This window comes from Amphiura filiformis, chromosome 2, assembly GCF_039555335.1.
Source record: "Amphiura filiformis chromosome 2, Afil_fr2py, whole genome shotgun sequence".
Classification (NCBI taxonomy): domain Eukaryota; kingdom Metazoa; phylum Echinodermata; class Ophiuroidea; order Amphilepidida; family Amphiuridae; genus Amphiura; species Amphiura filiformis.
Window position 1 is genome coordinate 37,399,435 of NC_092629.1, and position 144,179 is coordinate 37,543,613.

The 144,179-nt window shown below is 37.2% G+C and overlaps 4 protein-coding genes and 2 long non-coding RNA genes across 10 annotated transcripts in view; 4 read left to right on the forward strand and 2 right to left on the reverse strand.

The window, feature by feature from the left end:
* Positions 1–13,991: 13,991 nt before the first annotated feature.
* On the forward strand, positions 13,992–17,506 carry LOC140146180 (uncharacterized). Its single transcript, XR_011858199.1, has 4 exons — positions 13,992–14,010; positions 14,658–14,780; positions 15,587–15,714; positions 16,787–17,506. It is a non-coding gene; the product is annotated as an uncharacterized lncRNA (long non-coding RNA).
* Positions 17,507–38,369: 20,863 nt separating this feature from the next.
* LOC140146179 (spermatogenesis-defective protein 39 homolog) lies at positions 38,370–65,525 on the forward strand. The gene is made up of 16 exons (XM_072167955.1): positions 38,370–38,417; positions 41,745–41,825; positions 44,991–45,132; positions 46,131–46,358; positions 47,287–47,364; positions 49,724–49,809; positions 51,482–51,643; positions 53,349–53,488; positions 55,087–55,114; positions 56,228–56,301; positions 56,529–56,619; positions 58,460–58,605; positions 59,863–59,980; positions 61,939–62,025; positions 62,786–62,980; positions 64,210–65,525. The coding sequence occupies exons 1-16, from the start codon at positions 38,409–38,411 to the stop codon at positions 64,228–64,230; spliced, it is 1,686 nt and encodes a 561-aa protein (XP_072024056.1). The 5' UTR covers positions 38,370–38,408; the 3' UTR covers positions 64,231–65,525.
* An 11,627-nt stretch (positions 65,526–77,152) lies between these two features.
* Positions 77,153–78,547, forward strand: LOC140140484 (uncharacterized). The gene has a single exon (XM_072162245.1). The coding sequence runs from the start codon at positions 77,153–77,155 to the stop codon at positions 78,545–78,547; it is 1,395 nt and encodes a 464-aa protein (XP_072018346.1).
* A 2,638-nt stretch (positions 78,548–81,185) lies between these two features.
* Positions 81,186–118,592, reverse strand: LOC140146171 (uncharacterized). Of its 2 annotated transcripts, none has more exons than XM_072167936.1 (10): positions 118,460–118,592; positions 100,403–100,486; positions 99,836–99,980; positions 93,707–93,820; positions 92,817–93,048; positions 90,019–91,893; positions 88,596–88,680; positions 88,133–88,181; positions 86,141–86,241; positions 81,186–81,897 (listed from the first exon to the last, which is right to left on the reverse strand). In XM_072167936.1, exons 1-10 carry the CDS (start codon positions 118,496–118,498, stop codon positions 81,766–81,768), a joined length of 2,856 nt encoding a protein of 951 aa, XP_072024037.1. In that variant the 5' UTR covers positions 118,499–118,592; the 3' UTR covers positions 81,186–81,765. The 2 variants fall into 2 exon arrangements, with proteins under 2 accessions (XP_072024037.1, XP_072024038.1); XM_072167937.1 differs by lacking the exon at positions 118,460–118,592 and adding an exon at positions 107,959–108,884.
* A 16,803-nt stretch (positions 118,593–135,395) lies between these two features.
* LOC140146178 (plasminogen-like) lies at positions 135,396–141,155 on the reverse strand. Of its 3 annotated transcripts, none has more exons than XM_072167953.1 (5): positions 140,969–141,155; positions 139,166–139,302; positions 137,696–137,947; positions 136,581–136,648; positions 135,396–135,812 (listed from the first exon to the last, which is right to left on the reverse strand). In XM_072167953.1, the coding sequence occupies exons 2-4, from the start codon at positions 139,257–139,259 to the stop codon at positions 136,629–136,631; spliced, it is 366 nt and encodes a 121-aa protein (XP_072024054.1). In that variant the 5' UTR covers positions 139,260–139,302; positions 140,969–141,155; the 3' UTR covers positions 135,396–135,812; positions 136,581–136,628. The 3 variants fall into 3 exon arrangements, with proteins under 3 accessions (XP_072024054.1, XP_072024053.1, XP_072024055.1); XM_072167952.1 differs by having other exon boundaries at positions 135,399–135,812; positions 139,166–139,346; XM_072167954.1 differs by lacking the exon at positions 140,969–141,155 and having other exon boundaries at positions 135,463–135,812; positions 136,581–136,653; positions 139,166–139,403.
* A 2,709-nt stretch (positions 141,156–143,864) lies between these two features.
* Positions 143,865–144,179, forward strand: part of LOC140146182 (uncharacterized) — a 2,883-nt gene continuing 2,568 nt past the window's right edge. For both annotated transcript variants that reach the window (XR_011858202.1, XR_011858201.1), the window contains exon 1: positions 143,865–144,098. This is a non-coding gene — a long non-coding RNA (uncharacterized lncRNA). The remainder of the gene's footprint in view (positions 144,099–144,179) is intronic.

The following is a 144,179-nucleotide window of genomic DNA, read 5'->3' on the forward strand; positions in this document are numbered from 1 at the left end:
GATAGCGGAAAAAACAAACAAGCAAACAAACAAAACACATCAAAAACGAACTTTCCTAACAGATGTGTTTTAAATTTGTGAAATATTTTCTGGTGTTTTATTAGGCCCGCAATGCTATCTTCAGAAGATAGCCGTTTGCGGGCGCGGCGAGTTCCGAGAAAATGATGCAGATCGTAAATGATGCATGCCGTAAGTAGGCTCGCGCGTATTCACAGAAGATGATGCATGTCGCAACGGGTGATTTGCAAATCGCATCGTAAATGGTATCTTGGGTAGATAAAATACAAACAAACAAACAAACAACCAGACAGACAGACAGACAAACAAACATGAAATATAAAAAAATATACCAAATGATCTTTCTGACTCGTCTCATGCTAAATCTTACGATTTCCTTCTTTTTGTATTATTTCATTAGGTTTAAAAATGCTATCATCAGTAGATAGGCCTAGCAAAATATATTCAACCTTTCTCAATTTCTAAAATGACAATACTGAAAACTTTTATTCACAATCCTAAGTCAGAATATTATTAAATTATAAATTGTGCACGACAGCATTTCGTTTATTTCAAACAATATTTTGCTCTTTTGCTATCTACTAAAGATAGCTCAAATTTAATGCATTTTGTTATTTCCTATAACGAAATTAATCGATGTTTTTGCTGTTGTAATAGCGGTGCTATCTGCTAAAGATCGAATTAAAATTTCTTTAGCGTTATGATATTTTCTCTCGATAGGCTTATAATTTTGTTACATCCACGTGTTTTTGCTATCTATTGAAGTGATGCCTAATTCAGATTAAATGGATGTTGTCATTTTGTCTTTTCAACGAGGTATCTTATTATTTTAAAGCCGTGTTAGTGGTGAAGACAAAGAAATTTCCAATAATTATGACGGTCAAAAATAAACGGGATTTTTTAAGCAAGCTGGAAATAAACAGGTTTAAAAGAAATCTTCACTGCTTGAAATTTCAGTTTGAACTTCAGTAGATATAGCACCGGTAGGCCTAATTATATTGTATAATATCAATATATCTCGATCAGGAGCACACAGTTCTATGGAATTCATTTTATTTGATGCAATCTTCAATTTGACATTTTTACCGCATCCCGTGATTTCTAAGCTGTTGAAAACTTAATTGGAGATTTTACATCGATACATGATTTGCGCGATTAGTCCGCCAGAACAGCCTGGATTTTTTTCTTCACATAATTTCATAAAAACCATCTCAGGTTTAATATAGCATCAAGAAACGTATCTCAGACACACATTGACTGAAAAAATTAAACAAATAAGCTCAATTTCGACGTATTACGGGGACTATTTTACGGGTTGCACTTTTTGATTGAGAAATCTTTTAACGTCAGTGGTGTGCCTCCTTATCTCGTTCAGCAGATAAAGACGACAGCCAACTACGCATTTAAATGTGAGCTATCGGCAGTTGATAGCAAAAACACACGAATTCAACATACGCAAAATTAAAAACAACAGATAGAGAAATCTAATAGCTTTGTTTCAGCGTCATACGATATTCCGTTCTTGAGATATTTCAATTTTAACATTCACCGTGCAAGTCAATGCATGAGCTTAATAGACACGGGGTACCAAAATCGAGCAAATTACGGCACTGTCTTGCGACATTTTCTTTCTTTAAAAATCACGGTTAAATTCGTGCTTTTACTATCTTCTGTATAGCTTAAATTAAATTGATATGGTGTAATTTTTGTCTCCGATTGTGCTATCTGCTGGAGATCAAGTAAACATTCAAGCAGTTAGGTTTGCAGAGTGTTTTGACATTATTTTGAAAATGATGTAGGCCTAGTCCGTACGTCATACAAAGCGTAAAACGGATGCGCGAATAACGCGTGGCACCAAAGTCGCGCGTTTTTTTCTATGCAATCGCTCGCGCCATTCGATCAATCTGCAGTAAATAGCAAGTCCAGCATGCGAAACAAAATAGCAGCATTGACTAAATAAAATGACAATACTGAAAACTTTTGTTCACAATCCTAAGTCAGAATATTATTAAATTAAAAAGTGTATACGACATCATTTTGTTTATTTCAATCAATATATTTCTGCTTCATGCGCTAAAGATAGCTCAAATTTAATGCATTTTGTTATTTCATGTAGGCCTAACGAAATAAATTGATGTTTTTACTGATGTAATAGTGGTGCTATCCACTAAATATAGAGAAACAGGCAGATGCGAATTTAAAAAAATCGGCATTCGGCCTATATGCCAAGCTATAAGAAAAAAATTGGGAAAAAGAGGTTAAAATAGAGAAACAGTCAGATGCGGAAAGTGATGAGTCTGTAATATCGCTTTAAACTTTCAGATCGGAACTAATGTAGGGTAGGTGCAGGTAATATGGGACCATTAAGGACGTTTAGCTTATTTGCATAAAAACTAAAGAAGATATGCCCACAAGAGAGTGTTATGATGAACAACCTGTCCTTTAAGATTAATAAAACAGGCAATGTTACCTTGTTTTTATGTTTGTTTGGACGCTATGACGTCAAAATGACGTCATCGTCAAGTGTCCCATATTACCTGCATGTGCAGGTAATATGGGACACTGTGTTATCTCTATGGTGAAAATCAAAAAGTTCAGAAAATCACTCTTTTGTTCTAAAAACATTTTTGTTACATGATTTTGAATGTTAAATGCAAATTTCTACAAGAAAATTCAATTTTCTAAATAGTTTTGCTTTTCGCATTGACAATGCACACAATTTCCTATCTGTCCCATATTACCTGCACCCATTCAGTTGAAAATCAGAGAAAATAATCATTTATAAAAGGAAAGTGCCACTTGTCAGTGGAATTTTACCTGCTGATAAGCTTAACCCATCACCTAAAGATCATAAAAATGACAAATGCCCCCTCAGTACCAGAGTTTTTGGATACACAATCATAAAATGTGACGTCATTGATTTTATATCAGGCCAAAAAAACGACATAATTTTTGGGCAATTTCACTCTTTTGGCATTGATTTCCAAGAGTTTGATACACAGACTCCAAAACTGCATTTCTAGAAGCACAATTGATGTCTCTAAACACTTAACAAATCAACTTAAAGTGTTTACCTTCTCTAAGCTACTTTTTGTTTAAAATGAAAACAGGTGTCCCATATTACCTGCTGTCCCATATTACCTGCACCTACCCTATTAGAAAGAAAAAATTTCGCCGCTACATGATGAAGTAAAATTTAGAGAAAATAATGTAAAACATTACTTCTAGAGTAGAAAGATGCAATGAATCGGGATGAGATTCTAAACATGTAAATACTATCTTCAGTATATATAAAAAAAAAAAATCCTAAAACGCGCACGGTTACTCTGCGCAAATTAAATCATTATTTTTATGTTATTTGCTTGCTATCTTCTGAAGATAGCAATTTTTATCAGCTTCGTCATTTTAGCATTTCTTTATAGCTTTGCATTCGGCCTAATGCCGATTTTTCTCTAAGCGCGGAGCCCCGGTCAATGCAGTTTTGCCATTTCGTGGCGTACTGAATCATCATCTACAACGCGTGTTATAGACAATGTTTTTCTTTTTTTTCTTTTTTGAATATTATTATTTTTATGTTTTTTGCTTGCTATCTTCTGAAGATAGCAATTTTGGTCAGCTTCGTCATTTTAACATTTCTTTATAGCTTTGCATGCGTCCTAATGCCGATTTTTCTCTAAACTAGCAGCCCCAGTCAATGCAGTTTTGCCATTTCGTGCCGTACTGAATCATCATAGCGCAGCCCCGGTCAATTAGAGAATAAACGATAGGAATTTTTTGTTTTACTTTCCTTTATTGTCAAACTTTCTTACCGTTTTGTATTTTATAAAAAAAAAACTTGAGTAGATAGCGGAAAAAACAAACAAGCAAACAAACAAAACACATCAAAAACGAACTTTCCTAACAGATGTGTTCTAAATTTGTGAAATATTTTCTGGTGTTTTATTAGGCCCGCAATGCTATCTTCAGAAGATAGCCGTTTGCGGGCGCGGCGCGTTCCGAGAAAATGATGCAGATCGTAAATGATGCATGCCGTAAGTAGGCTCGCGCGTATTCACAGAAGATGATGCATGTCGCAACGGGTGATTTGCAAATCGCATCGTAAATGGTATCTTGGGTAGATAAAATACAAACAAACAAACAAACAACCAGACAGACAGACAGACAGACACAGACAAACATGAAATATAAAAAAATATACCAAATGATCTTTCTGACTCGTCTCATGCTAAATCTTACGATTTCCTTCTTTTTGTATTATTTCATTAGGTTTAAAAATGCTATCATCAGTAGATAGGCCTAGCAAAATATATTCAACCTTTCTCAATTTCTAAAATGACAATACTGAAAAACTTTTATTCACCATCCTAAGTCAGAATATTATTAAATTATAAATTGTGCACGACAGCATTTCGTTTATTTCAAACAATATTTTGCTCTTTTGCTATCTACTAAAGATAGCTCAAATTTAATGCATTTTGTTATTTCCTATAACGAAATTAATCGATGTTTTACTGTTGTAATAGCGGTGCTATCTGCTAAAGATCGAATTAAAATTTCTTTAGCGTTATGATATTTTCTCTCGATAGGCTTATAATTTTGTTACATCCACGTGTTTTTGCTATCTATTGAAGTGATGCCTAATTCAGATTAAATGGATGTTGTCATTTTGTCTTTTCAACGAGGTATCTTATTATTTTAAAGCCGTGTTAGTGGTGAAGACAAAGAAATTTCCAATAATTATGACGGTCAAAAATAAACGGGATTTTTTAAGCAAGCTGGAAATAAACAGGTTTAAAAGAAATCTTCACTGCTTGAAATTTCAGTTTGAACTTCAGTAGATATAGCACCGGTAGGCCTAATTATATTGTATAATATCAATATATCTCGATCAGGAGCACACAGTTCTATGGAATTCATTTTATTTGATGCAATCTTCAATTTGACATTTTTACCGCATCCCGTGATTTCTAAGCTGTTGAAAACTTAATTGGAGATTTTACATCGATACATGATTTGCGCGATTAGTCCGCCAGAACAGCCTGGATTTTTTTCTTCACATAATTTCATAAAAACCATCTCAGGTTTAATATAGCATCAAGAAACGTATCTCAGACACACATTGACTGAAAAATTAAACAAATAAGCTCAATTTCGACGTATTACGGGGACTATTTTACGGGTTGCACTTTTTGATTGAGAAATCTTTTAACGTCAGTGGTGTGCCTCCTTATCTCGTTCAGCAGATAAAGACGACAGCCAACTACGCATTTAAATGTGAGCTATCGGCAGTTGATAGCAAAAACACACGAATTCAACATACGCAAAATTAAAAACAACAGATAGAGAAATCTAATAGCTTTGTTTCAGCGTCATACGATATTCCGTTCTTGAGATATTTCAATTTTAACATTCACCGTGCAAGTCAATGCATGAGCTTAATAGACACGGGGTACCAAATTCGAGCAAATTACGGCACTGTCTTGCGACATTTTCTTTCTTTAAAAATCACGGTTAAATTCGTGCTTTTACTATCTTCTGTATAGCTTAAATTAAATTGATATGGTGTAATTTTTGTCTCCGATTGTGCTATCTGCTGGAGATCAAGTAAACATTCAAGCAGTTAGGTTTGCAGAGTGTTTTGACATTATTTTGAAAATGATGTAGGCCTAGTCCGTACGTCATACAAAGCGTAAAACGGATGCGCGAATAACGCGTGGCACCAAAGTCGCGCGTTTTTTTCTATGCAATCGCTCGCGCCATTCGATCAATCTGCAGTAAATAGCAAGTCCAGCATGCGAAACAAAATAGCAGCATTGACTAAATAAAATGACAATACTGAAAAACTTTTGTTCACAATCCTAAGTCAGAATATTATTAAATTAAAAAGTGTATACGACATCATTTTGTTTATTTCAATCAATATATTTCTGCTTCATGCGCTAAAGATAGCTCAAATTTAATGCATTTTGTTATTTCATGTAGGCCTAACGAAATAAATTGATGTTTTTACTGATGTAATAGTGGTGCTATCCACTAAATATAGAGAAACAGGCAGATGCGAATTAAAAAAAAATCGGCATTCGGCCTATATGCCAAGCTATAAGAAAAAAAGGGTGGGAAAAAGAGGTTAAAATAGAGAAACAGTCAGATGCGGAAAGTGATGAGTCTGTAATATCGCTTTAAACTTTCAGATCGGAACTAATGTATTAGAAAGAAAAATTTCGCCGCTACATGATGAAATAAAAATTTAGAGAAAATAATGTAAAACATTACTTCTAGAGTAGAAAGATGCAATGAATCGGGATGAGATTCTAAACATGTAAATACTATCTTCAGTAGATATAGCGAAAAAAAATCCTAAAACGCGCACGGTTACTCTGCGCAAATTAAATCATTATTTTTTTTATGTTATTTGCTTGCTATCTTCTGAAGATAGCAATTTTGGTCAGCTTCGTCATTTTAGCATTTCTTTATAGCTTTGCATTCGGCCTAATGCCGATTTTTCTCTAAGCGCGCAGCCCCGGTCAATGCAGTTTTGCCATTTCGTGGCGTACTGAATCATCATCTACAACGCGTGTTATAGGCAATGTTTTTTTTTTTTTCTTTTTGAATATTATTATTTTTGATGTTTTTTGCTTGCTATCTTCTGAAGATAGCAATTTTGGTCAGCTTCGTCATTTTAACATTTCTTTATAGCTTTGCATTCGGCCTAATGCCGATTTTTCTCTAAACTAGCAGCCCCAGTCAATGCAGTTTTGCCATTTCGTGCCGTACTGAATCATCATAGCGCAGCCCCGGTCAATTAGAGAATAAACGATAGGAATTTTTGTTTTTACTTTCCTTTATTGTCAAACTTTCTTACCGTTTTGTAAAAAAAAAAAAAAAACTTGAGTAGATAGCGGAAAAAACAAACAAGCAAATAAACAAAACACATCAAAAACGAACTTTCCTAACAGATGTGTTCTAAATTTGTGAAATATTTTCTGGTGTTTTATTAGGCCCGCAATGCTATCTTCAGAAGATAGCCGTTTGCGGGCGCGGCGCGTTCCGAGAAAATGATGCAGATCGTAAATGATGCATGCCGTATATGGCAAGCCAAGGGGGCCAAAAGCGTGGAACAGCTACGCGTAGCTTCTTTCTCGTTACGAGCAGCTGTTTGACCAATCAAAATAGTCAAATTTAATCACGTGGTTGGGTCGTTAGCTGCGCGTAGTATAGTTATAGGTATCCTCTTTCACAATTATTATCTTGTAATTAATTTACGGAATTATCATAGATAACGAACGGGTAAAGGAGGCCAAATCACAGCACGTGTCAAGAGAACATGTTGCTAACATGCCTGGCTAAAATGACACAAAGCATATTTATTTAGTGTTTCCAAGTTCACACCGTGTTTAATAGCAAGTAACTTTATACTCGGGCTGTATTAGCGGTGCAGGGGATATGAAGGTCAAACAACAACAACTACTGATGTAAAGCGCTGTGTAAAGATATTGCAGGAAAGCGATATCACATGCCACTGTGTAAATATGGAGAGAGTAAAATGGGTCATCAATTTTTTCGGAAGGGGGGCTAAAATTGTATTGAAATCGGTCTTTTTGAATACAATAAACACACTATCTGTAGTCATCTTGTGACTCCCTACATTTTGTCATTATCAATTTATGACCCCCCTCCCCTTATGTTTCTTTCCAAAAAGTATGACCCCCTATATTTGGGATCCCCTTCCGAAGAAAATGATAGCCCCTAAATATAGAACAATCATCATTCTGTTCAGATATTACTTTAATAGCACCTATACCATTTTTTGCTGATATACTACAGATATTTTCATTTACAAAAATTAACAACGTAATATTTGTGAGAGAGGATGTTTACATCAGCTCCACGTGTTTAAAACCGCGAATCTGATTGGTTAATAAGCTGCACGTAACGGGAAAGAAGCTGCGCGTAGCTAGTCCCACGTTCTGAGCCGCTTAGCTTGCCATAGCCGTAAGTCGGCTCGCGCGTATTCACAGAAGATGATGCATGTCGCAACGGGTGATTTGCAAATCGCACCGTAAATGGTATCTTGGGTAGATAAAATACAAACAAACAAACAAACAACCAGACAGACAGACAGACAAACAAACATGAAATATAAACAAATATACCAAATGATCTTTCTGACTCGTCTCATGCTAAATCTTACGATTTCCTTCTTTTTTGTATTATTTCATTAGGTTTAAAAATGCTATCATCAGTAGATAGGCCTAGCAAAATATATTCAACCTTTCTCAATTTCTAAAATGACAATACTGAAAAACTTTTATTCACAATCCTAAGTCAGAATATTATTAAATTATAAATTGTGCACGACAGCATTTCGTTTATTTCAAACAATATTTTGCTCTTTTGCTATCTACTAAAGATAGCTCAAATTTAATGCATTTTGTTATTTCCTATAACGAAATTAATCGATGTTTTTACTGTTGTAATAGCGGTGCTATCTGCTAAAGATCGAATTAAAATTTCTTTAGCGTTATGATATTTTCTCTCGATAGGCTTATAATTTTGTTACATCCACGTGTTTTTGCTATCTATTGAAGTGATGCCTAATTCAGATTAAATGGATGTTGTCATTTTGTCTTTTCAACGAGGTATCTTATTATTTTAAAGCCGTGTTAGTGGTGAAGACAAAGAAATTTCCAATAATTATGACGGGTCAGAAATAAACAGGTTTAAAAGAAATCTTCACTGCTTGAAATTTCAGTTTGAACTTCAGTAGATATAGCACCGGTAGGCCTAATTATATTGTATAATATCAATATATCTCGATCAGGAGCACACAGTTCTATGGAATTCATTTTATTTGATGCAATCTTCAATTTGACATTTTTACCGCATCCCGTGATTTCTAAGCTGTTGAAAACTTAATTGGAGATTTTACATCGATACATGATTTGCGCGATTAGTCCGCCAGAACAGCCTGGATTTTTTTTCTGCACATAATTTCATAAAAACCATCTCAGGTTTAATATAGCATCAAGAAACGTATCTCAGACACACATTGACTGAAAAAATTAAACAAATAAGCTCAATTTCGACGTATTACGGGGACTATTTTACGGGTTGCACTTTTTGATTGAGAAATCTTTTAACGTCAGTGGTGTGCCTCCTTATCTCGTTCAGCAGATAAAGACGACAGCCAACTACGCATTTAAATGTGAGCTATCGGCAGTTGATAGCAAAAACACACGAATTCAACATACGCAAAATTAAAAACAACAGATAGAGAAATCTAATAGCTTTGTTTCAGCGTCATACGATATTCCGTTCTTGAGATATTTCAATTTTAACATTCACCGTGCAAGTCAATGCATGAGCTTAATAGACACGGGGTACCAAAATCGAGCAAATTACGGCACTGTCTTAGACTGAATCCTCCAGTCCTATCAACATCTACGCACGGTCATCGGGTTGTGCTGATGGTGAGGACTGAATCGTTCAGCAATCCAATATTGGTGCAGTGAAAAATGCTAAAATATGAATATTTAGTAGATTTTGATTACGTCATTGCTTTCAGCTACTATTGTGCCCCATTCTTCGTTCATGATGCTACCATGGGAATATAAAGACAAACGGAGCCCTGATTAAAGCCCGACATTTGGCTGATTTGGGTAGCTTTTGTTCGCTACACATAAAGCGAGCTTGAAAACAAACAGCTGAGTACCGATGCAGGGAATAAACCTCTTTGCCAGCAAATTTGGTAGCTGATGTTTAAAAAAATTTCTGTTGCGTCCGCCATTAGTAGTTTTTACAATTTTCCCATTTTTAAACCAAAATAATCAACTTTGCACGATTTTTAGTCATCATGGTGAAACTTATGTGGTTTTGTAACATATTGAGTCCATTGCACACCGTCAGATCGCAATATTTAACTTGATTTTGAGAAGGAAAGTTCGTCGCCACGGCCCCGCTCAGACCACAGTGACATGGATGCACTGACTATGCACAGCCTCGGCGTTCACGGTGCGGTGCAGTGGCACTGGTGGTAAACAATAGCTAACAATGTAAGTATAAAAGCTGAAGTTATTTCAATTATTTTCACGTGTAGTGTGCATGGTTTATAAGGCCATCTTTTACACCGTAAACAAGAGCAGTGTCGTGACTCATGACTGATTCACTCTTATATTGTAGTCTAGGCCAGGTCCTGGATCAGGCCACGAAAAAACATCAGTCATAAACAACCTGTATCAATGACAATTGATTTGATATGGCATGCACGCAGTTGAGCGCCAGGCATTGCTGTCTAGATTTTAAAGCCGAGTGGTTGATGGTACGCGAATGATGGTACGCGAATGGTTGAATTTTCGGATTTCTTTTAGAATACCCTACCACTGTAGATTTTCAATGGGGTCTTTTATGACGACCCATACACATACACTGTGAATGTAAAAATGGTAGGGTATTCTAAAAGATAGCCGAATTTTCACAATACACTTATTGGGGTATATTCAAATAAGAGTTTCGGTTTTAAAATTCACGTTCAAATGCACTTGAAAGGCACTAATATTTGTACCTTTCTAAATCGTTTTAACACTTAATTCGCTGGCTGATTTTGTGAGATTCGCAGCGAGTGATATTTAGTGTCCATGGCGAGTGGAAAATCGCTCACTAGAAATTTTTTTGGGCTGGCGAGCGGTGGCGAACGATCGCACACCAAAAAAAGTCAAACTGCAAGGCCTGGGGTTCAATAATTATAGGTAATTATGAATGCGTATTACTTACTGCTCGAAAAATAATGCATATGCGCTGATGCTGGTGCGTCTAATGCATGAGCCCCAAAGGGGGAAGACAAAATTAGACGAATCGACATCAGCGCAAGTGCATTATTTTGCCTAATTTCTCGAGCAATAGGGCCTAAGTAATATGTGTTTATTGGGCTATTTCATTATAAATGACAACATTGAGTCCCAAAAGGGGTCAAAATTCAAACTCATTTATTTCATGCAAATTCATTATCATTTCAAATTTCAGATGGTGTGTCAATAATTCTCAAAATATTAGAGCGTCAAACCCTCAGGAACCATTAAAAAATTAAATTTAATTTTTGCTGTGTAAAACATAGCTGCCGTCTGGAGGGACATTTTTTAAACAATTTAATACACAACTTTGAAAGAGTATATGTAACCAACATTGGGTTCATACTTATTCATATTTAGTCTGTAATAATTGTTGTATGTTCCTTTACACTTCAGTGTCTTAAATATGCCAGTTTCAATATAAAACAATTAGTAAATTGATACTAATCCAGATAAATGGTGCAAAATTACTACATATTTTTAAGGATAAACTTTATCTTCACATGAAAAATTCATGAAATAGTCATTTTGTCCTGCCCAATAGCTACACTGATGCATAAGTTAGTATTCTGCGTCAATCTGTTGTACTAGTCATGGAAAACCTAAAATAAAAGACCCTCCTGTGTCATTTGTTCTGGATAGGACACATTTTTAACACATAATAAAGCATACTTTAACTTTAGAAATAGCTGCATTAACAAGAAACTATCAATATTATTGCATAAAAGATCCCCAGCATTTAAAATCCACTACAAACAGGGTTAATATTCTGGTTAAATCTATATAAATAAAAGGAAGGTTGCCCATCTTGTGCGCGAGTGTTCTCCGAATTGCCTAGACTTTCGGCTTTGATTTAGTGATGTATTGATCGGGTACATGTTGCCATTTTTCCATCGGACATTCGTTTTTGCAAAAATTGGTGGTAACTAAGAGAATAACATAAAAAACTGTCGTGTTGCTATGCAAAATCGATCGCAGTGGCATTGTGGGTAATAAGGACAGTGTGAACCGCGTAATAATATTTCCATTAAAAAACCATACGCAGAGCAACATTGCCCCGTTTTGTTTTCTGCCAACTGCGAGGTAGCCAAGAAATGATTCAGGCTAGATGCACAACAGCGCATAATTTAATAATGACCTTACAAGCTTTTCGTCCCTACGCAGAGCTATGCGCCCCATTTTCCGCCACTGCATCAAGGTTGGCAGCCAAGAAATTAAGGCTACGACGCGTGAATCAGGATAAAATAATGAGAACAGAATTAAATACAAACGGGAAATCACAAGCTCTAACTTAATAAGCAGGAAATATGAAAATGGGAACAAAATTATAGAAAAAAAAAAAACCTAAAGCTAAAAGGACAAATGTAAGTAAGGGTTATAAAATAATGCATGGGAACGGGGTTCAATAAATAAATAAATAACATGGAAACGGAAAATCACAAGCTAAGCAGCATATATCTATTGGAACAAAATAGATTTATGTAGAAGAAACTGAAAAGAAAGAAAGAATAAAATGAATAAAAAAAGAAAAGAAAGGGAAGACAAAACTGAAGATACGGGTATTATACGGGTTACTAAATGAAACGGGAGCAAAATAAAGAAGGAAAGAAAGAAACTAATAAGGAAACGTAAGAAAAAAAGCTAAAATTAAAAACTAATCAGGAAATATAAGAAAAATGAAGCCAAAATAATGAAAACAGAATTAAATAAATAAAATGGAAACGGAAATCACAAGCTAAGCAGCATAAAAAAGAAGCGAAAAGGGAAACGTAAGAGAGGACAGATTTAGAAAATAATGGTAATGCGGTTAGGCCTAAAATAAATAAATAACATGGAAGCGGAAAATCCCAAGCTAAATAGCAATTTTTTAATGGGAACAAACTAGACCCATGTAGAAGAAACTGAAAAGAAAGAAAGAAAGAAGCTAAATGGAAATGCAAGAAGGAACAGGTTTAGAAAAATAAAATTTACCTTTTCAATGATTCTACCTTTTCAATAATTCCTCCTGTTTTAGTGATCGCTCCCATTTACTCATCTAGCGGGGACCCGCGCGAAGCGCGGGTATCCCGCTAGTTAGGAATATTGCAATTTTTAGCTAACCGAAGTTCAATGCAGAATAATATCATATGTGTTCTCAACAACTGGACAATAATTTGAACACTAAAGTGGTTTGTAAGCATAATTTGCAATAAAATGCAAAAATTTCCTGTAGGTTTGGCTCTTTGAAATTTTTTTATTTTTAGTTTGTTTACCAATTCATGGAAATGACATAATTGTGCTGGAGAGGACATTTGTTAAATTGCAAACAGAATCGTGGATACAGGCTTGCAAAAATGCAACAAATACCAAATCATGTGCCACCTTGGTAGAAGGAAGACCACTCTTCCTCTACAAATTTCACATTCTATGATATAACCCTTCTTATTTCAACAATTAGTAATTAACTTCAGTTCTGGAGAGGACAAATTTTAACGCTGGAACTGTGGTATCAAGAACAAGTGGTCTACTGTATGTAAAATAAATGAATTCCTCAATCAGTGCCCTGTCCCATCAATTGGTAATATAACACAGATTATACAGGTAGGGTAAGGGTTTATATTTCCTCTTTAATGTTAACAAAAATGGAGGCATGAATTGGAGAGGACACTCATTTTTTATTTAACATAAAATGCCAATTTTGCAAGAATCTCTGAATTTTAACATTTTTGCACCAATTTTCACCATTCAACTTGCATGATGTTCCACACATATCATATTTTCATTGCAACAAGCACATTGCCATAGAATGTACCTAATTTTTCAAAGAATTAATTCAGAATACATGGGCAAAATGAAATGGGACTCCAAAATTGGGTTAAAATGTACCTTTTGGCAATTTTTTATACAAAAAATAGACAGAATTCTGTAAAAATGCTCATGTAGCTTGTAGTTTGTGGCATACTTAGAATTAAGTTAATAACACTGCATTATCACCCTAATTATATCAACCAGATATGATAAAAGCCATTTTTGTGAACGTGTCATTTATAATGAAATAGCCCTATTAATCTATTTCATACAGTGGCGTAGGGCCTACCATGGCCGCCCCAACCCCGGGGGGGCTGAAGAAAATTAAATTTTGCTGCCCCTTCCTCAACAGCCCGAAAAGGTTGACCCATTTTATTCGATTGTTTGAAAAAGTGAAGAGCAAAAAAAAAAAAAAAAAAAGATTTCAGGTGCTAGCACCCTAAAAGCAACACATTTTGATGTATAGCAACATTTTTTCAAAAATTTGTATGCTTTATCAAATTTTTCTGCCTTTTTATTTATTAATTCTTTTTGCCACCCCTTTGTTTTTTTTTTTGCCCCCTGTTTTTGCAGCCCTTCAATTTCGCTGCCCCTGATTTTACCCTGGGGGCTGGTGCCCCAAAGCCCCCCAAAATAAGCGCATGTCATACACGACAAGAAAAAAACACATAATTTTAACTTTTTTTATGTAACAAATTATCACTCAAAATGTTGGAAATTAGAACCAAATATAAACCCGCCCGAAAAATGAATCAATCCTATGTGACACTTAACACGCATGAAACACTGCCGTAGACTACGAGAATGCACAATATACACAATCAATGCATGTTTCATACTTTTCTGATTGGCTGCTTTGATAGGAGTGTATGAATGCTTTACGCTAGTTGTGCGTTGTGTAATGCAGGACTGGCGATGATTATGTGAATTTACGCGAGAAGTCTAGAGGCCCTCTTGTAAAACTTTTTCTCCATTTTAAGATATTATTTCTTTAATTTCCCCAACTAGGTGATACTGATGTCAACTTGATGTGAACTGTACAGTTGCAGCAACTGCTTTCAGGAGATGGTGGCTTTTAATGAGAATGTATAGTGATGAACTCAACAGTACTACTGGTGCAACAAAAAGCTGGTATGTACAATGAGTAACCAGGGACTGCCTTTTGAGGAGAGTGACATTCATGCATTTAAATTGGGATGCAGACAACCCCAGGCGGACAACATGATCTTTGAGGGCACCTTAAGTTTGTTCGGTTTTTATAAGGTGGAACAAATAAGACTTGTAACAAGAAACAACATGGTATTGATATATGTGTATGTAGAATGGCATGCACGCACTGCCATGCAGGTGGTCGCAAGCAATGCTTAAATCAAATGCTATTTGTGCGAAATTGACAATCTCCAATGTTAAGGCGTAAGGCTTTTTTTGTGAAAATTTTTTATCATAAAATTTACAAAGGCGGAAAAAAAGCGAATTTGACATTTGTAAAGCGGAAAATTTTGGGCTTTTTTTTATAGTTAGTCCTGACTCCCATCTCACACATGATGATGAGCTGATCATAGTTTAGCCTTTAGGCATGAATGGGCAAAATGCCAAATTGCAATACGTGTGCTACGTACACTACAGATGCACCACCATTGATCTCCAACACAACTCGCATGCCATACAAGTCACACACAGATGCAATGATCAAATTTTTATCTAAAAGGTGCGCAGTAAATCCGCAGTTTACTTTTGTGTGCAAATAAATGGTAAAACAATTTCCATAAATATATTTTGAATTGGTACCGCATTTAGGCCTCCCATATATGTAACTCTGGGTCTTTCAGCATGGAGCAGCCCAATTTCAGAAACCTGGAGGCACAGTGAAACATGCTTGTTCTTGTAAAACGCGTTTCTCCATTTTAATATTTTGTTTCTTGAATTTTCCCAACTAGGTGATACCAGTGATGTCAACTTGATGTGAACTGTACAGTTACGTTGCAGCAACTGTTTTCAGGAGGTGGTGGCTTTTAATCAGAATGTATAGTGATGAACTCAACAGTACTGGTACAACAAAAAGCTGGTATGTACATGTACTATGATTAACCAGGGACTGCCTTTTGAGGAGAGTGAGAGCATTGCTCTCTACTGCTCTCCTTGTAGTACTACACCCTGCCCAATTCTGTGCATATTTTTGCATTTTTCTCAAAAATTATAGTGCATTTGTGACAAGTAAGATATGTATATTATAGGGGCAAGGACTACAACTACTGCACTGGAAATTTTATTTCAGCACAAACAACAGTTGTGGAGTTACAGTCAAAAATGAGGAAAACCAGTATTTGATCAATAAATCAATAACTACTTGCCTTGAGTTGCTGAATTTTCAGTGCAGTACCGTAGTTGTACTCCTTGCCCGTATAATATACATATCTTACTTGTATCAAATGTGCTATAATTTTTGAGAAAAATGCAAAATTAGGCACCAAATTGGCCAGGGGTGTAACCCCTTAAATCTGATATAGGAGAGTGATGTTTGACATGTGAAACGGCTCTCCTTGAAGGCTCATGAAGAGCTATTTATTGCTCTCCTTCAAGTTCCAAAAGACAGTCCATGAGTAACTGCTATATTGGTTGATGAAAGGATTAGGCCATAAGGCCTGGCTTAGTAACTCAGGCCCCAAGATAGTAACTTCAAGCCCCAAGATAGTATCTGACTTAGTAGCATGGGCCCCTTATTAATAGTCAGGCCCAGGGTTGTCACCACGCTGGACTGGGCCGTCTGGCACTCACTAACTTGGGGTGTTTTTTTTAAGTTTTTTTTTTTCAATTTTTTTTTTTTTTATATTTCCGGAAGTGGATGATGATATTTCATCATAAAAAGAGGAAGAAATTTTTTTTTAGGGGGGTGGTACCCTCAAAGCCTATTCCCCGATCCCTAGCGTTCAACTAAAAAGATAGTGCGAGGCGCTAGAGCTTCGCTCGCTATGCTAACCAGTACTATTTGGGTCCTGGTGACAACCCTGGTCAGGCCCGTGCTACTAATTCAGGCCCAAAGATATTTTTTCTTTCTATGTCACTTTTGGGGATCTGTAGGTTGTTCAATATTAAAATCTAAATATTTTAATTGATATTTTGGTTATTTTTCTTTACAGATGAAATATGAACTTATTGGAAGGAACCACCTGCAGCAACAAGCTTAAGCAAGAGACAGGTAAATGCTCCATAGCTTCAACGGCACTTCAACTAAAAATCAAGCGAATTTAACTTCGAGGGGAAAACTATCGACAGAAAAAAGACATTGTCAACATATGGCTGTTACGGCCACGCCTACCTATCAATTAGGTTTAGTGGACTAGCTGGCTGGTAGCCACTAGCCATCACAGTTAATTTGGAACATGTTTTACCACACAGTGGAACTCATAATATATAATTATGATAATGTGGACTACAATTAAGTCAACAAATACTGGACACAGTGGTAACTAGGCGAGTTAAAAAAAGGCGAGTTAAAAAAAAGGCGAGTTAAAGAAAAGGCAAGTTACCCCCCCCCGAGATTAGGGTGTGGTTTTTTTCAATTACCCCCACAAAGTAAGCTAAAGATGAGTTACGACAAAGCCATCAAAGTCCCACCAGCGAGTTACGGCAAAGCCATCAAGTCCAAATGGCGATTTATGACAACACGATCAAATCGGCGAGCTACAGCAACGCTATCAAGTCCTGTAAGAGAGTTACAGGAATGCCGTAATGATGAATGGAAAATGGCTTTCACTATAGAAAAATTATCAAATTTGTGTACATCGTGGAACATACTCTTTGCGTGGCTGTGCGTAGTAAGCAGTTGTACGCAGATAGCCTCGCTAATATGGACGCGTGAGAGTAGCATTGTATGCGGCGTGTAGTTAGCATGATTAGTTGCGGAGTAACAAGCGTAGTTGAATGTTCCACAATGTACACAAATTTAATATTTTTCTATAGTTGAGGTTCATGATGATGAGAAAAAATCCATTTTACCCTAAATCAAATTGTAATCTTAACTTGCTGATAAGACTTGCCATAACTTGCTGATGGGACTTGCCGTGAATTTTAACTCATCGATGGGACTTGTCGTAACTCGTCTGCCAAAAATCTTAACTCAATGGCGAGACTTCCCGTATTCTCAGCAGGGATCAATCTTTAACCTCTGCAGGGACCAGGGGATATTAAACTTATCTGACTTGCCATTTTCTCTCGCTCTTACTCGCCCATTTTTAACTTGCCAATAACTGTCCCCTTAATTTACCCTGTTAAGCTACGTATGACTTTTGTACATGTATGTACCCATTTTACAGACTATGAATTATAGTAATAAATAAATAATAAATAACCTAGAAGAGAGGGATGTGGTGTAGGTTATACATGTACCTGTATGTATTAAACAGTGGACAATAATTAGATAATGTTAATTTTCAATTTTAGTGATCCTAGCATCCTCTTTTTATATCATTTTAGGTAGATATCCCCCAAAAAAGGTTATTCCCAAAATTGCAGTTGATTCCAATTTTGCGTTTGAGCCTGCGTGATTGTATGTATTACACTGCTCCATAGACAATGTGTTGTAATTTTGTTCTGGTGTACCAGAACATAATTCAAATTTCATGATATTTCTGCTGAACAAATTAATCTGCAAGAAATTCTTTGTACATAAACATGATGTTGCCAGAGGTTTCCAGTGGTATAAAAATCTTTTTTGAGAAAAGTGGGGGGGGTATGATGCTGTGGATCACAATCACAAAATGCCTTACTTCCAAAAGCAGCAATTTCAACTGCACTGACTACGGAGCCCCAGTGACATGGAAGAAAAAATCGAGGTCCGGCTTAGTAACTTGGGTCCAAGATAGTAACTCGGGTCCAAGAGTAACTTCGGGTCCGAGATAGTAAATTGGGGCCCTGACTAGTAGTTTTGGGGACCCGAGTTACTATTTCGGAGCACGAGTTACTATCTTGGCACGAAGTTACTAAGTTGGGCCCCAAGTTACTATCTTAGACCCCGAGTTACTAAGTCGGGCCTCGAATTACTATCTTGGACCCCGAAAGTTACTATCTCAAGGCTATCTCAGACCCGTTTTTTTTCTTCCATGTCACTTGAGGGCTCTGTATAAATCAGCACAGTCGAAACCTAGATTTCGCCTTGGTTTGCAAGGATCAAAATCCATCCTAGTCACTGCACTTACTGTATGATACAAAGAGAGATTTTGATTCTCGCTTTTGAATCTTACAAGAATCATTACGAGAATCGATTCTGTGATGCTCGTTGAAATCTAGGCCCTGACAGTGATGAGTGATGTACAATTTCATGAAAAGGTGTTCAGAATTGGCTAGGCCTCTTTGGTCATAGTTTATTAGGGTTGCAGATTGGACAAAAGTTGGGGACGTGGCAACTTTCAAAAATAAGTAAACTGAGTAATCTGGATATCAGGTACTTCATGTTAAAAGCAGTTTTATTTCCTCCAATTTTTTTATTGATTTTTTATTAATGCAACTTTTCTTAGTGTATTTTTCAATTAAAATAAATTGATGTTTGTTTAAACATTATTGACCATATCAAGTTGTTATCCTTTTTTTTTCAGTCATGTGTTAGAAAAATAAAATGAAAAGAAATATAACATGTGCCGGTATCTGTGTGTTTTCAGAACTAATCAATATTTGATGTATTCGGTGATACGTTTTCCAGTAAAAAAACACAAACTTGTAAATGTTAGAATTTATAAAATGAAACACAATTTTTCATTAAAAGAATTAAAATGTGCATGCCTTCTGGTACGTCTTACCCCGGACTTTTACCCTCAATTTTGTTACCCGCCTCCGCTATTAAGGACTGGTTTTATTCCCCTTTTAGAACCCAATATTTTTGATCCCCACATTTTACACCCCACCAAAGAAGTCATGAACACTCCCTAAGAACATAAGGTCATGAAGACGTGTTTACATGAAAAACTCTGCCAAAAAGAAAAACATTTTAAATGTCAAAATATTTTTTTTTTTTTTTAAAGTTCAAAGTTGAATTTATTTATTAAAACGTTGAATGCCCTTTATATAAACCCGATTTTTTTGCGGTTGCTTTTGAGAAATCTTAATGAAGGCATAGGGCAAAATTCTGCAATCAGTTTTGTTGAAATATTTAGAGACTGATATGAAACAACATCCCTGGACCCTGGTTGAAAGTAGTAGGACTACAGCGTGATTTTTTTTCTGGGTTTTGGGGGAATCAGTTAAAGTGAAAGTCGAGAGAACGGCATTTTGTGATTGGTTTTCTTTTAAACCAAAAAGTAAAAAATTTATTTTGCAAAAGTATAAAAAGAAAGTCCCCAAATATCACAATTTGTGAGCGTAACAAGCCAAAATTCAAGTTTTTAACTTTTGGTCTAAATAAGAAGGTCCAAATCTGGGGTCCAAATTTTAGGAAGAAAGTCCACTACTAATAATGGTAATAAGAAGAATATTAAAGAATAAGAATGATAATGATTTGCGGCAATGAAAGTAAATTGAAAACAAAAATATTAAACTTAAAAACTTAAACTGTTGCTTTTCCAAAAATCCCCGCAAAAATCAATTAATGCTGTCTATACACCGCTGGCTGCAGTTATGATTGTCCAGATTTCGACAATATGCAAGCTATGACGCAAACTCATTACTTATTCATGACATAGTCTCCTCAACCCGGGCCTCAGCTGCAATGGTTTGAGCGGAACAAAACTGGCGGTGTTGGAGACTATGAGAAAAAGTTTCCTACTGCGCATGCTCATGGAGCCAGAATTCTGGCTCCAGACGAAAAAAGTGCACCAAAATTTTTCATGTTACGAATTCAGGCCCTGAATAAGGCAACGTGAAGGATTGTGGGTAATATAAAGACGCCGCAATTCTGGGCCTGGAAGGATTCAGGCTAGCACTGTCTTGCGACATTTTCTTTCTTTAAAAATCACGGTTAAATTCGTGCTTTTACTATCTTCTGTATAGCTTAAATTAAATTGATATGGTGTAATTTTTGTCTCCGATTGTGCTATCTGCTGGAGATCAAGTAAACATTCAAGCAGTTAGGTTTGCAGAGTGTTTTGACATTATTTTGAAAATGATGTAGGCCTAGTCCGTACGTCATACAAAGCGTAAAACGGATGCGCGAATAACGCGTGGCACCAAAGTCGCGCGTTTTTTTCTATGCAATCGCTCGCGCCATTCGATCAATCTGCAGTAAATAGCAAGTCCAGCATGCGAAACAAAATAGCAGCATTGACTAAATAAAATGACAATACTGAAAAACTTTTGTTCACAATCCTAGTCAGAATATTATTAAATTAAAAAGTGTATACGACATCATTTTGTTTATTTCAATCAATATATTTCTGCTTCATGCGCTAAAGATAGCTCAAATTTAATGCATTTTGTTATTTCATGTAGGCCTAACGAAATAAATTGATGTTTTTACTGATGTAATAGTGGTGCTATCCACTAAATATAGAGAAACAGGCAGATGCGAATTAAAAAAAATCGGCATTCGGCCTATATGCCAAGATATAAAAAAAAAATTGGGAAAAAGAGGTTAAAATAGAGAAACAGTCAGATGCGGAAAGTGATGAGTCTGTAATATCGCTTTAAACTTTCAGATCGGAACTAATGTATTAGAAAGAAAAATTTCGCCGCTACATGATGAAGTAAAATTTAGAGAAAATAATGTAAAACATTACTTCTAGAGTAGAAAGATGCAATGAATCGGGATGAGATTCTAAACATGTAAATACTATCTTCAGTAGATATAGCGAAAAAAATCCTAAAACGCGCACGGTTACTCTGCGCAAATTAAATCATTATTTTTATGTTATTTGCTTGCTATCTTCTGAAGATAGCAATTTTGTCAGCTTCGTCATTTTAGCATTTCTTTATAGCTTTGCATTCGGCCTAATGCCGATTTTTCTCTAAGCGCGGAGCCCCGGTCAATGCAGTTTTGCCTTTTCGTTCCTTACTGAATCATCATCTACAACGCGTGTTATAGGCAATGTTTTCTTTTTTTTTCTTTTTGAATATTATTATTTTTGATGTTTTTGCTTGCTATCTTCTGAAGATAGCAATTTTGGTCAGCTTCGTCATTTTAACATTTCTTTATAGCTTTGCATTCGGCCTAATGCCGATTTTTCTCTAAACTAGCAGCCCCAGTCAATGCAGTTTTGCCATTTCGTGCCGTACTGAATCATCATAGCGCAGCCCCGGTCAATTAGAGAATAAACGATAGGAATTTTTGTTTTTACTTTCCTTTATTGTCAAACTTTCTTACCGTTTTGTATTTTATAAAAAAAAAAAACTTGAGTAGATAGCGGAAAAACAAACAAGCAAACAAACAAAACACATAAAAAACGAACTTTCCTAACAGATGTGTTCTAATTTTTGTGAAATATTTTCTGGTGTTTTATTAGGCCCGCAATGCTATCTTCAGAAGATAGCCGTTTGCGGGCGCGGCGCGTTCCGAGAAAATGATGCAGATCGTAAATGATGCATGCCGTAAGTAGGCTCGCGCGTATTCACAGAAGATGATGCATGTCGCAACGGGTGATTTGCAAATCGCACCGTAAATGGTATCTTGGGTAGATAAAATACAAACAAACAAACAAACAACCAGACAGACAGACAGACAAACAAACATGAAATATAAAAAAATATACCAAATGATCTTTCTGACTCGTCTCATGCTAAATCTTACGATTTCCTTCTTTTTTGTATTATTTCATTAGGTTTAAAAATGCTATCATCAGTAGATAGGCCTAGCAAAATATATTCAACCTTTCTCAATTTCTAAAATGACAATACTGAAAAACTTTTATTCACAATCCTAAGTGCACGACAGCATTTCGTTTATTTCAAACAATATTTTGCTCTTTTGCTATCTACTAAAGATAGCTCAAATTTAATGCATTTTGTTATTTCCTATAACGAAATTAATCGATGTTTTTACTGTTGTAATAGCGGTGCTATCTGCTAAAGATCGAATTAAAATTTCTTTAGCGTTATGATATTTTCTCTCGATAGGCTTATAATTTTGTTACATCCACGTGTTTTTGCTATCTATTGAAGTGATGCCTAATTCAGATTAAATGGATGTTGTCATTTTGTCTTTTCAACGAGGTATCTTATTATTTTAAAGCCGTGTTAGTGGTGAAGACAAAGAAATTTCCAATAATTATGACGGTCAAAATAAACGGGATTTTTAAGCAAGCTGGAAATAAACAGGTTTAAAAGAAATCTTCACTGCTTGAAATTTCAATTTGTACTTCAGTAGATATAGCACCGGTAGGCCTAATTATATTGTATAATATCAATATATCTCGATCAGGAGCACACAGTTCTATGAAATTCATTTTATTTGATGCAATCTTCAATTTGACATTTTTACCGCATCCCGTGATTTCTAAGCTGTTGAAAACTTAATTTGAGATTTTACATCGATACATGATTTGCGCGATTAGTCCGCCAGAACAGCCTGGATTTTTTTTTCTTCACATAATTTCATAAAAACCATCTCAGGTTTAATATAGCATCAAGAAACGTATCTCAGACACACATTGACTGAAAAAATTAAACAAATAAGCTCAATTTCGACGTATTACGGGGCCTATTTTACGGGTTGCACTTTTTGATTGAGAAATCTTTTAACGTCAGTGGTGTGCCTCCTTATCTCGTTCAGCAGATAAAGACGACAGCCAACTACGCATTTAAATGTGAGCTATCGGCAGTTGATAGCAAAAACACACGAATTCAACATACGCAAAATTAAAAACAACAGATAGAGAAATCTAATAGCTTTGTTTCAGCGTCATACGATATTCCGTTCTTGAGATATTTCAATTTTAACATTCACCGTGCAAGTCAATGCATGAGCTTAATAGACACGGGGTACCAAAATCGAGCAAATTACGGCACTGTCTTGCGACATTTTCTTTCTTTAAAAATCACGGTTAAATTCGTGCTTTTACTATCTTCTGTATAGCTTAAATTAAATTGATATGGTGTAATTTTTGTCTCCGATTGTGCTATCTGCTGGAGATCAAGTAAACATTCAAGCAGTTAGGTTTGCAGAGTGTTTTGACATTATTTTGAAAATGATGTAGGCCTAGTCCGTACGTCACAAAGCGTAAAACGGATGCGCGAATAACGCGTGGCACCAAAGTCGCGCGTTTTTTTCTATGCAATCGCTCGCGCCATTCGATCAATCTGCAGTAAATAGCAAGTCCAGCATGCGAAACAAAATAGCAGCATTGACTAAATAAAATGACAATACTGAAAAACTTTTGTTCACAATCCTAAGTCAGAATATTATTAAATTAAAAAGTGTATACGACATCATTTTGTTTATTTCAATCAATATATTTCTGCTTCATGCGCTAAAGATAGCTCAAATTTAATGCATTTTGTTATTTCATGTAGGCCTAACGAAATAAATTGATGTTTTTACTGATGTAATAGTGGTGCTATCCACTAAATATAGAGAAACAGGCAGATGCGAATTAAAAAAAAATCGGCATTCGGCCTATATGCCAAGCTATAAGAAAAAAATTGGGAAAAAGAGGTTAAAATAGAGAAACAGTCAGATGCGGAAAGTGATGAGTCTGTAATATCGCTTTAAACTTTCAGATCGGAACTAATGTATTAGAAAGAAAAAATTTCGCCGCTACACGATGAAGTAAAAATTTAGAGAAAATAATGTAAAACATTACTTCTAGAGTAGAAAGATGCAATGAATCGGGATGAGATTCTAAACATGTAAATACTATCTTCAGTAGATATAGCGAAAAAAAAATCCTAAAACGCGCACGGTTACTCTGCGCAAATTAAATCATTATTTTTTATGTTATTTGCTTGCTATCTTCTGAAGATAGCAATTTTGTCAGCTTCGTCATTTTAGCATTTCTTTATAGCTTTGCATTCGGCCTAATGCCGATTTTTCTCTAAGCGCGGAGCCCCGGTCAATGCAGTTTTGCCATTTCGTGGCGTACTGAATCATCATCTACAACGCGTGTTATACACAGCCGTTTTCGCCAAACGTTTGTCAAACAATTGTCGAGCACAAACGTTTGTCAAACATTTTCGTAAACGCCCACAAACGTTTGGCAAACGTTTTGATCGCTAAATGTTTGTCAAACGTTTGGCGAAAGCGGCTATGTAGGCAATGTTTTTCTTTTTTTTCTTTTTTGAATATTATTATTTTTGATGTTTTTTGCTTGCTATCTTCTGAAGATAGCAATTTTGGTCAGCTTCGTCATTTTAACATTTCTTTATAGCTTTGCATTCGGCCTAATGCCGATTTTTCTCTAAACTAGCAGCCCCAGTCAATGCAGTTTTGCCATTTCGTGCCGTACTGAATCATCATAGCGCAGCCCCGGTCAATTAGAGAATAAACGATAGGAATTTTTGTTTTTACTTTCCTTTATTGTCAAATTTTCTTACCGTTTTGTATTTTATTAAAAAAACCTTGAGTAGATAGCGGAAAAAACAAACAAGCAAACAAACAAAACACATCAAAAACGAACTTTCCTAACAGATGTGTTCTAAATTTGTGAAATATTTTCTGGTGTTTTATTAGGCCCGCAATGCTATCTTCAGAAGATAGTCGTTTGCGGGCGCGGCGCGTTCCGAGAAAATGATGCAGATCGTAAATGATGCATGTCGTAAGTGGGCTCGCGCGTATTCACAGAAGATGATGCATGTCGCAACGGGTGATTTGCAAATCGCACCGTAAATGGTATCTTGGGTAGATAAAATACAAACAAACAAACAACCAACCAGACAGACAGACAGACAAACAAACATGAAATATAAAAAAATATACCAAATGATCTTTCTGACTCGTCTCATGCTAAGTCTTACGATTTCCTTTTTTTGTATTATTTCATTAGGTTTAAAAATGCTATCATCAGTAGATAGGCCTAGCAAAATATATTCAACCTTTCTCAATTTCTAAAATGACAATACTGAAAAACTTTTATTCACAATCCTAAGTCAGAATATTATTAAATTATAAATTGTGCACGACAGCATTTCGTTTATTTCAAACAATATTTTGCTCTTTTGCTATCTACTAAAGATAGCTCAAATTTAATGCATTTTGTTATTTCCTATAACGAAATTAATCGATGTTTTACTGTTGTAATAGCGGTGCTATCTGCTAAAGATAGAATTAAAATTTCTTTAGCGTTATGATATTTTCTCTCGATAGGCCTATAATTTTGTTACATCCACGTGTTTTTGCTATCTATTGAAGTGATGCCTAATTCAGATTAAATGGATGTTGTCATTTTGTCTTTTCAACGAGGTATCTTATTATTTTAAAGCCGTGTTAGTGGTGAAGACAAAGAAATTTCCAATAATTATGACGGTCAAAATAAACGGGATTTTTAAGCAAGCTGGAAATAAACAGATTTAAAAGAAATCTTCACTGCTTGAAATTTCAGTTTGAACTTCAGTAGATATAGCACCGGTAGGCCTAATTATATTGTATAATATCAATATATCTCGATCAGGAGCACACAGTTCTATGGAATTCATTTTATTTGATGCAATCTTCAATTTGACATTTTTACCGCATCCCGTGATTTCTAAGCTGTTGAAAACTTAATTTGAGATTTTACATCGATACATGATTTGCGCGATTAGTCCGTCCGCCAGAACAGCCTGGATTTTTTTCTTCACATAATTTCATAAAAACCATCTCAGGTTTAATATAGCATCAAGAAACGTATCTCAGACACACATTGACTGAAAAAATTAAACAAATAAGCTCAATTTCGACGTATTACGGGGACTATTTTACGGGTTGCACTTTTGATTGCAAAACCTTATAACGTCAGTGGTGTGCCTCCTTATCTCGTTCAGCAGATAAAGACGACAGCCAACTACGCATTTAAATGTGAGCTATCGGCAGTTGATAGCAAAAACACACGAATTCAACATACGCAAAATTAAAAACAACAGATAGAGAAATCTAATAGCTTTGTTTCAGCGTCATACGATATTCCGTTCTTGAGATATTTCAATTTTAACATTCACCGTGCAAGTCAATGCATGAGCTTAAGGTGGCTGTGTACTCTCAGACATGCATGTAGTAAAAGTGCAATAACTTTGTAATTATTCGCGCAAAACATATAAAAGTATACATTTTATGAAGGCAAGACATCAATAAATCTTAATATAAATACAGATTTGGGGTAAAACAACAATTTTGAAGAAAATCACAAAAAGTGAGTTTTTGGCAATATTTGTTAGGTACATCATAACAAAAAAACACTCTTTCCAAAATATTTTATTTTGTTTTTAGCTCAATCTTGAGGCTCCATTCCAAAACGGTTTTTTATTTTTTTGATATTGGCCTTATTTTTTGAGATATTGACCATATAAGGCATCAAAATGAACTTTTAAAATTCAAAAACGCCTATTTGCACAAAATGATGCCCAAAATCGGAAATAGACCAAAATATAAAAAATGAGAAAACCGTTTCTTGAGTCGATCATGCTTTTTACGATGATCATATTTGCTTACCTATAGATGCTGTATTTATTGAGTTATCGTGTACCTAAATCGTCATTTTACCGAGAAAATGAACATTGAAATAATGGCCGTTGAAGTTTAAAGTGGTCACATTTTGCACTTTCATCGAATCTCACAGGAGAATGCGACAGTTTTCGTTTTGTAACTTATATTACGTGAACATCGGGTAAATCCACAGCCCCTTGAGAAGTTTGAGCGAAATCCATTCATAACTTGATATTTAAATCGGGGAAAGAACTTGAAAAACCCACATTTTATCAGCTAAAACGGAGCCATTTGACCACTAGGTTTTTGTGAAATCAGTGCTTCCGTGGTGTTTCCATAAGATGCGCCGCGCATTCAGATAAGCGTCGCGTATGCGTCGCGTATTTGTGCGTTAACAAATTGCGCGATACGCAACGCGATGAGTTGTTGCGCGCGTGTACCTTGCTGGTACAACAAAGATTTTCTTTCCTTTTCAATTTCAAACACGAGTGGAATAGTGAAATAAAATCCTTAAAATATTGCAGTTGGAGTTTACAAATCTTGATTTTCATTCCTTGTATTTATAAAAAACATAATAAGGTACAAACATATCATAAAAACTCAATTTTGAGAAAGAAACAATGGCTAGAGTACACAGCCGCGTTAATAGACACGGGGTACCAAAATCGAGCAAATTACGGCATGTCTTGCGACATAAAAATCACGGTTAAATTCGTGCTTTTACTATCTTCTGTATAGCTTAAATTAAATTGATATGGTGTAATTTTTGTCTCCGATTGTGCTATCTGCTGGAGATCAAGTAAACATTCAAGCAGTTAGGTTTGCAGAGTGTTTTGACCATGGTTTTGACATTATTTTGAAAATGGTGTAGGCCTAGTCCGTACGTCATACAAAGCGTAAAACGGATGCGCGAATAACGCGTGGCACCAAAGTCGCGCGTTTTTTTCTCTACGCAATCGCTCGCGCCATTCGATCAATCTGCAGTAAATAGCAAATCCAGTATGCGAAACAAAATAGCAGCATTGACTAAATAAAATGACAATACTGAAAAACTTTTGTTCACAATCCTAAGTCAGAATATTATTAAATTAAAAAGTGTGTACGACATCATTTTGTATATTTCAATCAATATATTTCTGCTTCATGCGCTAAAGATAGCTCAAATTTAATGCATTTTGATATTTCATGTAGGCCTAACGAAATAAATTGATGTTTTTACTGATGTAATAGTGGTGCTATCCACTAAATATAGAGAAACAGGCAGATGCGAAATTAAAAAAATCGGTATTCGGCCTATATGCCAAGCTATAAGAAAAAAATTGGGAAAAAGAGGTAAAAATAGAGAAACAGATGCGGAAAGTGATGAGTCTGTAATATCGCTTTAAACTTTCAGATCGGAACTAATGTATTAGAAAGAAAAAAATTCGCCGCTACATGATGAAGTAAAAATTTAGAGAAAATAATGTAAAACATTACTTCTAGAGTAGAAAGATGCAATGAATCGGGATGAGATTCTAAACATGTAAATACTATCTTCAGTAGATATAGCGAAAAAAATATCCTAAAACGCGCACGGTTACTCTGCGCGAATTAAATCATTATTTTTTATGTTATTTGCTTGCTATCTTCTGAAGATAGCAATTTTTTTCAGCTTCGTCATTTTAGCATTTCTTTATAGCTTTGCATTCGGCCTAATGCCGATTTTTCTCTAAGCGAGCAGCCCCGGTCAATGCAGTTTTGCCGTTTCGCGCCGTACTGAATCATCATAGCGCAGCTCCGGTCAATTAGAGAATAAACGATAGGAATTTTTGTTTTTACTTTCCTTTATTGTCAAACTTTCTTACCGTTTTGTATTTTATTAAAAAAACCTTGAGTAGATAGCGGAAAAAACAAACAAGCAAACAAACAAAACACATCAAAAACGAACTTTCCTAACAGATGTGTTCTAAATTTGTGAAATATTTTCTGGTGTTTTATTAAGCCCGCAATGCTATCTTCAGAAGATAGCCGTTTGCGGGCGCGGCGCAATCCGAGAAAATGATGCAGATCGTAAATGATGCATGCCGTAAGTAGGCTCGCGCGTATTTACAGAAGATGATGCATGTCGCAACGGGTGATTTGCAAATCGCACCGTAAATGGTATCTTGGGTAGATAAAATACAAACAAACAAACAAAGAACCAGACAGACAGACAGACAGACAAACAAACATGAAATAAAAAAAAATATACCAAATGATCTTTCTGACTCGTCTCATGCTAAGTCTTACGATTTCCTTCTTTTTTGTATTATTTCATTAGGTTTAAAAATGCTATCATCAGTAGATAGGCCTAGCAAAATATATTCAACCTTTCTCAATTTCTAAAATGACAATACTGAAAAACTTTTATTCACAATCCTAAGTCAGAATATTATTAAATTATAAATTGTGTACGACAGCATTTCGTTTATTTCAAACAATATTTTGCTCTTTTCCCAGCAAACACAAAACGTTTTCGACATCATTCGCAAAAGGTTATAAAAGGTTGTCAGAAAACGTTTAAATGTCGGGTTATATAAAGGGTACATTAATGGTATAAAACGTTTTCATAACATTAAATAACATTTGTTGGTATTGACTGCACAGCAAACACAAATGTTTTGCAGAAAACATTTAAATGTCGGGTTATATAAAGGGTATAAAAACGTTTCAATAACATTCCCAAAACATTTTTGAAAACTTGGTACAAATCATTCTAAACAGAATGTTCTTTTGGGGTTGAAAAAATATTTTGCAAAAAATGTTTGCCCAAAATATTTACAATAACGTTTTTGAAATGTTTTCAAGACCTTTATATAACCCGACATTTAAATGTTATTAAAACGTTTTGTAAAAAAACATTTTAAGAACATTTCTGTGTTTGCTGGGTGTAAATATTTTAACATAATGTTATTTAAGTGTTGACAAAATATTTGGCCAAAAATGTTTGCAAAAATAGTTTACAATGACATTTCGAAAACATTTTAAAAATATTGTTGTAGTGTGTTTTCATACATAACGTTTTAAAACGATTTCATGACCTTCATATAACCCGACATTTTAATGTTATTAAAACGTTTTTACCTAAACCCAAACCCAAAATATAACTTATTTAAAACGTTTTAAAAACGTTTTTGTGTTTGCTGGGTTGCTATCTACTAAAGATAGCTCAAATTTAATGCATTTTGTTATTTCCTATAACGAAATAAATCAATGTTTTTACTGCTGTAATAGTGGTGTTATCTGCTAAAGATCGAATTCAAATTTCTTTAGCGTTATGATATTTTCTCTCGATAGGCCTATAATTTTGTTACATCCACGTGTTTTTGCTATCTTTTGAAGTGATGCCTAATTCAGATTAAATGGATGTTATCATTTTGTCTCTTCAATTAGTGGTGCTCTACTGAAGACAAAGAAATTTCCAATTTTTATGACGGTCAAAAATAAACGTTTTTTTAAGCAAGCAGGAAATAAACAGGTTTAAAAGAAATCTTCACTGCTTGAAATTTCAATTTGAACTTCAGTAGATATAGCACCGGTAGGCCTCATTCTATTGTATAATATCAATATATCTCGATCAGGAGCACACAGTTCTATGGAATTCTGTGCTCAGCAGACAAAAATGAAAACATCATTTTATCGCATCCCGTGATTTCTAAGCTGTTGAAAACTTAATTTGAGATTTTACATCGATACATGATTTGCGCGATTAGTCCGCCAGAACAGCCTGGATTTTTTGTTCTGCACATAATTTCATAAAAACCATATCAAGGTTTAATATAGCATCAAAGAACCGTATCTCAGACACACATTGGCTGAAAAAATGAAACAAATAAGCTCAATTTCGACGTATTACGGGGACTATTTTACAGGTTGCACTTTTTGATTGCGAAATCTTTTAACGTCAGTGGTGTGCCTCCTTATCTCGTTCAGCAGATAAAGACGACAGCCAACTACGCATTTAAATTTGAGCTATCGGCAGTTGATAGCAAAAACACTTGGCACGAATTCAAGGGTACATGCCACCAAATAGCTTTGCATAGACTTTACGTGCAAAACAGGGGTCACGTTTTAGGCTATAAGTCGAGTTACGTCTTACTTTGAAATATATATTTGATATCATTTTAATCAGAACAAAATTCTGCATAACATATCTGAAAATGACACCATATTTTAGGTCTACTTTTTGAGAAAAATAGCGTTATATAAAAAGACCCGATTTTCCCGTGTTTACGTCTGACTGCTAACCGCGTTTTGACCTCGTGTGTTCATGCGCTCATCATCGTAAACATCACTCAAATTTTCGCGTTTTCTGTTCAAATTAGTAGAGATCACATTCACAAGTTCTAGCAAAACACGATTTGCAACACTAAAATTGTTAATATTGTACCGATTTTGCACATTTTTTATGCAAAGTTGGGACTATAGTCGTGATAAACTTTTACCGGAAACCGCTTCACACGCGGATTTAGTGGTATGAACCCTTGAAGAGGCTAAAACATCGTTTTTAGGCCTTGAAAATGATTTTGTTATCTTTTTCACTACATTTTGAATTAATTGTAAGAAATTTTGGGTTATTTTCTTTCATACTTTAGACAGGATGCCGATTTCAAGCACAAGCATGATAGCCGACAATTGCCATTTTTCGTCATTTTGATGCACATGAATGCACAATGGTTGCTGATTTGCTATTTTCATGAAGATATTAATTGATGTTAATAGTAAATGTTCTTTGAACATCTTTTGCAAGTGCATAACTTCAAAGTTAAAACATTCTCAGTACCTGCAGAATATTTTAAAAGACAAGAAATGTCAATCAAGTAGGCCTACCCCCCCCCCCCCCTCCATCGTCACTTTTAATCCGTTTTGTCCAAAAAGCAAATGTAATGAATGGCTATTTGAAATTAAATATTAATATAAATTAAACTTTGAATGTTATAACAATTTAAAATACTGGACAGTGGTATAAATAAAGCAAACTAGAAACTTAAATATCTTAAATCTAATTTTTTATGTAATTTTATTAAAATTGAAGGCCAAAATTTGAGTTTAAATGACAAAAAAAATTGGTTAAAAAATAACAATGAAATTGACAAACTTCTTTGTAATTTAAACACCAATAAACAATGTTTTCAATATTTTGAAACTCTTCTTTATTCATATCAAAAGGTTTCAAACTTCTACCAAAATCGGAACTTTTATTAAATTGGAAGCAGGCCTATTCGCGGCAAACGCACATACAGCGAAAAACCTGGTGGCGTCCATGAACGCACTTGTTGATGTCCCTCCTCTTTTCTTCGCGTGCATTTTAAATAGATAAAGACGCGCGGAAAACGCATGGAATTGCTCCTTAAAGGGTACATGCCACCAAATAGCTTTGCATAGACTTTACGTGCAAAACAGGGGTCACGTTTTTAGGCTATAAGTCGAGTTACGTCTTACTTTGAAATATATATTTGATATCATTTTAATCAGAACAAAATTCTGCATAACATATCTGAAAATGACACCATATTTTAGGTCTACTTTTTGAGAAAAATAGCGCTATATAAAAAGACCCGATTTTCCCGTGTTTACGTCTGACTGCTAACCGCGTTTTGACCTCGTGTGTTCATGCGCTCATCATCGTAAACATCACTCAAATTTTCGCGTTTTCTGTTCAAATTAGTAGAGATCACATTCACAAGTTCTAGCAAAACACGATTTGCAACACTAAAATTGTTAATATTGTACCGATTTTGCACATTTTGTATGCAAAGTTGGGACTATAGTCGTGATAAACTTTTACCGGAAACCGCTTCACACGCGGATTTAGTGGTATGAACCCTCAACATACGCAAAATTAAAAGCAACAGTGAAATCAAAAAGGCCTATTTTTAAAAGGAAAGAAAAAAAATAGAAAGAATATTGCTATTTTCAGTATAGGCCTAGAAGCTCCTAGATAGCAACACTGAAAAAGAAATAAACATATAGGCCTAAGACTCCCCAAACGTCACAATTGTGTAGCATGTGGGGGAACTTAGGCCTATCTTCTTTTTGGACATAAATTTGTACTTGTGAAAGTTATAAATCTCCCAGTCTGCAGAGTCATACAGTCCAATAGAAGCTAACTTAATCTGAGTTAGACGACTGGTTTGAAAATCAAATAATAAATTTGGACTTAGGCCTATAATACCCAAATTAAAATAACAAAATTCGATCAAGTGGGTTTGAATCTAAAAGGATAATTTTATTTATTACTTAGGAGAGTAGACCTATTTTATGATCCTAGCATCATCTTTTTTTTTTAATGTCGGCCTAATGCCGCGCTATTTTTAAACAAACAGGAAAAAAGAGGCAAAAATAGAGAAACAGGCACATGCGGAAAGTGATGAGTCTGTAATCGCTTTAAACTTTCTGATAGGGACTAATGTATTAGAAAGAAAAAATTCGACGCTACATGATGAAGTAAAAATTTAGAGAAAATAATGTAAAACATTACTTCTAGAGTAGAAAGATGCAATGAATCGGGATGAGATTCAAAATGCTATCTTCAGTAGATAGAGCGAAAAAAATCCAAAACACGCACGGGTGCTCTCCACGAATTGAAAAATTGGCATTCGGCCTAAGTACCGCGCTATTTAAAGTCATAGGCCTAATGTACGATCTTATAATATGAATTTGGTTAATTTTTTTCAAACCTGATTTTTTTGCATATTTGTAATGTTTACACATGTCACAACTTGCATCTAAATGGAATCAGCCAAATTTGTTGTGTTTGTAGGTAAACAGAGCAAAGTTCGACATAAAGTCATAATTCAAGAAATTATGACTTTATGTCCGCCCATAGAACTGCGTGTGAAACGGCCAAAATAACAAGCAGTGTTTCTTTCACGTTACCTCGATATTTCAGCTCAAAATGGACAGAAACCATTCCCGATCATTATTACTAGTATTATTTCAGTATTTTGAGTACATAATGACAAATTTAAAATTTGAAGGAAATCGTACATTAAGCCTTTAAAATTAAAAAAAAAAAAAAAAAGGGGGGGTGGGACAGAGGTAAAAATACAGAAACAGGCACATGCGGAAAGTGATGAGTCTGTAATAAACTAAACTTTCTGATCGGGACTAGCTGGGACTAATGTAGGGTACCTGCAGGTAATATGGGACCATTAAGGACGTTTAGCTTATGTGCATAAAAACTATAGAAGATATGCCCAAAAGAGATTGTTATGATGAACAACCTGTCCTTTAAGATTAATAAAACAGGCAATGTTATCTTGTTTTTATGTTTGTTTGGACGCTATGACGTCAAAATGACGTCATCGTCCAAGTGTCCCATATTACCTGCATGTGCAGGTAATATGGGACACTGTGTTATCTCTATGGTGAAAATCAAAATGTTCAGAAAATCACTCTTTTGTTCTAAAAACATTTTTGTTACATGATTTTGAATGTTAAATGCAAATTTCAACAAGAAAATTCAATTTTCTAAATAGTTTTGCTTTTCGCATTGACAATGCACACAATTTCCTATGTGTCCCATATTACCTGCACTCATTCAGTTGAAAATCAGAGAAAGTAATCATTTATAAAAGGAAAGTGCCACTTTTCAGTGGAATTTTACCTGCTGATAAGCTTAACCCATCACCTAAAGATCATAAAAAGTGACAAATGCACCTCAGTACCAGAGTATTTGGATACACAATCATAAAATGTGGCGTCATTGATTTTATATCAGGCCAAAAAAACGACGTAAATTTTTGGGCAATTTCACGCTTTTTGGCATTGATTTCCAAGAGTTTGATACACAGACTCCAAAACTGCATTTCTAGAAGCACAACTGATGTCTCTAAACACTTAACAAATCAACTTAAAGTGTGTACCTTCTCTAAGCTACTTTTTGTTAAAATGAAAACAGGTGTCCCATATTACCTGCTGTCCCATATTACCTGCACCTACCCTATTAGAAAGAAAAAATTCGCCGCTACATGATGAAGTAAAAATTTAGAGAAAATAATGTAAAACATTACTTTTAGAGTAGAAATATGCAATGAATCGGATTCAAAATGCTATCTTCAGTAGATAGAGCGAAAAAATCCTAAAACGCGCACGGAAACTTTCTGATAGGGACTAATGTATTAGAAAGAAAAAAATCGCCGCTATCGATATGATGAAGTAAAAATGTAGAGAAATAATGTAAAACATTACTTTCAGAGTAGAAATATGCAATGAATCGGGATGAGATTCAAAATGCTACCTTCATGCTTGCTTTAAAAACGTTTATTTTTGACCGTCATAAAAATTGGAAATTTCTTTGTCTTCAGTAGAGCACCACTCGTTGAAGAGACAAAATGACAACATTCATTTAATCTGAATTAGGCATCACTTCAGTAGATAGCAAAAACACGTGGATGTAACAAAATTATAGGCCTATCGAGAGAAAATATCATAACGCTAAAGAAATTTGAATTCGATCTTTAGCAGATAACACCGCTATTACAGCAGTAAAAATGTTGATTTATTTCGTTATAATACAAAAAAGAAGGAAATCGTAAGACTTAGCATGAGACGAGTCAGAAAGATCATTTGGTATATTTTTTTTATATTTCATGTTTGTTTGTCTGTTTGTTTGTTTGTTTGTTTTTTTGTTTTTTATCTACCCAAGATACCATTTACGGTGCGATTTGCAAATCACCCGTTGCGACATGCATCATCTTCTGTGAACACGCGCGAACCCACTTACGGCATGCATCATTTACGATCTGCATCATTTTCTCGGAACGCGCCCGCAAACAGCTATCTTCTGAAGATAGCATTGCGGGCCTAATAAAACATCAGAAAATATTTCACAAATTTAGAAAACATATGTTAGGAAGTTCGTTTTTAATGTGTTTTGTTTGTTTGGGGTTTTTTTCCGCTATCTACTCAAGATTTTTTTTTTTTTTTAATAAAATACAAAACGGTAAGAAAGTTTGACAATAGAGGAAAGTAAAAACAAAAATTCCTATCGTTTATTCTCTAATTGACCGGAGCTGCGCTATGATGATTCAGTACGGCGCGAAACGGCAAAACTGCATTGACCGGGGCTGCTCGCTTAGAGAAAAATCGGCATTAGGCCGAATGCAAAGCTATAAAGAAATGTTAAAATGACGAAGCTGACCAAAATTGCTATCTTCAGAAGATAGCAAGCAAAAAACATGAAAAATAATAATATTCAAAAAAGAAAAAAAACAAGAAAAACATTGCCTAACACGCGTTGTAGATGATGATTCAGTACGCCACGAAATGGCAAAACTGCATTGACCGGGGCTCCGCGCTTAGAGAAAAATCGGCATTGGGCGGAATGCAAAGCTATAAAGAAATGCTAAAATGACGAAGCTGACAAAAATTGCTATCTTCAGAAGATAGCAAGCAAATAACATAAAAAATAATAATTTAATTGGCGCAGAGTAACCGTGCGCGTTTTAGGATCTTTTTTTCGTTATATCTACTGAAGATAGTATTTAGAATCTCATTATTTTCTCTAAATTTTTACTTCATCATGTAGCGGCGAATTGTTTCTTTCTAATAGGCCTACAGTAGTTCCGATCTGAAAGTTAAAGCGATATTACAGACTCATCACTTTTCGCATCTGACTGTTTCTCTATTTTTACCTCTTTTTCCTCCTTTTTTTTCTTATAACTTGGCATATAGGCCGAATGCCTATTTTTTTAATTCGCATCTGCCTGTTTTTCTATATTTTGTGTATAGCACCACTATTACAACAGTAAAAACATCGATTTATTTCGTTATATGAAATAACAAAATGCATTAAATTTGAGCTATCTTTAGCGCATGAAGCAGAAATATATTGATTGAAATAAACAAAATGATGTCGTACACAATTTTTAATTTAATAATATTCTGGCTTAGGATTGTGAACAAAAGTTTTTCAGTATTGTCATTTTATTTAGTCAATGCTGCTGTTTTGTTTCTCATGCTGGTTTTGCTATTTACAGCAGATTGATCGAATGGCGCGAGCGATTGCGTAAAAAACGCGCGGCTTTGGTGCCACGCGTTATGCGCGCATCCGTTTTACGATTTGTATGACGTACGGACTAGGCCTACATCATTTTCAAAATAATGTCAAAACACTCTGCAAGCTATAACTGCTTGAATGTTTACTTGATCTCAAGCAATCGGAGACCAAATTTACAACATAATTATCAATTTAATTTAAGCTACAGAAGATAGTAAAAACACGAATTTAACCGTGATTTTTTTAAAGGAAAAAAATGTTGCAAGACATGCCGTAATTTGCTCGATTTTTGTACCCGGTGTCTATTAAGCTCATGCATTGACTTGCATGGCGAATGTTAAAATTCAAATATCTCAAGAACGGAATATCGTATGACGCTGAAACAAATTTTGAAACAAAGCTATTAGATTTCTCTATCTGTTTTCCTCTTTTTACTTTCATTCGCAAGATTTCTTTCTACATGATTCCTGACTATAAAAATTAAGAGACTTCCAGTTCCAAGCGTTTACCATTCAATTCCGATTTTAAAAAAATTATTATTTTCCTTATGGAAGTTATGGCCAGCTATAGACCTTTTTCTCAGACGTCACCAATCAATCGATATTGGGGTCCAGCATTCGAGTCATCAGCACCCAAACGCAAATACCGCGCCGGCGCGCGCGATCAACTTTGCGCCACGCTAGGCGTCCTGCGCGGAATTGCCAGCTCGCAGTACGCGTTTAGTTCGCCACGGTGTAAAAAGTAAACAAAATTGTGAAACAAAACAAAGATTGAATTTTAAATAGCATCGCGGTTTTTCCGTATCTTTTGTATTTTATGGCATCAAAACAAACTAGAACAAAGGTAACTTGTATACAGTTCCCGTTTAAACATTAATTTATGGAAGCTAAAGTGAAATATGACAAAACAGAGGAGAAAATGCGCAGTATTTGGTGTTTTTACACCGTGACATGTGAGAAACGCACGTGTTGTTTGTTTACATCTCAGACCCCAATATCGATTAGGTGACGTCATCAGAAAAAGGTCTATACTACTTGAAAACTCGACACGTCCATACGGCAGATGCTAATATTGAATATCAATTACGTGACGTAATAAAATCTACTGCCTTAGTTGCAATGGTTTTTCATGACGTATGTCTTATTGATATTCACGATTTGTTCATCACACTGGTGGATATAATACCTGCATATAAACATTCAAGATGGCTGTGGTGAGTATGATTTTTGATGTAAAGGCGTGTCTGAAAACAACCAGATCATAGTTCTGATGTATTTATGAGCATGGACGCATGTTTGAGGGGATAGGTCATGTAGAATTTTGCACGGTTAAACATTATCTGAAGAATGCACGACACCGAAGTTGAATTTTTTTAATAGTTTTTTAACTTAAGCTTACCTGTTTACCATCAACCATTCTTGATTTTTTTTTTTCTTCATGCCCATGCAATTTTCATCGCATGGTCTCTTCTTCTTCTTCTTCTTAAGTACGTCGACAGGGCGGCTTTATTTATATGCCACATTTCGTCAACTTAATGTATGGTCTCAACTTGTTAAGTCATGAAGTACAGTTACTTCAGTACATGAGTATGTACAGTTTTTTTTGAAAACTTATCGTGTAAAATGACCTAAGTTACACCTGTGTTTTTATGAAGATAAGCAGCTTGTTTCAAGTTGTTTGGGGTGCCGTTACATGGATATGATTCAGTTTGAGTTTGCCATTCTTGGAAATCCACTTCCTCGTTCCTGTGAGGCTGTGTTTATGCTGTACAAACGGAGCCAAGTCGGGCAAACTGGTGCGAAGCACAAAGGGTCTTTGTAATAATGCTGTAGGTATGCTACATGTAGGTGAATTCAAATTTGCCATTGATCAAACTGCATTATTTTATATATCAAATTAAGCCCTTGAGTAAGCAAAGCCAAAACTGAAAACCTTTTTTTCATAGCACTTTCCGTAGCAAAGTTACATCTTGTCAAGATTGACTTTCATCAAAAAGGTTCAGCTAGCAAAATTCCCCAAAACGGCATTTCGGGGGTGTTTCTAGATCTAGTCTCATTATGATAGCAGCTTTTTTTTAATGGAACTGAGGGGACTATCAAAATCCCTCTAAAATTCCATGTGCGATTGGCTTATCACCATAAAAAATCATATATTTGGGTCAAGTGAAGTATAGAAAACATATTTATGTAGGTTTCCTTCTTCGCCAGTTGTTTTAAATTTCTATGTAAATATGCATTGACATTGTCGGCGAATTTGGCTGACTAGCAAATGTGTTAAGTAAGGTTTGCCTGGCATACCTAACTGCTGTAGTCTCAATTGACAGTCAATAGCTCATGTAACACTCAAGGTTAGCAACTATCTGTTGTAATTTGGTAGTTCACAGTCAGCATCTTGTGAATGGTAGTGAGCTTTGGCAAAAATTGCATTGATCATTTCATAGCGAGTGTGTAGAAGAATTCAAATATCACAGTATTACTCGAGAACTCTAGCTTCGAATTTTCATACGATACATGTAGTTACGCATTCGATGCTAAAATGCTTTGCTATCGTTTTTCGGATGGCTCAGTTTTTTGCAACAGAGGTTATTAAATTATTCTGTTAATGTTGAAATTTGGATGAAAGTTATTTTGATGAGTCAACTGTATCTTTGAGAAAGATTTGCCTATTTTGGACAGTCTAAAATTTAGCTGAAGTGTAATTTTTAGCAACATTTTTGAAGCGCAGTATCGCCTGTTGTGATCGGCTATGTTTACTTCTGAACTTCAGCGAATCCGACTAGATTTGGAATGCAATGATCTTTAGCCTAGAATTTGAAGCTATATAGGTGAGCAAATTTTTGGCTAGACTTCTCGAGCAAATATGTTTTTGTAGGTCCTGTGGTTCTTGAGTTATGTTGTAAAGACGGCTGAAACAGCAGCACTTTTGTAAAACGTACATAACTAACAACAATAAATCAAGCAAGTTTTCTAAGTATATGATTTGTAGAATATATATTGAAAAGATATGAAAATCTATTTTTTGGATGCTTCGACTAAACAATACATCATGTACCCTTTTAAGGGGGTACTACACCCCTGGCCAATTTTGTGCCTATTTTTGCATTTTTCTCAAAAATTATAGCGCATTGGTTATAAGTAAGATAAGTATATTATAGGGGCAAGGACTACAACTACTGCACTGAAAATTTTATTTCAGCACAGACAACAGTTGTGGAGTTACAGTCAAAAATGAGGAAAACCAATATTTGATCAATAAATCAATAACTACTTGTCTTGAGTCACTGAAATTCCAGTGTAGTAACTGGATTCCTTGCCCCTATAATATTCATAATTTTTGTTACCAGTGTTTTATTAGTTTTTGAGAAAAATCCAAAAATAGCCACAAATTTATCAAGGGGTGTAGTACCACCTTAACCAGTTAACAAGGTAATTACTGGTATACATGCTGCTTCGGATTTTTTAGTCTGACCAAGAAGGACAACATTAATTTTGATTTTAAACTATTACCGGTACACAAAATCCAAGAGGGTTGAGCTGGAGCCATTGGATGATTTCACATGGAATGACCCACTTAAATTTTGGGGTGTTACTCATTGACAACCCCCCCCCCCCATTCAACACAAAAGTTGGTAGCAAGCATGTTTCTGTTATATATGTATCACGAAAAAAGGGGTCCTTATTTTGATGGGTACTTTCGGAAAATCTGGTAATATGTTGCATAAGAAATCCTGGGAAGAAATCTGATGTACATTGTATTTCAAAAAAAATTTCATCAGCTAGGAGTGGATGAAAATCATATTGAAAGATGTTAGCTTTAAGCTCAGCATGCATGCAGCGTTGACAGGTTTTTTTTGGGTTTTTTTTTGTACATCATTTTTGTAAATTTTGATTTATTCCGTTTTTCATAATTTAACACGGACTAAAGCAAAATTTATAAAAGACTTTTTGATGAAAAATCAACAGATTTTACCACATGTGTTACAAAAAAATTGTGCCCCGACATGATTCTTAAGCTGGAATCTTTCAAGGCCTTGTATTGTGGTGCCTTTTTACACACAATATTTCATGTTGCCTCCCGTGCATAATGTTGATGAGCGACTAAAGGATTGAGAGCATACTTGAGCTTTGAGTTTGAGAGTAATCAAATAGCCGATTTGACTACCTCTAATTCTATGATTGCAGCTTCCCATAAGTGTCACTGAAAAGGTGTGTTTGAAATTCTAGTCATTGAAAACCACAAAAAGGGTATTTTTTACCCAGTCCTTGATTTGCTTATTAAAGGGAGGAGGGGGGGGGTAAATTTGATGAAAATCATTGCAAAATTGAGTAAATTGCATGGTTACCCATTTTTGTGTTGAGGTGTGGGGTGGGGGGGCTCTCCTGTTGGAACAAAGTCGCAACAGCAGGACATAATCACATGCAGTAACCAAAAAATTGCCTATACTTTAGCTCTGAGACGAATATACCTATTCGTCCCAGTTTAGCTTTAGTTCAACACAAACTTTTTAACATGGCTGTACTTTTGTGTTTGATTTGTACAGAATTTTGACGAGGATGAAGATGATGAGTACTGGTCTGGGCGGAGTCGACCCAAAGCTAATCTGTTTGACGATGATGTCAAGGTAATGTTAAAATGTACACAGATGCCAGTCTTACGCAAATTTCTGGAATTCCTGAAATTGGTCATAAAAAGCACATATTCTGGAAATGTAGAAAAAAGTGTTTTTATTAGTGGGGGGTTAAAGAATGATGATGCTTCATATTTCTTACGGAACCAGCTTATTTGATGCAGTATGATCTCTTGAGCATTTTGACACCTTTTTCATCCAAATGGATAAAAAAATGAGTAGGTGCCGGCCAAAACAAGTATTTGGACAGGAGGGTCTGTTGGGGGGTCTGAAAATCAATATTTTCATCAACAATCATTATTTTATGCCTGATTCTTTTTAGTAATTGATGTCTAGATTTCCATTTTTGAAAGTTGCATAAAAATTGGAGTTGTCGTTTTCTTAAAATGGTCATTTTACGTCCAAATAAGGATGTGAGAAGGATGTATGATTATCATAGGTAGTACCTGCTCAAGAAATTTGAGCGATTTACATAGTACGGTTTGATTTTGGCAGCCATTTGAATATTTCATAGAACGCTGCCATTCAACTGTACAGGGGTCAATGCACTTTAAAATATGTATGTTACAATGGAAGGCAGAGGATGTTTAAAGACATTCCCACAACCCAATGGGGTTTCTGACCTTGTATGTCTGGCTTTTGTATACATGTGGTACAGTTGATCATGCCTTGCATTGGGATTGTGTGCAAATATCTGGTGTTTTCATCCTATTATTTAACATTCAAAACATCAAGACTTAGGAATTAAATTAATGCAGTGGGACAATATGAATGTTTCCTGTAAGAAAATCAAGTATCAGTCATAAGTCTCAACTATTAACTCGTTGGCTGCAGTTTTAAAATTACCATTTTGTGTGTATGGCAATGGGGACTTTGCCTTTAAAATTAGGTTATATTGATCAAATTTCCCAATCATAGTGCATTGTAGGAATGCCTTTTAAAGCCTCCTCTGAATGGAAGGCTTCCTGTTAATATGAAAAATGGTGCCACAGTCAAACAAAAAGAAATATAATGCCCCAATTTTTTGAGGATGTGCCACCTGTGATTATCTGTGACATCATTAAAATTTCCTGTGAAAGGAGCGTGTGCATGGTTTGTGCAAAGCGCCCTCACATCCTTTTTTGGACATAAAATGGCCATTTTAAGAAAATGACAAATCCAACTTTCAAAAATGGAACTCTAGACATCAATTACATGCAAACCAACACCAGCTTTAACAGAATCAGGCATAAAATAATGATTGTTGATGAAAATATTGATTTTCAGACCCCCAAAAGACCCCCCTGTCCAAACACTTGTTTAGGCCGGCACCTACTCATTTTTTGGCCGATTTGGATGACAAAGGTGTCAAAATGCTCAGGAGATCATACCGCATCAAATAAGCTGGTTTCCTAAGAAATTTCAAACATCACCCTAAAGGCAGTTTAACCTACCCCTATTTTTATGTGGGACTGGGAAATAAGTGAGTCCTGGTTCACCTGAATTTAGTTGTGACTGGGACTCACTTTTACAAAACAGGACTCACTTTTGTTTTAATAACATTCAGAACAAATTTAACACCAAATGGTTTAATATCCAAAGGCACAGTTCAATATTCAACAATTATGGTCAAATTCTGACCTCACATTTGCAGAGAAACCCCATTTTGGTTCCTGATGATGGGCTATGGTTCAGGACAAAAAGCCTGCATTTGTTTAAGTTCCCCTTAGGGATGTACATGTAGTAGTTTTTGAGTGCTTGGCAACATTTCCAAAAGCAAGTGTATTAAATTAGAGTTCATCGACCATTCAGTGGAGTAATTATTGATCATTTGATAATTTAGGAGTTTATTGATTTTGCTAAAAACCATTTATAACAGGTACTGTGGTTTTATCTGGGAGGTAGTTTATATATTTTAAAATGTTTTTGAATTTTCCTTTTTAGAATGTTGCTAAGATAAAATAGTATGCAAGTGCTTGCAGGGATAAAGCAGATGCCATACTACTAATTAAGGGAAAGGGGGCAGGTGTGCACACATGTTTGTAAAATCAGCCCAATTGTGTGTTTTATTAGCCATATGGTAACACTGCTCATTTGTTAGGATTCAGCCATTATAGTGCATACTGTATGGTATCCTGCCTACTAATTTTCGTTCAGGAAGACATACCATAATAGTAATTTTTTCCTTTGGCTATGTATACTTGTCCTCATGTGTGTGTTATGTGCCATTATATATGTGTTGGTCTGTTCCAGTTATAATCCACACACCCCCTGTGGAAGACATGACCTTAATCTCCAACACGGGTGGGTGAGGTCAGGTAAATTTCAAATGGATATACCCATTCAGGAAATCTCACTTTAAATTCACATTCCCTACAATGTATGTGGAAGAGTAAGGTCATATCTTCCATAGGGGTTTTATGGATTTCAACTAGAATAGCTCATTATGGCAACAATATGGTCACTTGATAGGTTTCATCAGTTGGCGAAAACAATCTCAGATCCTAAGCCATAGTTCCTAAGTAATATGCATTATTGAAATTTCAACATTGACCTCATGTGGTCGGGAATATGTTTTTAGTACCCAGCATACAAGGTCTCCTATTATAAGTGTGCATAGATTCTAAATTAAGACCTGTGTCCTCGGAGATGGTGTTGTGTCAACTCACTGTAGGGAGTCCAGACATTTTCCCCCTCCATTTGAGGGTTTCTTGAATAATTAGGTACGGTACATAATATCACACTAAAGGCATTGGCGCACATTAACAGAAAATCACTGATCACTGTGTCACAGTGGTTTGAAAACCCATGCTAATTGGGGTATTTTGTTTATTGCAGGTGAGAATATTATCTGTTTTCTTGTACTGAAGCGTACTGATAACTCGATTTCTGAAAACAATGTCTGTTATATACTCTTCTGCCATCATGGGGCAGTATGTATGACCTAAAACACCATAAAAATAAACCATTTTTCATCTAACACAAATGCAGCTGTATTATAGGTGCAATACCCTAATCAGCTTACATCGAGATTTAGCCATCGCAACCATTATCTGCTCCCTGTAGTGAAGACGGTAGGATGGTACACCTTTTGGGATGGCAAGCTATCTGGGCAGATTTTAAGGCCACTTTTTCCTGTGAGAATCCTGAAAAAATTTTGCCATTTTGTTCATTTTGTAGGTGGACTCGCGTGGTATGTTTGGGGCAATCAAGAAAGAAGCCCAGTCGTTTGATGATCATTTAACAGCTCTAGGTCTTGGACGAGAGGAAGATGAAACTGATGATACAATTACCACAGACTGGAAGGGTAATGTTGTCAATGGTAAGTGTGTACACATTGGACCCTGGGTGCATGGGGAAAAGGCACCTAGGTTTCATTATCATGTAGGTTTGATGATAGATTAACAGCTCTAGGTCTTGGGTGAGAGGAAGATGAAACTGCTGATACAATTACCACTGACTGGAAGGGTAATGTTGTCAATGGTAAGTGTGTACACATTGGACCCTGGATGCATGGGGAAAAGGCACCTAGGTTTCATTATCATGTAGGTTTGATGATAGATTAACAGCTCTAGGTCTTGGGTGAGAGGAAGATGAAACTGCTGATACAATTACCACTGACTGGAAGGGTAATGTTGTCAATGGTAAGTGTGTACACATTGGACCCTGGATGCATGGGGAAAAGGCACCTAGGTTTCATTATCATGTAGGTTTGATGATAGATTAACAGCTCTAGGTCTTGGGCGAGAGGAAGATGAAACTGATGATACAATTACCACAGACTGGAAGGGTAATGTTGTCAATGGTAAGTGTGTACACATTGGACCCTGGATGCACGGGGAAAAGGCACCTAGGTTTTATTATCATGTAGGTTTGATGATAGATTAACAGCTCTAGGTCTTGGGTGAGAGGAAGATGAAACTGCTGATACAATTACCACAGACTGGAAGTATAATGTTGTCAATGGTAAGTGTGTACACATTAGACCCTGATGAGTGCACGGGGAAAAGGCACCTAGGTTTTATTATCAGGTAGGTTTGATGATAGATTAACAGCTCTAGGTCTTGAGGAGGATGATACTGATGATAATTACCACGGACTGGAAGGGTAATGTTATCAATGGTAAGTGTGTACACATTAGTCCCTGGGTGCATGGGGAAAAGGCACCTACATAGTAGGTTTCATTATCAGGTGTGTATGGATTAGGTTAGGGCACGCTATTTGAGATGAGACACACTATAGCAGATGTAGTCCAACTGGTCTCGCCTTTTCGTGCAAGAAATAAAAGTTCATATTGATCGTTTGTTTATTGTTTCATAGAAATGTCTAGCAAAGGCTCATCCCATCCAAAGGCAGGCAGCCAATCACATCCAGCATTGATGACATCATCATCAGGCATCCAATCAGCACGAGGCACTGGGGGTAACGTGAGGATATCATCATCATCTGTAAGCTACAATAAGGATAGCAGTAGCATGTCTGGTTTCAGTGATAATTTGAGGCCTAATTTCAACACACATACAAGATCAGCCAGTTTTGGTACATTGGGTGAGTTCCAAGGTTTCTTATGATGTCCTGAAAATTGGGATTCCAGTTGAAATCCATAAACCCCCATATGGAAGACATCACCTTAATGTTCCACACAGGGAGTGTCAATTTTTAATTGGGTTACCTGAATGGATGTTAAGGTGATGTCTTCCCTGGTATGGATTTCTATCATAGGGGGTGTATGGATTTCAACTCGAATAGCCCAATAAACGTTCAGTTAGATAAGGCAAAAACAAAACATGTTACTTTGTTTCCTGTAGTAGGTCCAAAATGTCAAATGCAAAATGCAGTTTGTTTTTATTTCTTTTTTTTTTAATCCATGTCTTGAAATGGAAAAAAAATACCCTTTTCGCTGCAAATTGGAATGGGAATTTACAGTGGGTTTCTCGGACACAAAAAAATCATATTCCTTCATATTCAAGAATATTTATGACCCCCTTTCAACCTGCAGAAGTTTTTCACTCTGCTCGTTTGTTGTGAAATGTGTAAATGTTTACTCCAGTAGTGTTTTATATAATTTTTTTGTGATTTTTCCGTTTTTTTCTTCTTTTTTTTCTTTGTAAGTGAAAAAAAAATTCAAATGCGCACATTAAGCCGTCCGAAACGAAATGAGCACGCTACAGGAAACAAACTTGTTTATTTTTTTTGGCCCAATAGGAAACACTAATGAGAATGATATATATATGTGAACATGGGATTCAAGAGTGCCGAGTTTAAAATGGAGCTGCCTAATGTGTTAATTCCATTAAAATGCATACATCCTCTGTGGAAGATATTTCACAATCTTCCACAGGTGTAGTATAGATTTTTTCTTTTAGATACAACATGAGCAGACAGATTAAAAAAAATGTGTATCTTTAATAAAAAACATTACATTCTATACTATTTATTTACAAATTAATACTGTTTTTATGTACAATTCTTACAGGTGAGAAGAGGCCCACAGTGTCTAATCATTCAACACCTGTAAGCTCCAATAGTGCAAGCTCTACTTCACTAGAAGAAGGTAATTATTACCCCAGTTATTCCTGGAGGAAAAGTCACAAATCGATTGACCCATCACCGGGCCTGGAATTTCGGCCACCATAGCCCTGGTACCCATAGGCATGGCAGTGGCCTCTGTGACCTTGGGCATGGTGCATCTGAATTTCAAAACATTCTTTGGTATATTGTGGTCTTCATGTCCTAGCACCAGACCTTGAATTTGAGGCAGGCCACCAAGGCAGTGGCCTCTGTGACCTTAGACTTGGCCATGGTGCATCTGAATTTCAAAGCATTCTTTGGTATATAGTAGCCTTCATACCCTTTGCCCACTAGCATTAAAAATGAGTACCCTTGAAAAAATAATTTCGAAGCCTGCCCAGTGCTACTTGCTTCAAGGGCATTACACACACAATTAAAGTCATCTTCAGGGTAATTTGATTACAACAAACTGAAACGTAAGCTCCACAGGTTTATAGCAAAATACATTTTGGGGACATTTTAGCCACGTAGTCTCTCACCCGTCTACATGTGTATTAGTATATTCTGGAAAGTCCCCCTTCCCCCCGAGTACAGCCCTGGATGGTTTGTAGTAATCCGGCATCAGGGTTTTAGCTAGGATTTGACAAGTGCCTGTCATTTTCACCAGAAGTGCCTGTCTAAAATTTGACCCTGAAAATATAAACCTGATATCTGCCTCTTCTTCAGTCAGTTCAAATAACTATTGCTATAGCCTTGGATTTATTAGTAGGGATGACCATGAAAATTAGAAGTTTCTCCTGTATTGTAGAATCATACCTTATATTAAAGAGCTCATTAAGTGGAGCATTTCAGTCTTTAAATGACCTCAATAGGATGAATGGTTCTGAAGTTATGACCAATTTTTTTGCGTGTTTTGAATAGGCAGTTTGGACAGATTATGGACACCAAGTAAAAATGGCACAAAATTGAATAATTTCCAGTTTCAAATTCATTATTTTCAAAAAACGCCTTTTCGGTAACCCTTGAAAATGGATTACATGATTCATACAAATACTTACAAGAAGAAATCATTTATAAATACGGGTTTTCATAAATGCATTCGGAGATCTGGTCTTGTGAAATAGCCTTTTTGTTCTTTATTTCTTTGTACAAATCCAAGATGGCAGTCATGGAAGAAAAATTATGAACAAATTTGACCAAAAAATGTATCACCAAATTTTGACAACTTGTTATTTAAGTCACAAAACATGTAATAAAGTTGATTTGTAGTGACGATTTTTTGTGCGAGGTTTCAATTTTGCATCCAAGGCCCAAAAATTATCAAAGTCCAAAAAAGTGCAAAATTCGGAAACCTTGCATAAAAATTTGTCATTACAGATCAACTTAATTACATGTTTTTTTACTTAAATAACAAGTTGTCAAAATTTGGTGATACATTTTTTACACATGAGACGCATCCATGTGCTCAGTTTCCCATGGAGTGTATCTGCATTAAAATTTGATTTTACTGCAAATTTTCTCTAAATTCCAAGTTATATTGGATGAGTCAAGTTTTGTATATTATAATAACAATATTGAACCAATTTCATGTGCAATTTTAAGATATTACCATGGTCATTACAGAGTATACTGTGCATTTAGGCCACGGTACTGCATAATTCTGAATCCTAAAAGAGGGTCTAAATTTCATCATCCAAAATGCACCCTAAATAGTTGTGAAATTTTATGAAATTGCACATGGAATTAGATAAATATATATAGTATAGTATACAAAAACTTCACTCGCCTAATATATCTTGGAATTTGGAGAAAATTTACATTTAAATCACTCTTTTATACAAATAACATGGAGATTTCACTTTAGCTTGCTGTGGAGGGAAAACTATTGGTATCTTAAATCATGAAGTTGGCTACAGTAGATGGGAACTTCTTGTTAGGTGATTGCCCAAGTTATAGATTTATTGCTTGATATTTAGGGGTGCATATTTGAACTTCATCAAAACATGTTTTTGCCAAAATTACAAACAGGCTAATATGAGGTACTACTGATTCACTGTGTGTGCACTCAAGTGAAATCCATTGGTCAGTGTAGGGAGATAGTCTCTGTGTGCATAGCTCCATTTAGACTGTGTGTGTGTTCAGTCTTGCATGGTAAACATAAAAGGTGTCTAAAGGAGTGGGTTCTTGTGCTGGTCATCCCTATTATTAGTCTGATCTAATTTTGAGTTCACAGAACTTATTCAAGCATTATTTTTAGAATGTCAGCCATTCATTTTGACTGTCCCAGAAGTAAACTGTCCGGTCAAAATGACGGGTGGATGCCTGGCTAGTTAGTTAACGCCTTGTCTGGTAGTGGTCAGTACGGAAGAAATAAATGATGAGATGTTAATTTTTTTTTTCAGCTGTGAGAAGAGAAATGAAAACTCCCACCAACACAGATATGGCTAAGTTGCAGGCTGAGATTCAGTCACTCAATAGGAGACTTAAGGTATAGATCAAGGGTTTGTGACCAGAAGACCCTATATGTAATTATAGCTGCCGCGTGTCGTACATACAATATAGAATGCAGAAATTGTTAAACTGAATATAGGGCAGCTATTGCAAATAGGCACTTCTGGTCCTCAACCCATGAGATCATAAAATAATCACTTATCCAGACCTCTTTTTTAAAAGGATTTCTTTGTTATCCGGCCAAATGATCTTCGAATTAAAGGAAAATATGTTTGTAAAATTTCATGACATCATATTTTCATGCTCTGAAGCATTGGGGGTATTCCAGTTGAAATTGTACATCCTCTGGAAGACATGACTTTTCTCACACAGGGGGAGTAGGTTTCATATGGAGTCACTCTTTCAGTAACCCCATTTTGAATTAACACTCCTTGTGTAGAAGATTATGGTTGTGTCTTCAATAGGGGGTGTATGGATTTCAGCTGGAATAGCCTATGGAAAGGACATCTATCTATGTCTTAATATCTATCATCTATGTGTACAGCACACAAAGAACAAATTCTCACACTTTTGTTTTTATTCATATTGGTCTTGTAATAAAGCCCAAAAAATATTTTTAAGACTGTCTCTTGTGCATAAAAGTATAGGAAACTCGAAACTTTAAAGCATGTTTTTTGGAAGAAGGAAGAACTTTTTATTAAAAGTGTAGAACAAGCCAGGAGCTTTGAAATGTTCTTTTTACCCTCTGAAATGGCCTTTCCTGTGGTGCTAAATGTGCAAAAACCATCTGGACCCCACCGGGGACCCTTAAGCGGACCCCCCGGCCTTGCTGGGCAAGAGCTCCGCTCGCTATGCTTAGCAAGTTCATGATTTTTTTTGGTCAGCTTGTGACATCCCTGACTGTTGTATTTAGTCCGAAACTTGGTGGGTAGTCACCAATTAGAGCCAAAGCCTTATTCAGACTAACACTATTCTTGACATAGGCATATTTTGATACACTTTGATTAGTTTAGACCCATTTGGACCCTTTTCCATCCAATTCCACCTGTTTCGATCCATGTGGCTAAATAGTAATTCCCAAAATTGATTGATGTATCATTGTATGCTCTGCAAATGAGATAGCTACCAACCGACCAGATGTAGGCCTACCCATTGAATGTAATATGTCACATATATACTCAAATGATTTCACCTGTTGCACATTCGACTTTCACTGTCACCAAAAAGCACAGAGCCACAGTGCCATTGGTGCTCTTGTTTATGTCAAGCATATCTAGGCAGCAGCTGAAATCTAAGAGATAATGCTGACAAAACTTCGGCCAGGCACAAGTGACCTGGTGAAGGGGGTAACCGTAGATAGCTGGTCGGGGCATTTTTAACTCTTCTAATGCATTGATTTTTATTGGTCTTGAGACTAGTTTCTTGCAAAGTCTGCATAATTGCTTTATATGACTAGGCACTAGTTGTTGTTTTTTTACCTTTTCTTAAAAGTTGGCAAGACCTGAAAACATCACAATTGTGTGTTAATAAATTTCATTCCATTTCAATATTCCACTTTCAATGAAAATAATAGTTAAGAAAATAAAAATAATTTTCTTATCAACATCAGCATGTGTTGTGATGTAACTTTTCAGTAAACTTAAGAAACTGGAAGGGTATTGAAATAAACACATTTTGATAATTTTATTGTGCCCAATTTAACTTGTCAGAGTGCTGAGAAATCTAGATGGGCCCCTCTCTCAGTGGCCGACACAGTGACACGTATCATATTGGGTGACCGATACTCACTGGAGCCATATCGGTCATTGAAGGACAAACTTGCTTTATTGGATGCAGCAGTGGGCAATCATGATGGGAATGCGATACTTGTGGTAAGTGTATTTTATGCGGGATTATATTGTGTCATATTGGGTGGCTGATACTCCCTGGAGCCGTATCGGTCATTGAAGGATAAACTAGATTTTATTTATTGGATGCAGCAGTGGGCAATCATGTTTTGAATGCGATACTTGCGGTAAGTGTATTTTATGAGGGATTATATTTTGTCATATTGGGTGACCGATAATGGCTGGAGCCAAATTGGTCATTCAAGGACAGACTGGTGCAAGTTCATAATATGACAATTCAAACAAGTGAATACCGTATTGTTTGTAATAAACTCCCCGGAGGCGTTGCATTTTTCCAAAAGGGAGGCGTTTATTGAAGGTGAATTGTCAGTGAAAAAAACTTTAAAATCGGGTTAAATTTCCCGATGGTGCTCCTGTAGAAAAGAGGGATTTACGGCTATACTAATGGCGACGCCCATGGAAAATATCATTTTCGTGGTAAATGCATCAATATTACACCCGTAAGTACATCATCAAGCAAGAATCTATTGAAATTCTACCATAATTAGGCAATGGAATGGATGGAAGTGTGAGTCATAACAGGTTTGGTCCATGCAATTTACCGATCGTCCCTGACAAGACTGACTGACTGATGCCAGTTTTAAGCTTACTCACACGATATAGCATGGAATTTTTGTCAATTTTTCACAGAAAAATTGGAGGGGGCGTTTATTACAAACAATACGGTACTTCATGCTTGGAAGTGTAGAATGACATGCTTAGGCAAGTAGGGTCGGTATATCCAGAGGTTTTTTGAAAATTCTAAAAAAATGAATCAAAAATTACTCCCAAAATCAGCCCACTTTGGTCAAAAAAACGCAGTCCTTTATTTTTGAGGAGCGCGATCGCGCAGGCGGTCCTACCGCGCACCTCAAAGAATAGTCAGGAGCGTTAATAACAACGCTCCTTATTTGGAATTACGATCATTTCAAACAAAATGTCAAAAATAAATTGCTCCAAGAACTGTATCAAATCAATCCCCCTAAATAACGATCTGTTGAAATAACATAAGTAAAGTAAAGGCTCTGCGAACAAAATAGCGCAACATTCGACTTGAGAAACACTAACAAATCATATCGGGTCATTGGGTCATCTCATCGTTCCAAAAATTAAAGTGCAAAATTTGTTTCTCCACTAGAACAATAGGCAGTGCTTGGAGGCATGGTTCGGGGATCGCACATACAACCATTTTGTTTTCAACTTGCGTGCGTGTTTTGAAGATCGGTCGAAAAAAATAAATGGCTGGGCAGAGATGTCGCCATGGAAATTCTGAATTGCACAGTAAACATTGTTATTAAAAACAATTGCGATTTAAACTTAAAGGACAGATTATTGCCCTTTTTGTTGATAATGTCTGAAAGAGAAATTGCAAGGCATTTAGGAATATCTGAATGAGCAATATTTTCAACTTGCAGGTGTTAAAAACCACCGACATGACCGACACGGTACGTAACATTATCGCCTGTTGGATTCCAAATTGAGCTCCTCAAAAATAAAAAAAAAGGAGAGTGACTTTGAGGAGCCTCAACAAAACCAGCAGTGTGATTGATGGAGCTCCACCAAATTCTAAACGCTGATTTTTATTTCATACAGCTACAAAAAATACAAAAAATCTGAGTAGGTCGGGCACATAGAACATGCTTTTTTCCCGCAGCCTTATCATTTCATTCCTACTAATTGTTACATACAGGTTGTGTTATTTATGAGGAAAACTCTAAGTAAGACGGTATTCTATGAGCAGCTGAGTAAAAGGCCAGAAGCAGCTAATCAGTACATCGCGTACATCAAGATGCACCACGAAAAGAGAGATTCGGTGGCTACAGAAATGGGGTATGTATAGTGACAGGTTAGAGCCATATTGTAACATTTCCATAAAAAAATAGATAAGTATTTCGTTTCCATAAAAAGTTAACATTTACTCTCAGATGTGTCCCATTTAAATTTTTGGTCGACCTACTGAGGTAGAGCAAAGAAAATTTGAAATTGCTATCAGCGCTGATGTCATCACTCCGTCGGTTGTGCTATGGCAGGGCCCTTTGATGTGTGTATGACCGGTCCGCACTGTGTTATGAACATTGAGCACACGTTTGACAAATATATCCATCGTAATGATAAACCATCTTGTTCAGACAGTTTATTCAAAGTCTTGGATTTTTACAAAACTACAGCACCTAAGTCTTGATTTCTGCAGGGTATTTTAGTTCACTAAAGTACATTACAATCATGTAAAAAAGAGAATTTTGAAAAATAGTGAGGCCATCCTACTCAGCAAATGTTACAATATGGCTTTAAGTTAATGCGATTGACTTGAGTGACTATTAAATTGCGAATGAAGAGACAGAAAGTGTTGGGAATAGACATAAAAAGTAGTTTTTTAAAACTGCTCAACAAAACTCACTTTTTGAACCGAATATTTCAGAGCAACCATATTACAGCGGTGTAATGTTATTGGTAGACAGACTGATGTTTCTAGGTGATGAAATTGTCTTTTATGTCCTTTGTGATGGTGTTTCTAGTAGAGAATCATATTTTCAGGAAAGGGAAGCCATAAAAATCAAACAAGAAGAATGGGCCCTAAAAACCTTGGAATATATGTGACGTGTCATGTCAAAAGGAGACACTTTTGGGCAGGTTATCAATTTTGAAGTTTTTACATATCTTAAATATAGAGATATTTTGCTTCACAACGCCGTTTCCCCCCAATTAATCGGACATTCCTAAGCAAAGATATTGAGTTTGTAAGTTATGGTATTCTAAAATTGGAAATTGAGATATCGGCCTTTAAAAAATATTATTGACAATGTTGAGAGTAGGAATTACCTTGAAACATCTCTCAAAAAATACAAGATGCCATTTTTATTCTGGTCTGAAACTATCAGACAATATTTTTAACATAAATAACATCACAAATTCACAACAAACTCAAATTGTGAAAAAATCACCCTTGGCAGATTTTTGGCTATTTCTCCATTTACGATCCTGCCCAAATGTGTCTCCTTTTGACACGACACATCACATATGATTCTCTACCAGAAACACGTACCATCACAAAGGACAAAAAGGAAGTTTATTGTCAATATCTAGAAACACTAGGGAATCATCAATCATTCTACCAACAGCATTACACCGCTGATGATAGAGAATGGTTTCTCTAAAATATTTGGTTCAAAAAGTGAGTGTTGGCCAGATTTAAAAACTACTTGAAAATTAGATTGTCTTGAGGACCGATTCATTTATTTGACTGACTGACTGATGTACTGATACATTTAATAACAATATTAATACATGCATACATTGCATTTTGAGTCTGAACTCTCAGGAGCTGGAATAATGGTAATTTCAAAGGGATTTAAACTCAAAATTCTGAGGTGATCACTTGGTTGATTCTTCTCTCTAACAGTTTTGATACACTCATTTATCATTTTCAGACATTTATGCAGATTGGAAGAAGCAGCGGTAAGCATCTTTTATATCTTAAAAAGAAAACATGCCTTAAATATTTCTCCCACTTAATACTGCATACTGGTTGGTACATGTGCACACCTCCACTCACAATGCATTCCTTGAATAGGATGTATATCACAGCCAATCATACATAGTAATGTGTCAGTTAATGGACATAAGTCTTTGTGCTGCTGAACCAACAACAGGGCTCGAATTTCAGCGAGGCCACCAATGCCATTGCTGCCCTTCTTCAGTTTTGGCCTTGGTGCCCCAGATCTTTGTCAACTTCAAGGCATTCTTCATCACTTGTTGGCCTTGGTGCCCTTCTTTGTCTTTGCCCGGTGGCCTTGAAAATGGGTGCCCCAAAATATTCAAATTTTAGGTCTTGCTAACAACATAGCATTCAGCATGGCTAGTATTTTGGAATCTATAACATGTAAATGTTTAGGATTGTTCAATTCAATTTCAATTCAGTTCAATTTTCTTAAAAATAACATTGTGGTCCAGAGGCCACTTTTGCACTATAGATCTGCTGTGTACTTCTTAATACATTCATCTTATAGGAGACTAGTCATGGAAGCCAATAATTATGTTTATATTTCCTTAGGTCTTGCGGTTCTTGATTTAAGGCCAATAATATATCAAAACAAAAGTTTTTGCCATTTTCTCTTTCTTAGAAAAATCATACACATGAGGAGGAATTGAAATCCCTTATATCAAGCCTTGGAATCTCCTTTATGGAATCTATCCCATTCTTCTTGTGTGTCAGCTTTATTTGTCTCAATATTTGAGTGCAAACACTGCTGGGTCATGCCCCCCTTCAACCCATTGAAAAGTACACACATGGCTGTTCTAGCACTGTTTGTATTTATAGCTATTTATGTTGCTATGGTGGAAGTCCATCATGCTATTCTAGGTAAAATCTATACACCCTCTGTGGAAGACATGATCTTAACTATCCACACAGGGAGTGTGAATTTGAAATGGACTCATCCATTCAGGTAACTCAATTTGAAATTCACACTCCCTGTGTGGAAGGTTAAGGCCTTGTCGTCCATTGGGGTGTATGGATTTCAATTGGAATTGCCCATTTTATATGTTCTAACATCCGATTCCTTATTACAGATGTGGAGGTACGGTACAGCCAACCTGAGCTCAATACCGCATGCTAGACTCAAGAATCTAATGGAATGCCACGGGTAAGTCAAAGGTCATGTAGGGGTCATTGAGAGTCATGCAGGTATTAGTTTGCAAATTTAGATGCTTTTTGACCTTTTGGAATACAAACCTTAAGAGTAATGATCCTTTGAAATAACAACAGCTTGGAACATGAATAGCTCAAAAAAAATGAAGTACATGCATGTAGTGCAAATATTACCACTTCTGCAATATTGATTATTGATATTCTGCATTGATTTTGTTACAGTATGTGGTTTGAGAGGAATCCTAATTTAACAGAAGAAGCGACCAGCATGAAAGAACAGATAGAACTACTCAATAAACAGCTACTTGTGGAGGTAAATACATGTAAGGGAATGGGGGAGGTCAAAGGTTGCACTGGTTCACCCAAGCCTGGACCTTAACTTAATACACAAAGGGAATGAGTGGGGTCAAAGGTTGCAATGGCTCACCCAGATCTTGTCTCGGTCCCAGCCGGTTTGTGTTCCTCCGTCACTAAACAAACCGTCTGGTGACAACCTGTGAAAAGATGATCGCTGATTGGTTAATGAATTTCCAAATTAAAAGATTTTCAAGTGGGTAGGGATATGGCTGATGAATTAGGACGTGACTTGTGTAGAAGTGACAGTAGACATCATATTTGAAGATTCCACAAACACAACAACTTGCGGCCACTGAGGCGGCAATCGTCTGATATCGCCTTTCATGTCAGCGACTCGCAGCGCGCGTATGCACATGCATTGTGTGGATTTATATCACCGCTTGGTTGTCCATCAGCCGCTGCATTGACAGCCAGTTTTTAACTCTTAACAATTTTTACCGCGTTAATGTTCAGCCAACCAGAAAAGACGTATTATGAAGTTGTCGTCAGACGGTTGGTTTAGTGATGAAGAAGCACAAATCAGCTGGGACCGAGACTAACCCAGGGCTGGACCTTAACTTAAGGTTATACGAGGTATTGTTGGTCGAAGCAGTCAAAAAAATTGATTTTCATTATCTGAATCAATAAATTATTGAAAAATAACACTTTGGTGTTTTGCAAATGTTCATTCTACAAATCATATACTTTGAAAACTTGCTTAATTTATTGTTGTTAATGAGTAATGTACGTTTTACAAAAGTGTTGTTGTTTCAGCCCTCTTTACAACATAACTCAAGAACCACAGGACCTACAAAAGTATATCTGTGATATTTGAATTCTTCTACACGCCGCTATGAATTGAGCAATGTAATTTTGCTAAAGCTCACTACCATTTCCAGGATGCTGTGAACTACATTTTTTTGTTGCTGCTTCGACCAACAATACCTTGTATTACCTTAATACACAAAGGTCTAATAAGTTACAAGCTATTTGTCATCAAGGCTCCCGCTAGCCTTCAAAAACTCTGCGTCCGATCGGATGCAGAACTGTATAACCTGGTCGGGAAATGTGCGTCCCGCAATTCCACAAAATTTTTGTGCGTCCATACATGTTGATGTGTTGGGCAACATGGAATACAATTTTACAAAGCCCAATTGTCGGTATTGCATTGCATTACATCACAGTTTGATGCAAATCTTTGACTATTTCCTTCCACTTTCCTAATGAGATTTTAAAGATTTATGTAAATATTATTGTCAATAACAAACTTGCTGACACTGCGATAGTTTAGAAAGTTGTATTTTTGCTCTTGTGTTTGAGTGAAAGCTTACAGTTGTCCACACGTCCCGCTGCTGTAAGAATTTTCATTGACTGGTTGACCCCGGGAGTTGTTCGCAAAGTGGGAGTGGCTAAATATGAAAGGTCAATAACTCATTTACTGATTGGTCCATTGGTCTATCATTTATGCACGATGCAGGTTTAGAAAATAATAAAAATACTTATTTTATTTCATGGAAAGTAGATTGAGTAAGCTTATACTTGATTTTGATTTGAAATTCATGTGCGTCCACTCCGACGCAAGGCATTGATGCAGCTTGTTGAACAGTGCGTCCAGCAATACAATTTTGCGTCTGGACGTAAGAATTTGCCTCCAGCGGGAGCCTTGTGTTGTGCTGTACCATTACCAGTATACTAATACCAGATTTCAAATGGAATAGCCCTTGATGAATGTGGAATGAATTATAATCAGTTGCACTTGGTATAATTTTCTTAGCAGTGAAACTGGATTTTGAATGTGATTTTTTTCCTTTTCTCAGGCCACAGATGACAAGAATGAGAGAGAAGGTCGTTCACCTTTTAAAGAGATGCCACGGAAAGCCAACCTGTACTTTCAACCTTTGACGACAACTCTGTTTTATTGTAGTAAATATCACTATGGGGAGAGTGAGGTAAGACAGGGTGTGTGTAGGTGTGGGGTGTGGGTGGGTATCTGTGGGGGTGGGGGAGATGTCAAGGAAAGCCAACCTATACTTTCAACCTTTAACAACAACTCTGTTTTATTGTAGTATATATCACTATGGGGAGAGTGAGGTAAGACAGGGTGTGTGTAGGTGTGGGGTGGGGGTGGGTATCTGAGGTGGCGGGGGAGATGTCAAGGAAAGCCAACCTGTACTTTCAACCTTTGATGACAACTCTGTTTTATTGTAGTATATATTACTATGGGGAGAGTGAGGTAAGACAGGATGTGTGTGGGGTGTGGGGGTGGGTATCTGTGGGGGTGGGGGAGATGTCAAGGAAAGCCAACCTATACTTTCAACCTTTGACGACAACTCTGTTTTATTGTAGTAAATATCACTATGGGGAGAGTGAGGTAAGATGGGTGTGTAGGTGGGGGTGGGTATCTGTGGGGGTGGGGGAGATGCCAAGGAAAGCCAACCTGTACTTTCAACCTTTGATGACAACAACGGCAACCTGCACCTCCTTTGCCTTGAGGTAAATTTCACGTATAAATAGTGTGGGAGATTAAGGTCATGGCTTCCTTAGAGGGTATATAGATTTCAACTGGAATAGCCCAATGTATAGCCCCGAGCACAAAAGCGAAAATTAAATAAGGGCCAAATTTTTATACCATTGGGCCAGATAGGCCCGGGTCCAGGGCAATTTTGGGCCCCCAAAACTGCTCTATGCAGCTTTCTTTTAACCCCAAGGGCAAAATTGTAAAATACCAATATTTATGTTGATCTGGGGTCAAAGTAGTCTGAAATTGAATTGAACAAAATATGTTAGTCCCCCTTTAGTTAAACCAAAACTTGGCCACTGACTTGAGTGCACATGCCTTCCTCGGCACGTGAGTTTGGGGCCTCCAAATTTTGGCCTGGCCCAGGGCCCATAAGGTAGGCTAAATTCCGCCCTGGTTAAAAGGGCCCGTACTGCTGCTTGTCCACGGGCCCCTGATGCTATTGCTACGTCCCTGTACCAAAGTCTGGTGCTATCAACTGAGCTGGTTGAGACACACATTTGCAGGTTTACTTGTTCGTATATAACTATGTGTATCGATGATTTGCTCGAAACCCTTTACACTTATGTGGATGGGCACTTCATGTTTGCATGTTTTAAAAACGCTCGATAGTAAGACTGTGATAATAACTGTGATAATATGGCTAACTTTGACTTTATCTTTAAATGTATTTGTACCTCTTTTCCAGGACTATCCAAGTAGTCCCCTGCATCTTAAACGAGAATTTCAGCTCAGTGAAAAGCATTATTTATTGGTTGCTTTGAGGGCAAGGTCTATGGTCAAGAAATGGGACGATTTAGAACCGCTATTAACATCAAAGGTAAGAGAATGTGACACTTATGACATGCCCAGTGTGGTCTTTGTCAAAGTCAACTTTTTACTTGGAAGTTAGGTTGAATTTCCACAGAGATGCCAGTCAGTTTCACTCAAAAAAACCTGAAAAGCGTGTGAATGCAGGCCAAGAAGCCCCCAAACAGGCTGAAAATAAATAAAAATGCGGGAATTTGAACTCGCAACAAAACCTGAATTCAGGTTAAAACCTGAAAACTGGCATCTCTGGGTTGAAATATTTATTTCCTTTCATACATGTATGTAGGATAAATCCACTTAAAATCGCAGGTATGTTTGTACATTTTTTGGCATCAATGGAGAGAGGAGACCGATAGCTATACATTATATGATGGAATATGGCTTTTAATATATAAATCAGGGAGGTTCCTTCAGGGGTACAAATTGTGATTTCTTCCTCAGGAGCAAGGTTTTTAGGCTCAAGATTTCCTCAATCGTACCATGCATAAAATAGCTTTATTCTACACTTCAAAAGATGAGAATGTTAACATATTGTGTATTTTTAGAGCGACTCAATGTTAAGTGTTCAAGCTTCCAAAAAACGACTTTATGAGGACAATGTGCGCGCGTAGCGCGCAAAAAATGGTATTTTACAATAGTTTGGGGTCAATTTTGGTGAGACAGAGGCTCCTTTCCCCTTTTATTTTCCTTTACCTTCCATTTCCTCTTTCATTTTTTGTCAGAGGGAGCACAACTTGTTCAGTGCTTTATGGTTCTTCTTTTTAAATTTCATCAATATTTTCCAGTTTGTTCTCTATTAGTATTGATACGCTGAATTCCTTCATAACTTTTGTTCCCATAAAATCCTCATTGCTGCCTCTCTATAAATTTCCTCAGATATGATTGCCGCCTCTCTGTAAGATTCCTCAGATATGTGCCCTGTTTCCACCCGCCTTCATATAACTTCTTCTTCCTGTTAAATTACATTGAATACCTCCTACGGTGATGAATTAATTGTAAATTTCCTCATGTTCTAAAACCAACGCCTTCCTCTTTTTGCTCTTATTTCTTGAACAATGTTGTGAATTCCTCCAAATTTTGCACAACCAATGTCTTTAAAGATTCTCTCCCCTCCTTTTTCCTCTCTTTCTTTTTTCTTCCCATGGCATTATTTCCTCAATTTTGACTCTCATTTCCTAGGAGCGGTGCTCCCCGATCCCGCACAATTTGCATCCCTGGGTTCCTTCAACCCTCCCTCTTCAAAGTTTGTCTTCAAAAAGTGGTTAGGGTTAAATAATAAGCTTTTCATGTTGAATGTTATTGGGTGAAATACGCCAAATCTGCATTTAAATTTACAACTCTGACCTATCTCAAAAATTGTGCATACAAAATATTGTTTAAAATGTTTTAATAGAATCTCACAAATTGGTTATTTAAAATATTTAATTATTACAATAATAAATGAATGAATAATAATATAATTAAAACAATTCTTCTTCTTCCTATATTTGTGCATACTTCAATTTGAGTATTGTCGCACAAGCTGAACGTGCACATTTTTACCTATGCACGATCCTGGAACCTAGGATTGATTGCAGATATCAGAACCGGGGATGGTCCCCCTTCTCTTTTCGATAGCTCTGACACTTAACATGCACAGGGTTTGACTCTTCCTGTACACGGCTTTATGTGACATCCGAACCACGAGACGTCGCACACATGCTACCTATATCTGCACGTGCTAATAAGCAGTGTATGGGGGTGAGAAGAAATTCTGTAAAGATAACTGAACACAATTGTAGGATTCCCAACCTTTTGGTAAAGAGAATTCTCACCTAAGGCGAGCCCAAGGATCGCCGGCAGCGCAGTGCCTTAACCCCTCGGCCATCTGGATAGGTCAGAGATAACGTGTCAATGCTTTAGGAATTTATAATGCCAATGTCGCTTATTATTGACCATTTTGTTATTTGTGTATGTGTCTTGTTTCAGAATTGGCGTGGAAAAGCTAGGATAAAATCAGTCGTCAAATTTGAGCAAGTAGTCAATATATTGGTCCAAAACAAAGCGCCACCTGGGGTAAGTCAATTACAAGGCTAAGTTTCCTGCATGCAGCGATGTACAGTGCTATAATTGTATATTCAGATGGGTTTTAATTAGAAAATAAATGAAAAGAATAGACTACAAGCAGGTCCAACATTCAGGCTACGATAGTTCTTTTTTAAAGATTAGGTCAACTTTTGCTTGCCCGATTATGCCCGCATATTTCTGAAAGAAAACCCGTCCATGCCGGGAAAAAGCAGGTAACTCGGGAACCTTCCCGGGAAATTGTAGCCACTCGCAGGAAATTGTAATTTAAAGCCAACTTTAACTTACAGCATTGATATATATAGCCCCTTACGATTGAAAACTGATAATTACCTCTGCAAATCGTGTGTGATATGTACGTACTTACATATCAAATCTTAGGGGATGGGGTGAACACTTTAATTGTGTCCCCACATGTGAAAAACATATTTTGTGTCTCCATATCTAAGTACATGGAGGGGATATGTACCCTGCTTGTGACGTCCATAGCCACACAGTTACGTGATTAAAAAATGGAGGCTACAATTACCTTAATCTATCACCAAAATCTGAAGATTTTTTGCAAACATTTTTTCTCAAAATGTTCAGTTAAAATTAATAAATTTTGGCCCTAAAATGGCAGATTTTATATGATTTTAGCAAAATTTTAAAAACAAATCTCCAAAATGCAAAATTCTGGGTCTGTCGGGTCCGTAGAATAGGTTTTTTTTCGTCCCTTACTGATATTGTTTTCTTTCACTTTTCCTTGCAGATTATAGATAAATTTTTGCGTCTTGTGGAAGACGAGGAAACAAGGATGGACATGGCAAGGAAACACAAACAACATGAAGTCATTATAGATACTCTCTTCCAAATGAAAGACAGACAGAGACTAGTGGAGTACCAAAGACACGTGCCACACAGGACGGACGCAGCTAGGCATATAGAAGATCTTTTGCGTAATTCAGTAAGTTTGTTTTTATGTATGTCTTGCGATTGAAAGATACACAGAGATTAGTGGAGTACCAAAGACATGTGCCAAACAGGACGGACGCAGCTAGGCATATAGAAGATCTATTGCGTAACTCAGTAAGTTTGTTTGTATGTATGTCTGTCTGTCTTGAAATTGAAAGATAGACGGAGATTAGTGGAGTACCAAAGACTTGTGCCAAACAGGACGGACGCAGCTAGGCATATAGAAGATCTATTGCGCAACTCAGTAAGTTTGTTTTCATGTATGTCTGTATGTCTTGCGATTGAAAGATACACAGAGATTAGAGGAGTACCAAAGACACGTGCCAAACAGGACGGACGCAGCTAGGCATATAGAAGATCTATTGCGTAATTCAGTAAGTTTGTTTTTATGTATGTCTGCAATTGAAAGTATCAAGGCCATGTACTCCACAGAATGGATGGATTCCACAAGTATAGAGAAGATCTATTGTGTGACTCGGTAAGTTGTCTGTCTGTATGTCGCCCTTCTACTAGTCTGCATATGTACGCCCTGCGGGATTAGGTTAGCACACACAATTCAAATCCAACATGGCGTTACTCTCAACCTGAGATTAGACAGACTATAGAAGATTTATAGCACAACTTGGTATTTATAAGGCAATAGATCAAATTGTAGTGACAAAGGACTCATGTTGGTTAATTGTTTCACATATTTTAAAGTCATATTGTAACATTTGCTGAGGTGTACGCCCTCAATATTTTTCAAACTTCTGTTTTTTTTCACACAATTATAATGTACGTTATTAAACTAACATACCCAGCAAAAATCAAGACTCTAGGTGCTGATATAGTTAAGTTAAAATCCGAGAATAAAATGCAGGAAATATTAGTCAAACACATAATCAAACACATAGTCAAACACATGTTCATAACACAGTATATATGAAGTGCGGGACACTCAACACACAAGATGGATTGACATGCATTGGCGCTGGTGGTAAATTCCAATTTTCTTTGCTTTACCTCAGTTGTTCAGCTCAAAATTAAAAGGGACATATCTGACAGTAAAAGCTAATATTTTATGGCTAACATTTTATTAAAAGGGGACATATCTGACAGTAAATGCTAACATTTTATGGAAAAGAAATACCAATCTATTTTTTATTTATGGAAATTACAGCATGGCTTTAAATAAATGATTATGTAAGATCTTTTTGTCTTTTCCACTTTTTCTCCATCCAGGGTATCAAATGGAAGAACTGATGCAACTGATGGCATCTTCAAAACATTCCTCATATCCACTGTGAGACAAAAACTTCAAGATATACACCCAGTTACTCCCTGTGAAGTAATCAACAGATTTGGTCACAGGCGTGCTGGACTTTAATTTGTCTATACCATCATCATTATCATTATTGGCAAGTAACTGCACAGGAAAGCACTTGGGCCAGTGATGCAAATTTGTGCAGCATTCCATCAAAGAGCCCAAATACAGGGATGTCCAACTCCGTCATTATTCAATGTGTCTGAAGTGTTCTGATTTATTCGTTAAATGTGTATGAGAATAATCAGGAATTTAGTTCATAGCAGCACTAAAGGCTATAGCAGTGAAACAAAGATCGCTTCAAAGGAAGTAGGATATCCATGTATTAGAGTCTTTGAATCGATCAACATGTCCAAATCGTACTTGCTGTAAGATCAGTGTGCCCTGTCATCCAGATTTCCTCTTTCCATTTGTAGGCACGCAAATGACCTATCGTGGAAAAAAGCATAACGTACCTAAAAATGACACATAATATAGGTCTGCTTTTTGAGCAGACCTATATTATGTGTTAGCGCCATATAAAAAAGGCCACACTTACGGTGTTTACACCCGACTGCCAACTGCATTTTGACCTTGTGTGTTCATGCACATATAATGAAGTGGAGGTCACCCCTAATGATGGTCTATAATAAACAGCCTACATGTATTATATTGTAAACACTTGTCACCTTTTCATAGCCCACTGGTGACCCCAAGATAAACATTGTTTTTAACCAGTACTATTATCCATGGCAAATCTTATAACCCCACAGTGGTTTAGCCAGGAATCTTTCAGTGAGGGTTGGCAAAGGGGTGGGGCAAGGCAACTTTTAAGGGGGTGAAAATGGTTAAAATTGGACTAAAAAGTACAAAAGGCATAAAAATCCCGATTCTCAAGGTAGCCAGCAAAAGGCAGATTTTGCAGGAAAATTGGAGATAATATATTAAAGTAGAGTTTCATCAGATCTGTGTTAAGATATCATGTCATTAACATTTTATAAGTGAAAATAGGTCATGATTTCTTGGTTTTTTTTATTTTGTTGATGCAGACGATTCCATCCATATCCTGAATTTTCAGTCAAGTTCCCAGTGCCACTTGTGTTGTGAATGGTACAAACTATAGTCCAATGTTTTTTATTCTATTACCCCACGACCCATTATTCAAAATCGCGCACTGTGATTTGTTGAAACGCGTCACGTGACAGACCATTAATTAGCGATAAAGTGTCAAGGCCAACAAACTTTATGTTCTTCTATCATCTGGCAGCAAGACAGCAGAGCGCACAAGCACACCTGCTTATGTAGGGGAGAATGGAATGTCAGGGGTGTGTTATTGCATGTGCATACCTGCTTATAGGGGAGAATGGAATGTTAGGTTGTGTTATTGGAATGTGCATACGCTTTGGCTACGTGTATGCCCTCCACCTTGAGGTAAACAACTTGAAATATTTGGGCAAAAAATTTGATATTTTCTCTTTAAATCACACTATTTTGTGGTAATAGAATAGAAAAGCAGTAAAACGTTTAAATAATGGGTTCGGCTGCGCCTCACCCATTATTTACGCTTTTACTGCCTCGGACACATTATTTTCGTGTAAAGGATCATGCATTACCCTTTATTTCTTAAGTATACGTCTTTCCATTTTGCGACAAACAATTAATTTTTTTTGTGGCAATGGGCTATTCCAGATGAGATCCATATCCCCCTATAGAACACATGACCTTCCACACTAGGGAGGTGAAGCTACCTGAAAGGGTGACTACAACTATGTCATCCATTCAGGTAACCTCATTCGAAATCCACACTCATATTAGAAGATCAAGGTCATGTCTTTGGGATGTATGGATTTCAACTGAAATAGCCCTCTGACCAATTCTAACAAATAATTACTCAGATTGTTATACCTGATAAACAAATCGTAAAGATAATAACATGCAATTATGAAATTTTATAGCTGAATTTACAACTATAGTCCAATGTTTTTGAGTATACGTCTTTCCATTTTGCGACAAACAATTCATTTTTTTGTGGCAATGGGCTATTCCAGATGAGATCCATATCCCCCTATAGAACACATGACCTTCCACACTAGGGAGGTGAAGCTACCTGAATGGGTGACTACATTTGAAATTCACCCTCCCTGTGTTGAGCACAATTTGTGGGCCAATGCCCCCAGTCCCCCCCCCCCCAAATTATGTAAATTTACACTTTTTGCGGCAATTTTGCGCAAAATTTGTTGATTTTTCCCCCTTGAAATTCACTTCCCCCTCCCCCGCTTATTTGAACTAATGCAGGTCTTCTCCAGCATGCCTCTGTTGCTCCTGTAAGACATGACCCTATAATCTCCCACATATGGGGTGTAGATTTCAAATGGAGTTAACCCAGAGGATGTTTAAAGACATTCCCATGACCCAATGGGGTTTCTGACCTTGGTATGTCTGGTTTTTGTACACATGTGGCAAGTTGACCATACTTTGCATTGGGATTGTGTGCAAATATCTGATGTTTTCATCCTATTATTTAACATTGAAAACATCGAGACTTAGGAATAAAATTAATGCAGTGGGACAATATGAATGTTTCCTGTAAGAAAATCAAATATCAGTCCTAAGTCTCAACTATTAGCTTGTTGGCTGCAGTTTTAAAATGACCATTTTTTGTGTGTGGCAATGGGGACTTTGCCTCTAAAATTAGGTTATATTGGTCAAATTTCCCAATCATAGTGCATTGTAGGAATGCCTTTAAGCCTCCTCTGGAGTTAACCCATCCAGTTGAATTCACACTCCCTGTGTGTCATATCTTCCATAGGTGTATGGAAAAAGCCCATGAATAGTTTTGTTCTATATTTTAATTGTACAATTATTATTTGAATGGGCATCAGCTTTTAATACTGTATTTACTGTACTTGATGCCCTCTCAAATTATCCATTGCAAAGGTATCCCGTCATATGATATAACACACAGAGCAGCCACTGGGTATATCAACTCTTCGACTATTGGTCTATTCCATTTAAAAATTCACACACCTGCTGCCTGCTGAAGATTTTGGTGCAATCTCAATTCCAGTTCTACCAGCTGGAAAAATTGCTAGCTTTATGCAAAATTCCAGTTGAAATATTTTTACATTGATCAAAACCAGTTTGGCCTAAAGACAATTTGACTGCTTAGTGCCAGAAGTGGGTAAGTGCAATAGCTGCCATGTGTAGATTAGTACAATATACTGTGTTTAAATTGCCAAATATATAAATATAGCTATAACTCTGACACTGAGCAATCCGATTTGTTTGAATTTCCCCAAATCTTTTGTCTTTTCCACTTTTTATGGATATAATGCTTGGATCTGGAACAATTTAAGCTTTTGAATTGGTTGGAATGCCACAATCTTCCAGTGGGGGAGTGGTTGTCAAATGGAGCAGCCCATTAAGGGCAGAGTAATGGGAGAGAACACGGAGTAAAAACAAATTTGTTAGTTTTTCATGGAGAAGAGACATGAACTTAGGGAAGGTTTTTTATTTTTTGAAATTGCCTTATTTTTTGAAATATTGCAAAAAACATGTGAAAAAAGCAATTTTGTCACTCTTATTAAGCTAAAAATTGCACATAATGGTGTATATTTTTGTTCAAAACAAAAAAAAAAAAAAAATGAGAAAACCTTCCCTAGACTTTGATGTGCTCTAACGATAGTGCAAAAGGTTTACCTTTTGCTTGCATATTTTCGAGTTATCTTGTCACAAAAATCGTACAATATTGTTAAAATGAACTCTGAGAAATCGACGTTTTAGTAAAAAATGTCAAAATTATGCACAAAACGTCCTTATATTTTAAAACGGCAAGACTTTCACGCTTGTAAAAGCTGTATCTGGTGCATGGTCTAAATATGCATCTTTTTGCACCAATGAATCTATAATGTCTGTTTTAGTGCGCCTAAATCCAAAATAATTAAAAAATCTAAGTGGCTTTTTCACTGCAAATTTTTGTTTTGTTTACATCACATTTGCTGGCGTTAACAACATACGCGAATGCGCCTTGACTGCGTTGGACATACGCGCAGAGTTGCGCCGTGTCACGCGACGCGAATCGCACGCGTAATCTCAATATTTCACATTCGCGCATTGCCGACTCATTATTTCCCGCCAATTTACTAAACTGTCTTGAGCCATGTGAGTTGAAAAGAGTGAAATAAATCAAGCAAAAATACAAGTAAATATTAGGAAGTTGTATTTTTATCAGTTTCAAGTGAAAGAATACATCTTAGTGTTCATAAATATCAAGAAATCTCAAATTCGGGTGTGGACGAATGTGCCTCCCCTTACTCTGGCCTTTAGCTATTCCATTTGAAATCCATACACCCCCTATGGAAGACATGTCCTTGATCTTCTATACACGGAGTATGAATTACATATGGGTTTAATACCACTCCATTTGAAATCTACACCCCCTGTGTAGGAGATCATGGTCATGTCTTCCATATAGTGGGTGTATGTATGTCAAGGGGAATAGCCTATTCTGTCGGTCGGACATCTGGGCTTTTGCTCCATTCACCACTCTTACTCCCCGCATCTGTTGATTTCTCTTCAGTTATCAGATCGTCAAATGAGTTTTTGTTCATTCCTTTCAGTTTGACACAATGGAATAGCATTTTCTTGACAAAATTTCAAACTTGACAATATTTTAAGTTGTAACTTTTGTCATAAAAAGATTTGGTTGCTGTTTCAAATTCTGCCTACTTTCCTATTCACCACAACAGAGGGAGGTTCAGGAATAACCACATTAAGACACTGGCCAATCACCAAATAACACTATAAACTATTGTATTAAATTTGTTTATCAGTACTTTATTGTCAACCTGAATGGAAAAATATATGCGAATGATGTAAGAAACATTTACCATTAGCCTTTTTGAGATATGCCGGACACAATAGGATGGCGCTGCACGAAGTGGGTAAAGTCTTTTGAATTTGCCAGGTGTGCAGAGGCTTGTGGCTCAACGTCTATGCGTTGTGCCTGTGAGTAGCGCACCATAAATCACTGCGCATTTTTTACCGAGATTGAAGACTGCCTTCCTTTTGTGTACGTCATACTTCAAAAAGGCTAATTACTTAGTACACTGAATGTTAGAGAAAACAAGTACAGTTAAAAAAAAGACCCTATTTGCAATAGCTGCCTTATTGATCAATTTCTAGAAGTATTGTGTATTGTACACCTCAAAGTATGACACTCGGCAGCTATTGGAGATTGGGGCTTTTTACACTATCCCCTGGCCCACACTGTACTACATGCATGCAGGGTTGAATCTAGGCCAAATTGAGTGCCGGCTACTTTTCCTATCCTAAACTTTTTCTTGGAGTACTGGCTTGGGGCACAGTCTTTTTAAAGAACATGAGGGATCAGGACAATAGGCTACAACAAATGTTTTTTTTTTTGGGTCTTTTTATGATGAAAAGGTAATTTGTTGTGCCAACCGGTGTAGCTACAACCCTGCATGCATGCTGATCAATTGATGAGTATTTGACCAATAAGGTAGCGCTCTTTTCCCAATGCAAAAAAAAGCGCTGTACCTCTTTGGCTACAAACCAATCGCTATAGACCGTATCGAATAAACTCAAGCGCAATGGTATAACAATTGAAATGGCAGCCATGTTGGTTTTAAGTGACAGAGAAACAGGTGTCTAGTTCGATTCCAAATCCATTCATACCTATCACATGTTTTATTGTATTATCGTGCGAATTGCCCTGTGGTACCTTATGGTGGACAGAATTTTATTTAAATGAGGACGAGTGACGTAGTATTCGATAGGGTCTATAGCTCAGCGACATAGTATAAATTCAGCTTAATTGTTGTGCTTATTAATCCAGAGGTACTCTTGTTTTGCCGCCCCTCGAGTGACAAACAATGTGGTGGAGTCGGGACTCCTTTTTAACAATATCTGATTTTCTCTGACAGTCCGCCTACTTTTAAGGCCACTAATATGCAAGAATCATTGACGAGTTAGTAATTAGTAACTAATGGGCTATTATGGCTGATATTCATACACCACTTAGGCTGTGATCACATACATGTAGAAGTATACGGAATGCGCTATACGATTAACGCTCATTCGATCAGACTGAGTTCACATATGAGTATACTATGTGAACTCAGCCTGATCGAATATCGTATAGCGAATACCGAATACTTCTATGTGATCGCAGCCTAATGGAAGACATGACCTTAATCTCCTACACAACTTCACTTCACAAGGGGTAGATTTCAAATGCTGTCATCCATTCAGGTAACCCCATTCGAAATCCACACTCCCTATTAGAAGAGCAAGGTCATGTCTTCGGGGGTGTATGGATTTCAACTGAAATAGCCCTCTGACCAATTCTAATAAATAATTACTCAGATTGTTATACCTGATAAACAAATCGTAAAGATGATAATAACATGCAATTATGAAATTTTATAGCTGAATTACAATACTGTGAAAACCCATTAAAATTGGGCTTCTAATTACATAATTACCTGATCAAGAAATTGTAAAGATATAACATGCAATTATGAAATTTTATAGCTGAATTACAATACCGTGAAACCCATTTATATTAGGCTTCTAATTACACAAAATCATTTTAATCATGTTACTAGAAACACCAACCATTTGTGAACATTTTGATCAGTATTACAATATTCTTTTGTGCGTTTTGTTTTGTTTTATGAATACTTTTGATTACGAGAAATAGTTATTTACTCAGATGGGCAACTTAAGGTGAGCCCTCCGCAAGCATTGCACTTGCTCAACTTAAAACTCAAAGCCTTATGATAACCTATAGTACTGGCAACGATTACAAAAACTATAGTTCAAGGACATTGACACCAAGACTTACTCCATTTTTTGCGAAAATGAGATTTTGATTAAATCAAAATGTTCAGAAACATGAGCACTTTCCAATAAACAGATAGAACTAAATCCATTGATTTAGCACCCCATTGTAATCAATGGGCAGTGAAACATAGACTTAACTACATAAGTCAATGTGGGCCATTATCTTTCAAACTCATTTTTCTCAGAATGGCCAAAATGGAGTTACGTCTTTGTGTCACTGACCCCTCGTGTTGTCTATTATTAAAAGCAATACATGTATCATTATTATGTGCTTTATTGTAACTATATAAACTGAGCTCAAAAAGAAACTTATAATTTTTTACAACTTGTGAATCACAAGGTCATCTTAAAATACCTTCAATCAAAATGAACTCAAATTACACACATGATTACTTTAATACTCTACTCAAAACACATGTCAGTAACCAAGCAGTTCTCCAACTGACACAACAGCAAAATGCACTGTTATGGGACAGCTTCCTGGACTTCCTCCACTTTCACAGCCCAACAATTGGCACCCAGCACAAAAAATCTGTGAGAATGCACACAAGATCCTTGCACAGATGATAAAACGGTGCTGCTTGCTGCTTTTCATACACTTTTTTCATGAAACAGGGCTGGGCTGTGAATGTGGTCCAGGAAGCTGTTCCATGTCAGTGCATTTTGCTGTTGTGTCAGTTGGATAACTGTTTGTTTACTGACATGTGTTAAGAGTAGAGTATTGAAGTAAACATGTGTGTAATTTTGGTAGAATTTGATAGACAGGATTTCAAGATATGACCTTGTGAAAAATTATAAGTTTCTTTTTGAGCTCAGTTTACTTTGAATCGTGAATGTTATTGTTTATTGAACATGTTTAATTGTATTAGCTTCCTCAAACATGTTGAGGATTTAGCAATGGGTTATTCCATTTGAACTCTGCAGTAACTCTGTGGAGACTACATTGTAAGAGAAGTCTTCCACAGAGGGAGTATGTTTTTCAAATGGACTTAGCTAGGGGTAATTATTTTCGAAACCCATACTGCCCCCTGTATATGGCTCTACCTATATCTTCCACAACTGAAGGAGTGTTTCAAATGAAACTTGCCTAATCTATTTAAAACCCATACTGTTGAAGACTTTAGCATAATCTTTTACAGAGGGAGTGTGGATTCCAAAGGGAATAGCCCTATTGTGAATGTCACAAGACTTACAGGATAATTTCAAATGTTTACATGATGCTAAAACTATTGTTATACCATGCTGCAGTAGCCACAAAAAAGAGGTTTCTTCTCACAAATTGATGGACATAAGTATGGGAAAGCCCTATATACTGGGCCTTTTTATAGGCTTTCTTTTTGGTTTAAAAAGACCGAGGTCGCATAGCAAAAAAACATCCGAGTAGCACGTAACTCGTTTTTTTTGCAAAATGTTTGCGAGTCAAACCCTTTCTTTGGTCTAACACAAAATATCTTTAAACAAATAAACATCCATATCAAAAGCGATGCACTTGTGTTGTTACATGTGTCTCATTTCACATAATAGCTAGTAATAAATACCAGACTCATCTCCGAAGTAGAGGTCACTTCAAATTATCCCCAAGTCACATGTTTAAGGAATGTTCTTTGTATTCCTAAACTATGTAACTTGGGACGATTTGAAGTGACCTTCACTTCGGAGATGAGTCTGATATTTATTCTTAGCTATTATGTGAAATACACATGTAGCAGCCGGCAAGTGCATCGTTTTGATATGGATGTACACATATGTGATATGATCAAGCAAAATCATTCGGAAGTCACGAAATATTGATAATGAGATATAGTCGAACAAAGGAAATAATTTCTTCTCTTTCATATTGTTTTGGAAACCTTTCAACTGCTCATATCTTTGGAACATTTTGTCCAATTTCAATGGGGTTTTATGCAAAATGTAGCTTTGCAAAAGCTTTTTATATCAAAGTAGAAAAATGAAAATTGAATATGCACAACTTCAAACTGATTTTGCTTGATCACACCACATGTGTGTAACTTTTCAAAACCTGTAAAATCACTTTTATAATAGTAATGTTGTTTTTTTTGTTACCCATTTTCTTTCCAAATTGCTTTAAATAAATGTTTTATATTTAAATAGATATACATATTGGTATACATGTGCAAAAAAAGGTGTATGTTTATGCAAATAAATAAAAACTCTATAATGGTAAATGATAATGTGCAATGTTTTTCTTTTGCTTTATTTGTCAAAGCATGAAAATACAGTGAGTTGGTTCAAAATGTTTTTGTAATAAAGTACTCATCACAACACAAAAAGAAAGTCCTCACTATTAAATGCACCAGACTTTACATACTTGTATCAATCTTTGTCAATTTAGAGCTTTTGGTAGGAAATGTGGTGTCAAATTGGAACTAACAAGATGCTGCACACGACTAGACTGTGGAACTTGGTCTTCAATGATAGTCGGTCATTTATCTATTGATCGTTATATGATGTCTATGATCATTTGAAGACTGCGTTCTTATGATACATCCTCCCAGGAGCAGTTTCAGACAAAAGCTTGGTATTATTGGGGTAGATAGGTTATCTTATGAATTCTTTCATGACCACTGAAGCATAATTATTAGTCATGTCTGTCCAGGACACTTGTGCAAATTGAATGACTATGTCACTCTCCACAAAAAAATGTCAAAGGTCATAAAACACAAATTTGCATGTCTTCCGCTCCAAAGAATATGTACCTAAGACCCTGTCAATCAAATTGTCATAACATGAGCAGGTTTAGATTTATGATGGGTTATGCAAGTGAGGAGATTCTTTTTGTGTTGTGCTTAGGTCATTTTACCTTGAGTCACTGGCACTAACTTTGTGAAGTTCAGTGTGTTCTGTGTTAGCTTAGCGTTACTTGGTGCATGTACATACTTTTACACGCGTGATGAATGTGCCGCATATGAACACGCAAGAAAGCACGATAAACCAATGCAGCACACGCTGAACTTCAAAGATGGTGCTGGTGACTCGAGGTAGATATAGAGACTATGATTGGGTTAGATTCAACATAGTGAATCTTATTTGTGAAACAGCAGTGCTGTATCCAAGCCCACAGGAATTTTAACTGAGGTGCAAGTGCAATTAAGTATTTGACTATTCCATTTGAAAACCTTATACCCCTATGGAAATAAACACCTCAAATAAAGAAAGTCCGCAGTCATGTAACCCGTCCTACACCAAAACCTGATCTTGTTATGACAATTTGATTGAAAAGGTCGTGTGCAGAATCTTATTAGCTGCAATTTGATACCAAATTTGCTACCGAAAACTCAAAAAAAAAAAAAAAAAAAAAAAAAAAAAAAAAAATTAAATTCACAGAGATTGATACCAGTATATGAAATTTGGTCCATTTTCAAATGTTGCAAGATAAAAACGGACCACGCGACCATCGTGCCCTAGTATTCATCAGTGAAGCACTGTAGCAAACCATGCGCGTTTTAAATTAACAACTGAATAAAGCGCGCACTTGGGATAGTCGACAGGGGCCATCGTGGGCAAGCAAGCTTGACCATATTGCCACGCTAAGCAATTTCGACCTGCGGCTTCGCTTTTGATTTGCAACTTTGAAAATGAACCAAATGCCATAAACTGGTATCAATCCTTGTCACCTTTTGAGTGTTTGGTATCAAATTTGGTATCAAATTGGAGCTAACAAGATTCTGCACACAACTGTATCAATCAAATTGTCATAACAAGATCAGATTTTGGTGTAGGACGGGTTACATGACTGCGGACTTTCTTTATTTGAGCAGTTTAGATTCAACATAGTGAATCTTACTTGTGAAATAGCGGTGCTGTATCCAATCCTACAGGAATTTTAACAAAAGGTGCAAGTGCAATTAATATTGGGGTAGAATTCCATTTGAAATCCATATACCCTATGGATATAGATTCAACATATTTTTGAAATAATGGTGCTGTATCCAATCCTACAGGAATTTTAACTGAGGTACAACAAGTATTGGGCTATTCCAGTTGAAATCCATACACCCTATATGGAAGACATGACCTTAATCTCCCACACAGGGGGTGTAGACTTAGAGAATAAACGATAGGAATTTTTATTTTGCCTATCCTCTACCGTGTGATAGACGACAGGCAGGTCCAATATTTTGATATATTTAGCTAACCCCATGGATTTCAACTGAAATAGCCCATTGTTACATATACATACTTCAGCAAGAGGCAATTTCTTGATGACATTAACACTCAGAAGACAATAAGTGTTTCTCGAGTGGAACCGACTACAAAAGTTATTTGCACCCGCTACAATCAATTGAGTTATGTGTATGATTAAAAGGGTGGTATGAGTTGTAATGTACTATGAAATACAAATAAAGATGGCTGCCAATCCAAAACACAGACACTCTCTATTATACAGGTGTATGAATTAGATATGTAAAATCGCTCTTATTTACTTGTCAGAATTTGACTTAATTTCTATCAATCAATATCCATTGAACTGAAAAAATGTTTCAAAAATGATGTTCCATTGACCTGTCCTTAAAATACACCAGTAATAAAGACAATGTAAACCCTCTTAAAACTGTAACATCGCAGTGGGCTTGTTTCAAATGCTGTACTGCTGGCTTTCTTTATTTGAGTTTGTGTTGTGTGCATGACAAGTGTTGGATGTGTCTGTAGTTGTGTGGTGAAAAATACCATCTTTTTCACCTTTTTATGATTTCTGCAAGTCATCTTTGCTGTGGATTTGTGATTTAAAGCCCTATTCTATCTTTGGGTTGACCAAGCTTGTGAAGACTATCATCCTTCTGGAGATTTTTTGAGATCCTTTTTTGCCACCTCAACCAGGCATTTTGGGTGCAGAATTTGGCAGCCTTGGCTACTGTATCTGTACTACATGTACATCTGTATAGTTGCTTATGGCCCATCCATCCCAGTTTCAACTACTCATGTGTTTGGAAGTCTGTTGGCATACTAGTATGGGGACCTGTTGGTGGTAACGCTTCTTCAAGACATCCTGGTGAGACCGTTCATATTTTTGCATTTTACTTCATCCGAACTTAGCCAAAGAAGAGGAAATGCCACGCCCGCTTTTTGTTGTATGGCAATAGTATATGACTCTTTCTTTAATGATGATGTTCACCAAATCACATATCTTGTATCTATATCTTGGCATTACATTTGTAAGCCTTGCTTGCAAATACCAACCAGTGCACTCTTCATCTGCAGCCAGGTCATGCTCAAGCATTGCTCAAAACCTGGACACATTTAAGGTCAAACTTATAAAAGGTGGCGTCTTCAATATGGCTGTCTCAAGGAAGCTCGGCACTTTTGCAAGTCAGAAAGACACTAAAGCTCACTCTCTTCTATACTTGAGCCTGCTTCTGCTAGCTAATGCATCTGATGTGGAAGTTAACCCAGGTCCCAGGACCCCTAAATACCCATGTCAAATATGTAACCGTGCAGTAACATGGAAACAACATGGGGTTGCGTGCGATGACTGCCAACAATGGTACCATGCCGACTGTATGCACATGTCTCACCCCAATATACATGGCGCTCAATAACATCTCTTGGCACTGCGTGAATTGTGGCATGCCCAATTTCTCATCCAGCTTATTTGAATCCTTTGTGGTTGACACTGCAAATTCATTTTCTAGCCTTGATGAAAGTGATGGTAATAGCTCTGTGCTTACAAGTAACAGCAATACTGCCTCATGCAGCAGTAGTCCAGGACCACCGCAGTCATGTTCGTCACCAGCTGCTAAAATTCGGGCTAAGAAACCTGCTGCTAATATGAAGATCTTAACTGTTAACTTCCAAAGTGTGAAGAACAAAAAGGAGGACTTGGCCAACTTAATTGACTCGCCCAACCTACCATTATCATAGGTAATGAAACCTGGCTCAATAGTAGCGTTTATAACTCTGAAATCTTCCCGCCTAACTATGATGTCATACGTAAGGACCGTAGCGATGGTTATGGTGGAGTTCTGTTAGCCATCAGTAAAGAGCTCATTTACGACCATGTTGACATTAATGTTGATGCAGCTGCAGAATGCGTCTTTGCCAAAGTGTCCATGGCAAAAATCAGACTCTTATTGTGGGAGCCGATATCGACCTCCAAATAATGATGCACAGTACCTGGACTCCTTGTGTTCAGGTATTGAAGCGGTTTCACGCCAATTTAAGAATGCTGCTGTGTGGATCGGAGGAGACCTAAATCTTCCAGACATAAATTGGGCCACGCTGACAATTGAAGGAAATCAGTATCCATATAGTATCAATGCAAGATTCCTTGAATTACTTCAGAACTGTGGTTTACAACAAATGGTTATGTTTCCAACAAGAGGAGAAAGCATCTTAGATTTATTTCTTACCAATCGCCCATCACTGGTAAATAAACGCGCTCCCCTGCCTGGACTTGGAGATCATGATATTGTGTACACTGAATCTTGTACTGTACCTCAAAGAAGTAAACCAGTTAAACGCAAAATTTACCTGTGGAAACAAGCTAACATCTGTGACATGAAGAGAAACTGCCTTACCTTCCAACTGCAGTTTACATCCACTTATGACGTGAACAGCTGTGTGCATAAGATGTGGATCGACATCCAAACTGCATTAATTAACATCTTGGACAATGGCGTGCCCTCCAAGATGTCATCCACAAGGATAAATCAACCCTGGATTACAAGCAAAGTTAAGCGTCTGACAAGACAAAAGAAACGTAGCTTTGTTAAAGCTAGGAAGACCAGGAAGAGTAAAGACTTTGAGAGATATCGTCAACTGAAGAAAACAACCAGATCAGCCTGTAAAAGTGCTTACAGCGAGTACATCAATAACATCATCAGCCCTGATTCAACTGCAAATCCCAAAAGATTCTGGGGATTTATAAACAGCAAGAAATGTGATAATTCAGGGGTCTCTCCTCTGAAGGCATCAAATGGTGTTACCTATTCAGACAGTGCGACTAAAGCCAACATGCTAAATAGTCAGTTTTCATCAGTCTTCAACAAAAATGAGGACAAGTCTTCCATCAAAGACAAGGGACCAAGCCCATATCCACCTATGGAACCCATTGTAGTATCATGTGAAGGTATCAGGAAACTTTTATCTGATCTTGGCATCCACAAGGCATCAGGCCCGGATGAAGTTCCTCCTAGACTACTGAAGGAGTTATCAAATGAACTTGCTCCAGTTCTGTCAATTTTCTTCCAAGCCTCAATTAACCAAGGCATCTTACCTGAAGAATGGAAAAAGGCCAATGTGGTACCTGTATTTAAGAAAGGAGAAAGAAATAAAGCTGAGAATTATAGACCAATCTCACTTACATCTGTCATCTGCAAGGTCCTAGAGCATGTATTATGTAGTCAGATTCTGGAACACTGTGATGTTAATAATATCCTCTCAGATGCATAATTTGGCTTCAGGAAACGGCGGTCATGTGAGACTCAATTGCTGCTAACCATACAAGATCTAGCTGGCGCATTGGACAACAAGGGCCAAGTTGATGTGATCTTATTAGACTTTTCAAAGGCCTTTGATAAGGTCCCTCATCAGAGGTTGTTACATAAACTCACTTACTATGGTATCAATAGTAACATCATGAGGTGGGTGAGTGAATTTCTGCATAATCGCACCCAACAAGTCATCCTGGAAGGGTCAACATCTGGAACGACACCAGTCTTATCTGGTGTGCCACAAGGAAGTGTTTTAGGACCTTTGCTGTTCTTGTTGTTTATAAACGACCTTCCTGACTGTATTTCAAGTGGGTACAACAGCCAGACTATTCATGGACGATTGTGTCCTGTATCGCCACATTAAATCGGAGGAGGACACACGTTTATTACAGCAAGACCTGGATCATCTACAGCAATGGGAAAATGACTGGCAGATGAAGTTCCACCCCCAGAAGTGCCAAGTCATCCGCATCACAAATAAGAAGAAGCCTATTCAACAGCCATACACTATCCACAATCATACTCTCGAGGAGGTAGACTCAGCCAAATATCTTGGTGTTAATATCAGTAAGAACCTCAGCTGGAACCATCATATCAACTCCGTTACAAATAAAGCAAATGCCACCAGAGCGTTCTTGCAACGTAACCTTCACCAGTGTCCCAGAAAGACCAAGGAGATGTGCTACAAGACCTTAGTACGCCCTATCATCGAATACTCCAGCATAATATGGGATCCTTCAACATCATGCAATGTCCAAAAGCTGGAGATGGTACAACGGCGCTTTGCACGGTTTGTTTATGGGGACTACAGAACCACCAGTAGTGTTACTGCCATGTTAGACCAACTCCAGTGGCCCACCCTTCAGGAACGCCGTGCACAGACCAAAGTGGTGATGATGTTCCGGATTGTTAACCATCTAGTTGATGTTCCCCATACCTATCTGATTCCAACTATAGCACTGAGAGGACACTCAATGACATACTTGATTCCCTTCGCCAGGACAGTTGTGTACCGGCAGTCATTCTTTCCGGACACCATTAGGCTATGGAATAACCTGCCTCAAGATCTCATCAACTGCACATCCGTAGCTGGATTCAAGCAAGGTGTGCAGACCATCAAGCTCCGTTAAGCCAGCCTGGTTTTTTATCGCACAGTAGTTTGTAGAACCTTATCACCTGCACTGTATATATCTTCACTTGGCATGCACACAGCCATCACAGTACGTGATACGCCAGAGGCGGACTGTACTTTACGGAAGAGAGAGAGAGAAGTGCTTTGGAGTGGTGAAAAGGTCAATTTGTTGTGTTTGAAAGCTTACTTTTAATTTGCTCAAAGAAATTGCTATATCTTGCTCAAACAAATTTTAATTCTTATAAAATTGATGCTTATGGACTTTGGTCTAAAGCATATATAAACATGGTTTGTTGTTATTATTGACTGATTTCAAAATGTCAAGAACAAATTTCACCCATCCATGGAACTTCTTATCATCAAGATTTTTTTCTCAACTTGGAGGGGCTAAGTGATGCAACAATCTCACTCCCAACAGGCCTTGCATTCTATAGCCATCAGCGTGCAGTTATTAAAACAACGGATATATGCATATGATAGGCGACATGATCATGAGGAACAAGTCCACTGTCGACAATGTTCAATTTTTATCTTCAAGGCACAAAAGGATGCACTCGGAGGAGTCTGTCTCTCACAGGAATTTCTCTGCTGGCCACTATTATATAGCCACAGATGCACATAAGAAAATGAATACAAATTCACTGTGTTACAATCTGTCCTTCATTCCTGGTGTTCTAGGCACAAAAGGATGCACTCGGAGTCTTGCGTAAGAATTTCTCTGCTGGCCACAATAGATACAGATGCACAGGTAAATCAATACAAATTCACAGCGTTCAATCCATCCTTCATTTCTGGTCTTCTAGGCACAAAAGGATGCACTCGGAGTCTTATGTAAGAATTTCTCTGCTGGCCACAATAGATACAGATGCACAGGTAAATCAATACAAATTCACAGCGCTCAATCCATCCTTCATTTCTGGTCTTCTAGGCACAAAAGGATGCACTTTCGGAGTCTTTATGTAAGAATTTCTCTGCTGGCCACAATAGATACAGATGCACAGGTAAATCAATACAAATTCACAGCGTTCAATCCGTCCTTCATTTCTGGTCTTCTAGGCACAAAAGGATGCACTCGGAGTCTTGCGTAAGAATTTCTCTGCTGGCCACAATAGATACAGATGCACAGGTAAATCAATACAAATTCACAGCGTTCAATCCATCCTTCATTTCTGGTCTTCTAGGCACAAAAGGATGCACTCGGAGTCTTGCGTAAGAATTTCTCTGCTGGCTACAATAGATACAGATGCACAGGTAAATCAATACAAATTCACAGCGTTCAATCCATCCTTCATTTCTGGTCTTCTAGGCACAAAAGGATGCACTCGGAGTCTTGCGTAAGAATTTCTCTGCTGGCCACAATAGATACAGATGCACAGGTAAATCAATACAAATTCACAGCGTTCAATCCATCCTTCATTTCTGGTCTTCTAGGCACAAAAGGATGCACTCGGAGTCTTATGTAAGAATTTCTCTGCTGGCCACAATAGATACAGATGCACAGGTAAATCAATACAAATTCACAGCGTTCAATCCATCCTTCATTTCTGGTCTTCTAGGCACAAAAGGATGCACTCGGAGTCTTGCGTAAGAATTTCTCTGCTGGCCACAATAGATACAGATGCACAGGTAAATCAATACAAATTCACAGCGTTCAATCCATCCTTCATTCCTGGTCTTCTAGGCACAAAATGATGCACTTGGGTCGGGATACTCTCATATGAATTTCTCTGCTGGCCACAGATGCAAACAGGAAAATTAATATAAATTCACCATGTTATCATGCAGTCCTTCATTCCTGGTCTTCTAGGCACAAAAGAATGCACTCCGAGTCCCTCACAGGAATTTCTCTGCCGGTCATTATAACTACAGATGCACATAAGAAAATGAATACAAATTCACCAATGCAGTCCTTCATTCCTCGTCTTCTAGGCACAGAAGGATGCACTCGGACTCCCTCACAGGAATTTCTATGCCACAGATGCACATGTCATAGGTAAATCAATACAAATTCACCATGTTATCATCAGTCCTTCCTTCCGTGTCTTTTAGGCACAGAAAGATGAACTCGGAGTCTCTCGTAAGAACTTCTCAGCTTCAGGATGCGTGACACCTTGGATCTCCATGCAAATTTTTGCTAATGCTTCTGGTAGCAGGACTTTGGTGACGTAGTCGAAATACTGTAAGGAAGACAAACAGAATTAAGCAAAAATGATTTAGTACCAGTCGGGGGGAGAGGGGTTCTTAGTGGAAATGAGAGTACGAGAATGTGCCACAGATTCAGGGTGCATTTTAAGCCATTTAGTTTAGACTCAAAATACACACCATGTGCTGTATACATGCTGTTTATGTGTAGGCCTTATATTAAGTATGCCAGGACCAGGAACTAAAATGAGCTTCTGGTCTCAAAGATGGCTGCTGGTCCTATAGTTTGTAGTGTAAAATATTGGACACACCAGGAGCCAAAACTTGGCAACCATGGGGTAAAATAGCCTGGGTGCCTGGTTAATATAAGCCTTGCAAATGTGAAATATGTGACATTTTATACTGTAGTTTTATTGCTGCTATCAACAGAGAAATCATCGAAGTTTTTGTAAGGCAATGATTGACTGACATTCCTCGTAAAATAATCATGAATTATACGATCTTTAGCTTCTTTCCGTTGCTAAATTAACAATGAGACATTCCTGAACCTCGTTCAGTTAGGGATGATTTGAAGTGACCGCCAATTATGACCATTTGATATTTAATACCAGCAATGTGAAAAATAATAAATAATGTAGTGCCAAAATAATGTACCCTTTTACTGAAGGAGCATTGAAGTTTAACAAGTTATAACTCTGCTTCTGGATATCGTTTGAAGTCAAATGATATATCATTGTAAAGCTTATGATATATATTTTCTAAACACGGAAGAAAACTAATTTGACCAGGGGCTGACTTTACGAGCGTTTCGACCTGGACGGTCACATATAGCCTTTTTTAGCCAGACCAAACCATGACATATCGTGCACCGGGTAAAGATTATAATGTCCTCTAATGTGCAAATAACCAATTGAATACCTGAGAGGAAGAAGGGCCCAACTCCATCAAAACTGTTGGAAAAAAAAATTGGAAAAGTTATCTTCAGGGGACCTTTAATACATGAACATACATTATTACATACATGTAAAAATGTATATGCTTCCATGGCAACAGTACAGGCCCTTCTTCCACTAATATACTATAAGTGCTAGCTCCATAAGCAGAAGTGTTATACGAGGGGGTATCCAAAAGTTTTTGACATCGCCCAGAAGGAAACGAGCTATATCGATGAAATTTTGTCAGTGTAATCACTGGTCCTTATGTACATTATGGTCCAAAAATGGTCTCATAAGTATGTTTACTTTCTTTACAGGTGGCGCTAGATGGGCAGTAGGTGCATAACCTGCAAGATGGTGAAAATTGAGGCACGCATCATGATTAAGTTCCTGCATTTGAAGGGTTAGGCCTACAATGCTCAGAAAATCTATGATGAAATGAAAGCTATCTACGGTGATGATTGCCCATCATATGGCACTGTTGCTTTTTGAAAAAAAAAAATTCCAAACTGGTCACATGTCCCTCACAGATGAGTCAAGAAGTGGACGTCCATCACTTTACGGATGATGTGGCCACAGTGAAAAAACTCAAGAAAGTGGAGGATCTTATCATGAAATGGATATGCGCCTACTGTCCATCTAGCGCCACCTGTAAAGAAAGTATACATACTTATGAGACCAATTTTGGACCATAATGTACATAAGGACCAGTGATCACACTGACCAAATTTCATCGATATAGCTCTTTCACTTCTGGGTGATGTCAAAAACTTTTGGATACCCCCTCGTATATAGCTACATAAATTTGTTAATTATCTATAAATTGCATGAGTAGAAGCTTGTGATATGTTCGCAAGAAAGTTTATTGTAGTGAAAAGCAAATTTCATGGATAAACAAAACTCCATTTTAAACCAACATTTGTGGAAGAAAGGCTTTGATTGCGAGTTATTGATCATGCGTGTTCATATAAAACTAAAATTTGCGGCTCAGTTGGAAAAAATCTGTTAAAATATAATGCTCCATTTGGGGCTTTCACTTTCAAAATTTTTCTAATTCTGAGGGGGTCACACCCCCCTGTCGCGCAAGCGCGTCTGTGGCGCTAACACGCCGATGTTAAACCTTTAAACATTTTTCGTTCAGACTTCAGCCCCCAGGGTCCTGGTTTCTGTGCACGCCCCTGATAATAGCCTTAATATTCAATTTTTGTGTGCTGAAGGTCGCAGCCTATCCCTGTGTCAAAAAATGACTGGTTCCTATTTTTCATTTCAACTTTCATAACCCTATTTTGTCTTATTTTTACCAGCTTTTAATTTTTGAAAACTTGTAATTAGTACATAAGACCCCCAGTTATTCCTACCATTCAAACCTAAGAGCACCAGTAATATTGCTGATGTAAAGCAATTCGTGTACATCATGGAGCTATTATAAGATGGAGAGGAAATAGATTACGTAACTCATTGAAACCTTGTGCCGATTTGAAATCTGACAAGCTATTCATCGAAAGGTACCTTTTGTTTGGGACAAAGGGCTTCCACCATTAAATCGGTAAGCTGACCCGACAGTTTATTAACGCTTTACCTTAGCAGGCTACTGTCAATAAGTGATCAAATGCAAGTCGCGTGAAAGCCCTTAATGGAATGAAAAGTACCTATTGTTATACATAAACCCAAGGGTGTGATTGAGTAGCCGTAAGCACAAAAGGCACACATTAGCCGCTAATGCATAGTTCGTTGTCACCCCACTGACATTAGGTGCTTCATTTAAATAAATTGAATGCGCCTGCTGAATGATTACACATCATGGCTGCCATGTCTATAATGGTATTAAATAGCTACGCCCCGGGAGCTACGTATACATGTAACATATAATAAGTATACCGGTATAGGCCTATATAAAAGTTGTTTTACAAATTGAGATTTTATTTTATTTTATTTTATTTTAAGAAGGAGAATGTCATAATCAGTGGCGTACTGAAGGGGGCAGCTCTTCTGTGAGAGGTCTTGGGAGGGATGAGGTTGAAGGAGGGATATGAAGAATGAGAGGGGACTGGAGGAAGAGAGAAAGAGGAAGAAATAAAGAGAAATAAATAAATAGACGTAAATAAATAGAAAGGTAAGGAAAATGATAGGAATGAGAGGGACAAACGTAAGAGGGGATGGAGAAGGAAGGGAGATAAGAAGAGGGAGTGATACTTTAGCAAGTACAGAGAAAGGAAAAGAAATGAATGACAAATAAATGTAGGCCTTATAATAATTATTATAGAAACTAAACACAGCCCCCGCCCACACACACACACACATAGGCCTAACACTAACAGCACTATAGGCAGCCATTCGATGATGCCAATGCCTTTATGCGTTACGTATTTAAAACGCCCAGTCAGATGTATTTTACACCTGCAAGCACAAGTCACCCAATTTGAAAATTGGACGTTGAATGTACACTCTCATGAATATTGATTGGCAACATTTTCCAATATGTCAGCGCTCAAATCGGACACAATAGAACAATAGACCATTCAGTGCGTTGGTGTACATGTTCAATTGGAAGTTCTTGCATGCATCAGGAACCAGTTTTAGGGTCTTTTGCAGAGCATGGAGCAAAATGTGCCGGATTAGATAGTGCATCTATTAAAAAGACAAAGTTACCCCAAGGTGGTTCAGTTTTGAAATTGTGACTATTTTTCCAAGGGTAAGGATACTTTCTTGGCGCAGTATATATTAGTTAACAGGTTTACAATTTTGAATTATAAGTGCATCATAAACTATAGTAGTATATCAATAGAAAATATGATGGTAATATTGTTGAGGTATTGTTGAGCTTGATAGAATTAGACTGTCTGGCCAGCTAGTATTCTTCTCTGCCGTCAGTGATTCCAGTCACTCCCCATAGTGAGTGAAATCAAACTAGCGTGCTGCAAAGGTGGTGGAGACTAAAGCTATAGTTGACCAACATGCATGCGTTATTGATGTATCGTAAGTCCAGCATTGTTGCAACCATTCCACCCAGCATTTAGCCATTTATCCATATGTGACCTGCTACCACGAAATCAGCGTAAAGTCGCCGTGACTTTATACTCATTTCGTTAAGTTGGTAGATTCGAGACATTTGATCTGACTAAGTTGATGTTCTTTGTTTGCCACGCACCTGTACAAGCCAGTAGTATTATTCTTTGTGAATTGCCCATTGTGCCCCCATTCGCAACGGACATACAGACATACTGAGTGGCTTTAACAGGCGAGTGAACATCAACGCAGTAGCAAGGCGTTTTGAATGACTAACACCTTGCAACTTTATGCTGATAGCAAGTCACATATGAACTCCCATTCTGCATATACTTACATGATTATGTTTTCTACAGAATACGCGAATCAAAGCTCTAATTATCATGTCTTGTTGTTCATCAGTAAATGGTCCAAAGCGTACACTGTGGTTCAAATCACCTGCAAATAATTTAAGTACATAAGAGCAAATCATTGTTGGGCAGGAAAAACCTTTTGGGAAAGAGCTGAACAGCCAGCACTCAAAAAGAAGGGAGGTCTCTGTTTCCTGTTATCGTACGCCTGCACCGTGACACAACTTCCTCACCGATTACCATCAAATGACCAAACCATCAGTCAAGTCTCTGCACAGTCGATGAAGACTGGTGAACGAATCGCAACTTTACTGAAAAAATTGTTGGTCCAGAATTTGATTCATATTTTGTCTATCTGTACAAACTTGTTTTACCCATCTGCTCATCAACAGCTGATCACTCGACATAAATAATTAATTTGGTGATTTGGGCCTGCTCAAATAATTCTGACTAATGGTCCAGTTGGCTTCTTTGAGACAATAGCGTCCACATGTGCTACACACGTGCCATCAAAGTCAGTGCATATGCAGCGCACAATACAGAACAAATTGACTGCACCCTACAGATACACTGCCTTTGTGATCATGTGTGTATCACACATGTATACTGCTGTCTTTAGGAAGTCGATTAAGCTACTTGCAGTTCGCCATTATGCACTATGTGCTATGGGGAGAGCCTCGAACTGGCAGCATACATGAAAGGAAGAATTATGTAACCTTACACAGAACGTTATGACTAGTTCAATTCCCATTCATGTATGCTGCCAGTTCGAGGCTCTCCCCAAGACATAGTGCATAATGGCGGAACTGCAAGTAGCTTAATGGAAGTACATTGTACCACCAGCTACCCTACATGTACCCATGTGCTGTGTTATATGATCACATGTATGATGCACCATTCTCGAAAGAAAGAATGATATGTAAGGTCTTGTTAATGTATTGCACAGTGGCACAGCGATGGGGCATGTGCCCTGGGCTACTAATTCAGCATTAATTATGCGCCCCATCCACACAATGAAAATTTTTGTGCACATTTCAGCACAGATAGTCATTTGAAAGATAATTTAATTAACATGATTTTTTGCATATTTGTAATGTTCACACATGTCCCAACTTGCACCTAAATGGAATCAGCCAAGTTTATTGTATTTGTTGTAATTGTAGGTCAACAGAGCAAAGTTTCGACATAAAGTCATAATTATAATATTATGACTTTATGTCCTCCCATAGAACTGCATGTTAAATGGTCAAAACAACCAGTGGGGTTTCTTTTACTTCACTTTCAGCTTAAAATGGACAGCAACCATTATCACCTAGGTAATAATTGCTGGGATTTCAACATTTTGAATAAAGAATAACAAAATTAAAATTTGACGGAAATCGTACATTAAGGCTTTAATATAATAGTGCACATTTTACATTTTTGTACAGTCTGAGCAAAATTGTTTCAAGAATTGGGGAGGGGAACCTTTATGTATCCTTGGCCCCAGGTGCAACAACCCTTAAGCTACACCACTGGTATTGCAAGAAGCTATTTTTATCTTGGTTGCTACAAACGTTCAGTGAGGTACTGTGTTAGCATGAGCAAAATTAAAACACTCTTAACAGAGCACAGGTACAAGACTTCCATATCTATGGTGTCTGCTCACAGCAGCTGAAGGAAGTATGCGGTACCATAATAGAACTGAATGTGCCATAGAAATCCCTCACTTCAACTTTAAATAACTCGTTTAAATCAGGGAAGCTTAGACTTTGTTTGCAAAAATATGACCCCTGAAGTATTGTGAAACTATCCATAGCTCTCAATATCTAAGCGGCTCTTGTTTATTTTTTGCATACATTTGCTATGGGGCATGCAGATATACTGCAATGCATGATGGGATACTCCCTTCAGGTGCTGCGGTGTCTGCTAGCATGAGCAAATTCAAAACACTCAGAGAGCACAGGTACAGGACTTCCACATCAATGGTGTCTACTTACTTCTAAGATATCCACCAGCTTTGTAATCTTGATGTCTTCTACATGCAATCTGAAGAGATAAAGAAAAGTAATTAAAAATTTTATCTGCATTTGAATTAGAATTTCTGCTATCAATGTAACTGCATGCATCATTTTCCAAATTAAAGCCATAAAATAAAATTTTCATACAAAATAGATTAGTATTTCTTTGCCATAAAATGTTAGCTTTTACTGTCAGATATATATCTCAAAAGGCTGCCTTGAGTGATTTTTATTATAACTGTTGTATTTAATATTGTTACTTTATATTTCCGCATGCTTCTTTCTTTTATGAATGGACATGAGAGTGTAACATTGTGATAATATCTCAAAATGTACATGTAAAGTAATTTTACAGTGTATCTCAAAACAATTAGATGACAATAAAAAATAAATCACACAAGGCAGCCTTTTGATACGATATTTGATGCAGAGGACGACTTACCTTGCCAGAGAAGATCTTTTTAAAATAGTGTTTATTTCTCTTCATTAAGTATTCAATATCACCATCATTAAGTCTCCTTATGTCTCTATAAAACAAAAAAAATCATTACATGAGTGAAAAGGAAACTAGAATTACGCAGTTCGTAATTAGGCCAAAAAAAAGATTGTTTTCTTGTCCTCCACCAACCGACCCTCTCTGGAAAAAAGTTTTTTTTTGTTTTACCGTACAAAAGAATACCGACCCTAATTTTGGAAATTCCAGAATTTTTTTTTCTTTCAACATTTTTGACATCCTGAAAAGTTTTTTTACAGTTTCAACACACTTCTAAACTGTTTTAAAAACATGAATGAAGTGGTATACAGTAGAGAAATATACCAATTCACAACTATTTGGGTTATTTATTAAGCTAATTAAAGTCATACAGTCATGTTTCAGCTATGACCTTTTTTTATAAGCTCATTAATATTCATAAATATGCATATAACATGATACAGCACATCAGGCCACAATATACTATCACAATACCAAGTTATAATTTGATCTGTTAATGCGTTTAAGCTGCAGAGTGGATTAATGAAAATGTCAGGCAAAATATGCAAATAAGCTCATTTAAAATATTCATAAATATGCAAATAACATGACACAAAACTACAGCACATCAGGCTACCATATCCAAACACCGAACCAAATTTGAGATTGATCGTTTACTGCATTTAAGGTGGTACAACACCCCTGATAAATTTTGTGACTAATTTTGCATTTTTCTCAAAAAATAACTACACACTGGTAACAAAAGTATATTATAGGGGCAAGGAATCCAATTACTTCACTGAAATTTCAGTGATTCATTATAGAAATGAGGTACATTCTAGCGGTACCTCATTTCTTATCATAAATAACGTACCACTTGTCTTGAGTCACTGAAATTCCAGTGTAGTAAGTGGATTCCTTGCCCCTATAATATAAATAACTTTTGTTATCAGTGTGTTATTATTTTTGGAGAAAAATGCAAAAATAGTCACAAATTTATCAACGGGTGTAGTACCACCTTAAGCTGCAGAGTGGATTAATGAAAATGTATGCAAAATATGCAAATAAGCTCATTAACATTCATAAATATGCAAATAACATGACACAAAGCTATACAGCACATCAGGCCATCATATCCAATCCGAAAAATCTAATACAAAAACATTACCTACCCCTGTCAAACTTGGGCAATGTGCTATTCCAGTTGAAATCCATGTATCCTGTGGAAGACATGACCTTAATCTTCCACACAAGGAGTGTGTGAATTTCAAATAGGGTTACCTGAATGAATGAATCTATTTGACATATTCACTCCCTGTGGGGGAGATTAAGGTCATGTCTTCCATAGAGGGTGTATGGGTCTCAACTGGAATAGCCCAAAATTGGTACTAACCTTTTATCGCCAATGACATCAATAAGAGAATCACTTGGTCCGAGATCATCATCATCGTCATCATCATCATCGCTGCACAAGTCTACCACATCAGCTGTAGAAGGCATGCGACACTCTGCTGGCTTTGTATTCTCCTTACTCTGATGTAACCTTCGACCTTTGTTCTCTTGTGATGACCTCTGACCTTTGCTTTTATCCTTCTCTTGGCGTGCATTTTGCAGACTCTCCTTCTGCTTTCCTCTGCTTGAACTAGAAAAATGTTCATAGTGCCCTCCTGATCCCGAATCAGTTAGTAACTTCTTACTTTTTGTCGCTAGATTGTTCGGACTGTCGTCATCACTATCGTCCATATTGCACAGAGGGCGCTTTCTTCCTGAAATTGCAGATGTCGGCTTGTTCAATTTTAGTTTTGATTGTACTTTGTTTTTCTTGGTTGGGACTCTTTTGTAAGGAGCCATAGCTGTGTATTCTTTCACTGGTTTTTGTACATCAGTAACTTTCTTTTTTTTTTTTTTTTTGGTTTCTGCATCATTATCAGATGAATCGTTTGTTGCATCGTCCGGTGTATCTTCTCTTTGAGTATCGACGTCCTGACCGAGACTCCAAAAATCTCCAAAATCATCATTTTGAATTTCGTCATCATCAATCCTGTTACACAATTCACTATCAGAATCTACAATATTTTGGTCACCTTGGCTCTTTGTTAATATATTATCGTCTTTTGAATTTGTTTTTTCGGCTGCAACGTCATCTTTGTCAAAACCGGCGACGGTTCCTGAATCCCCATAGCACCGTTCCTTTTGATGAATATCATTCTTTATCAGTCTTTTGGTTTTAGCTTTAGAATGGTACCCACTGTCGGTCATATCTTCTTTTCTATTGTCCGTATCATCTACCAATCTTTTGGTTTTAATGTTAAAGTGGTATCTGATGCTGTCGGTATCTTCTTTTCTGCTGTTCCTACCATCAACCAATCTTTTGGTTTTAGTGTTGGAGGAGTCTCGGTTGTCGGTGATATCTTCTTTTCTATTGCTCCCATTATCTTCCGCTCTTTTGGTTTCAGCACTAGAGTTGTGTCCGCTGTCAGTTATATCTTCTGTTCTATTGCTCCTACTATCTACAAAACTTTTGGTTTTAGTGTTAGAAGGGTATCCACTATCGGTTACATCTTCTTTTCTATTATTCCCAATATCTCCCAATCTTTTGGTTTTAGCCTTAGAGGTGTGTCCGCTGTCAGTTACATCTTTTCTATTGTTCCTACCATCTACCAATCTATTGGTTTTAGTGTTAGAAGAGTATTTACTATTGGTTACATCTTCTTTTCTATTACTCCTATCATCTGCTAATCTTTTGGTTTGAGCATTAGAGTGGAATGCACTGTCGCTGACATCTGCGTTTCTATTATTCCCAACATCATCCAAACTATCTGCACACTGTTGATAAGCAGCGTTGAGTACAGCATCCAACTTATTGTCACCAATGGCATCAGTATTTGCAACTGAACTCTCTGCGAAGCCTCTATTGTTCTCTGCAAAGCCGCTATTGTTCTCTGTGAAGCCTCTATTGTTCTTTACCACCGATTGTTTCACTTGAACATTCTGCTGTTTATCCATCACATTGTCAAATATGTGACTACAGACAGAGTCCTCACTGCTAGCATCACTGTCTATATAAATAGGCCCCTTGTTGCCATCCTCCTGCTCCTCCTCCTCTTCACTCTCAGAATACTGGAATCTCTTTGTATCTAATTGAGATGATTTTGTGGTATCAGTTTGGCATCTTTGGTAGGCATCATCTCCTGAGAGGAACCCTCCTCCTACTCCTCCAGTTGGCTTAGGGATGGATGTTGAATCAGATTTAGAACCTTTCTGGACTCTGTACATAAGAAAGAGAGTTCAAAATGAAAAAGATTTAAACAACAAAGTCAAAACTGGTTACCATATCTTGTATGTTTTTATAGAAAACACTAAGAACAACCAATGTCCAGAAATTGCTCAGGCTTTGCCCAGACAGGGGATTATCTCAAAAAATGTTGTGCCCAGGATTACAGGAATGTACAGACATCCAAAATCAAAGTATAATGTGTACATCCATATCAAAACCATGCACTTGTCGGCTGCTAAATGCGTCTCTTTTTGCATAATAGCTAGGAATAAATACCAGACTCATCTCAAGTGGCGGTCACTATAAATCATCCCCAAGTCACATGGTGTAGGAATGTGTTCTGTATTCCTAAACCAAGTGACTTGGGGATGACTTGAAATGACTTTGACTTGAGATGAGTTTGTTATTTATTCAAAGCTATTATCGTGAGAATATTCCAATCAGAGCATATTGATCGCAATATTGAACACTTTATTGTGACATAATATCATTCATAATCATTGTTTATACATTTTACATGTAAGCTCTATTCATAAAACATGGATTTACAAATTTTACAACACAAAAATGGATTTTAGAAAGCGGTAAACTTCGGACTCTACTATAGACCCTTTGTCTAGAGTCCAGAGGGCAGGACTAGCTCTGCTTACTTGTTTGACCCTCTCCACACATGTCAACTGCACACACATGCTTCAAATTTTTGTTACAGAATCAAAAATTTCAGAATTGTAGATCTTCATGACCATATTTGGAATCAGCCTAACAAATGCATTAAAATGAGTACAAACAAGCTTATTATTGGTTCAGTGGTTCTTCAGATAGCTCTTGGTATTTTGAAAAAAAAAATCTCAAAACTTAAGACTTCGTGTTGAAGCCTATGGCTTGCACACTGAGCGCTTTGCATGACAACTTACATGCTTTTCAGTTTCATCTTCTTCTTTACTGCCGATTCTGTCTGGTTCACCTTGAATCTATTAATACCCTGTGATGACGCACTCTTGAAATAGTCGCTGATTTTTGGTGAATTTCTGCCCGTCAAGGACATTGTGCTGGTTAATTCTGTCTGCTGCCCTCTATCAGGCTTGTATTCACAGATGTAAAGGTCCAGTTTCTCTGGAAAGAATGTTATAGGATTGTATCCACCACCTGTGTTGGTAGAGATATGAAACAAATGAGTATCTCAAGTGGACTCCCGACACTGTGAAAAAGAAGTACCTCATATTTCACAGTGCGAGTGGCAGGGTTGCCAAAAGATTTCAGAACAAATCGCCGGTCAAATAATCGAAAAGTCACCCAATTTTTCTCTTTACCATTGGTTTCTATGGGGCAGGAAACTATCGGAAGTCGCGGGAGCTAATGTTGAAAAGTCGCCCAATTTTTTCTTAACCATTGTTTCTATGGGACAGGAAATTGTTAAAAGTTACGGGAAAAATCTTTAAAAGTCGCCCAATTGAGAGGTTGCAGATTCGAACCCTGACGGTGGTTAGTAGGCTCTTGTGTAGAAATTGAGATAGCTTGAAATTCCCCTGGTTGAGGAACCGCTAGTTGTCTCATTGTAACCTGTATGAAACTCAAGGAGCTGATCCTGGCTGCGAAGGGTGCACGCTTCTTAGCTGCAAGTCCCTATTTTGTTGTTTAATGGTTTATGGAATGATATGGGGCCATAGTGATCAGCCACAACCTGTAAAGTGTGCCAAGGCTTGTGGATCAACGTCTAAGCATTGTGCCTGTGGGCAGTGCTCTATAATTTACTGCCCTTTTTTACCTTATTTAATTATAGCTGACTGTACCATCATATACATACCTGAATAAGGAGCCTCATCTGATGCAGGGCTTAATGAGATTGACTCATTGGGAAGCACACAGTGAAGGTTGCTAGAGTGCTTGCTGAACTTGTAGCCTATCTTAAGTGTATCTCCTGCAACATTAAAATAAATAAATAAATAAAAATAATAAATTGAATTATTATACTTGAAGATGTTCATCAGGACTGTTCATAGTAGATTGTTATTTGTAAATTCATACAACTAGTCCAATAAAATTCCACTTACATGCAGACGTTTCGTAAACTACCAGTTTACTTTTTTCAATGCTATTGTTGCAATGACGATCTGTGTACAGCTGATGTTTTCTGCTGCTTGGCAACAGAGTTGCCAGTTGATTTTCCATTGGAAATCAGATCGTCAAACACGTGACTTAAGTTGTATTGCCCCTCGTCTCTGTTCATGGTGTTGCCCTGACACTTTTATTTCTTGACACTTTGATTGTTCAGCGAGAGGATGGGTCAGTGAAATTATTGGTTTATCGTAAGGCAACTCACACTGACCAATACTTGAACTTCAAATCGCATCACCCTCTCCACCAGAAACTTGGTGTTGTGCGACGTTATTAGACAGAAAGAACAAACTTGTCACAGAAGATCAAGACAAAGTAGAAGAGGAGAAACACATCAAAGATGCCCTCCAAAAATGTGGCTATCCAGCATGGAGTGTTGAGAAAGTTAAGAATCAGATGGCCAAGCCTAAGCCGGTGAAAGAAAGGACCAAGAAAAGTGATGCCACAAAGTCAAAAGGGTTGGTTGTCATCCCTTACGTGGAGGGCGTGTCGGAACGTGTCTCCAGGGTGTTTAAATCGTATAATATCGCCACAGCCATGAAACCACATTGTACTTTGCGCAACCTTTTGGTCCATCCCAAGGACAAACGGGAGCCACATAACTCAACTGACGTCATCTATTCAATCCCATGCGGGAATTGTGATTTGTCTTATATCGGAGAGACGGGTAGGAAGTTCGGAAAGCGATTGGATGAGCACAAAAGCGGAGGCAGAAAATTGGTGATAACATAAAAACTAGAGCCACCAGGAAGGCTTCCCAATCAGTCGTCCATAAATCTGCCATTACAGATCATGTGGTAGAAAATAATCATGTCATTGACTGGAAAGAGGCTAGGATCGTGGGCAAAGAGAGTAACAGGTACAAGAGGTGGATCAAGGAGGCAATCACCATTAGGAAGCAGGGCAACACCATGAACAGAGACGAGGGCAATACAACTTAAGTCACGTGTTTGACGATCTGATTTCCAATGGAAAATCAACTGGCAACTCCGTTGCCAAGCAGCAGAAAACATCAGCTGTACACAGATCGTCATTGCAACAATGAGCATAGAAAAAGTAAACTGGTAGTTACGAAACGTCTGCATTTAAGTGGAATTTTATTGGACTAGTTGTATGAATTTACAAATAACAATTGAATTATTATACATTCCATCTACGGTGACACCTTGTGACATCACGCTGGACAAATTCCATTCACAGTCAGAAAGGATTTGTGTGTGTGAATGCAATGGAGCAAATAAAACTGCATTCAATACAGCCTTAAATTTGCAAAGACTTGAACAGGGCACCTGTCTCATCAAATCACTAACACCTATTCACAAGTAACTGAGGTGTCATTGAATACAAAACTATAAGTGTGCAGCTATTTAACAATGGGATAAGCCCCCCCATGGTTGTCCTTGATGTGTGTATGTTTACACTAGCTAGCTAGCTTCCACAGAAGTATAACTCTCTTGCTCCAAGTGTCATGTGTGCCCTGTAAATGGGCAACATACGGAGGGCCCTGATGAGCACTGCTCTGCACTGATTGCTTCTTTTACTACCACAGGGAAAAACTTGTGAGGATGTACGATTATGGACTGGCAACTATGCTAACTAGCGACACTGCTGGGAATCAAACCCGGACCACATTGGTGAGAGGCAAATGCTCTTCAATATACACCAACCTTTGCTCCAAAATATATTCAGGGTATTGTATGAGATGATAGATACATGATCATGGCACATCGTCATCATCCCTATATCTTCGTGTTAAAAATTGCTGTGATAGTACAGCGAATCCTCTCGCTTTTTAACAGCTACGCATCGCGATTTTGTTCGAGATATGCCGAGCGACTCAGGCTAAGCATACCATGACTATCATATGAGATACCACAGCGTTTCTATATTCTACACATTATTACGATTTGTGCATGCTCTAGTACCCCATATGATGTTTCTATTACAAGAAAAAAATTGTTTTCAGATAAAACCAGGGTTTGGTTTCAGTACACTCACTCGAAAAGCAGTACACTAATTAGTGGGGCCTTGCAGCTTGCTGTGGATATCTTTTACTGCATTTTAATGTAAAAAATTTAAAATCCAATGTAAAAATTGAGATATATTTAATTTTGAGAATGACAATTATACTTTATAGGTATAAAGGAACATGTTTAGCCCATTTAGTTAAGTTCCAGGTGCACGTCCTATAACACAATGCATATATTATGTAAACTTTCTTTATCTCCCGCTTTATCTGTGTCAATAATAAAGAATATTGATTTCAACGGAGTATTGAGCTGCATGGAAAAAAATATTTATAATACAGGGTGTTGACACTGTGCATGGTTCACTGCGTCATTTCTAGCTTAGGGTACATTTTGTAATTCCTTCAAACTCCCCATCCTGTAACTACAATTTCAAAGTGTAGTATCAACAAATACAGGTGAGCTACACATGGTTCTCCTGAGAAGGTTAGGTGAGCTTTCAGGAGAGTGATCCATTGCTCCTGCTTAACTCAAAAGTCAAATCCTGCCACTATCTTACCTCTGATAATGCCTTCCAGTGTGAACAGTGATCACTCATGATCACTCACTGATCACTCACTGATCACCCATGATCACTCAATGATCACTCAATGATCACTCACTGATCACTCACTGATCACTCACTGATCACTCAATGATCACTCAATGATCACTCAATGATCACTCAATGATCACCCACTGATCACTCACATCTGCCACTTTCTTATTCTGACAATGCCTTCCTGATTGCCTTCTCCATCTGCCTTCTTTTGGTCTGAGAAAGTTTAGGAGAGCAATTCACTCAGGTGAGTCACTGATCACTCACACCTGCCATTTTCTTACCTCTGACAATGCCTTCCAGAATGCCTTCTTTATCTGTCTTCTTCTGGTCTAAGAAAGTTTAGGAGTGCATTCACTCAGGCGAGTCACTGATCACTCACACCTGCCATTTTCTTACCTCTGACAATGCCTTCCAGAATGCCTTCTTTATCTGTCTTCTTCTGGCCTGAGAAAGTTTAGGAGAGCAATTCACTCAGGCAAGTCACTGATCACTCACACCTGCTACTTCCTTACCTCTGATAATGCCTTCCAGAATGCCCTCTCCATCTGTCTTCTTCTGGTCTAAGAAAGTTTAGGAGAGCAATTCACTCAGGCGAGTCACTGATCACTCACGACTGTCACTTTCTTACCTCTGATAATGCCTTCCAGAATGCCTTCTTTATCTGTCTTCTTCTGGTCTAAGAAAGTTTAGGAGTGCATTCACTCAGGCGAGTCACTGATCACTCACACCTGCCATTTTCTTACCTCTGACAATGCCTTCCAGAATGCCTTCTTTATCTGTCTTCTTCTGGCCTGAGAAAGTTTAGGAGAGCAATTCACTCAGGCAAGTCACTGATCACTCACACCTGCTACTTCCTTACCTCTGATAATGCCTTCCAGAATGCCTTCTTTATCTGTCTTCTTCTGGTCTAAGAAAGTTTAGGAGTGCATTCACTCAGGCGAGTCACTGATCACTCACACCTGCCATTTTCTTACCTCTGACAATGCCTTCCAGCGAGTCACTGATCACTCACACCTGCCATTTTCTTACCTCTGACAATGCCTTCCAGAATGCCTTCTTTATCTGTCTTCTTCTGGCCTGAGAAAGTTTAGGAGAGCAATTCACTCAGGCGAGTCACTGATCACTCACACCTGCTACTTTCTTACCTCTGATAATGCCTTCCAGAATGCCCTCTCCATCTGTATTCTTCTGGTCTAAGAAAGTTTAGGAGAGCAATTCACTCAGGCGAGTCACTGATCACTCACACCCGTCACTTTCTTACCTCTGACAATGCCTTCCAGAATGCCTTCTTTATCTGTCTTCTTCTGGTCTAAGAAAGTTTAGGAGTGCATTCACTAAGGCTAGTCACTGATCACTCACACCTGCCATTTTCTTACCTCTGACAATGCCTTCCAGAATGCCTTCTTTATCTGTCTTCTTCTGGCCTGAGAAAGTTTAGGAGAGCAATTCACTCAGGCAAGTCACTGATCACTCACACCTGCTACTTCCTTACCTCTGATAATGCCTTCCAGAATGCCCTCTCCATCTGTCTTCTTCTGGTCTAAGAAAGTTTAGGAGAGCAATTCACTCAGGCGAGTCACTGATCACTCACGCCTGTCACTTTCTCACCTCTGATAATGCCTTCCAGAATGCCCTCTCCATCTGTCTTCTTCTGGTCTAAGAAAGTTTAGGAGTGCATTCACTCAAGCGAGTCACTGATCACTCACGACTGTCACTTTCTTACCTCTGATAATGCCTTCCAGAATGCCTTCTTTATCTGTCTTCTTCTGGCCTGAGAAAGTTTAGGAGAGCAATTCACTCAGGCGAGTCACTGATCACTCACACCTGCTACTTTCTTACCTCTGATAATGCCTTCCAGAATGCCCTCTCCATCTGTATTCTTCTGGTCTAAGAAAGTTTAGGAGAGCAATTCACTGAGGCGAGTCACTGATCACTCACACCCGTCACTTTCTTACCTCTGATAATGCCTTCCAGAATGCCTTCTTTATCTGTCTTCTTCTGGTCTGAGAAAGTTTAGGAGAGCAATTCACTCAGGCGAGTCACTGATAACTCACACCTGCTACTTTCTTACCTCGGATAATGCCATCCAGAATGCCTTCTTTATCTGCCTTCTTTTGGTCTGAGAAAGTTTAGGAGAGCAATTCACTCTGGGGAGTCACTGATCACTCACACCTGCTACTTTCTTACCTCCGATAATGCCTTCCAGAATGCCTTCATGATCACTAGCTGTCTTCTTCTGGTCTGAGAAAGTTTAGGAGAGCAATTCACTCAGGGGAGTCACTGATCACTCACACCCGTCACTTTCTTACCTCTGATAATGCCTTCCAGAATGCCTTCATGATCACTAGCTGTCTTCTTCTGGTCTGAGAAAGTTTAGGAGAGCAATTCACTCAGGGGAGTCACTGATCACTCACACCTGCTACTTTCTTACCTCTGATAATGCCTTCCAGAATGCTTTCATGATCACTAGCTGTCTTCTTCTGATCTGAGAAAGTTTAGGAGAGCAATTCACTCAGGGGAGTCACTGATCACTCACACATGCCACTTTCTTATCTCGGATAATGCCATCCAGAATGCCTTCTTTATCTGCCTTCTTTTGGTCTGAGAAAGTTTAGGAGAGCAATTCACTCAGATGAGTCACTGATCACTCACACATGCCACTTTCTTACCTCTGATAATGCCTTCCAGAATCATGCCTTCACTAGCTGTCTTCTTCTGGTCTGAGAATGTTTACATGTAGGAGAGCAATTCACGCAGGGGAGTCACTGATCACTCACACCCGTCACTTTCTTACCTCTGATAATGCTTTCCAGAATGCCTTTTCTATCTGTCTACTTTAAGTAATTAAGTAATTTAAATATGACTTTTTAACACCCTGTATAACACAATGAGCTTAAAGGGAAAACTATAAATTTAATGAAAGGGCTAATTACGTACATTCCAAATATCAAATTCATTTTCCAATTTAATATAGTATGTCTACAGAAATATATTGGAGTGGTAAAGAAATATTATTTTTTACATGTAGGTATTTTTCATTGGAATCACCCTGTTTATTTTTTGGCACACCCTGTATATCCATGCAAACTTTACAGATTTGCAATCCTGACAATATATGGTTTCTAAAAATGTATACCTTTACATAGTTTGGGTGAAAACATTTTGAAATATAATCAGAAATACAAAAAAGGAGTTGATTGTTGAGAAATTGTGACACAATTGGGTCCCACCTCAAAAAACACGACCATACCTCTGATAATGCCTTCCTGAATGCCTTCTCCATCCGTCTTCTTTTGTTCTGAGTTTTCTTTCTTATTTTTTGAGGCCTGTGTTTGTAGTTCATATACGGTTTTCAGTCTTTGCTGCACTGCATCTAGAATCAATAATAACATTTCCTGTGAATAAATAACAACAAAATTGGAAAAATAGTAATAGTAACAATAACAATAATGATAATAATATTAAAGCATTTTTGTATAGCGCACAGGGTTATAGCTAGCCCAAGTTGAGTGCCAGCTAATTTTACTATCCAATTAGAGTTCTTGCACAGGGCACAATGTTTTTAGCAAACATGAGGGATCGGAGAACAGGCTAGGGGTATACCCCCTCCCCCGAATATTTGTTGGTTTTTTACTCTTTTTATGATGAATTAATCATTTGTGGGGAAAAATTATAAAAAAATAATAATAAAAAAATTAAAAATTTAGTAACGATCAAGGATCATGGGGATTTTGATTGACAGTGACGACAGATGCAAACTACATAGTCTTTAATCCAATCACAGAATCATCAGTCTCAGAAATGTCAGTTTTCTTACCTGTTTATGCCTCTCTGTGAACCAATCTGTCTCACCATCATCAAGTATTAACAGTTTTAGTAGAATGGCTGACTTCTCATTTACCTGTACATAAATAACAAGAATATACCAAATTTGAGATTCTATTTTAAACTATGTAATTATGAGCCCTGTGGGATGGTAAAATTTGGTGGGGGGCAAGAAATTTTGGCTAGCCAAAAGGGGGGGAAGCCATTTTTGGCGAGCCGAGAGGGGGTGGAGCGATTTTTGGCACACATTCATGGGGCGCCTTTTAAATAAAATGCTCTATATAAAGGCTTAGGAAAACGCTACAGAAATGCTTTAACCCTAACGTTAGAGTTGCTTTTTGGCGAGGGGGAAGGAAAGAAAGGAAAGGAAAGGTGCGGTTTTGAACCCCGACCCTTCAGATGCCACGTCCGTGCACTGGCATACCTTGCCACATGGGACACCTGCATGTGCCTACGCTTTCTGAATTGAGGTTTTTTATGTTTGGTACGGTTAGGGTTAATATGCAAATTATCCTGCTCACTGTGCTCACAACATATATCTAGACCATTTAAAGTTTGCAAATTGGGATGCCAAAAATCCGGGGGCTCATGATTATTACACAGCGCCTTATTAGTGAATAAAAAAAGTAAGGTCGATTCACCTGGTGCCAATCGTAGATATGTTTGGTTCAATATCCAGGGGGCTTGTTTTGTGAGAAAAGTGTCCCCTGGTAAACTAAAACTCCCTGTTTCTGTTTAATTGTCATGTGTATTTATAGCAAAATTAAGAATGTTGATTATGCAGAATTAAGACCACCTTCTGGTTTTAAATAGTTTACTCCATTCCGATTTCACGAAATGGCCTATTTGTACTTGCTAAATAATGTTGTTTTATCAATAAGTTAAGGCCCAAAAAAAAAATGTTTGGTTGCCCTTCCAAGACAAAAATTTGGAGGGTTGGTAGGTCGATCTTTTTTTTTTTTTTTTTCATGGGCTCTTCTATCATTTTTCCTCCATTTTGAAAAGGCAAGCATTGACAAATGCTTGATCATTTTATGGTAAAAAATTGTGCGATTTTGGAGTGAATTTAAATGGAAATACTGCCAGTTTTTAATCAAATATGCATTAAAATAAATAAAATGAGTGAATAACAAGTATAAAATGTCCTTGATACTGTCCAAATTTAAGTTTTCTTCTAAAAAAGTGACTGAAAAAAAACAAACAAAAAAAACAAAACACCCAACCCAAGATTTCTAATTTTTTGGGTCGGTTGCTGAGGGCAACCAAACATTTTTTTTTGGCCTAAGTAAACAACAAGTAAACAACATTTGTTTACTGCATAAATCTCTATTGAAAATGTTCTTGCATTCGAATGTGTGCACTGATTTTCAAAATTAAAAAACATTTTCTGGGTAAACAGACCCTGCTCTTTCCACCTGTACTAGTTGTGGGGATTTGGGCTCCTTGCACAAAGTCCACACAAACAGATGTCTCATGTGTTTCTTGTATACAAAAAAGCAGACAAACGAAGTATTTTTTTTCAGTGACACTTTCAGGATATGTCAAGTGTGTGCTAATGATGAAACCTATTAAATTTGAATGGTAGTCGACATCTACAAAAAGAATAACGAAGTATTCAGAATTGTACTAATTTAGTTGGACGTTCACAAAGTCACCCAATATTATACCTTATTAATCTGCATTAGCAACTCTGTATTCCGTGCGATCCAACCAGAGGTTGGTCCATATAGTCGTGCACATAGTCGTGCATAGCCGGTTTTGCCTACCGTTGCCATTGGTTACGAATTTATACTTCTATCTCAGACTGGCTGAGGGCCAATCAAGTGGAAGTTGCCCAATAGTCATGATAGTATATCACCCCATTGACTCGGTCGCTTTTAGAGTCGTAACGATGTGGTATAGACTTGCCAGTCTCGTGTACGCCGTTTGTACACAGAGACTGGCTTATGCCACTGTGTGTGTCATTGGGATCTATACAAACGTAGCAACATTTTTTTTTCAATTGAGTCAATTTATATAAAATTGGTACTCACATATCTGATTTCTAAATCATAATTATCCTGTTTAATGTATCCAAGTACCTTGGAATTTGTGATACTTCTAAGATAATTTTTGAGCCATCGACCTTACGAGATGAAACAATGCAAGTCACAAGATCTCGCGAGATGACCCACCTCTTTTACAGCCGGTTTCTGTCTTCAAGTCATGTTCGCGATACAGCCACGTTGCACTCTGGGGTCGAGACTAATCAGTTACGTCGTTAACAACGAGTAAACAAAATGGCTGGGAAAACGGAGGAAATTGTGTCCTTAAAAGTGTTTCAGCGTGACGATCAGAAACCTCAAAAACTATTTTTGTTGGGCCGCGCTTGATATGCTAATGATATACAGGTACATTGTAGGATATAAATTGGATGGTAAATAAGCCAAATATTGCAAGAAATCTACTCGCTAGAATCCTAGCGACCCAAAAAAAAAATGACCGTCCATGCGAATGTAATATTGAAATCGTAAAATCCCTACTAGTAATAGACCTACTTGTCACTAATCGTGGCGCGTGATCAAGTCGTGATAAAAAGGTCAAAGTGGCTGATCAATGTGGGCAAATGTTCAAGTGGCTTTTTGACCAATCGGCTTTCTAGCAGTAAAATATGGGGACCAATCAGGTTGTATCAATGTGATACCAATAAACTATGATGTATGACTCATCTTGTTAGGCCTACTAAAAATAAAATTCGGTTTCCGGTAACCCGCCCGACCTCTTTTTGGTGCCGCAAAAAAATAATTTATGCCACTTTTGGAAAAAATAAAATTTTTCAAGAGTCGTCCGTGTCGAAATTCTGACATGAAATAATTTATGCCACTTTTGGAAAAAATACAATTTTTCAAGAGTCATCCGTGTCGAAATTCTGATATGAAGTTGTTGGAAATCACATTATTTTATTTTCCCCCGACTTTCTGCCATTCAATGATTAAAGAAATACAGTTGAATTGATAGATAATATTTATCGCGATATAGGCCTAGGCCTATGCACAACTATTTTATTTATGAAAACAGCGTGCAGCAGGACTCGTAATATTAAGTAGGCCTACAACTATTGAAAAACTATTGAACTACCCAGCAAACACAAAAACGTTTTAAAAACGTTTTAAATAAGTTATATTTTGGCTTTTGGTTTAGCTAAAAACGTTTTAATAACATTAAAATGTCGGGTTATATAAAGGTCATGATAACGTTTTAAAACGTTTTGTATGAAAACACAATACAACAATATTTTTCAATGTTATCAAAAAATGTTATTGTAAACTATTTTTACAAACATTTTTGCCAAATATTGTGTCAATACTTAAATAACATTATGTTAAAATGTTTGAACCCAGCAAACACAGAAATGTTCTTAAAATGTTTTTTCAAAACCTTTTAATAACATTTAAATGTCGGGTTATATAAAGGTCATGAAAACGTTTCTTTTTAAAACGTTATTGAAAATATTTTGGGCAAACATTTTTTCGCAAATATTTTTCAACCCCAAAATAACATTCTGTTTAGAATGTTTTGTATCAAGTTTTCAAGAATGTTTTTGGAATGTTATTAAAACGTTTTTATACCCTTTATATAACCCGACATTTAAACGTTTTCTGTAAAACATTTTTGTTTGCTGAGCAGTAGATTATCAAAAATGTTTTTAAGGTTATGAAAATGTTTTATACTCTTAATATACCCTTTATATAACCCGACATTTAAACGTTTTCTGACAACCTTTTATAACCTTTTGCGAATGATGTCGAAAACGTTTTGTGTTTGCTGGGTATTTTGTCTGTGTCCGCAAAAAATTTGATAAAAACGGTAATAGTAGGCCTAACACTATAAGACAAAGGCCTAACGCTCATTAAATCGGTGTTGTTGTCGAACTAATTCCCATAAAGCTCGTATTAAAAAGAGCAAATGCTAAAAATGATGTAGGCCGAAAAATTGTGTAATCTTGTCCTAGACACTCACCGATAAACCCCTATCAAGTATGAATAAAAGACTGTTCATTTCAATTTATAAACGTTGAGGAAGTTGTGCATTTTGTCAGCACCGATATAATAAAAATTAAAATAACTAACCTGGCAGATTTCAGGATTAACCAACATTTATTTTCTCATGCCGCTCGCCCAGGCCTGCATATTATCCCGTCAAGAAACTCAACCCTAGGCCTACCTTTTTCAACATGTAAATATAATTCCATAGCGATAAATAGTGAACGTTGCATTGAAGATGAGGATACTTGGATGATACAGATATTAAGCACATGTTAAAAGGGGGGTATGGGGATGTCCCAGTTTGTTTTACAAGGGCAATTATTATTTGACCCAAACTTTTTGGTGGGTGGGTTCATCATGACCCGAGACAGAACAAGTTTGTATTGGTTAATGGGTCAAGGTCATCCAGGGGTCATCTGAGGTCAAATTAGTAAAAACTATCATATGGGCATGAAACTTGATAGGGTAGATTCAATATTTAGAGCCAAATTTGTGGAGGGTAATTTCGGGGTCACCAAAGGTCAAATTAGTAAAACTGTCACATCACATTGGCATGATACTTGGTGGGTACAGTCAATATTTAGAGCCAAAATTTTGGAAGGTCATTTTGGGGTCACCAGAGGTCATCTGAGGTCAAATTATTTAAAACTGACATATGGGCATGACAATTGGTTAGTACAGTCAACATTTAGAGCCAAATTTTTTGAAGGTCATTTGGGGTCACCAGAGGTCATCTGAGGTCAAATTAGTTAAAACTGTCATATGGGCATGAAACTTGGTTAATACAGTCAACATTTAGAGCCAAATTTTTTTGAAGGTCATTTCGGGGTCAACAGAGGTCATCTGAGGTCAAATTAGGTTAAACTGTCATATGGGCATGAAACTTTGTTAATACAGTCAACATTTAGAGCCACATTTTTGAAGGTCATTTCGGGGTCAACAGAGGTCATCTGAGGTCAATTAGGTTAAACTGTCATATGGGCATAAAACTTGGTTAATACAGTCAACATTTAGAGCCAAATTTGTTGAAGGTAATTTTGAGGTCACCAGAGGTCATCTGAGGTCAAATTAGTTAAAACTGTCATATGGACATGAAACTTGGTTAGTACAGTCAACATTTAGAGCCAATTCTTTTAAGGTCATTTCGGGGTCACCAGAGGTTATTTGAGGTCAAATTAGTTAAAACTGTTATATGGGCATGAAACTTGGTTAATACAGTGAACATTTAGAGCAAAATTTTTAAGGTCATTTCAGGGTCACCATATGTCATCCGAGGTCAAATTAGTTAAAACTGTCATATGGACATGAAACTTGGTAAGTACAGTTTACATTTGAGCCAAATTTTTTGAAGATCATTTGGGGTCACCAGAGGTCATCTGAGGTCAAATTCGTTAAAACTGTCATATGGGCATGAAACTTGGTTAATACAATCTACATTTAGAGCAAAATTTTTTGAAGGTCATTTGGGGTCACCAGAGATCATCTGAGGTCAAATTAGTTAAAACTGTCATATGGGCATGAAACATGGTTAGTACAGTCAACATTTAGAGCCAAATTTTTTGAAGGTCATTTTGGGGTCACCAGAGGTCCTATTAGTAAAAACTGTCATATGGGCATGAAACTTGGTGGATACAGTCACCATTTAGAGCCATATTTTGGTAAGGTCATTTGGGGGTCACCAGGGGTCATCTGAGGTCAAATTAGTAAAATGTTGTATTGGCAAGAAACCTCTGTCGAGATTTGATCCCCAAGTCAAAAAAAAAAAAAAATTGGTTTGATTTACACTTATTGATTTCACGTTCAAGTCATTAACTGTTTACAAGTTAATATTATATTTGACTATTTTTGGATCCCAAAAGTTTGGTTATGGACCCTATTTTTGGATTTAAGATAAGAGGGTCCATTTGGAGTTTGGACTCCTTACTTTTTCTACCCCTAATTATGGTCATTTCAAAATATTATTTTATCTGTTTAGTGTTTTGTATTGCATAAATTTCCAAATTGTATGTAGCAGTTTTCTATAATTGCACAAACAGAAAAAGCTTTTATATATAGACAAGAACAGTGAATGACAGAGAGTAGGTAAATGATATTGGACAGTACGACACACTTGTGTAGTATGTGAAGAGCTTTTGCGATTGAGACCACGAGTCATACTGTTTTTCTATTGGCTAGCCTTGAAGTGTTAAATTGGGTCGAAATTTCAGTATGTGTAAATAATTTTTTTTCCTTCCTTCCGTCCCAATTTTTTCAGAGCATGTTACCGGAAACATCATTTTATTTTTATTTAGCCTTATTTATATTATGGCGTAGTACGTTTTGTGCATTGCCGTCCACGGGATATTATAAAAGAAAAATCGATTTTGCCCAAACCTGTATAATAAACACATCAAGGAAATTGGTACTTGACTTGATGAATGACTCATCGTGTTGAGCGAATTGATGATGATGATAGCGATTACGTAACGCTATGACACAAGTTTTTGTACATTGAAACGCCTACAATGTTGTATCGGTAAATAATAATTAATTTAAATGATGTTGCGCACGCCTATGCTATATTCCATGTTTTTGTTTACACCACGCCAAAGAAAGCGTCACATGCGCCCGTCAGTGAGTGAGGATTGCCAAACCCGCGATTTGGTAGCCCAATTGGGCGACTTTTGAAGATTTTCCCGCGACTTTTGACAATTTCCTGTCCCATAGAAACCAATGGTTAAGAAAAAATTGGGCGACTTTTCAACATTGGCTCCCGCGACTTCCGATCATTTCATGTCCCATAGAAACCAATGGTAAAGAGAAAATTGGGCGACTTTTCGATTATTTGACCCGCAATTCGGGCTGAAATCTTTTGGCAACCCGGGCCGTCACTTCCCTTCAAAGTATCCACTGCAGACAGACGTGTAATTAATTCGGTCAAATCGGTCTCATTCATCAACAAACATTATACATTCAACTTCTATTCAACAACTATTTCACCAGGCCAAGTGTCCATGCTCCTATGTTTTCCCTTCAACCTTTACAAACCTCTACCGTCTACCTCATTTTAACTCTCTAACCTCTCACTTTCCCTTCTTACAAACATTTACCTGATGCCCCCCACCCATCGACTCGCCAAATCCCCACAAGGTTCTGAACAGAAACAAAACATACATCACCCAACCTAAACCAATCAATCACAAACACCATCAATGATCACCCAAACACATGTACCATTCAGTACCAAAACAAACCACCAAAGCAGAGAACCGCGAAGCCCGAGAACCGCTCTAGTTTTAAAGATGAGTTAACTGCATACCCAGACCACTTAAATTGACATCAAAATGTGTGTTGACGTTAAACTGATACAGTCATCATCAATCTACAAGTTAAAAGTTCTATTTTTGACATTGAAAATCAGAAAATGTTGCAAATCAAACAAGGGATGACAGATCCTATTCTTGACTATGTAATATTCCAACCAGGGATGTGATTTGAAGCATGTGAATTATCCAGAAAATAGTAAAAAAATTGGCAAAAATACCTCGCACAGTGTCATCGCCCCGATATCTTCATGGCAGAAATCGCCTTGGTAGGTTGAATCCGCCGCCACACATAGCCATTTTATATCGACCTGTACGTTTAATAGTTTTGTGTCGCATCATGGGCCAAAGGACATCTGACTAAGGCTACTGACAATAGCCCCGATTAGCCCGGTTACTGTCCTTGCTGTGTGTTAGTCGAGCATGGTACACCATAGGTCATATGGTTTTAGACTACCTTCACGATTGGCCTATACACTGCGCTATATAATTCGGCACATATAAGGCCATGCGTCATGAATTGGGGTATAGGAAAAGGGTGGAGGCGTTACATTTTTTATTCATTTTTATTTTTTTTATTCAGGACATTTTGTCCCAGATCTCAAGAATGGAGAGGGGTACTGAACTAGTTTTGATCTCATGTTGCTTATTTATCTAGCTCAAATTGTGGAAAGAAAGAACTTCACACTTTATTTACTTCTTGAGATATTGCAATTCAAACGATGTGAAGTCAGGGGTGGAGGATCCTACGGTTGAGGCATGTGTTAAAGTATAGGGAATGTTGATTTTTAGCGCCTCACAAATATATTTTTACTGTAACTTCATAACCCAGCAAGGTATTGAGATGGATTATGTACCATTGTTTTGGTATTTATGTCTAGTTTGAAATGTGACCAGTTTTACTCCAAGCTAAGTTGATTTGTTGCAAGTGTGCTGCATTATGTGTCATGGGTTCTAGGCTTTTCCTATACGTCACTGTGTTAAGTATTCATTTATGGTCCGAAATGTTCTGCAGGTCATATTTCTTGAAGGAGTTACCCCACTGCTGTAAAATTTAACATTTTTTGGATGGAAATTTGATGAGGAATTCAAATATGCCACTAGTTTTAAATTTGGTGTGAGGCATGGAGGAAAAAAGTTTTGATTGAAAATGTAATAAAAATCATAAATATTATGTACAACTTTTGAACACCCTGTATCTCAGTAAGGCAACATAACTCATCTTACAAGTTTGCTTTTTTTTTGAAATCCTACAATGTTATTAGCACATCTAAAAAGGTTTTAGCAGAACAGATGTTTATGATAGTAAATAAGAGAGGAACAAAATAGTATACTTTTTGAACTAAAATTTAACTTTTCCACCCTATATGACATTTGTGGCACCCTGTATATTGAACATTTGTTTGTATGTGTGTATTCCTGGTACTTTAAGCTTTATAGTGATATATAATTTTATAGGGTTTTGTTGAACAGTTTATGAATTAGATCAGTTTAAGTACAAAAACATGCAAATTGTTCTATTTTTTAGTATGTAACAAATTTAGCCCCCAATTCATAGCGCACGACCATAAATCAAAATTATTGTCAGTTTTGGACTCAAGACGCAAGCTAGTATCTCAAAGCGCAAACTAACGACTATCATATCTGTTAAAAATATATATTCAAGTGCAAGGAACCACATCTGGTTTCTTTATACGAAATAATTTACGGGAGATATTCATCATTTTCAAACCCGGTATCCAAAGATTTATCGTCTGAATATCAATCGTGCATAGCACATTTACGTGTATCGATCCGTGTATTCATTTCAGTGTCTCTTGCTGTATAGTGTAATTATTAACCGGGCGATGTCGGTGTGCCTCGTTACCTTGTTGAATCCTCCTCCTGAGATCATCCACACGGGAGTATCGCTGGAGGTTGACTTCAAGGCTTGGCTGGGTCAGTCTAGTCAATAATTAAAAGTTGGGGTTTCAGGGTCGTCAAGAAACTTATATTGTCGTCATCAAGCATAGGCACCACAGAGAAACCATTCCAGATTTCTATTGCCTCTGCAAAAAAGGACTGCTTCATGATGTCTGTGTATGGGGTCTCGTGCAAAACAAACTGATTTTCATGCCCCCTTTCTGCTCCTAATTGGTTTTGGCTTGAAATACTTTGTCCCATTGTTCTGGTCTTGATTCTTCCTTCTTCAATTGTTTCCCAACTGAGCTGCTGTAACATCTCTGTAACACTTGATGTTCGATGAAAATCCCCCATCACGAATCTTGCTGCTCGTCTTTGTACTTTCTCCAGCAGATCTTTGTTCTTCAGTGCCTGGATTCCAAGCAGCCGAACGAAGCATACCGGTACTGAAGGTGGGGTTTCACCATTGAGTTGTAAAGCTGTTCTTTGATCTTTTTGGCACAGTTATGAAAATTTCTCATCAGGAAGTTAAGAACTCTTGTAGCTTTTCCTGCTGCGTAGTGGGTCTGGACATCCCGCTTCAAGTTGTTTTGAATGTGAATACCCAAATATTGTGTAGAGGTGACTTCTTCTACTATGTTGTGCCAAGCATTTTGTAGCTTGGGTTCCCAGGTCTTCTTGAAATTTAGTTTCATCCTCTGCTCCACGTACCACGTATACCCCTGACCCTGTATACAATGAGGTTGTCTGCAAACATTTTTGCAATGGATGATAAACCGTCAACGATGTCATTGATGAAGGCAATGAAGTTGTGTGGCCTGGAAACTGTACCCTGCGGTACACCACTCAGAACTGTATCCCACTCACACTTCTGGCCGTTTACAACCACCCTCTGTCGGCGATGAGTCAGGAAAGCTCTTTTCCATTCGAGTGCATTACCACAGACATCGGACACCACAGTAGTTCAGCTTCAACAGGAGATGATTATGAGGCACAACATCAAAGGCCTTTAAAGTCAAGTGGTAATTGTTGTAGGAGACAAGCAGTGGCGTAGCGTGGGTCATCACATTGGGGAGAGGGCACTGACCATGATTGCTGGGGCACAGCACCAGGTCTGATGAGGGGGGGCACAAGCTGTTTTTTCCTATGGGATTTTTTTAATTTCGGATCGATGCCCCCCCAGATGCTACGCCACTGGAGACAAGGTCATGAAGCGTTGTAATAAGCTGGGTTTTGCATGACCTCAATTTTCGCAAGCAAGCCGAAAGGGGAGCGGGGCAATACCAGACCGAAAATTCAAATTTGACGATATAGGCCAAAAAAAAAAGGTTTGTCTCAGGACCCGCGCGCATAGCTTTTAAAATGAGATTTACGCGCTACGCGCTAGTGCTTTTTTTTTTTTTTTTTTTTTGAATGATAAAACATCGTAGTTTTCAAGAAAAATTACATTTTCGGCACAATCAATTGGCGATCATTTCTGACAAAATGTCAAAAATAAATACTCCAAGAACTGTATGACATGTTCGCTCTGAATACCGATCTCTTGAAACAGTATGCAAGTAACGGCTCTGCGAACGAAATAGCGGGACAATCGACTCTACTTGTAGATCTGGGAATTCCCCATGTGCAGATATTTTGCTGCTCGATAAGCGATTTCATATCGGTATACCACAGAAAAGATCCTCATTTAACTAATTTTCATACCATGCCGAGTAAATATATAACCTCAACACATAAATGTCAACTTTTTGTACTCCTTACTTACGGTAATGTTTAAATGTAGGACAAAATAGCGGCGCACATCAACATTTGTGGTGCTGAATTTTGCACCAATTCATTGGCACTACTCACAACATTTACATTGTCACGTCGTGTGATCGAAATTTTTCAGAACTTGAACGGGAACTTGAATTATTTAGCATATTTTTTAGTATAGGTCAGGGTTAGGGTTTAGGTTAGGGGTTTTAGGAGGTGATGGTTAGAATAGTTAAACCGGGAGTAAGAACTACGTTTGCGTATGCCATGGGTATTTGGGGCGCCGTTCTTGTTACAAAAAAAAAAAAAAAAAAACATCGCATAGGACATAGCCTGTTTTTCAAAAAAAAAAAAAAAAAAAGCATAGCACATAGCTTTTTAGCCAAAAGGTCCAGAGACAAACCTTTTTTTTTTTTTTGGCCATATTTGCTAAACAAAAAATCTGCAAGAATTAACTTTTTGGTACATAAACATCATCATGATCATGTAGTCAGCAGTGCCAGTGCCCAGCACTGGCAGTGGTATAAAAATCTCAACTTTTTATGAGTAAAGAGGGGGGTGAGGCTGTGGATCACGAAATGCCCTTTTAATATTATTATACAAATTCAAATACATTACTACATGTACATGTAATATTTTTTAATATACCATGTACATGCTAAGGCTAGCATCATGAGCATGCAGCATGGTTAACTTATGATAAGCTTAATAACCAGGGAGCACAGAGTACTTTTTTTGAATTCTTAATGCTATTTTTAGTTGCACCATCAATTTGGATGGTCCATGGCAAGTATTTTAAGCACCGACCGGGAGACCCCCCAAAATATTCACACGGACCCCCAGGGGGGGTCAAATCGGACCGATTTCATCGAAAGTATGTCAATATGGGTATCAAATGAAAGGAAATCACACAAGAAATTCAAATATCACAATTATATCTTGTTTAAACAAATCGTTTTTCATTTATTTTCAAAAACACCATATATAGCATAAAATATGTGTCAATGGATGCGTTATTTGTACATGAGCGTATTACAATGGCGTAACTCCTATAGGCTCAGGGTGAGTGAAACTGCAGGGCACCCCAGACTTGCACATTACCCTTATTTTCAGTCTAAAATGATCCCACCATATGCACCTGCTTCACTTTGAGCCACAAGCACAGGCAGCCACTGTGTATTACATTGAGAGTCTTTGCGACTTGATTGACATATATTGAAAAATCTTGCATTATCATTCTACTTGGCAATCTTACACGATATGCATTGTCAACATGTTTTTTATTAATTATTTTGTATCTGCTTTGAGTCTGCTTACCACAGGATTGATCTCAGCCACAGGTGTGAATTAGAGAATAAGGGTATTGTTTTTAGCCCTGAGTGCATCTATCGTCTCATATACAGGCGACATCATTATTTTAAGTAAAACAACGAGGCGGCCGAGTTGTTTTACGCCAAAAATAATGATGTGCCGTGTTATATGAGACGATAGATGCACGAATAACTAAAAACAATACTTTTATTCTCATTCTTAAACACTTCAATTCAAATAAAAATATCATTACAAGTAGGCCCCCTATTACAAATATTAATGAAATTAAATCCTACATTTTGCAAGGAATTACCTAGGGCTTAAAATCGATCAGTCCCGTTGTTGTTATGCGCCTCCGATTGGTTCAAATAGCGAGTATGCACGCGTGATCGCGTCAATGCACACTGCGCTGACCCGTGTGATATCGTGTCATATCACACAGGTAAGAACCAATAAGATTGCAGGAACGTTCTCAAGTGTTTAAGAATCTTATTTAAAGTATGGCTTAATTATGTTGAACCATAATAACTTTACTGAAAAGTGAAAGTGCTGTTCAACACACATTTTAAGTTGCTCCTTAGCAATGTATAATTTTGTATTTAACATATCAAATGGTATACTACATATATCGCTTTGACAAGTTGGAAAAATTAAATGCCTTAGTGTGGTCTTACTAAATATACTAAATCAATGCTGTCCCATTGTTTTGTAAGAACTATTGGACAGTATCTCTAAGACTAGCTTTACTACATTTTAACAGCCCAATAACAATTAATGGTCATAAATGTATAGATGAGGTGACATCAGTGTATATCAACCAGGGCAATTGGAATAATATTGATGTTTAAAATGGCTTTCTTGTATGCCTACATTTTTGTACTAGATATGAAATGGACCTTGATCAAAGTATGATGCATACGCATAATGCTGGGCAAAGAACAGTGGAAATTGCCATGATGTGTGCGCATGATGTCACCTGTCACCTTATCTATTATCCCTTTCCTTAATGTAACATACATTCTGCAAGTTCTTAATCTTGAATTACTTAATTATTATTTCCAAAATGACACTTGCTAGTAGTAGTCGATATAATCTGTTCATCAATGCATTCATTTGTAGAGCCATTTCATTGATCTGAAAAGACACAAACAATCTAGTTTTACTCATGTTATACTCCATTTCATTTAATCTTGGCAGTGAAATGGACAAGTGAAAAACAATGTGTGCACAACTGTATCATGCAAGACATTAGCCTACCATTGCCAACTGAAATGATGAAATGACCTGAAATATTATAGGTTTGTCTTTGCTACAAACATCTTATAATTTACAAATCAAATAATATAATAATATTAGTGTGAATTCCCACTGAGGAAACTGAAGTGGTTTAGGCCCTATAGGAGCAAAAGTACTTTTAAATGTTTCTGTGGGAAAATCACCCCTGTGAATTCCCACTGAGGAAACTAAAGTGGTTTAGGCCCTATAGGAGCAAAAGTACTTCAACTTCAAAATGATTGCTACAACATAAACAATGAATTTGTCCAAAAATCAACTTTTGATATGTTCAGACTTTATCCCTGGATGTCTGCTGATGCCAGTGTTTTGCTATGCTACTGCAAGGCGTGCTGCGTACAGATATTACTACGCATAAAGTTGTTGTGAAATAGGAGCATCGGCAGACATCTGGTGATAAACTCTAGTGCACGATATCCATCAATCTATATACTTTTTAGTGTGTAGAACTACAAAATGATAGGAAGTACAGAGAGAGAGAGCTGAATACCACAAAAACACCCGTCTTCTACAATGATTTATAAAACAAACTTTTAATCAGGTCACAACTTTTAGCGCAAAATATCCAATTGATGCATTTTTGTGCATATCAGGGACATAAAGGTAATATAAATGTCAGCCTGCAATAGAAAATTCTCCTCTGGGAAGCTTGTGATGAATTGGGTTGAGTTGCAGACAAACGCAACTGATATTGGCAATTCATGCAAATGTGGTCATAATTTATGAATATCATTTTTGGGCTATTTCATTATAAATGACACGTTCACAAAAATGGCTTTTATCATATCTGGTTGATATAATTAGGGTGATAATGCAGTGTTATTAACTTAATTCTAAGTATGCCACAAACTACAAGCTACATGAGCATTTTTACAGAATTCTGTCTATTTTTGTATAAAAAATTGCCAAAAGGTACATTTTAACCCAATTTTGGAGTCCCATTTCATTTTGCCCATGTATTCTGAATTAATTCTTTGAAAAATTAGGTACATTCTATGGCAATGTGCTTGTTGCAATGAAAATATGATATGTGTGGAACATCATGCAAGTTGAATGGTGAAAATTGGTGCAAAAATGTTAAAATTCCGTAGATTCTGGCAAAATTGGCATTTTGCGTTAAATAAAAAAATGAGTGTCCTCTCCAATTCATGCCTCCATTTTTGTTAACATTAAAGAGGAAATATAAACCCTTACCCTACCTGTATAATCTGTGTTATATTACCAATTGATGGGACAGGGCACTGATTGAGGAATTCATTTATTTTACATACAGTAGACCACTTGTTCTTGATACCACAGTTCCGCGTTAAAAATTTGTCCTCTCCAGAACTGAAGTTAATTACTAATTGTTGAAATAAGAAGGATTATATCATAGAATGTGAAATTTGTAGAGGAAGAGTGGTCTTCCTTCTACCAAGGTGGCACATGATTTGGTATTTGTTGCATTTTTGCAAGCCTGTATCCACGATTCTGTTTGCAATTTAACAAATGTCCTCTCCAGCACAATTATGTCATTTCCATGAATTGGTAAACAAACTAAAAAATAAAAATTTCAAAGAGCCAAACCCACAAGAAATTTTTGCATTTTATTGCAAATTATGCTTATTGCTTACAAACCACTTTAGTGTTCAAATTATTGTCCAGTTGTTGAGAACACATATGATATTATTCTGCATTGAACTTGGTTAGCTAAAAATTGCAATATTCCTAATTTAACCAGAATATTAACCCTGTTTGTAGTGGATTTTAAATGCTGGGGATCTTTTATGCAATAATATTGATGCAATAATATTGATGCAGCTATTTCTAAAGTTAAAGTATGCTTTATTATGTGTTAAAAAATGTGTCATATCCAGAACAAATGACACAGGAGGGGTCTTTTATTTTAGGTTTTCCATGACTAGTACAACAGATTGACGCAGAATACTCACTTATGCATCAGTGTAGCTATTGGGCAGGACAAAATGACTATTTCATGAATTTTTCATGTGAAGATAAAGTTTATCCTTAAAATATGTAGTAATTTTGCACCATTTATCTGGATTAGTATCAATTTACTAATTGTTTTATATTGAAACTGGCATATTTAAGACACTGAAGTGTAAAGGAACATACAACAATTATTACAGACTAAATATGAATAAGTATGAACCCAATGTTGGTTACATATACTCTTTCAAAGTTGTGTATTAAATTGTTTAAAAAAATGTACCCTACAGACGGCAGCTATGTTTTACACAGCAAAAATTCAATTTAATTTTTTAATGGTTCCTGAGGGTTTGACGCTCTAATATTTTGAGAATTATTGACACACCATCTGAACTTTGAAATGATAATGAATTTGCATGAAATAAATGAGTTTGAATTTTGACCCCTTTTGGGACTCAATGTTGTCATTTATAATGAAATAGCCCTTTTATCAACATATCATTTTTTATCATGACTTGGATTAATTATTGTAAAATTGTAAAATAAAATAAATACAGAGATGTGATACAGTACATGGTCAAAATTTCCTGATATGCTTTGAAATTTCCTGAAAAAATGAGCTGTCTCATTCTAATTTCTATTGTGCAGGGCAAAATTTCCTGAAAACAATAAATTTTTAATAAAATTTCATGAAATCAGGAAAATTTCTGAAAATCACATCTCTGTATTAAAGTATAAAGTTAGAAACAGGGAATAGAAAACTTGTTAGAAATTCATGTGAACTGGCAAAAAAAAAGTATCTTGCAAATCTATATTTCTGCATGGCGACTCCCTTGACTTTGCAGCGGCTTTTGATAAACTTGGTGATATTTTCACTCCCTTGACCTTGCAGCGGCTTTTGATAATCTTGGTGATATCGTCTGAAATTTTCAAAATTGTGTTTAAGTTTAAATAACGTTTATTGAGTTTATTGTTCAGCAATAAACTTTTTTGCCGCCAGAAATAAAGAGGGTCAATGCGGTTGCTATGATTTTGTTTTGGTTGGTTCTGGCTTTCGCACCATTGTTGTATTATTAAATTTTACTATATTACAACCAGAGGATGGAAAGTAATGGCGTGGATGCGCTAAAGTGTAACACGTGTTACCGTGGAAATGCCCATAAATGACCACATTTCACATGTCATGTATACAAGTCGAAATTCCCAATAAAATACATCAATTGGGAAAAAAAAGACAATAGAGAGTCTAGAATAGACTTGGGACATAGACCTAGATATTCCTGCAGATCTCTGTGACAATATTGCACTTTTTTTTTGCAGATTTTTATACAGGCCTTTTACACTTAGCATTACGTCCAAACTTATGGATCCTGCTGAGTCGAACCGGCTAACGTAAACACATTGACTGATAGGGCCTAAGTGATAAAGAATAATTTAATCCCGAATTTAATATTTAACACTGGTCAGCTTGAATATTTGCCTGTGCAACTAACTTGTCTTGAAGCAAAATTGATTACGTATTAATGCATGAATGGTACCAGTAACTCAACTGATCAAACCAGTCATTTGATACATGATAATAACAATCATGACAATAAATATCAATATCACATAAATTATTTATATTACCATTAAAATATCATGTACGGTACCGTACAGGTATATGCTCATAGTAAAGTGGAATTTACATTCATGTACCATGATATGCTTTCTAAAGTGAAAGTCAAAACTTCATAGATAAAATGCAACTTACCAAGAATTCATATACCTTCAGTCTCAGAAGACAGAACCACTGGCACTGGAACAAGCCTAAGCTTAGTCATGACAGTTGATACAAGCAGTCACAAACACCACACCGTCAGGTTGTAATAATCATGTTATCATGCTTGACGTGTCTATCAACGGCAGCTTGAATCTTATAACTTTGAGTTTAACTTCTTTTAAGTGGATCTACTCCAACTAGAACATTCAAATCATGCAATTTAAGCAGTGCCATATAATTTGGCAAATTTGCCCACCACCGTGTGATAATAGCTATATGCATCATGTCATGATGACAGGCTGCGTATAGCTCATTGGCAGCAATTCGCCTACGAGGGCAGTGTTCGACTAATCAATTTTATGTGATTAATTACATGAAAACCATACACAAATTTTAAGTTTTTATTTTTGAAAAAATTAATTTACATGAATATCTTTCTTTTAAAACCAAATTTGTCATAGTAAACTGCATAATAAATAAATGCAGTCAAAATCAAAAACAGCTTTGATTTCCCTATACTTTACTGTACAAACCCTAATTTGACCCCCCTGTAACATGAGCTGTGTGTATTTTTTAATGGTCTCCCTTTCAGGGGACATTCTAGAGGTAATAAGGTATCCAAAAAATACTATCAACTAAAAATAGCAAAAAATCATATTTTTAAACTCTAACATCACCTGGTGCTCCTGGGTTATAACGTTTTCATGGAATCATATTCATGGTTTTGCGTTTTATGCTGGTTTGGAGTTGGACCCCGGGTTTGGACTTACTCTTAAGATCAGTGATTCTCGATTTCTTCCAGCAGACATTATTCACAGCTTGGAAAACTCTGGAACGCCTGTTTTTGCTACAATTCTGTCGTTGTCGTCGGATCATAATCTATTAAATTCTATTCAATCATATCATGTCATGTCATTTATCCCGGCAAATTTAATTAAAGGGTTTTTGTACTTTCGGCACCACGTAGGTTATTAATATTAATGAAGTGACGTCATGCGCAAATAGGCTATGCCAAGGCAGGGCGATGTGACAAGGGCAATGTCGGGGATTATAGCCTTTTAGTCAGGGAGTGAAGGCAGTTTAGGTAGAATTAATTCCTCAATCGACGATTTTTGTATCAATGGATGCAGAGTATATTGTAGTATTGTATAACAAAAATCGGCTAAAATCTACCTTGGGCAAATTTTTTTATAACCCCTTGAAAGTTGCACTTATTCTAACTTTGGGCAAATTCCGAAGACGTAAATCAAAATACAATTGCGAAGCGTGGTCGCACGCGGCTATCGCGACGGCATTACGCGCTGACACATGAGCGACAAATTTTGCGTATAGTGCGCATACACCGTTTACCGCGCTGACTCACATTTTATTTATTATCCTTCCGCTGACACACGGTTCGCAGCATTGATTGCATATATTTTGCCATTCATTGACCGCGGACTGTTTACGTTTGTTTTGCCAATAGATTAGCTTAGATTTGCGGATTATTAATTGGGAATTTTCAGTTAGCAGCCTGGACAACCGATTCTTATGTTTGGCAAGGCTCACTCAGTCATTTAATGAGGCAATACAAACGATCGAATTTGGTGTTGAAATGAGCTAAATTTTTAGTTACACCTTTTCGATGTAAAATTAATTTTCTCGGCCAAATGAAAAGCAATCATTTTCATTTTTTTCAGTAAATGTCAGGAAAAATTGTAGTGCTTGATACTGTATTTTTTTTCAAATTCTAGTGTTAAACTTAGGCGTGAAATTTAGTCATTTAGTGTAAGATTTTCGATTTTGATAGGCTTAAACTCTGTCCGCGAGCCTTTTTATGGATCAACCTTTTAGCTTTTCAAAGTAAGATAGTTCGCTAATGAAGGATTTTTCCCAACTTTCTAACGCACATCACCGTGAGCGATATATCATAGTTTTGTCAGAATTTGCGTTTTCATTTCACCATTTTAACTACCGGCTGACCATTTTTCAAAATCAACGAGTGAAATCTAAGGCTAATACTAGCATTGTGGATCGATATCCCTGGGTTTAATAGGAATACCGGCATGGCTACAGTGTTGCTAGAACTTCAATATAGCAAAGAAATTCTCAGGCCTATAGCGCTCCTACTGATCATGTTTAACCAGAACACTCAATTGGGGATTTGGGCTACCAAATCGCTGGTCGGGCAATTTGCTTTCAATGGAAAATTGACCTGGATAAACAACAAAGGAAATATCGACTATTTCTGCTGGTTGCTCTCGAGATAAAAGTACTGAGTTAGACATTTTCCGAGTATGATGGGAAAAAGGGTAAAATAAAAACGGAAATTCTAACAAAACTATAATAATAGACCCACACGATGTGCTTTACAGAGGTGGGAAATATCTTTCTTTAGCAAACTATATTAGTTTGAGACGCTAAAAAATGAATTCCGTAAAAAGCTCGCGGGCGAACTGAAGGCCTATAAAATCAAAAATATCACACTAAAAGACACAATTTGATGCTTAATTTTAACACCAGGATTTGTAAAAAATGTATATCCAAGCACCAAGTTGTGCTGATTTTAACATGTATCGATCGACTTTCAGCGCGACTAAGCATTTCTAAAGAATCGGTTGTCCAGGCTGCTAACTGTTTTAGCATAATAGCTTAAAAGATATTTCGAAGGTGTCGTATTTAGTATTAGTATTAGTCTAAATAATATTATTATATTATGCACCTATACGCTGCCTGCTATAGCCCACTAGGTCTAATATTTATTAAAAAAAACACCAAAAAACATGTCTCTCGTCCTCGGCTCTAGTCCGGGTCTTTAAAAACAAACAAAAAAGGAAGAGTTGCTTTTTTTAATTTCTTATAAATGATCGCAAAATTGGTGCAAATACAAATAAACTTAGGGCTGTTTTAGCGTATAGGCCTACAATAATTTATGTCTGAAAAAAAGACAAGGGCTTAGTTATTTTGTTGTTCTGTCTGGGAGGGTAGGGTAGGGCCCTAATTAGGCTGATCACAAAACCTTCCATGATGTTTGGTTCTTTTAAGTGGATCGTAGGCCTATCAGGGTAGCGTGTAGTACGGTACCCCGGTAGCCCGTATCCCGATTGACCACTTTTTCCCTCGTAAAGCATGAACTGCCAAGATGGTTAAAGTCTAGAAGAAGTAGAGTAGAAACTGGATTTGTCAATCATAAAAATCTAATCGTTTTTTACTTCAATCCTACTACAAATCTGTCCTTGTAGGCCTACAAATAAATCTATTAAGGGGGTACTACTCTCTAAATGTAAAAGAGTGAAAATCTCACTCCCGAAAAGAGTGATTCACGTATAAGACCACTCAAAAAGGAGTGAAATGCGTTTTTTAACTTTAAAACCACTCAAAAAAGAGTGAAAACCACTCATAAAGAGTGAATTTTAACTCTTTCAAGGAGTTAAATGAAGGACAACTCTAAAAAATGTGTTGTCCTTCATTTACCTCCTTGAACGAGTTGAAATTCACTCTTTTAGAGTGGTTTTCATTCTTTTTTAGTGGTTTTAAAGTTTAAAAAACACATCATTTTTGAGTGGTTTTATAAGTGAATCACTCTTTTGGGGAGTGAGTTTTTCACTTTTTTACATTTAGAGAGTACACCCCTGCCCAATTTTGTGCCTATTTTTGCATTTTTCTCAAAAATAATAGCGCATTGGTGACAAGTAACATATGTATATTATGGCAAGGACTACAACTACTGCACTTGAAATTTTATTTCAGCACAGACAACAGTTGTGGAGTTACAGTCAAAAATGAGGGAAAACCAATATTTGATCAATAAATCAATAACTACTTGCCTTGAGTTGCTGAATTTTCAGTACAGTAGTTGTAGTCCTGGCCTCTATAATATACATATCTTACTTACCAGGGGCTATTTTAACGTGCCTCCTGGCACGTTCGTGCAGTGAGAATAGAAATCCGTGCAGTGAGAATAAAAAATCCGTGCTTAAAATAGTTCTATACTAGTTTCAGCCCGAAAAATTACTAAGAAATTAAAGAAGTTCCTCCACAAAGTAAGTCTGATCTAGTCGGGAAATCCTATATTGTATAGTTTGTGGCGATCAGTGATTCAATTGGCAGGGGAAATCAAGAACAACGCCTCTGGTAACGCCCTCTCCTTCCAATTTTTTGGTCACCGTGGTGCAAAGCCACTGGACGAGAAAATCCGCAACAGGCGTGGGGGTAGCTCCATATACCGGACAGAAATTGTCCAGAATTGCCCTGTGCATCTTCTTTTTTAAACCGGTAAACACCTTAATTTGGGGCAAAATAGTGTAATGTTGCAAATTACCACAACATATCACCTTTGTTTGTGCTAAAATAGTGTAAAATGGAAAGGTTTTGCGCGCTTCAAAAAAAAAAAACACAATAAAACAGACCAAAAATTATGACCATCATGAACATTTTCATCGCCGCTCACCGCTGATATGCCACCGGGGACACCAATAAAAAAAAAAAGCAAGTGTGCAGCCTATTCGCTACTTGCACGGTTCCGCCATTATGCAATATGTGCGGGGAGAGGCTCGAACTGGCAGCATACATGAAAGGAAGAATTATGTAACCTTACACAGAACGTTATGACTAGTTCAATTCCCATTCATGTATGCTGCCAGTTCGAGGCTCTCCCGCACACAGTGCATAATGGCGGAACCGTGCAAGTAGCGAATACGGCAAGCAGACCTCGTATCGGGGGTAGCTTGATCAATCCCTCTAACTCAATATCGGGAGTTTTTCTAATCAAAATTTACAATACTTATGGCCAAGGAAACCTTTAAAGACCATATAATTTATTTATTTGCAATCAGGCCCGTAACGCAGGGGGCGGGGTGGGGTGGGGGCGGCGCCCCCATCCCAAAACTTCCCCAAAAATCCCCGTTTTTAACCTAAAAATTCCCGTTTGCGAGCGTAGCGAGCGAAAATCTTTTAAGCCTTCTTGGTCAAAAAAGGTCCAAATTTTGGGAAAAAGTCCACTTTTTCAAAATCCGTCCTAGTCCAAAAAGGTGCACATTTTGAAAAAAGGTACACTTTTTCAAAATCAGTCCAGCTCCCCCCCCCCCAAATAAATCCTGGTTATGGGCCTGTTTGCGATATATTAGTAGAGAGGAGCCCAGATCAGTGAAAAAAGCACTGCTTAACCATATGATAATTATTTAAAAATTGATTGTTTTTCAAATGCATGTGATATCAGCCGGTTTAAACTCTTCTATGTGCTTACAAGGTAAACGTATAGATGTAAATACTAAATTGAACACTTTCAACGCTAAACTAGACACTTAATGATGAACACATCAAATCATTTTGGTATTAAACGTATATACAGGGTGAGTAAAAAGGGTCAACGAATCAATATTCCATTCATGTTGAACTTTCCCATTATTGAAAATGCCACACTCAGTATACACCACTTGTAATAAAAAGCAAGAGAACCCTTGAACTTTTATGAGTCATTTTACGGCGATACCCATTTTAACTCTTTGTCCACGAGGCACCATAATTTGAATGAGAGCACACATTGCGAAATAAGGACACCAGATCTTAAACTGGCTTAACTTAAAACAAGGTTGTTTTTTGTGTTCTTTCAATTCCCTTTTCCGGTTCAAACTAACTTTTTAATATTGCTTAAGTCCTTCATACCTCACCTAACTCCAACTCCAATTTTTCACACCACTTCAATTTGCACACATTCCTTTCGACATTTGAAAAACCCGCCCATATATTTTTATGTTTCTTTTATAGAGAATGAACATTTTTAATGTAAGGGTAAATAGGAAAATAACAACAAATAAAAGCAATGTTTCCTCTACTTATACAAGACCAGGGACAATAAAACTTTGGGTGCTCCATTTTACTTCAGTGCCCAATGAGGTTAAGAAAATGGCAGTTGTTCCTAATAGTATAATAGTAGGCCTATAGTGCGCTGACATTCAATGTTTAGATATCTCGTGGACAAGCATTAAAATTGGGTATCGCTGTAAAATGTGTCATAAAAACAGAAAGGCAAGTGCTAATTACTTCGTTTTTTCACACAAGCAGTCAGCTACCTGCACAACCGATTCTTTTTGTTCTGCAAGGCTCACTCAGTCATTTAATGAGGCAATACAAACGATCGAAATTGGTGTTGAAATGAGCAAAATTTTGAGTTACACCTTTTCAGTGTAAAAATTTTTTTCTCAGCCAAATGAAAAGCAATAATTTTCATTTTTTCAGTAAATGGCTGGAAAAACTATAATGCTTGATACTGATTTTTTTAAATCCTGGTGTTAAACTTAGGCCTGAAATTCAGTCATTTAGTGTAAGATATTCGATTTTTATAGGCTTCAGCTCGGCCCGCGAGCTTTTTCTTGGATCAACCTTTTAGCTTTTCAAAGTAATATAGTTCGCTAATGAAGGATTTTCCCCAACTTTCTAAAGCACATCACCGTGAGCTATATATCATAGTTTTGTCAGAATTTCCGTTTTGATTTCACCATCTTTCACTGTCGGCTGAAAAAATTTCTAAATCAACACGTGAAATCTAAAGGCTAGTACTAGCATTGTGGATCGATATCCCTGGGTTTAATAGGAATACCGGCATGGCTATAGTGTTGCCAGAACTTCAATATAGCAAAGAAATTCCCAGACCTATAGCGCTCCTACTGATCATGTTTAACCAGAACACCCAATTGGGGATTTAATCGCTGGTCGGGCAATTTGCTTTCAATGAAAAATTGACCTGGATAACAACAAAGGAAATATCGACTATTTCTGCTGGTTGCTCTCGAGATAAAAGTACTCACCATTGCCTACTTTTACTTAGTTTGACATTTTCGGAGCATCAATGGAAATAGGGTAAAACAAAAACGGAAATTCTGACAAAACTATAACATATAGACCCACACGATGTGCTTTACAGAGGTGGGAAATATCTTTCTTTAGCAAACTATGTTAGTTTGAGACGCTAAAACATGAATTCCGTAAAAAGCTCGCAGGCGAATTCAAGGCCTATAAAAATCAAAAATATCACACTAAAAGACACAATTTGATGCTTAATTTTAACACCAGGATTTAAAAAAATGTATATCCAAGCACCAAGTTTTTAACTGACATTACTGAAGAAAAAAAAAATATTGCTTTATATTTGACCGAGAAAATTAATTTCATAGCAAAAAGGTGTATCTCTGAATTGTGCTGATTTTTTACATGTATCGGCTTATTTATTTACAATACTTATGGCCAAGGAAACCTTTAAAGACCATATAATTTATTTATTTGCAATCAGGCCCGTAACGCAGGGGGCGGGGTGGGGTGGGGCGGCGCCCCATCCCAAAACTTCCCAAAAAATCCCCGTTTTTAACCTAAAAATTCCCGTTTGCGAGCGTAGCGAGCGAAAATCTTTTAAGCCTTCTTGGTCAAAAAAGGTCCAAATTTTGGGGAAAAAGTCCACTTTTTCAAAATCCGTCCTAGTCCAAAAAGGTGCACATTTTGAAAAAAGGTCCACTTTTTCAAAATCAGTCCAGCTCCCCCCCCCCCAAATAAATCCTGGTTATGGGCCTGTTTGCGATATATTAGTAGAGAGGAGTCCAGATCAGTGAAAAAAGCACTGCTTAACCATATGATAATTATTTAAAAATTGATTGTTTTTCAAATGCATGTGATATCAGCCGGTTTAAACTCTTCTATGTGCTTACAAGGTAAACGTATAGATGTAAATACTAAATTGAACACTTTCAACGCTAAACTAGACACTTAATGATGAACACATCAAATCATTTTGGTATTAAACGTATATACAGGGTGAGTAAAAAGGGTCAACGAATCAATATTCCATTCATGTTGAACTTTCCCATTATTGAAAATGCCACACTCAGTATACACCACTTGTAATAAAAAGCAAGAGAACCCTTGAACTTTTATGAGTCATTTTACGGCGATACCCATTTTAACTCTTTGTCCACGAGGCACCATAATTTGAATGAGAGCACACATTGCGAAATAAGGACACCAGATCTTAAACTGGCTTAACTTAAAACAAGGTTGTTTTTTGTGTTCTTTCAATTCCCTTTTTCGGTTCAAACTAACTTTTTAATATTGCTTAAGTCCTTCATACCTCACCTAACTCCAACTCCAATTTTTCACACCACTTCAATTTGCACACATTCCTTTCGACATTTGAAAAACCCGCCCATATATTTTTATGTTTCTTTTATAGAGAATGAACATTTTTAATGTAAGGGTAAATAGGAAAATAACAACAAATAAAAGCAATGTTTCCTCTACTTATACAAGACCAGGGACAATAAAACTTTGGGTGCTCCATTTTACTTCAGTGCCCAATGAGGTTAAGAAAATGGCAGTTGTTCCTAATAGTATAATAGTAGGCCTATAGTGCGCTGACATTCAATGTTTAGATATCTCGTGGACAAGCATTAAAATTGGGTATCGCTGTAAAATGTGTCATAAAAACAGAACGGCAAGTGCTAATTACTTCGTTTTTTCACACAAGCAGTCAGCTACCTGCACAACCGATTCTTTTGTTCTGCAAGGCTCACTCAGTCATTTAATGAGGCAATACAAACGATCGAAATTGGTGTTGAAATGAGCAAAATTTGGAGTTACACCTTTTCAGTGTAAAAATTTTTTCTCAGCCTTTTCATTTTTTCAGTAAATGGCTGGAAAAACTTTAATGCTTGATACTGATTTTTTTTTAATCCTGGTGTTAAACTTAGGCCTGAAATTCAGTCATTTAGTGTAAGATATTCGATTTTTATAGGCTTCAGCTCGGCCCGCGAGCTTTTTCTTGGATCAACCTTTTAGCTTTTCAAAGTAATATAGTTCGCTAATGAAGGATTTTCCCCAACTTTCTAAAGCACATCACCGTGAGCTATATATCATAGTTTTGTCAGAATTTCCGTTTTGATTTCACCATCTTTCACTGTCGGCTGAAAAAATTTCTAAATCAACACGTGAAATCTAAAGGCTAGTACTAGCATTGTGGATCGATATCCCTGGGTTTAATAGGAATACCGGCATGGCTATAGTGTTGCCAGAACTTCAATATAGCAAAGAAATTCCCAGACCTATAGCGCTCCTACTGATCATGTTTAACCAGAACACCCAATTGGGGATTTAATCGCTGGTCGGGCAATTTGCTTTCAATGAAAAATTGACCTGGATAACAACAAAGGAAATATCGACTATTTCTGCTGGTTGCTCTCGAGATAAAAGTACTCACCATTGCCTACTTTTACTTAGTTTGACATTTTCGGAGCATCAATGGAAATAGGGTAAAACAAAAACGGAAATTCTGACAAAACTATAACATATAGACCCACACGATGTGCTTTACAGAGGTGGGAAATATCTTTCTTTAGCAAACTATGTTAGTTTGAGACGCTAAAATATGAATTCCGTAAAAAGCTCGCAGGCGAATTCAAGGCCTATAAAAATCAAAAATATCACACTAAAAGACACAATTTGATGCTTAATTTTAACACCAGGATTTTAAAAAAATGTATATCCAAGCACCAAGTTTTTAACTGACATTACTGAAGAAAAAAAAAAATATTGCTTTATATTTGACCGAGAAAATTAATTTCATAGCAAAAGGTGTATCTCTGAATTGTGCTGATTTTTACATGTATCGATCGACTTTTAGCGCGACTAAGCATTTCTAAAGAATTGGTTGTCCAGGCGGCAGACTGCAAGGCCACTAATGAATATATATATCATGTGTTTTAAATCCTAAAAGTTCAATCTGGTTATAAAATAAAGATGGATTCTTTGCACTATTGCACTTTTTGGACTCACCCTGTATATTGCTTGTAGAAAATAAACACCCTGTTTATGGACTGAGCATCTAGTGTTTTAAGTTGAGCACTATAGACATTTAGTTCATGAAGAGTGTGTTTAATCTTTTGTAATGAATTTGTATACAACTTTTTTATGCAATTTGCCGACAACTTACGCATCTTTGCATCACTTAAGGTAATACACTATTTTAAAGTGTTGCGATTTGGTAGTTCACAACATCTTGCGAATGGTAATGAGCTTTGGCAAAAATTGCATTGCTCATTTCCTTGCGAGCGTGTAGAAGAATTCAAATATCACAGAAATAATTTTGTAGGTCCTGTGGTTCTTGAGTTATGTTGTAAAGAGGGCTGAAACAACAACACTTTTGTAAAATGTACATAACTCATTAACAACAATAAATTAAGCAAGTTTTCAAATTATATAATTTGTAGAATGAACCTTTGCAAAACATCAAGGTGTTATTTGTCAATAATTTATTGATCTAGAGAATGAAAATCAATTTTTTTTGGTTGCTTCGACCAACACTCCTCGTCTACCCTTAAGTTGCAGAAATCTTACCACATTCACATTTTGAGAACTTAACGCTACTGTGCGACAGGTTAAAAGATGGTAGGGACACGTGTGCATTTCATTCAACATTTAATAAAGAGGTTCTGTGTACTTTTATGGAGTTTTCAATAATGACAATTCAATTAAATGGAATGACATTTAAAATGAAACCTATTACCTTTCTAAGTAAATCAAAATGATTTTTATATTATTATTATATTTTACAGATATTAATTTGTGCAATTGTAGGCACCTGTGCGCATTTTATTCATTTTGCAGAGATTGTATTCGTTTTTGCATATCAATACCATCAATACCATAAACTTAATAACATTTATGATCCTAGTGCGTACTTTCATGGAGCTGTAGGTAATTAAAAATGAAATGAATTAGTGAAATACATTAGTGAACCAGACATGAATCAATTTTCCACTTTAACTAAGTGCATATCATTAGATTGATAAACTTTACTTCGGGGATTGTTAATGTCAAAAATATCCTTTTTAATATAATTTGTCATAAAATTTGTATTATATCGCAAATTTCAAAAAAAAAATCAAAATTATTTGTTATCAGTTACGGCTATTCCTCGTATTCAAAATGCAATTTGGTATGTCTGAGTGATGTGCTCTCAGCTCTCAGCCCTTAACGTCAAAAATGAGTCAGTAAAGTGCGTGATTGTAACGCGTGATTTGTAAAGTTTACAGAACTCGAGGGAGACAACCCTCTGCCAGCAACCCTTCCCTAAAGCTTGTCTCCGCTAGCTGATCTTTTAGATTTTACGTTTGCTAACGTGCAGTGACTTTTTTCTTCTAAAATAGCCCCTGTACTTACCACTAATGCGCTATAATTTTTGAGAAAAATGCAAAAATAGGCACAAAATTGGCCAGGGGTGTAGTACCCCCTTAAAGCTATAGGTTAAACTAAGTTCCGTCAACTTTCGCTTAGAAATAATATTTGAGCATGCAAGGTTGTTTTAACCGCCATCGATTGTCAGTGACTCAATTTCATGGAGCGATAACATTTCAATCAAATCAATATGATAGGGCCTAATAGGCTACGTTCACGCAGGGGCGACGCTAGAAGGGGGGTATGGGGTGTGATACCCCCTCCCAATACACAATTTTGTCGGCAAAAATGGACTGTGCTGTCAAAACCATGCGATTGTCGGCAAATGTAGTCAAAGCTATGTGTTTGTCGGCAGAGTCATGTAAAAGATTAATGTGTATAATGTGTTACGAAATTGTGCTGTTGTTAACGTAGGCCTATTGTTAATGTTATCATGGTTATAGTAGTTACTAATTAAAAAAATGTCGGAAACAAATTGGACCGCTAACACCCCCCCCCACACACACTAAAAAAATTGGGTGTACAATTCACATATATTTCCGTCGGCAAAACATGATGTAGGCCTACACCCCCAATCATATTGGTCTATAGCGACGGCCCTGTGTTCACGTTTAATAACTCTTGCTTACATTTCTTCCCGAAAACAAAATAACATTAAATTACCATAAGGACCTATTAAACTGATATCGGATAATATTGCCAACAATTATTTTAATCAACAGATCAACATTTAGGCCTATTGTATAATCATAGATTATGGTATAGGCCTAATTAGTATCAAACACACGCGATAGGCCTATCACATGTAGGCTATAAGCGTGTAGTGTGCCAACAGGTAAATACGTAGGCCTATATATAGTCATAGATACTATTTGGCCGTCAGTTATATTATACATTAGCAAAATAAAAACACGATAAATCTACTGCATTAGCAAATTGCATATAGGCTTATAGACTAACCGTAGGGCCTAGACCAAACTGTTAGCAGACTAAATGCTTGTTGGACCAAATGGTTTGTAGACCAAGTGGTTTGTAGACGAAATGGGTTATAATTTATTAGACCAATGGTTTTAGACTTATTAGGTATTAAACTAAACATGCTAAATGGTTATCGAACCAACTGGTTAAAAAACGGAATAAAGGTGCACGGAAAGAATGCAAAAAGAGGGGATATGAGAGAAAGCCAATCCACGAGATACTTAGGTCTAGATAACTATTAATTTCCGTTGAAGGCTTCTTGTAATGTCTGATATAGGCCTACCGATCTAGTCTGGCCTCTACCATGTAGTTGTAAACCTATAATAACTTTTTCATAACAAAGTCCTATACTTTTTGACATTCTTGTCGACCGTTCTGATAAGTTTGTATTTATTTAGGCCGTATTAGTGTTAATGGCTATGGGCTTATTTATAGACCTATGTAAGGTCTAAATTGATTAGACGTTTTGTAGGCCTATACTATAATGACGTATAGGCATAGGTTTAATGACTAGGCCTAATTACAATTAATTGGTGAATGACATCAATGTATTTTATACATAAAATGTATTAAGGTGGCTGTGTACTCTCAGACATGTATGTAGTAAAAGTGCAATAACTTTGTAATTATTCGCGCAAAACATATAAAAGTATACATTTTTATGAAGGCAAGACATCAATAAATCTTAATATAAATACAGATTTGGGGTAAAAACAACAATTTTGAAGAAAATCACAAAAGAGTGAGTTTTTGGCAATATTTGTTAGGTACGTCATAACAAAAAAACACTCTTTCCAAAATATTTTATTTTGTTTTTAGCTCAATCTTGAGGCTCCATTCCAAAAACGGTTTTTTATTTTTTGATATTGGCCTTATTTTTTGAGATATTGACCATATAAGGCATCAAAATAAACTTTTTAAAATTCAAAAACGCCTATTTGCACAAAATGATGCCCAAAATCGGAAATAGACCAAAATATAAAAAAATGAGAAAACCGTTTCTTGAGTCGATCATGCTTTTTACGATGATCATATTTGCTTACCTATAGATGCTGTATTTATTGAGTTATCGTGTACCTAAATCGTCATTTTACCGAGAAAATGAACATTGAAATAATGGCCGTTGAAGTTTAAAGTGGTCACATTTTGCACTTTCATCGAATCTCACAGGAGAATGCGACAGTTTTCGTTTTTGTAACTTATATTACGTGAACATCGGGTAAATCCACAGCCCCTTGAGAAGTTTGAGCGAAATCCATTCATAACTTGATATTTAAACCGGGGGAAAGAACTTGAAAAAACCCACATTTTATCAGCTAAAACGGAGCCATTTGACCACTAGGTTTTTGTGAAATCAGTGCTTCCGTGGTGTTTCCATAAGATGCGCCGCGCATGCAGATAAGCGTCGCGTATGCGTCGCGTATTTGTGCGTTAACAAATTGCGCGATACGCAACGCGATGAGTTGTTGCGCGCGTGTACCTTGCTGGTACAACAAAGATTTTCTTTCCTTTTCAATTTCAAACACGAGTGGAATAGTGAAATAAAATCCTTAAAATATTGCAGTTGGAGTTTACAAATCTGGATTTTCATTCCTTGTATTTATAAAAAACATAACAAGGTACAAACATATCATAAAAACTCAATTTTGAGAAAGAAACAATGGCTAGAGTACACAGCCGCGTTAAATATTTATTTTTTCGTATCCATTCAACAAATGGGGACATTTTGATTCAGGTATGACAAATGGGTAAAAGTTGCAAAAACTTTAAACGTGATTATCTCAAAATGGCCATTTTGTGATACGCCACTATGTCATCCGAGCGACAAATTATTGCACAAGGTGGCGATCAATTAGACACCGACTTCGTGTGTTGTGTGATGTGACGCTCTGGTTTACGCAGTATGCAACGCCAACACGCTCACTTGTTGCGCGAACGCAAATACAAAACAGTAAGCGTGGACGCGTTAACCATGTTTGCGTAAATGTGGCTTAATAGTCGGAAACGTTCGTGATTTGTGTATTTTTACTGTAAAATAGTGATTTTGAAATGCCTGTAGATATTTTTGCCCAGGGTGGATTTTGGTCGATTTTGGATATGTGATTGAATAATTGAAGCCACGTCTACCAGTACAAAAATTGTCGATTGAGGAATTAATTCCAGCAGACACCCTATCTAGGGCTCTCACTCCCTCACTATTTATAGGACACAATCGATGGGGAGAGATTAGCCTATCTCCGTCAGGCCCTATCCCCGGGGCCCTATCGCGGCGGCGTCCTACTTTACCCACAATCCTGTTCGTTTTTACCCATAATCCTGTTCGGCCGAACAGGATTATGGGTAAAAACGTGATTAAATGGTTAAATTACGATCACCAACGACACAGTTTATGTAAACAACTTTTTTTTTTTGTATTTCTGTTTTTATTGCCCTGTACTTGGAACTGGTGGGTGGAGAAAGATACATCGAGATAACCACCAGTCCCCTTCTTTAATTCAACTAGGCCTACATGACAACAACATTAGAGTGAAACTATTAATTGCAAAGCATTCAAATAAATTGCAATGATGAATATTAAGACAAAGGTAATTGATTCCCACCACTCGTAAAAGGTGCTGTGATATAGGCCTATAGCTGCAAAAGCTGAAGCCAGGACAGATGAAACAGCGAGCCTATGGCAAAAGGACAACGCAAAAGCTAAATGCCTGGCTAAGGGAGCGATCGTTATTTATGGCAGGGGGGAATGGGTAAATTTAGGGGGAACACGAAATTTTTTGTGATCTTGAGGGGGAACCTGAAATTTTAGTTGAACCAGGAGGGGGATTGTTAAATTTTAAATGGAGAAAATTGGGAAAACAAGGGGAACGCGAAAATTTTGAGCGGACGCGAGGGGGAACGCGAAATTTTTGTCGATATTTTTGCCAAAACACCCATTCCCCCCCCTGCCGTAAATAACGATCGGTCCCTAAGACACATGAAAAAGGCCATCACAGCCCCCATAGAAGTGGTAAGTGACCGTAAGTCCCAATTTGAATATGCAATGAGTCATCACAGTCATGAAGGCATCAATATTAAAGGCATCATGTAGCTGCATATAGCTAGGGAAAAAAAATATGTCCAAAACCAGGGTTTTTAAAATTTTTTTGACAGACAAACAACCACACTCACTCACTCATTCCCATACACTGCACACCCACGTGTGTGATGACACGATCCCGGCACAATAAACCTGTACCGCTGATATTTATGACAAAACAGGACACTACTGCGCACGCTCAAATGGCAGGAATCCTGCCAGAAAGTGCTACACTTTTTAACACACAAGTTTTGTCATGATTATTTTGGAGGAATCGCTACATTTATTTGTTCAGAATAGCTTCATCATCAGTAAAAGGACTCTTTTAAATTATACTAGGCCCCTATAGTGTCTGTGACTACTATATGGCCTACGCCTAGTAGTTCATACTACCACCGCATTTGCGATTCGTTGCTGTCAACTCTCACGCATTGGCCATGAGTCTCACGCATTGGGTCACTTTCTCACGGTCTCACGCTAAGGTAGTATAATCTCACGCCAGGTAGTAAATCTCACGCAAAAAGCTGAAAAATGAGTAAAATCTCACGCATTGTCATGAATAATTTGTTGCTCCTACCCCCCCCCCCGCTTTTCACATTCCCGAGCGCCATGGCTCAAATAATCATGGTACAAAATGAACATTGGCATGATTGGAGTCGGCAAATCCCAGTACGTCTCAAGGTTCGGTCATACTACCACCGCATTTGCGATGCGTTGCTTTGCCATGCAGTGCGTTGTCGCAATAAAGTTAAATACATTTTAACTTGGAAATGCGACGAGTTGCGTTGAGTTGCGGCAAAAGTAATCGATATATCGGCATCGCAAAGCAACGCATCGCAAATGCGGTGGTAGTATGAACGGACCTTCACATAACAATTCCAAAAGTTGACAGCCCTGCAATAAAGTTAAAGACATTTCAACTTTGAGTGCGACGAGTTGCGTTGAGTTGCGGTAAAAAGTAATCGATATATCGGCATCGCAAAGCAACGCAAATGCGATGCGGTGCGTTGTCGCACTGCATCGTACTGCAAAATACTGCATTGCAATGAAGTTAAATACATTTTAACTTGGAAATGTGACGAGTTGCGTTGAGTCGCGGTAAAAAGTAATTGATATATTGGCATCGCAAAGCAACGCATCGCAAATTATGCGGTGGTGGTATGAACGGACCTTTAATGTGTGGGTACTGTGGATCTGGTCACAAGGATTTCTTCATTTCCCTTGGAACTAATACCCAAAAAGTGAGCGCTCTAAGTCTAATACTAGAGCTAGCCTCAGCTAGGGCTAGGCCTATGTCACACCTTTTTATGGTACGGTACATCATGATCTTATCATGAAAGTCCGTTCATACTACCACCGCAAATTTGCGATGCGTTGCTTTGCGATGCGGTGCGGTGCCGCACTGCATCGTACTGCAAACGATATCGCAGTAACTTGAGTTAAATACATTTTAATGTGATGTATCAGGTAATTCAGGTTTCTGATGGTATAAAAATCTCAACTTGGGGATGAGGCTGTCAATCGGGTCACAGACCTTGAATATGTCAATTGCACAAGATACGGTATGTGTTTTAAGGGTTTAAAATGGAACTTCTAGCACTACACTAGCACTATGCACTAGTGGTCAACTTGCATAAGTTGGTGGTGGTGCAATTCCACCCTTAGTAGCTTAGGGTCCGTCTTCTATCCTTTTTGGTCATATGTCTACGGAGCCCCCGAAGTGACATGAAAGAAAATAAAAATCCTGGGTTACTAAGCCGGGCCCCGAGTTACTAAGTGGGGGCCCTGAGTTACTATCGCGGACCTGAGTTACCAAGTCGGGGCCCCGAGTTACTATCTCGGACCCCGGGTTACTAAGTCGGGCCCCAAGTTACTTACTCGGACCCCGAGTTACTAAGTAAGGGCCCCAAGTTACTAAGTAACTTGGGGCCCGACTTAGTAACCCGGCGTCCGAGATAGTAACTCGGGGCCCTGACTTACTATCTCGGACCCCGAGTTACTGAGTCAAGGCCCCGAGTTACTAAGTTGTGGCCCCGAGTGACTAAGTCGGGTCCCCGAGTTACTAAAGCGTTGCCCTGAGTTACTAAAGCGTTGCCCTGAGTTACTAAGTCATGGCCCGAGTTACTAAGTTGGGGCTCATAGTAGCAGCTGCCTCTTCATAAGTATGTATTCAGGACTCATTGTGTGACTGGTTCTGTGGTGCGAGCACTGAACTAAAATCTTGGTAGGGGTGTGCAGTGCAGAGTAGTCCCATTACATAACTTTTAGGAACTGAATTCAGACAAAAAGGAGCATCTGAAGGGGTTGGAGTGTTGTTGTTTTTGTCACTTTGTATGATCAGGAAGTGATGATATATTGTAAGAGAAGAGTCAATCTGGTCACAACATTAATGATTTCTTGCATGTTTTTAATAATAAAATGCTACTTTTTCTTTGTTATTATTAGTGGTGCAGTTTGATACGGTTGTGAAGTGTGCACTTTTTTTATTGTTTACTTCTTAATCATAAAACTTAGAAAAAGATAAAAACAGGTGTTTTAATTCTTTTTTCCTTTTTATTCCCTGTACTTGGGACTGGTGGGGGGAAAAGACACACGACAGAGATGTAAGCCACGAAAAAACTCCTGTGAAAGGCATGAAAATTCCACGAAAAAGAACCAAACCAAAACAAACCCAGGAAATTTCCCGAAAACTTACATCTCTGGTACAAAGAGAGTAACCACCAGCCCCCTGCTCTTAATCAACTACTGCTCATACAATCAAATCACACATTATGAAAGTTATTTTAAAATTAAATACGGTACATGGAGATGATCTGTGTCAAGAAGAAAGTGACTGGGTAACTTGTTTTTTAGTTGAAATCCATCTTCTTGATCTGCAAAATAACAACAAAAAAGAACGCTAAATCAATAAAAGTAAAGAATATTGATATGCAATCATGTACGGTATTACAGCATGTTGGCTTTCAAAATCGTAACACATTCCAATTTCAAAAGTTGTTGAAATAGGCATAAAAAATTGCTTGATTGGCGTAACCAGATGACCCATTTAGCTGAACTTTTCTTCTTTAAAAAAATTTAATTCATTTATTTTTCATTTTGCAAAAAAAAAAAAAAAGTCGGGGTCGGTCGGGTTACGCCGATCAAACATTTTTTTAGGCCTCATGCGGAAGTGGTACGATGAGGCCTCATGAAGGCCCCTCATTTGAACAGTTAAAATGTTGTTGTTTTTGCACATGTAACAACACCATTCATGCATTTTACACTATTTTTGCCCATGATCAGGGTGAATATTGGTGGAAAGGAGCTCCTTGCCCCTTTTCTTTTTCTTTTCCTTTGCCCTCCAGATTTTTTCTTTTATTTTTTGTCAGAGGGGCAGTTTTTTCTTTCATTTTTTGTCAGAAAGGTAGTTTTTTCTTCCATTTTTTGTCAGGGGAAAAGCCCGGGGCACTCTGCCCCCCTGCGGGCATACTCGGCCTACATTGGTTATTTGGTTTACATTTTGTCTTAATAAACACAAAACATTTTGGTCTAAATAACACAAAACTTATGACCTGTACGCATGACTTCCAGTTCAAAATTCAATATGGAAGTGATCATATCTTTCTCTCACAATGTTTTTTGTTGTTTTAATTTGTACATACCTGATAATTGATTGTCATCTGAGTTGTGAAACTTCAAGTTGCTGAACACTATACAGTCATGATGTGTACTGTACTGAAAAAACAAACAATACAAAACATTTAGTAGTCTTGGTTTATTTACATTTAGGCCTATTTTTAGAATTCATAAACATTCCTGTTATCTACCCAGTAATGTTTGCCTATCTTAATTACATTCCAAATAATTATTGGGCCAAGGTTATCTGCATGGTATATTAATTGAATTTCAATAAGCCTATGATAGTGATTGCTGGATGGAGAGTTTATAGCCAGAGTCAGGATGTAGGAGTCATTATGCCTCAAATCACTAATTTATTGTAAGATCAGTGCAGAGTAGGTTAGATATGAAAATGGAAGAACAAATTTCTATACACCTGATCCGTGAACTGTGTCTTTTGAAAGACTCTTCTTGTTACTATCTTCAACAGGTTCGATTCGCTAAACTTACGACACCTTTATGTGGTGACCTCAATCACATGGGCTGAGTAAGAGTTGATGTGATTATTCATGACCGATCGATACCTTGCCTCACTTTGTTGAGAGCAAGCCAACAAAATTTGCCATAGGTTTGCGTGGCTAAATAAAAGCCGTGAATTTAGTGTCACCCCCCCCTGATATAATTCTAATAGTAAAAAGATGGAATGAAACACCGGACACAGACACATACTCCATCTTTTGCATGGAATTGGGATTGCTCCATGTAAAGATGGAAGGGATTTCCTTCATATCCCTGTCTAAGCCTGCACATTATGACACCCCACTGAATCCCGTGTGACCTCCAGAAGTAAAGTTCCACGCATTTGATTCTAATCAAGACGAAGGTCCAGTTTTAAAAGTGACAAACTGCCCTATACACGTCTGATCGGAGCATGCGACGACAATGTACAGCCATTATGGACAATAACGGTGGCCACACAAGATATTGATGGGATCAAAAGAATTTAAACAAAAGGAAGTAAAGAAAACTGACCCAAAAGAACTAAAAAAATAAAATAATAGTTGTGAAAAGCACAGAGAAGGAAATAAAAACTTATTGCTTTAAATTAAACTTGACTTGATGTAAGAATATCAAATAGAATAGCCCAATACAGACTTACCACAGATAGACACCGGGCAGTATTCAAATCGAATTTCGGGATTTGTAGTGTAACACCAAGGGCCACGGGGCGCATCATCCGGATTACGACAATAGTTGTGTTCGCCAAGACCAGTGTCCGGATAGTTTTCTAGTGTACGGTCATGTTCGTGGGGATATTGTGCTATCCAGGATTGACATTCCATGCCATTTATGGTTTGATTAACTGAACCACGATAGTCACGCCCAAGTGGATCAAAGTAACATTCTGATGCTGTATGCAAAAAAAAAGAACAATAATAATAAGAAGAAAAAATTCAAAGAAACAAAGAAACAAAAATACAAACAGGGTCAAATTTCAAAAGTTATGAATTGTGATGCTAGATATAAGCGGCGGAAGCTGGGTCGGGCGGTGTCAGAGGCGACACGCCCCTAAATGGAGACTCCTAAGCCCTTAAAATTCCTTAGAGAAAAACAAATTAAACAAAAGAGCTCCATCTAGTTGAAAGAATTACACTGTGCGTCTTTTTTTATCCACATTTTCTGGGCCAAGGTAAAATTATGGGCACTGGCTCGGTAAATTCTAAAATTACCTTCACTTTGCGCTATTAAAAGTATATAGTCTGAAATTAAAATCTGCATTGTCGATTGGTTTTTTGATTTGATATTTGTCGATGTAACCCTTTCATAAATGGGCACAGTCCTGATCGTCGACAGCCATCTAATATTGAGATCTTTGCCTAAAGCCTCAATTATTACTAAGACGTTTTTGAATATATAGTAAGAGACCAGTACTAATGTCTAGCGACCAAATCCTTGGAACAAAGGTTTGAAAGTGTTTTTGGCGTGCCTGAAGGATATTGAACAAAATTGACTTGGGCTGCCCTCTTCAAAGTGTTGAACAATTTTGGTAGGTGTCAATTAAGATCAAACATTGGGTCAAAATTATAAAATATCCTAATTCTTTTAAAACATATACCAAATTACTCGTCTGGTCATAAGGAATCCAAAAATGTAATTTGCCCTATCTGCGACCTTTAATTACGACGCTATGGGTAGAAATATGACAAAGGTCAATGCACTTTCCGCTGGGTGCAATTTTACTAATTCGGTTAAGATTGTCCAATTTCAATGATTTTGGTGTCTAGTTGTATGTTTTCTGACATGGCAAATTCAACTGAACAACTTAGAAAAATCCAAATAGCTGCCTTGACAATATAAGGCCGGTTTCTCGAAGTATGGCTATTGGTCAGGCTCCCTAAGCCGTCAGGCATAAGTCCAATTGGTCCTATATACCAGAGCTTACATTTTCACATCGTACATCACCTTGAAAGATAAATCAATGGAATGGATCCACTTGGTGGGGCTAGCCTGCTGGCTTAGGAAGCGGCTTAGCAAGCCTAATCCCCGGCCAAGCTTCGTGAAACCGGCCCCTAGTGTATATAGACCTAACATTTTTATTGGAATGCAGTTGTAATTTAAAAGCCCTTACCTTGTCCACGTACTCCATGCGGAAACTGGAAACAGAGAAAACCCATAAATAACACGCACCACATAATCGGGTGCAGTCCGTCGTCAGCAGCCATCTTATTTTGCAGAAATCAATTACAGTCCAAACTCTTCCTTTGTCTAAAGCATTAAAATGTTTATAAATCTAGGTGTTCCTATGAATCCTAAGAATACAATAATGTTAGTGGTTTAGACCAACTTGTAAACACTGGTTAGTTATGCATTTAGATTTGTAATTTTGGCTGTGACAATTACGAGCTATTACGCATGAGTAGTTAATTACAGTTTAAAGCCATGTTATAACATTTCCATAAAAAATAGATTAGTATTTCTTTTCCATAAAATGTTAGCTTTTATTGTCAGATATGATCCCTTTCAATTTTGAGCCGTACAATTGAGGTAAAGCAAAGAAAACTGATATTTACTACCAGCGCAGTTGTCGCCAATGCATGTTGTGGGGGTGAACGGGCCTTTGATATGTGTGTACCATCCCGCATGCCGTGTACGTACTGTATACTGTGATGTGAACTAATATTTCCATCGTCATGTTCCTGCGTTTTATTCAAAATCGCGAATTTTGACTTAATTTTTGCAGGGCATGTTATTACATTCGTGTAAAAAACAGAATTTTGAAAAATATTTAGGGCGTCCTCAGCAAATGTTATAAAATGGCTTTAACATGTATGCTATTTACGCTTAATTGTATATGTATAATGGGTTGGATAATTGGCTTTTACTGGCGATTATCACTTACTCAAATAATTAATGGCACTATCCATGAACTGTTCTTTATTTCGGCGGAACAATGTTTTATTCGTGGAAGATGCCGCAAAAATCGTGGCAACATGGGGAAAACTTTTTTTTTTATTTGTTTTCTAATTCGCAAATGTTATGGCGCATTATTAACAATTTACAGTTTAGACATTAAAGAAACTTTTAAAGGTTGGGATGAAGGTTGAAGAAATCATTCAAAATTTGTTCTAGGCATCATGGATCACATGTCCCAGTGCTCCCAGTGTTTCGAGGTGAAAATTGCTTATTTTGGTCATAATAATTGCACTTCATCACCATCCTAAGATTCTTGCTGAATATGTCTTTTGTTTAATGATGAATTTTGCTGATGTCAAAACAATCTAGTGAATGACTCAATTTTAATCCCGATTGACACTTTTACATTTTAAGGAAAATTGAAATATGTGTGGAAAATAGGCCTATTAATCCGATGAGATGCACCTGCACGATTAGCCACACTGTAATGCTTTCCGATGCTCGCACTGCGCCCGTCGGTACTCCGCGCACTACGCTAGCGCGCGGATAGAGGGACGGACGCATAGACATACCACCTAGACCTGTAACTGCCCATCCCTAACCATGGCAGTAGGTGAAGCCACGTATCCAAGGTGATTTTGGTCGGGTGGTCGGACGCGGAGAAATAAGCGTTCATGTCTGGAACGAAAAACGCGATCGTTTGCGTGATTGCTGCGCCGTTATCGCCCGCGTCAAACGCAACATGTTCTGCAGACGCGAAAATGTCTGCTTGTTTGCGTCCGGGTTGCGTCCTTGTCAAAATCGTTGCTAAGCAGTGTTGACTTCACTACGCAAACCAAAGTTATAGGTCTAGGTTCTTGTTTGTCTGGGGACGGACGGACACGCCGTGATTAGTATTATGATATAGGTTTTTAAGCAGTTTGTTTGAACCCGGTACCATCAGGACCCAAGTGTGTCTCTACACAAGTGTATCAACAAACAACAATAATACGTTTAACAACAATGATACGTTACTCACCTAACCGGGCACCAAACACAAGTCTTTAGAACAGGTAGCTACAGGCTGCAGTAAATTTTCAGCAAATTACTTGATTGTTTTTTACCGTTGAATCATGTTTTACAACTAACGGTGAATGTTCGGTGTTTTTGTGGGGTTTTTTGCCTTCATCTATTCAGCGACAGATGGTAAGACATTCATGAGGCTAATTTGCAACAAACCATGTAGGCCTAATTTAAGCTTTTTATCCCTTATTAGTTACATGGCATTGTTTAATTATTGTTAATAAATCTTGTTTATGATAGGCATAGGCATACGGGGTGTGACAAGTCAGTTTTGCTGTGTGTATATTAACATAGGCTAATATATTCAGGCCTATGTTGAACGTAGGCCTACGTGTCCTGCACAATTGTACGTTTATATTTTACTGTTCTGACACGGCTGTTTGGTGTATATAGAATTAGCTTAATTATTAACTAAATGCAAACTATAGATGGCGCTATTTATCCTAAATCATATTTCTTTATTTGCAAGGTTAGGTGATTAATAGGCCTACTGCCATTAAAACAGCTTGAATACACTACAAGATTCCTGGCGACGGTGTACCTCTGCTGCACTGGTACTTTGCAGGTACTACTGCTGCTACTACCGAGTACCCCATCCCGTGGTAGCCGACGTTGGTACTACACCAAAGTACCAGCGTCGGCCACCATACTGTAGATACTCCCGTAGTTGAGTACCTATGTCGGTACTCCACCATGCGTCACCTCCGAGTCAACTGCGGTGTACCGAGTAGGTGACTTATAGGCACACCATAGTGTGGGTACTTCTAATAGTCCTTCCATGGAAGTACCTGCACAGTAGCCGCACCTACTGTGTACCCATGTGTCACCTACTGTGTACCTCATGTGTCACCTACTGTGTACCCCATGTGTGAAGTAGCAATGAAGGTACTCTTGTCGTGTTTTTGCATTCCTAATCGAATCGCCCAGCGATCACCGTGATGCGCGTACTCACTCATATTTGGCCGTGACGACGAGTTACGAAGAAACATCATCATTTTCTCAGTTTTTAAACCAAAAAAAGTCAAAATTTCCTGATGTTTATGTCTTCAAATGTTGTGCATGTAAAGATTTGCTGACTTAGATCATATTGGGCACACAGTAACTCTTGAATTGTAAAAGATACATCAACAACATGCCTGAGTGTGTCTCAAATGGCACTAAGATCCGCCTTTTTGCGGACGACGCTCTCATTTATCGGGAAATAAATTCTGTTCAAGATAGGCCTACACAGATTTTCCAGAGTGACCTAGACAACTTATCCAATTGGGGCTCTGATTGGCTGATGTCTTTTAACACAGAAAAGTGTTACACCATGCATTTTACATCCAAAAAATTACCTTCCATCACCCCTTATAAATTGTGTGGAAACACTCTTCAAGTGACACATAGTCATCCTTATCTTGGTGTCACCTTTAGTAGTGACTTAAAATGGAACTCACACATCAGTAAAGTCACAAAAGTATGCAAAAAGGCTTTGGGTGTTATCCGACGTAATTTCAAATCATGTACCCCCGACGTAAAATCAAGACTTTACTTGTCCCTTGTTCAACCTAAATTGGAGTACGGCACCACTGCGTGGTACCCTAGCACCAAAAAAGCAAAATACCAGCTCGACATGGTTCAACGGTCGGCCGCAAGAATGTGCCTTAACGACTACTCAAGAGACTCCAGTGTGACATCCATGATTTCTTCCCTTCAATGGACGGATTTGGAGACTAGACGGATAATAGTAAGACTCGCCATGATGTACAAAATCAACTGTGGCTTAGTGGACGTCGACTGGGAACCATACCTGACCCGACCAACACGACAACTGAAACGCACTCATCCATTTTCTTTTCTACAACCAAGAACCAGAACGACCATCTACTCAGACAGCTTTTTTCCCTGGACTGTTAAGCATTGGAATAATTTACCCCATCACACATTAGACGCTCCGAACTCAAAAATATTTAAATCAAGGCTCCGCGACCTTTTTGACGACACCGACATTACAAGTTAACTGCAGGTCATCCACCTCTGACGTGATGCGGGAACCCGCTTTGTTGGAGTATTGAACCAGAACCAGAACCAGAAGAAAGGTTCGCCAAATCACCGTAGATAACACACGCAATTTTCCTATTGGACTGTTACGTGATGTGGGTTGCATACTCCGTGATTTTCCGTTGGTGTTTTGGCATTTTTCGTCACAGTATAACCACTTCAGTTGTCTCGAATGTTCGGTAAGTAACTGAAGCCGATAACTTAAGTAAGCTTTATTTCAATTCATCACCAGTTTGATATTAAAAAACGTGCTAATTAATATTATTTATAATACCATGAATACGTGGTGCTTTGTTACACTACAAGATTCCTGGCGACGGTGTACCTCTGCTGCACTGGTACTTTGCAGGTACTACTGCTGCTACTACCGAGTACCCCATCCCGTGGTAGCCGACGTTGGTACTACACCAAAGTACCAGCGTCGGCCACCATACTGTAGATACTCCCGTAGTTGAGTACCTATGTCGGTACTCCACCATGCGTCACCTCCGAGTCAACTGCGGTGTACCGAGTAGGTGACTTATAGGCACACCATAGTGTGGGTACTTCTAATAGTCCTTCCATGGAAGTACCTGCACAGTAGCCGCACCTACTGTGTACCCATGTGTCACCTACTGTGTACCTCATGTGTCACCTACTGTGTACCCCATGTGTGAAGTAGCAATGAAGGTACTCTTGTCGTGTTTTTGCATTCCTAATCGAATCGCCCAGCGATCACCGTGATGCGCGTACTCACTCATATTTGGCCGTGACGACGAGTTACGAAGAAACATCATCATTTTCTCAGTTTTAAACCAAAAAAGTCAAAATTTCCTGATGTGTATGTCTTCAAATGTTGTGCATGTAAAGATTTGCTGACTTAGATCATATTGGGCACACAGTAACTCTTGAATTGTAAAAGATTTTGGAAAGAAAGGTTCGCCAAATCACCGTAGATAACACACGCAATTTTCCTATTGCACTGTACGTGATCATGGTGATGTGGGTTGCATACTCGGCATTTTTCGTCACAGTATAACCACTTCAGTTGTCTCGAATGTTCGGTAAGTAACTGAAGCCGATAACTTAAGTAAGCTTTATTCTCAATTCATCACCAGTTTGATATTAAAAACGTGCTAATTAAT

Coding starts and splice junctions, on each gene's coding strand:
- LOC140146179 (XM_072167955.1), top strand. Junction 55,115..56,227: donor GCAGATTGGAAGAAGCAGCG/GTAAGCATCTTT, acceptor TCCTTATTACAG/ATGTGGAGGTACGGTACAGC. Junction 62,026..62,785: donor AAAACAAAGCGCCACCTGGG/GTAAGTCAATTA, acceptor TTTTCCTTGCAG/ATTATAGATAAATTTTTGCG.
- LOC140140484 (XM_072162245.1), top strand. CDS start 77,153: ATGTTGACATTAATGTTGATGCAGCTGCAGAATGCGTCTTTGCCAAAG.
- LOC140146171 (XM_072167936.1), bottom strand. CDS start 118,498: ATGTCTGCTGGAAGAAATCGAGAATCACTGATCTTAAGA. Junction 93,821..99,835: donor TCAGGAAGGCATTATCAGAG/GTATGGTCGTGT, acceptor TTAATGTTGCAG/GAGATACACTTAAGATAGGC. Junction 81,898..86,140: donor TCTGTAGAAAACATAATCAT/GTAAGTATATGC, acceptor TCTTCCTTACAG/TATTTCGACTACGTCACCAA.
- LOC140146178 (XM_072167953.1), bottom strand. CDS start 139,259: ATGGCTGCTGACGACGGACTGCACCCGATTATGTGGTGCGTGTTATTT. Junction 137,948..139,165: donor GCATGGAGTACGTGGACAAG/GTAAGGGCTTTT, acceptor TTTTGCATACAG/CATCAGAATGTTACTTTGAT. Junction 136,649..137,695: donor CTGCCCGGTGTCTATCTGTG/GTAAGTCTGTAT, acceptor TTTTCAGTACAG/TACACATCATGACTGTATAG.